The sequence below is a fragment of the Papaver somniferum genome, chromosome 1 (genome assembly GCF_003573695.1).
Source record: "Papaver somniferum cultivar HN1 chromosome 1, ASM357369v1, whole genome shotgun sequence".
In the NCBI taxonomy this organism is placed as follows: domain Eukaryota; kingdom Viridiplantae; phylum Streptophyta; class Magnoliopsida; order Ranunculales; family Papaveraceae; genus Papaver; species Papaver somniferum.
This window is the reverse complement of record NC_039358.1, coordinates 76,917,849-77,062,027: the sequence shown is the minus strand read 5'-3', so window position 1 is coordinate 77,062,027 and position 144,179 is coordinate 76,917,849. Positions and strand designations below refer to the sequence as shown.

Sequence of the window (144,179 nt, the reverse complement as noted above, 5' to 3'; positions counted from 1 at the left end):
CCTGAAATCATATATGGATCGTGTGTTGCTTGATAGTGTTTGGGGCATATTTGGCAGTTGTGTAGAAGCTTGGTTGTTGTTGTTTCCGAGATGGAGAAGAATTGAGCTCGAGTTGATGGCTGGTAGTGATTGAGACGCATAAATGGAGTTCAGGGGTTTGTTTGCTACACTTGGTGGCTGGAAATTCTATCGAGATGACAACAAGAAGAAGAGTTACTGTCGTGGTTTGTGGGGATGCATTAGATGGACTGTAAGCTCGTGTAGATGGTCATGGCTGTAACGATGGGTTTATGGATGGATTTCGTCAGTAGTGGGGGCTGGTATGAATTATGAGCTCTTGGTTCCGTGCAAGCCAGTGAGTTGTTGTGTTCAAGTTCAGGCAGTCGAATGGCAACAACGTCTATGGAGTTCTTCCTTTTGGTGCTGGCAGACGACGGTACTGTAGATGGGTATTCTCCAATGGAGAATGGATGAGTCGAAGTAACTGTTGGAAGTAGAATGGAAGTTGTCGTTGGCCGAGAGTCAGATGGGTTAAGTCGAAATCAGGAAGGAATATAATGGGTGTTTCAGTTTGAGTTTGTATGATGCTTGAATTCTCATTTAGTCCGTTGCTCACGTTAGAATGGATTATGTTCGATGGTTGTTAAATTGGATGCAAGTGGTTACTGGTGGTAATCTGTGTTAGAACATTGCTCGGTCGAACTCGCATGCGTTGCTATCTCAAGCATGTTTGTCAATGTTAGTGATCAAAACTATAAGTCTTGATTTCTAGTCTACCATAGCTAAGTCTCGGACTAGGATAGAAAGTGTGGTTGAGCTCAAGAACTCCATGGCAATCATCACACAAGACGAAGGACTACTCAAGGAACTGGTGGATCTTCATCGACTAAAAGGTATGTGAAGACTTGAACTTATCTATCACTCAAAAGTCTATCTACTCTATCTCTTATTTTGAGACAAAAGTCGTTTTGCTATATAGAGTTTGATTATACACATTTGCTATTTCGAGCCGAGTTTATCTCGCCTATCTATTTATCGAAATATATGTTGGTAAGCTTTCGCTTTGGCCAAGTTCATCTTTACCTAGTGACGAAAGTCATGTTATGTTTCAATCACTTTGAAAATTGCTTTGACGAAAAATGGTTTGTGAATAACAACTAAATAAAGTCCTCTAAGAATGTTTTAATGATTGAAATGAGAGTTTAGATTATATAACCAATGTTGGATATAAGTATTGTGTGGAAACACATATATGTATAAGTCCTTTTTCCTTGAACTGAAGTTTGCGAACTTTGTTGATCAAGAGAACCGGAACAAGAGCCGTGCACTCAGTCCGCGAATCCGATCCGCGAACTGGCGGAAATTCTCGACCCGAGAAAATCTGCTGGAGTTTGGGAACTCCTTGTGGGAACTTAAGTCCGCGAACTAAGTCTGCGAACTTAGGTTGGTTATATCTAAAGAATATTGTTTGTGAACTTATTTATATTAACTAAGGAATGCTAAGTGTAAACCGTGGCTATAGAGTTCATGAATCGATTCGAGTGAATCAAATAGTTTTTGCTTCGATTGTGTCTTATGTAGTTACATAAGATTTCCTTGCAATTGAACAACTCTCTAACTAGTTCATTTGAGTCATTTGAACTAGTTATGGTGAAGAAGAATATGGTTGATATGAAAGTGCTCATATGGATAACCATTTGGTTAACTATTGTTGAACCAAAAAATGTACATGTTTGGTTACGGTTACACAAACCTAAAATCGTGCATTTCATTTGTGTGTAACAAGCTAAGTTTTCGATCCAACGGTTGAAAGATATTAGCTTGAATCTAATTAGGTTTTCATCTAACGGTGGATATTGAATGCTTTGTTAGCAAGCTAACAATGATTGCAAACCCTGATTTGAAAGACTATATAAGGGAGAACTCTAGCAACTGGGAAACCTAATCCCCACACCTTCAGTGTGATACTAGTTGTATTAGTTAGAGTCGATTCTCCTTTAACCTTAGGTTTCTTCTTGAAAACAAGGTTAACGACTTAAAGACTTTATTGCGATTGTGAAGCCAGACCGATACTACTTTCTCGTAGTTGTGTGATCTGATCTTGCTGATTCTACCGTTTTGAGTACAATCGTAACGATTGGCTTGAGATTTATATCTCCGATAGGCAAGATAGAAAAGTAGTCACAAACATCTTCGTCTCATCGTTTGTGATTCCACAATATCTTCTTTCGCCGCGTCGATTAAGATTATTGTGAGGTGATTGATAATACTAGGCTGTTCTTCGAGAATATAAGTCCGGGTTATCAATTGATTCTTGTTCACCTTGATTTATCAAAAGACGGAACAAAATTTGTAGGTATTTCTGTGGGAGACAAATTTATCTATTCCTGTAGACTTTTCTGTGTGATACAAATTTGTTTATTAAAGTGTTTGACTTTGGGTCGTAGCAACTCTTAGTTGTGGGTGAGATCAGCTAAGGGAATCAAGTGCGTAGTATCCTGCTGGGATCAGAGACGTAAGGATCGCAACTGTACCTTGAATCAGTGTGAGATTGATTGGGGTTCAACTACAGTCCAGACCGAAGTTAGTTTGTAGTAGTATAGTGTCTGTAGCGGCTTAATACAGTGTGGTGTTCAATCTGGACTAGGTCCCGGGGTTTTTCTGCATTTGAAGTTTCCTCGTTAACAAAATTCCGGTGTCTGTGTTATTTCTATTCCGTATTATATTTTGTTATATAATTGAAATATCTCAGGTTGTGCGTTTGAATCAATCTAATGGAAATCCGACCTTTGGTTGTTGATTGAAATTGATTGATCCTTGAAGATTGGTCTTTGGTACCATTCAAGTGATTTCTCTTGTATTCAATTAGACTCGCAGATTTCTATTTACTTGAGAAAGAATTGAATCAAGAAAGAGAGATATAAATATTTGATTTACTTGTTGATACATGAAAAAATACCCCCTTAACGAGTTGGGGGTGCCCTTAAGAATAAAAGTAAGATTGGGTTGCGATATAGGGACTTGGGGACTAAGCCCAAGTCCAAGTAGGAAATACCCATGATGATGGGAGGACAAGGGAGGAATTAATGAAGAAGGGAAAGATCATGTTAAAGAATGGCATTAAGGGTAATTAAGAGGTGTTAGGACATGTGTCATGATGTAGTAGAAAGAGAGGCTTTTAGGAAAGCCTATAAAAGAAAGGACAAGGTACAATGGAAAGGCAACTCTCTCTCTTACCACATTTGGAAGTGTAAGGTCATTTGGTGTAAGCTAGGACGGGTAGGACCAGAATTAAATTTACCCCTCAACATTTGTCGACCACATCCGGAGGCTCGTGCCTAGCCCACCATAAACACCAGGGGACACTAATTCAGGCGCGGGAAGAAACCAAGCGGTTGATCGACCCCTTTACCTGGATGAGGTGACAATAAAAGATGATGATAGCGAGGAAGAAACACCAATTTTAGGCGTTATTAAGCAATTGGCAAGCCACGAACCCCAAAGGAAAGTAGCAACACAGGGAAAGAACAAGCAGGAGGCTCATCTAGCGGGATCCGCGTCATCGACCTTACAAAATATGCAAGAAGAATCGATTGAGCGCTCACGAAGAAGACAAGAGCTTGAAGACTGGATAGCACAGGTGGTAATAGCAGGCCAAAGTACCCCCGAGGAGGCAACACAAGGAGAACATAAAAGTGACAAAACAACAACACAAAAGGAGATCGTCGAATACCTAGAGCAGAACTATTACGTGATAAAACAAGACAACCTTTGCCGCGTACACAACCCATACCCAGCACACATTCGGGAATATGCGTACCCCGAAGACTATGTCTCCCTAAAGTTCAAGGCATACTAGGGTCAAGGAAACGCGCGAGAACATCTCAGCCGATTTCTATCAGCAATGAACGACAGAGCGACAGACGGAAAGCTGTATTTAAAAGAATTTCCTAAATCACTCACCGACACGGCGTTCACTTGGTACGACAACCTGAAAGAAGAAAATGTGGACTCCTGGCAGACCTTGTCCACGCTCTTTATTGGAAAGTTTTACTCAGCCAAAAGGAAGATAACGACAACAGACCTGAGCAGGAGCGGACAACGAACAAGCGAAGAAGTAGGAAAATATATCTTGCTTTTCCGGCACCTAACGCTGGAATGCCATGAAGATATCAATGAAGAAGCGCTTGTCGAAATCTGCGTACGAGGGATGGTTCCAGCCTTCAAGAGGGGTCTAATTAATTTCAGATTCCAGACTTTCGTTGAACTAGAAGAAGCATCTGAGAGGATCGCCGACTGCGTGGAAGAAATACCTACAGATTCTGCTTGCGCACCACGGTAGGCATGGTGTCAGGAATGCCGCGCAACGTGAAGCCCAATACTGACGAGGGGAGGAACCGATCTTACGCCAACGACAGAGATCAAGGGAGGAGCGGAGGACACAGACGTGATTATAAAACGCCACCCCCTCTTCCCTGTGATAGGAAACGAGCGATCAGCTTGCTTAATCATTGGGTCGCTGAGGGAGAAATTCAGCTACCCCCAACCACAGTAGATGTCAACAAAATGGATAAAAACTCATCCAAATACTACTATTACCACCGAAGAATGGGACACCCGACAGAGGAATGTTTTGTCATTCGAAGCATATTCGAGCGCAAGCGAGCAGCAGGAGAACTCGAGACAGCAAAACAAACGATTGAGCATGACCCATTCCCTTGCCACTAACTTGAAAAAGAAAGAGAGGAAGAACGCGGAACATGACTCCGCAAAACTGTAAAACGCTATCCTTTTTGGTAAGAATAGAACTTTCTCATGATCCAACAAACAGATACCTCAAAAGGTTTCAGGGAGGCCAAAGGCGCCTGATTGACTAACAAATTCACAAAAGGTCTCAGGGCAGCCAAAAGGCGCCTGATTGACTGACAAAAGGTCTCAGGACAGCCAAAGGCGCCTGATCGACTGACATTCACAAAAGGTCTCAGGGCAGCCAAGGGCGCTTGATCGACTGACAAATTCACAAAAGGTCTCAAGGAAGCCAAAGGCGCCTGATCGACTGACAAATTCGCCAAAGGCGCCTGATTGACTGACAAATTCACAAAAGGTCTCAGGGCAGCCAAAGGTGCCTGATCGACTGACAAAAGGTCTCAAGACAGCCAAAGGCGCCTCATCGACTGGCAAAAGGTCTCACGGCAGCCAAAGGCGCCTGATTGACAAAAGGTCTCAGGGCAGCAAAAGGCGCCTGATCGACTGACAAATTCACAAAAGGTTTCAGGGCATCCAAAGGCGCCTGATTGACTGACAAATTCACAAAAGGTCTCAGGGCAGCCAAAGGTTCCTGATCGACTGACAAAAGGTCTCAAGACAGCCAAAGGCGCCTCATCGACTGGCAAAAGGTCTCACGGCAGCCAAAGGCGCCTGATTGACTGACAAAAGGTCTCAGGGCAGCCGAAGACGCCTGATCGACTGAAAAATTCATAAAGGTCTCAGAGCAGCCAAAGGCGCCTGATTGACCGTCAAATTTCACAAAGGTCTCAAAGCATCCAAAGGCGCCTGATCAACCGGCAAATTTACAGGTCTCAGGACGGCAAAAAGGAGGGGGTAGTAGGCGCGTTTAACAAACTCCCGCCCCACCCAAAACCCCTCTGAAAGAATAAATAAAAGGGGGAGTAGGCGCGTTTAACAAACGCCCGCCCTACCCAAAACCCCTTTGAAAGAACAAAACGTGTGGGGGGGGGGGGGGGGGGGGGGGAATAGGCGCGTTTAACAAACGCCCCCCACCCTGAGCCCCTCTGAAGGAATAACAACGGCGGGAGTAGGCGCATTTAACAAACGCCCGCCCCTCTGAAGGCGCGTTTTAAAAAAAAATGGCGACCCTTTGCTACCCATCAATCCTTTACTACAAACAAACATAACAAAACCCTCAAACTAAAAAAGGCGATTCTACTTGTTCCCCTACATGCATATTCACGAATATAAAATAGTTAACAGAATACCAACAGCAAGAGAAATTAATATAAACACCAACAGAATATCCCATAATGAAATACCAACAAAAGAAATTAATTCGAACACCAATATCCCACAATAAACATCAAGTCTAACAAAGAACAAGTTCAACAAAGAGAAATAAAAGAATAAGTAACATAAGAGCGCTGCAAGCAAATTAAAGCTTCTCCAACTACCGCCGTTTCTCCTCGAGCTCAAAACAGACTTTCGCTTCGGCGGTCTCGGCTCGCAAAACCGTCGATAAGCGGCAGGTTCAACACCGTCTTCTTTCTAGAAGTCGCCTCAGAGCACCTCTGCAACCTCTCCTCCAACTGAGAAATTTGATTAGTAAGGCGACCGCGAGGATCATTGCAACTCTTCACCTTCACCAACAATTCATTTAACCATGCTATGGGAAACTGAACATTGAGCGCAGATTGCACGGAAGCTTCCCAGCTACGGAGCTTCGCCTCATCGACAGGATCGTCTCCTACGCGCGTAAGATGGTCTGCGATCTCCAGAAGATTCTGAGTCATGTAGCATAGGATAGGGATACCCAATAGACCCACCTTTGCCATATGACCGCCGCCACGCTCGACGATGTCCCTATAATTGGCAGCAAAAACGGTCGGGACCCAAAAGTCATGGACGAGGGTATGGGTAGAAGGATCCACCCCAGCTTCGGCGGCACTCACCACCAAAGGAAAACGAAACTGCGCGTCCTCAGGGTCTCCCGTCACAACGGGGGCGTTCAATGTGTTAGCAACGGGAGCATCAGCTTGTTTCTCTGGGGGAACAGACGAGATGCCGTTGTCCACTTTGCAATGCTTGAAAGATCCGTCGCCACCGGGAACGACGCGCCTAAAACCGTCCATATCGGGCTTTGCAGCCTCTTTCCGCTTCTTACCCATGTCCTAGCGTCGATAACAATACGTCAAAAACATAAACAAAACAACACATAATAATAATGGAAGAGAAGAGAAGGAAAACTTACCTCGGGAATTGACGAGCCTAGCGGAGTATCGGTAACCTTAGGACGAGACGCAGAGGAACTAGAACAGGACTCAGAGTCACTAGTGGAACATGACAAGTGAGAAATAACCACCATCGCGAAAGACCAACTTAGATTTATAAGAAAAAAAATAAGAGAGAGGAATAATAGAAAGAAATACACGTATTAAATAAGAAACTACCTACAGAATCATTGACATCTAACGCCACGTGGGATGAGGACCCACCAAAAACTGACTCGCTAGACCCAGAAGGACTCATTGATTGCAGAACGGAGCCGGGAAACACAGGAAGTTCACCCCTGTCACGAACGGTTTTAGCCATAAGAGGGTGAATCGACGACACATGAAGGCGCGGCGACACCCACCCAGCCCCTGAAGGAAGGTTAACCCCCAAATCTCTCAACTGGTCCACAAATGAAGGAGTTGGACTGCCGCTCGCATTCCTCGGGGGTTGCAACGTGCTCCTACGATGGCTTTGACGAGGCTGAAAAAGCGCAGTATTAGCGGAGGAACAAGGACGAGGAGCAAAAGACTGATTCGCCTCCCGCTTAGCCTTTTTCTTCAAACTGTTCTCCGTCCAATCACACTCAGGCATATTGAAGTATTCCTCAATCACGTAAGAAAGATCATTCCACCCTAGGCGATTGGAAGGAGGGTCTCCCTGGGGAAGTGATTTCCGTCGTCCATCTCAATCAAAATAAAGCGTGGAAACACAATGATGAATGACAGAAAAATTCAAGGCGAAAAAAATAGCGACTACCTGGGGAACTGAGGGACTAGCAGACGTCTTCACATTCAGCCGGGGAGGTTTTCGGTCGGAAAACGTCCCCTTCTTTGGTTTCGCAGGTTCATAACCCTCGGGCGGGGCCCAAGAAGTCACCACAGAATCCAAACGACCGTTGTTAGCGGGAACAAGGCGATGCTCAGCAGCCACAGCATCGTCAAGCTTGATCCTTCCCGGCGCATGGAGTTCCCGAAGATCTTGGGAGGTCAGATCATGAGGGGAGATGATTCGCGCAAAAGAAAGTTTAGAGCTCGACGCTTTAGAAAATTGTGATATTCGTGAGCCCTTTCAGTAACCGCTAGAGGTCGCGCGAAGATGGGCTGCTTGAACAAAAAATTTATCCCTCGATCGGACAAACGAGTCGGTCCTTTGAAGACGTAATGGTTGAAGCTAGCAACAATTTCCTCAGCGTCAGAACTGTCTGGAGGATGGAACCTATGAGGTACCCCTTGATCAAACCCTACTTGCCGAGCTGCGCGATCAGGATTGTACGCCATGGCGATAAACTTACCATCATAGAAACCTGGAAAATAACCGGGTAACACAGCCGTCGCTGAATCAAAATCTGCTCCAGATAGGGGCTTCGAAGAATCCAATTCTGTGTCGAAAGGAGCAATAAAATCGTAATACGCCGGACCTGAACGACCGTCTTGATAGGGGTATGGTTCAAAATCCTTGGCTACATCGAAATGCCTGCCTAAATCGCCCTTCGGTATCTTCCCCTTCAAGTTCCATAAAGCCATCCGTGGATAGCCATAAGCAACAGGGAGCTTCTTAACTGAACCGTCATCTTGTTTAACATCTTTTTCACGATGAATGGCGAGGTCATTCGGCTCTGGTGTGCACGGAGGAACATGTTCCCAGTACCAAGCCTGCAAGAAGGAAGCTGGGATGCAGGTCTCGATTTTATGGGATGAACCTACCGTATGGAGATCTCGACAAAACAGATCAAGATGGCGGTACAAGCCGCCTAAGAACATCGGCGCGAGCGGAAAAGAAAACCACGCGGGACAACAACACTGCCATCAGCACAAGCTCACCTTTGATGGTATCCTGGGGACTGTATTCGAACACATCATGACAAAACCAAAACAAGATGAAAGCGGCTAACTCCGCGCGGGGATTCTTCTCCTTACGTTTACAGGGGAGCACTTTCTTATCAACGATGTGGGGGGCCCAATACTTCAACCAAAGAGAGAGAAGCGCAACGATTAACCTTGATAACCCACTCAGAATCAGTTTCTGGTGGATCGGAAGAGCCATGAGCCGCCTCATACGCGCGAAAAGAGCTGGACAACAATCGATCACCGGATGAGCGTTTAGGAGGCGCCTTCTTCCCTTCTACCCATGCGGCTTTCCCTTTCTTGGCGGACGATGGTGTCTCCTTTTTATGAGCGGCCTCCTCGCCTTTAGCCTGTTCCGGGGGCACTTGGGTCTTCTGAACCAATTCACTACGAGAATCGTCTTTGCATTTCAGCAGATAAGTACACAATATCTTGTCTTCATCATTTAGCGCTCCGAAAACGGCTGCCTCCTCATATGAGTGACTACCAGGAAGAGGCAATCCCGTAAGGGCGACTACGTCCTCCAAAACGATGGTAGATTCTCCCCATGTTGTGAAAAGGGTATGAACAAGAGGGGCCCAACGACAGAAGAGACGCGTTATATCGCGGATGCACCTGTTTACCTCCCGCTTAAGGGACGAGTGAATAGCTTCCTCGATGCCGACCTTCTGAAGTGCAGCGACATGGTCAGGGTTGGAACGCATACGAGCAGCCCAATGTGGCCATACCAGATAGGTCTTAGACTTGGATCGAATATCGATAGGGGTAAGGTTGTAATCGTCGCGATGAATGGCCATCCGCGGAACAGTTTTGCACTTAAAAGTATCCATGCTCTCCGATTCAGGTTGTATGAGCCATCCAGGAGCAGCGGGGAAAGGCAATACTGGAGGATTTAAAAGGCGAGCAGCAAAAATATCTTCCATAGGGAAAATATGCTTACCTCCGCGGAACTCTCTTAAACTCAGCGCGCGCTTTAAAGCAGGACCACTCGTAAACTCGGCGATCGTATATAACCTACCATCCGCTGGGGCGGGAAAGACGTCCTCCTCAGGATGCTCTGCCTCTTCGGAGACTGCGCTACTATGTTGATCGGACTCATTGCTTTCGTCAGACGACGAGCCGCTAGAAGAACTTCTAGACATGGCGCGTGTATGGGTGTGTATAAAAGGAGGGAAGAAAAAATGTATTAAAGGAGAAATAAATTGACCGTTCTATATGTAGGGGGCTTCAAGGTCGAACGTGGCAGTTATGAATGGGAAGCAGTAACCGTCAGAAACTAAAAAAGAAGAGGAGTTTTTCACGATGGGAAGTCGAAACGTCGCCCACGATCATGGATTCAATGAGATAATATCTACTATGAAAACAAGGAGGCGCTCGAAAAAGATTCTTTGACTATTGGATTATCCGATAAATAATCCAATAGTCAGGGGACTAATTTTGATACATGAAAAAATACCCCCTTAACGAGTTGGGGATGCCCCTAAGAATAGAGGTGAGCTTGGGTTGCGATATGGGGACTTGGGGACTAAGCCCAAGTCCAAGTAGGAAATACCCATGAAGATGGGAGGACAAGGGAGGAATTAATGAAGAAGGGAAAGGTCATGTTAAACAATGACATTAAGGGTAATTAAGAGGTGTTAAGACATGTGTCATGATGTAGTAGAAAGATTCTAGAAAAGCCTATAAAAGAAAGGACAAGGTACAATGGAAAGACAACTCTCTCTCTTACCACATTTGGAAGTGTGAGTTCATTTGGTGTAAGCTATGATGGGTAGGACCAGAATTAAATTCACCCCTCAACAATACTTTTTATAGATTGAGTCTTATTTATTCTCTTAAAAGTGTATTGGAGCTTGTCCATACAGATTGTTAAGCAAAATATTGGGTGTGGTTGTTGTACTCCCGTTTTTTCAATTGGTATCAGAGCAGGCAAACACGTTTAAAGACCTTACAAGTATGTGTTTGTGGCAATCTGAGTCTGAGGACAAAATCTCTTCTCTAGCATTTACGCATACCAAGATGTCTCCTAAAGCTTTTAATTATACCAAGTATCTTGGAAACACCTCAAAGGATTACTCCTTAGTTGATTCTTTCGAATCCCGAGGTAGAAAGATTGTTCCATCAGATGTTGACATCTCTCTCTCTCTCTCATGAGGCATGTGACACTTTGGAAAAAGTTGAAATGGATCTCACCAGAATCTCGAAAAATTCCACTGAAGCTATTGATCTTCAGAATCATGCTCAACTTATTAATAAATTTGAAAAGTCTCTTGATCGAGAACGTGAACTCTATAACATCATTGAGTCTTTCTCTAAAAATATTGAAAAACTTCTCCAAGAAACTACTCTACAGCGTGAAAATATTAGTGTTCTTGAGGATATTGTCAAGGAAGACTCAATTAGAGAAAAACGAATGATCAAGACACATTCATCAGATTTAAACATACTTCGTGTCGAAAAAGAGAAACTAGGTGCATCTCTTGTTCTAGCCCATGAACAGTGCAGATCCTTGGAAAATGAAAACTCTGTCTTAAGGAGAAATTTTTCCGTACCAACTAATTCTCATGAATTACTGCACGTGAAGAAATGCTCTCCAGAAGAAGGTTGTGTCAAGAAGGGTTTGCGTGACCTACAATCCTCTCATATGGCTATGAAGTTAAAACAGGTGCCAGTTTTTGTTTCTCCTCCACGAACCTGTACTTTTGTGGGAAAAAGAATCACTATGCTATCCATTGCCTTGCTAGGAGGAAACAAATCTCGAATCTTCATAATTTGCTTCTTTCTACTGTCAATGGAGTAAATAGTCTGTCGACTTCTACAGTGAATCTCGTACTCGTAGAAAACCAGAAACCTTATAAAAATGATTTATATTCTAGAAATCATCACAAGGAACAAGTTCATCTCAATGGTATAAACTCTTGTGCCACTAATGAACACATTCCTTGGGCTTATAAGAATGAGTCTTGTAAATCTAAGTCTAGAAAATTGATCCCCATCTATTCTAATCTTCTTGAACCAATTGCAAGAGGTCCTAGATTTAGTCCTTAGAGAAAGACTTCTGACGGATATGCTAAACACGCCATGTCTTACTCTTCTGGTATGAAAGTCAACCGAAGAAAGGCGAAGAACACAAAGATCAAACTGTCAGATGATATATACAACTCCTTTCTCGATGATCATAGTGGGATTAATTTCCACTCTACTACATGACTCCAGGTATTCTTTTCCTTGTTTCTAACTTGAGAGGTGCAAGGATAATAATTGAGAAATGCTCAAGTATGTTGCATATTATTTTTGTTTGAGTTTTTGTGCTGACGGTCCACGAACGTCCGCGTCTTCCTCTCGTGAGTTCTTAGGGTTTTCATAACAAGAGTTTCCGACTCATGTTTACAACACATATGTACTTGTTCTATATTGTGTTTCTCCTTCCCTAACAAAAAAAAATACATGAAGAACTCTGCAAAATCTCAAGAGTGCATCTTGATATGGAGGAATACAATCAGGGACGTGAATCAATTCAGGAGCTGGTTCTAAAGAAGATGCTTGAAAGAAAGGATCACAACTCCTGGATTGATGATTCTGTCAAGAATTTAACTCGTTTTCAGAACGATTCAAGGGTCGAGTTTGTGAATCTTCAATTGCAAATAAACCAACTCCTAGATGGTCAAGACAGAATCCTTGTTAATCAGAATATTCTGATATGGAACCAAAAGAAGCTCATCACGGACTGCGTCAAAGATAGATAGTTTGCTCGGGTTGTTGATCGCAAATTTAGTGTTCTAATTCACAAACATGGTGTGTCTACGGTCGAGAGAATAAAGGAAATCATTGATACCTTCTTTGATGGATTCATTGAAAGATATGAGGTTCTCAATGAACTCTGATTTTTCCTTTATTTGCCTAGTAAATCTTCTGCTTTCTTGTTTTGTTTAGAAGAATAACTAGAGTTTGGAATAGCCATTATTGTGATTACACATAGCTATGTCCAACGTTTTCATCTTCATGTTTTTAGATTTATTGGTTTAAATTCTAAAATTGTTTGGAAGATGATTTTTGCAGTATTAATCTTTATGGTTTTATATATTGCAATTTGTTATGTGATATGTGTGTTTGCGTCCGTGAACTGTAATTGTCCCATACCTTGTCAAAAGTTAAGTCCTTTATATGTCGATATACATGTGTTGATAAAAGAAGGAATGAACTTTTGACAAATACAAAAGTTAAGCCTATTATGTCAATTATTGATGGAAGATAGGTTAAAATCTTTTGTTTACAAGAATTATGTCTATTGTATGTCATTGTGCAAATGGTGATGGAAAATCGAATAAATCCTTGCTTATTCCACGGTATTAGGTCGACCTCCGATCCACAATTTGTGTATATACTGTGTTGTTCCATAAGGTGTCTTATGTTGAGCTCTATCAACTGAGTTATTGTTTGGCTTAGTTGTTGCTCCGAGCATGTTCAACTAAATTAATCATCTTGTTTGGTTGTTTAGTTGTTGCTTCGTAAGTTCTCTTATGTCGAGCATGACCAATTAAATTGATTACTATTTGTGGTTAATTTGGTTGTGTATTCCGATTAGATTAATTATGGGTTCTCTTGTGATTAATCTAATTGAGTATTTTTGAGTCTCCATAAGTTTACTTATGTTGAGCATTTCCGATTAAATTAATCATGGGTTCTCTTGTGGTTAATTTAATTGAGTATTTTGGATTCAAATTCATACTTGTATGTGATTTGTTGTGTCCAAAGAAATCCTTCTTTTCTTTTGAAATGGCGCCTTTCAAGCGAGCGACGCCTTACAAGAAGGAGAAAGGGGAGTGCAAAGATATTGAAAGCATGAGGCTTTCCACTGATCGAGTCTAACTTTTCCTATCTGATTTACTTTGCCCCAGCATCACTAGGAACTTCACATTTCCCACCAACAGATTCAATATCACCATTAAGGTTGCTCTTGTTGTTCTTTCGGGAATGACATGATATGGGGGAGAGTTCTTAATTGAACTTGTGCTTAATTGCCAAATATTTGTGGGGAGTGCGGCTGTGGAATATTATAGGGTTATCTTGTATCTTTATAAACTCCTTGGTGAATGCATTTAGCTTCGGCTATATGATTGCATCTAAATAAGATGATATGTGCTTTCTTTTGGTCATGAAATGTCTCTTTCGGAAATTTCATTAGGATCCCGTTTTCGTACCTTTGTCAATTTTATTGACAAAAAGGGGGAGAATTAAAATGTAGTTCACATTACAAATACATATGGTTTCGGATCATTATGTAAGGGGGAGTGGTTTCCATGTGAGATGGAGTATTGACTAAGGGGTAGTGATACATATCACCATAGTATTGTTGTCGAAGTTGTGATACAATTGAACTTTGATACCATATAATGATACTATGACATTGTATAAAAATGATTGAGAACTCTTGTTTTCTCGTTGTTATAGCTACGAATTTTCAACAACGATGATGCTGAGCTTACAACCTTTGGGATCATTGGAGTACTTGAAAGTGACGAAGATTTCGAGTAATGTTGAAGATTAGGAATGTAGCATAGGAGCTACAAAATTTAATTCATTTATTTTTGTATTCCATATGTATTGCTAGTTTTGTCACTAAAATTGACAAAGGGGAGATTGTTAGAGCATTGCTCGGTCGAACTCGCATGCTTCTATCTCAAGCATGTTTGTCAATGTTAGTGATAAAAACTATAAGTTTTGATTTCTAGTCTACTGTAGCTAAGTCTCGGACTAGGATAGAAAGTGTAGTTGAGCTCAAGAACTCCATGGCAATCATCATACAAGACGAAGGACTACTCAAGGAACTGGTGGATCTTCATCGACTAAAAGGTATGTAGAGACTTGAACTTATCTATCACTCAAAAGTTTATCTACTCTATCTCCTATTTTGAGACAAAAGTCGTTTTGCTATATAAACTTTGATTATACACATTTGCTATTTGGAGCCGAGTTTATCTCGCCTATCTATTTCTCGAAATATGTGGTGGTAAGCTTTCGTTTTGGCCAAGTTCATCTTTACCTAGTGACGAAAGTCGTGTTATGTTTCAATCACTTTGAAATTTGCTTTGAATAAAAATGGTTTGTGAATAACAACTATATAACGTCCTCTAAGAATGTTTTAATGATTGAAATGAGAGTTTAGATTATATAACCAATGTTGGATATAAGCATTGTGTGGCAACACATATATGTATAAGTCCTTTTTTCTTGAACCGAAGTTTGCGAACTTTGTTGATGAAGAGAACCGGAACAAGAGCCGTGAACTCAGTCCGCGAACTGGCGGAAGTTCTCGACCCGAGAAAATTTGCTGGAGTTTGAGAACTCCTTCCGGGAACTTAAGTCCGCGAACTAAGTCTGCGAACTTAAGTTGTTTATATCTAAAGACGATTGTTTCTGAACTTATTTATATTAACTAAGGAATTCTAAATGCAAACTGTGGCTATAAAGTTCATGAACCGATTCGAGCGAATCAAATCGTTTTTGCTTCGATTGGTGTCTTGTGTAGTTACATAAGATTTCCTTGCAATTGAACAACTCTATAACTAGTTCATTTGAGTCATTTGAACTAGTTATGGTGAAGAAGAATATGGTTGATATGAAAGTGCTCATATGGCTAACCATTTGGTTAACTATTGTTGAACCAACAAATGTACATGTTTGGGTACGGTTACACAAACCTAAAATCATGCATTTAGGTTTATTGTGAGGTGATTCCACAATATCTTCTTTCGCCGCGTCGATTAAGATTATTGTGAGGTGATTGATGATATTAGGTTGTTCTTCAGGAATATAAGTCTGGGTTATCAATTGGTTCCTGTTCACCTTGATTTATCAAAAGACGGAACAAAATTTGTAGGTATTTCTGTGGGAGACAGATATATCTATTCCTGTAGACTTTTCTGTGTGATACAGATTTGTTTATTAAAGTCTTCGACTTTGGGTCATAACAACTCTTAATTGTGGGTGAGATCATCTAAGGGAATCAAGTGCGTAGTATCCTGCTGGGATCAGAGACGTAAGGATCGCAACTGTACCTTGAATCAGTGTGAGATTGATTGGGGTTCAACTACAGTCCAGATCAAAGTTAGTTTGAAGTAGGCTAGTGCCTGTAGCGGCTTAATACAGTGTGGTGTTCAATCTGGACTAGGTCCCGGTTTTTTTTTTGCATTTACGGTTTCCTCGTTAACAAAATTTTGGTGTCTGTGTTATTTTTATTCCGCATTATATTTTGTTATATAATTGAAATATCACAGGTTGTGCGTTTGAATTAATCAATTGTAAATCCGACCTTTGGTTGTTGATTGATCCTTGAACATTGGTCTTTGGTACTGTTAAAGTGATTTCTCTTGTATTCTATTAGACTCGCAGATTTATATTTTCTTGAGAAAGAATTGAATCAAGAAAGAGAGATATAACTCTTTGATATACTTTTTATAGATTGAGTCTTGTTGATTCTCTTAAAAGTATATTGGAGCTTGTCCATACAGATTGCTAAGCGAAATATTGGGTGTGGTTGTTGTACCCTCGCCTTTTCAATCTGTTTTGCAACAAAGGAAGATTTGATTCGTGCTTTAGCTGAATTCGCATGTAGGGTTTTGCTCGAGTGTCTCTGAATCGAGGTAGACGGTCAGATAATGGAGTTTGCATGTTTGATTTAGGAAGGAGTGGCCAAAACTGAGATAGTTCAGCGCAGTCATATTTGGACGGACATAAATTAGAAGTTGTCATAGGTTTCATCTTATGAGGCAGGCAGTGATTGAATGGGCCTTTGGCAGATGACTTTCTCGGTCCTAGTAGGGGGTCTCTTTCGGAGTATATACTTCAAGAGAGAAGAACACAGAGGGGAGGCCGACGGACGGAATAATCACAAGGGTTTTCTCTGTTAGTGACATACAAAGACGAGAAGAAAAAGGATGCGGCCTAGGTGTTTTGGAGCTTAAGAACAAGGGACGACAACGAAGACATTGGTTTGATCGTTCCTCATTTGTTATTGTTTTCAATGGGTTTTGAGAAACCCATAATTATGTGTTGTTAAATTTCTTGTAGCTAGGGTTTATGTTGAAACCACATGGAATTTTAGGCTACTTTGAATTGAATAAAATGGAGCAAAATACTATTATGATTTGATTAGATTAATCCTTGATATTGTTTATTGATTAATTGAAAAAGAGTTATTGCTTCACCGGTTTTGTATACAATAACCTTTGTGCCTAATTGTTAGGTTCATAAATATATTTTTGTCTCATTATTTGATAATTCCATGCTTGGGTTAATATCTTTGATGAGTTATGCTTAAAACAACCATATAATTATTGTGAATCAATATTTTAGATTCGTATAACTTTCTCTCTGATGCAATTTGATGGTGCATGCTTGGATTTATTCTTTTGATGTGCCATGCTTAGGGTATACCCGTGATATTTGCGATTCTAATACCTATAATAGGTGATGTTGATAAAACGAACAATAAATAAATATTCATGAATTATGTTTCATTTCAGTCATTAAATAGAAATTGTGGGGGATACTATAAACCCTGTTTATCAACTCTTTCATTGGATTCATTTTGTTAGTTTAGTTTACTTTTATTATTTCATTTCCTATTCGAAAAAATCCAAAATTATTGTTTCTCGTTAGTTATTAGAGATATTGGTAATTGATATTTCCACCGCTCCCTGTGGGTTCGACCCGTACTTGCCTCTGTCTACTAGTTAGACACCGTGCGATTGCGATTATTATATATAGGCAATCCCGAAAGCCTATCAATTTTTGGCGCCGCTGCCGGGGAGTGGTTGCATAATACTCTCTGATTGATATCTTTTTGTACATAATCTTATTCTCTTTTGGTTTTAGATTTCATTTGGTTCTTTTTACGCATTTTATTTGATTTTTTTAGGTACCTTAGCCTGAAGTGTTGTGGGCGAAAAGAAAGTATGCACTCGCAAGGATTTTACAAGAGCCACTCAGAAGATCCATTAGAGGTTTGCTTAGCCCATTTTGGGTATGATTTTGATGCTGATAGTGTAATCTGTGAGTCAATGCCTTATTAGACTCCACACCATTGCTGGACACTAATAAATGGAAGCCCAAACTAGAACCTCTAGTTCTTACCGAGTCTCGACTAGTTTCATCAGTGGAGAAAGCTCCGACCTTGACCCTTAAGCCATTGTCTGACCTATCAAGTCTTAATTTTTCTCATCTAAATGATATTAATGATGAAACCATTGTAGATGATAGTGGTTCTACGAGTCGTAATATTATTGCTCCATTGAGCCCTTGTTCAGCGAGTGAATTTGAACCAATATCCGCAGAGCAAATTATTTCCTCGAGCTTAGAACCTGATTTAGGGAGTACAACAACTGTTCAATTCTGTAAACAATCTTTAGTAATTATCTGCGAACCTGATTTACTTCACATTACCACATATGGTTGGGCAGGTTCGAATTATGTTTTGAATAATATTTATTCAGTTTTTGCTCTTTGGGTATTAATCATTCTTGCTGCAGGTTCATGTTCTCGACTGGCCGAATTAGTTGGGTTGATCCCCAACTTTTCAGACTATATATATATGATTGACAACTTACTTTGAGGTACTAAACTCACCTCGTTTGAGAACGTGCTACTGGTAAAAAGGGAGACAAATACCTTTTTCTTCATGGGAGTCAACCCATCAGATTTGTTCCCTTCACTTTTTTTATATTTGTTTAGTTCTTTTTTTTCATATTTTATTTTAGAATTTCCCACCTTAATTTCTATGTTGGATGACTCAATTACATTGAGGACAATGTAATGTTTAAGTGTGGGGGAGTGGCACTTTCGTTAGGCTACTTGAAAAAAATCAAAAAAAAAAAAAAAAAAAAAAAAAAAAAAAAATATTGCATATTTTGACCAGCTGTTGAGCGGGTCTTGAAAAAAATTTGCATTTACGACCAGCTGTTGAGCGGGTCTATTCTAGGGCATTTTCTATCACGATATCTCAAAAAACAAAAAAAAAATAAAAAAAAATTATAATGACCAGCTGTGGAGCGGGTCTGTTCTTTTTCTCATCATTTTATGACCAGTTGTGGAGCGGGTCAATTTTTTGTTTTTCTCAAGGACTAGCAAAATACAAGTGTGGGGTGTTGATAAGCGCGTTAGTGCTATATTTTATACCCATATCTATATTAGCTATGACTCAATATTTTGGATAACAACACTGTTTTAGTGCTTTTACAGAAAGTACAAGCAATTCTGATTATCGTGAGCATAAACAACTAATACATTGGCGTTTGCGACAAAAATGACAAAATGTAGCTGGCCTGGTATTTTCTATATATCAGCAGCACATAAGCCAGCTCGTCACGACCCAATTTAATTGGAATAAAGAAATGTGTCTGGTTACCAACTCTTTCATTTGATTCATTTTATTAGTTTAGTTTACTTTTATTATTCCATTTCCTATTCGAAAAAATCCAAAATAATTGTTTCTCGTTAGTTATTAGAGATATTGGTTATTATTTCCACCGCTCCCTATGGGTTCGACCCACACTTGCCTCTGTCTGCTAGTTAGACACCGTGCGATTGCGGTTATTATATATAGGCAATTCCGAAAACATATCAAGTTGACTCAACAATAGTTAACCGAATTTAGCCATATAAACACTTTTGTGTTAACCATGTTCATCTTAACACTTCTATATCAAATGATACTCAAATGAATCTAATTGTGTTACTCATAGAGTTGTTCAATTGTTTATATTCTCATACAAGTATACAAGACAAAATTGAAGCAAAATCGGATTTGATTCACAAGAATCAATTCATGAACATTTAGCCATGGTTTGCAAAGATTGCATTCCTTAATATATATAAATGTATTTGTTCATGAGTATGAAATCATACTTAACCGATTTTAGAACTAAACCACATAAGTTTGCAAATGGGTACGCAAACTTAAGTTCCAGACTTTGGTCATGTACGACAGTTCGCAAACGGGTACACATACTTTCATTCCGGACTGAACTCAGGTGAAACAGTTTGCAAACGGGTATGCAAACTTGGTTCTCGGACTTTAATTAACAGTTAAAACCGTTCGCATACGGGTATGCATACTTGGTTTCCGGACCTGAATCATTCTTACAACAGTTTGCATACTGGTACGCATACTGTGTTATATCCAGACAATGGTTAATTGTTCTAAACTCCCATTTCAACCATTGAAACATCCTTAGAAGACGATAATAGTTGTGTCACACAAAATATTAGCTTATAAGTAATTTTGAAGTGATCGAATGATCAATACGAAACATCCCGCATCTACATCAAATGACTGTCTCACACAGATCATGTAAGATGTTTCAAGACGATTTCCACATGATCATCTTTTGATTTTCGTTAAGAATAATGATGAACGTTGTTAAAGCACAAATCTTTGGAACACATATTTTGAGAAAAATATAAGCGAGTTAAACTCAGCTTGAAATATCAAATGTGTATAATGTAAAGTTTATATAGCTATACGACTTAGTCTCAATAAGAGATAGAATAAAATAAACTTCTGAGTGATAGATGAGTTCAAGTATCCACATACCTTTTGTTGATGAAGTTCTACCAAGTTCCCCTTAGTAGATCTTCGTCTTCAATCGATGAACACCGTGAAGTCTAAAGATCAACTACACATTCTATCATAATTCGAGACATAGCTATAAGTAGACTATAAATCAAGACTTATAGTTTTGACACCTAAAATTGACAACAAGCTTGAGATAGCAACACTTGCGAGTTCGACCGAGCAGTGCTCTGACAACAAGAATTTTAACTCTTGCAAACTTAACCCAATTCCTAGATTCCTTAAGCGTAATCATTATGTGACTTCCTGTAAAGGAGACAAGGCGTTGGATGAACTTCTTATCCAGATAGTTAACTGGTAAACCATGCAGTTGTACCCAAAACTACATACTGTCAAAGAGATATTCATAGGGTGGTTTATTGGGGACGCGTCGTTCTAAATCCAATAGGTTATCTCTGATAACCCATGGAGAGGCTTCCATAAGAAGTTCCGAGTCTGAGTGAGATTCAAATTTAATGAGGAACGTATCAGCAGTAAACTCCGAAACATAAAACTTCTGACTAAAAGATTTCCAATTTTTGTGAAGTAATTCCCTGACAGAGTTAAGCTGAAAAGTTCTAAGGGATACAATCATGAGAACCAGACAATTCTAATAATCTCTTGAAGTATTTTGTAGGGGAGCGTCTATTAAAATCTCCTTTGTGGGTTTTCCTTATTCAGAAGATTTGCAAACTGTTCAAACATATCCGAGTTTTGGTTTGATTGTTGAGTATTGATTTGTGTTGAATGGGACATTATAGTAAAACAGATTAAACTGAAAGTGCCAAAGGCTAGAATATTTGAAGGATCTGAAAATTAACCAAGTAAGGAAATCTTTGTTTGAAACATGTAGAATTCCAACAAAGAATTAATCAACAAAGAATTTAAAATTGATAGAACGAATAAAACTTGTTCTTTGATCAGTATGTACTTCAAATTATCTTGGTATTGAGATCTTGTTTTTTGGTTTGGAAGATGAGTTTCAGAACAAGTTGTACAGAGAAAAGAGAAAGTTTTTTAAAAAAATTTAGCATCCAACACCCTCTTTTTTGTATTTTTGCAGGTTCTTTCCATCTTAATCGCCAGGAGAGATCCCTCGTCAACATCATCAAGATTGTTTGCGGTGAAGATGGTTATAAACCTCGAACAAGGCCGGTCCGGATTTGGGCTTGCACACGTGTCACAAATTTCTGGGCTGGGCTTGGATTCATCTTCAGCCTTTCCAGGCCACACCAAGTTTTGACTAAAACCCTGCCACCACCTAAAACCCTAATTAGAACCGGTTCCACGCCACCGTGTAAAAGCGGTTCGTTAGGGCAGTTCTTAAGAAGAGTCTCGACTTGGGACTATATATAGAAGAGAAGTGCCCAACTAAGCAAGTTTAGGGCGTAACAGAAGAAACGAAGCCGGAGAAGAGGGCAGTTCTACAGGAGGACCTAAAAGGAGTGTAAGTTACAGAAGCCTGTAAATTTACCCTACTTATCCAAAACCCTAACTTCGTTCTTTTTTAATTTCACTTTAATTTTATCTCCAATAATCATCTGTACACTATTGAGGTTAATAATTTGCTGGTATGATTTTTGTGAAAGAAATTGATCTTTTTTGTTTGTGGGTGATAGAGAAATGGATCGGTACCAGAGAGTGGAGAAACCCAGAGCAGATACACCCATAAGTGAGAATGAGATACGGATAACTACTCAAGGGAGAATGCGCAACTATATCACTTACGCCACTGGTTTGCTTCAGGTATATCTATTTTGTTTCTTTTCTGCCCTTAATTTTGTATGTGAGGGTGTAGTTATTTCAGAATCTGTGTATGGAATTTTTAGGTAATGTTGATGACATTCTATTATACCATAACAGCATTCATGGGGTAGTCTTTGAAACACATAAATGATGATTGTATTCAGTTTTAATTTGATCTGTAAAGAGTTGCTCGGTCCATCCAATTACTTATTCTTTCATGCATGGGGGTGGGGGTAAGTACAGAATTTATTTTTTTTGTTTGCTGGATAAGGCTAGAAATGTTTTTGTCAAATGAAAATGCATTGCTATGTTTTCTTTTTTAGCATGACATCTCAACTTTAAAGTGCTCGTACTGTTATTCTCATTAAGGGGTTCGCTAGAACAAATATTTATGTTCTGTCGCTAGAACAAACATTTATGTTCTATATGATTTTGAATACTTGCGGTTATTGATATATTGGTGTCATTGGATATCTTACTGTATATTATTCCTGACTTTGTTTTGAATTTTAATTTCAATAGGAAAAAGGCTCTGATGAGATTGTCTTTAAAGCAATGGGCAGAGCAATCAACAAGACCATAATGATTGTGGAGTTGATCAAGGTAGTGCATCAAGTAAACTGAAGTTTAATGTTCAAATTGATCTTTGTCCTCTAGGCCACCGCTCTCTCTCTCTCTCTCACACACACACACACACACACACACACAGACACACACAAACAGACGCACACATAGAATTTATTTGCATAATATGTGTTTCTTTCTCTCTAGTTATTATGCTACGTGGATTGTTGTTGAATAGTTTATTGTTTTGGGTTTGTTTGTGTCCCTTATAAATAAAGTAATTGTTCAATTTGTAATGCAGAGGAGGATTGCTGGTCTTCACCAGATAACATCAATTGGATCTACTGACATTACTGATACATGGGAGCCCCTAGAGGAAGGCCTTCTTCCGTAAGAGATCTACTTAATATTTTCTATGCGGGTCTTAAAGCATAAAATACTACCGATTTTTCTTTCCCATCGAGTCTTCATATTTTATCTTTTATTTACGTACTCTCTACTATGTTGTCTTACATATACCTTTCGTTAACTTTACAGTCTGGAAACGACAAGGCATGTGTCAATGATTACAATTACTCTGTCAAAGAAGGACCTTGATGCATCCTCGATCGGGTAAGTTATAGCTGATAGTGTTATGCATTTAAGTTGAATATCAGTGCGACTTGAGATGAGATATACTTGCTTAGTCATAAAATATAATGTTTCAGCTGATTACTTGTGGTCAAATTTCATATGATTAAGCTAGTTAGACACTTGGATTGTAGAGTTTTGTAATTAAATTGAACCATCAAAAGCTTTTTCTCATTTGCGGTCGCAATGGACATGCCCTTCTTAAGTAAATGTGTGTATCATGTTCAATATTGCTGATGCCACGCTAAACTAATAAAATGAGGAGGTTAACATTAGTATCCATCTGTATATTTGGTAGCAAATGTGGATACTTCTATGGGGTTCATAATCTCTGGTGGCAAATTAGTTATCACTGCTTGACTCTGAGGTGTACAGTCTACTATGAATTTGATCTTAATAAGTATATACATCTTTTTGCCATATGGTTTCATTCTTCTCTCCATCTGTGTGATAATTAGTCATTGTTGTGGTCCAATTGTCTTATTTTTGCCATTATCTCTGTATGTCCGGGAGCAAGATACTTTTACGTGATTCATAATCTCTAGTCCCGAATTAGTTACTACTGTTTAAATCTGGGTGGTGGTGCAGTCTACTATGAATATGTCTTTTTCGTGATCCTCATTAAAATATGTCTCTGTAATCTTTTTGTCAGATTTTTTCATGTTATAATTCATTGTTGTGGTTCAATTGTCATATTTTGAACTTTAGAGGGATTCCATTCTAAGTAAGATCTTCCGTCTTTAGTTGGTTTGAATGGTGCTAGTATTTTGGTATGTCAGGTTGTTTCCGTTGATACTCATCACCTCATTTTCATACCAAGTGCAGGTACCAGTCTCCATTGCCAGCTGATCAGGTTAAACCTTGGACAGAGTTTGATTATGAAGGAGGTATCTCAGCAGAAATTCTATATCACTTATGTTTTTCTTCTTCTAGTTTAGTTGTCCCACAAATTTCCTAACTCCTTTGTTTTAAAATGCAGACGGGTCACCTCGTGCTTCTGGCAGGGGTCGGGGACCTCGTGGTGGTCGCGGTAGGGGAAGGGGTGGAAGAGGTAAATGTTCACCATCTAATGTGCTGGATTAATACATAATAATTTGTTGTCCCCAGGATTATCTTGTTAACCACTCTTGACTGAAAGTTACACTGTATGGGTGCTATTGTTGAGGTAGTTAAATTGGTTTAAGTATTGCATGCTGTGTATACTAATTGTCACAGGGTTCATCTAAACTCATTGTACTTTTATTTCAGGGAATGGCTTTGTGTCTGGTGATGATTATGGAGAAGGTGGTGGTTGGGACAGGGGTCGCAGCTTCCCCCGGGGTGGTTGGGGTCGTGGGTTCCGTGGCCGTGGAAGGGGTGGGTACAACGGTCCTAGAGAAGAGACCGAGCAAGATGGTGGAGGATATAACAATGAAGCACCTCAAGGCCGAGGTAAATTTGATTTCGGATACTTTTGCTCAACCTCGTTCTAGCTGACGTACATAATAGAAATCTGAAACAAAGTGTTGATGATGATTGACAGGACGTGGTCGTGGGCGAGGAGGCCGGGGAAGGGGTTGTGGCTTTAGATCAAATGGTCTGTCCCATATTGCTGCTGATGCTGCTGTTGAAAGCGCATAATTGGCCCATCCTCTTTAGATTGCAACGCCAATTTGGATGTTAATGAAGTGTTTTGAATGGCTGCTCATCTTTTGCTACATGTTTAGGCTCTTTTTATCTTCCTAGAATATGTATATCGACCCTGAACCATATTGCTGCTGATGCTGCTGTTGAAAGCGCATAATTGGCCCATCCTCTTTAGATTGCAACGCCAATTTGGATGTTAATGAAGTGTTTTGAATGGCTGCTCATCTTTTGCTACATGTTTAGGCTCTTTTTATCTTCCTAGAATATGTATATCGACCCTGAACCAACGATATGTAATGCGGCGGCTGAAAGTTTCTTGCAGTGCCTCCCAAGTTTTTTCCCGAATTTCCCTTGGTAGAATATAGATGAACAGTAGGTGCTACAATTAACTAAATGTAGATTTCCCCCCTAACTCAGGCCTGAGCAGCACATTCTTCAATTTTTGTAATTTTCTCCTAAATCGATGGTTCTCAGTGGTTGATTAATCTTTCTCAAATCTTGTTTGCTTTATTGTATGCTTTCGATGGTTCTCAGTTTTTGCCCCCTGTTTTCAGAAGATTATCCTATTGAAATGCTGCTTTCTCAAGCAACTGTAGAAGATGGAAGGATATTTTTTAAAATGTTTCCTCAATTTTGTGCGACTTTATCTTCCACTAGTCATGTCGAAGACATTGTAAGTATATACCTGGTGCTTGGTGCAGCACTGCTAGTTGCGTCTTCTTAGCTTAGCTCCTTCCCACAACGGAAGACGATCACCGGAGACGGCCTTTACCCCATTAATTTTGTATGGAACCACGGCTAATACGCGGTGCCCAGGTTCTCTAATATAAGCAAAGGCAGCGGTGCCCTTATCCTTGTGGCAATTGTGCACAAGGCAGCACATAGAGTGTTTAAAACCTTTATTCGAGTTTAACTTGCAGAAAACGAAAATTACTATAAAAAAAAGAAGAAAAGAAAAAGGCTCAAAAAGCTCCCAGTAGAAAACCCTAGGTTCTCTAAGCTGTGGATCTCTTCAGATCCCATTCAAGTTTCAATTAAAATCTTCCCCGCTTGACAAATCGAGGTGAATTAACTTGATCTTCACTTTCCAGTTTCATCGTTCCTCTCTGATTTTAATCAAAGCCTCACAATTTTTCGTTGTATTTATCTTTAGTGTTTCTTCAGAATGACTCAAGATGTGGAGATGAAAGAACAACCAGCTCCTTCGAATTCTGTTCCATCTAATGTTCCCTCAACTTTGCATCGTAAGTCTATCTAAACTGTTAAAACCTAGTTTTTGATTTTGCTGGTTCGATTTGTTAATTGGGTTTTAAGGTTAGGGTTTGAATGTGTGAGTTTTTCTTTTTGTATTTAGATTTGAAAGAAATAGCGGCTATAGTTGAGACTGGCGCATATACTAAAGAGGTTCGAAGAATCAATAGAGCTGTTCGACTCACACTCGCATTAAGGAAGAAACTGAAGACTTCAGTTGTCTCTTCGTTTCTCAATTATGCCCTTGCTTCAGGTTCAGAGGCACTCATTCGGTTGCTTTCTTATCTTCCAAAGGTAGTTTACAAAACCCTTTTTTTGCTTTTTATATATTTGTTTGGTTGAAATTGTTGTTCTATTTGTTTCTTAGATGATATTTTTGAGTTTTACAGGGTCTTATTGATTTTGTTTATGAAATATTTCAAATTTTATTCAGTTGATTATCACTTAGCAACCACTAGGTTGCAATTCTGTAGACTGTGGTGTAGAATGGACATAGTATCACTGCTGCTGGAAGTGTTACACTATGATAGTTATGTTAGGTAGTGTTTATTTGTATGATTGAACCGGGATAACACATATCAAACAAAACATGCTGTTCCTTTTAACTAAATTTACAGAACCCTTTCACTTTGTTGCTTGTTTTTAAGTTTTACAGGGTTTTACTGATCTTGTTTAGGAAGCGTTTCAAATTTTGTTCAGTTGATTATCACATAGCTGTGTTTGCTTTGTTTGCAAAACTACCACTAGGTTGTAATTCTGTTGACTGTGGTGTAGAATGGACATAGTATCATTTCTGCGGGAAGTGTTACACTATGATAGTTATGTTAGGTATGATTGAACCAGGATAATACATATCAAACACAAAACATGCTTTTCCATTTAACTAATTGTTTACTGCGGGAAGCTATGATAGTTATGTTAGGTATGATTGAACCAGGATAATACATATCAAACACCAAACATTCTGTTCCATTCAACTAATTGTTTAATATCAAATTACATTTTTGTTGACAGTATGCTAGTTAGGTTTGGCGATTATTAGTTATTGATGAGATACTTATGTTTTTGATGGCTATACTAGAACCATGAATACCTAAGGAATTGATTTTAATCAGTTTAGTTAAATTGGTTCAGAATTGGGGATACAGCAAATATTGGAGTGCTAACATAACTAGGTTAGTGTGTGGGAGGCTTTGAAGGGAAACCTCTCAGTGACGGGCCTTATTGTAGCAGTTTTGAATTCATTTCAGTGAATTAATCAGTATCTGCTTCCGGAATTGTTGCATTAACTATTTAGTGAGTTGAATGTAACACCAAGAGGAAAGTATTAATACATGTTATATGTGTTAGTCTAGTTTAGAAAAGAGGAAAGTATAGAAGTTTCAGATGGACTTCGTCAGGTAGGGGTCTGTACCATGTTCATATTTAAATATGGTGTTAACTGTGTCGTTAGGATAATGGCTCATCTTAATTGACCTTGGAGTTGAGTCCTTGTATCGTACTCAATTCTACACCTTTGGATAGAACCTTCTGATGCTAATATAAGCCGGTGGACTGCAGTTACACTGGCATGATGTGTCACTGCAGTCTCCTCCTTGCCCAGTCTCCAAACTTACGACATTCGGAGTCATTCAGATTTAGAAATGTGTAGCAAATTGGCATGCCCACCTGGCCACTCATGTTTCTTCCTTTCAGCAATTAACTTGTGGGAACCTCTACATACCCTCCTCGAATTAATATGTGAGAGGTATACTCTACACCCAATGTGTGGCTGGTGAATGATGGCTGCTCAGTGTCAACGTTGTCGGTATAGCATTTGCCTCATAGCATCAGCCTGAGTCTGTAACATTAACACTATCAACCTCCCTCACCCCTGAGGTATGCACCCACCTTGATCGTCTATCAAATGCTGGCATGACCATCGCTCCCTTCAGCTTAGGGGGATAATGGCGATAAAGTTGATGATAGTTACTCAAGGTTTAGTAGACTGAGTGGAGACTTTAGTTTATGCTGGAAAATTATGTTTACTTAATGGCTTTGAGGTTTTGAGTTGTGGTTCTAAAGGGTTTCCTATTGTTGTGGGGTGAAGGATATACCCAAGGAGATACATGAGTAGGTCATATTGGAGACTCTTGTTTAATGGTATAAGATATGTATCTTTCTATGCTGCTACCATTGTATCACATCCATGAGGCATATCACATTGATTTTAATTGCTTGCAGGAAGATGACCATGACATGGAAGTTGATACTGCAACATCTGCAACTCACACCCCTGCTAAACACTCTCCAGAACTTGAAATTTACGCATACCTGCTTGTTCTGATATTTCTGATTGATCAAAAGAAGTACCCTGAGGTGAGGCGGACAGACTATAAGTAAATAATTTTCAGTTTTTTTTTCTTCTGTATTTTACTCCAGGCTTAATGTTCTATTGGTTGGTTGCCTTTGGTGTTTACTGTCTTTAGGCTAAAGCTTGTGGGAAAGCAGGTATTGCTCGCTCAAGGAATATGAACAAGAGAACCATTGATGTTCTAGCATCGAGACTTTATCACTTTTACTCTTACTGCTACGAGATGACAGGTGATCTTGTTGAAATCAGAGGGTGAGTCATTATTAGCACAATTGAAGTACATCTGAATTATTTATCTCATTTTTCTTTGGAATTTCAATTTCAATGGTCTTTCTTTACCAGAGACCTCTTGAACTTGCATCGGATTGTCACTTTGCGTCGCGATGAGCTTGGTCAGGTGTGTTTCCAAATAAATTAGACATTCTATGTTATGCTAGGTTCCTTGAGTTTGAGTCTAATTAAGTACATAACATTGAACTGCAGGAAACACTACTCAACTTGCTACTTCGCAATTACCTCCATTACAACTTGTATGATCAGGCAGAGAAGCTGAGGTCAAAGGCTCCCCGTTTTGAAGCTCACTCAAACCAGCAGGCAATTTCTGTTACTTTCCCTTTAGTCACACATTCTTATTTCCTTTGAATATCAGTTGCATTGATTTTCATTAAGCTACATTTTTTTTGGTCTTAGGAGCTTTATAGAGGTTTTACATGTTCTCCAAATGTGTAGTGTGTAAAATAATTGACGTATCTTCCTTCTTTTTTGATCTTACGAGCTTTATAGACGTTTACATGTTCTCCAAATGTGTAAAATAATTGATGCACCTTGTTTATTTGGATAACTTTGATGCACATGCACCCAAGAGGGGAAGTGTCTGTTTCATGGTTTTTGTGTACAAGGTCTTGTAATATAAAACATAAACCGAGTCAGGGAATACATGTACCATTTCTTAGGCAGGTTGTGTGGTTATGGTCTGAGAAAGCTTAGGTAGTCTGCATAGTAAGTTGTTGTATAATAATGATTAGTTAAGTGAGGTACTTGTTGTCAGGTTATTTAACTGTACTTTCTTTATGCAGTTCTGTCGATACCTTTTCTACTTGGGAAAGATTAGGACTATTCAGTTGGAGTACACTGATGCTAAAGATAGCCTCCTGCAAGCTGCTCGTAAAGCTCCTGTTGGAGCCCTTGGCTTCAGAGTTCAATGCAACAAGTGGGCCATCATAGTTCGATTGTTGTTGGGAGAAATACCAGAGAGAACTGTGTTCATGCAGAAAGGCATGAAAACAGTTTTGAGGCCATACTTTGAGCTTACAAATGTGAGTCGGACTCGTCAAACTTGCACTGAATTAGTTATTGCATATTCTGCTGCTCATGTTGGTTACACGCTTGCTTACTTTTTTCATTCTCCTTTTCTCCATTTTATTTTAAATATTGTATATGTGTAATTTATTCGTGACCTGTTATACATTCGAACTTATAAGATGGGTGCTCCTGTAAGAGTTATTCCTGCTAGTGATCCCTTTTACTATTCAAGTAGGAAAACATCGTATTAAATGTTACTGTACAAGGATTTTGACAAAGGATCTTCAAATTTTGGTTTGGTTTTCAGGCTGTTCGTATTGGTGATTTGGAGTTGTTTAGGAATGTGGCGGACAAGTTTGCAAGTACTTTCAGCGCAGACAGGACTCACAATCTGATTGTAAGGTTGAGACATAATGTCATCAGAACAGGGCTTCGCAACATAAGCATCTCTTATTCCCGCATTTCACTTGTTGATGTGGCCCACAAGCTTAGGTTGGACTCACCAAACCCTGTAGCGGATGCTGAGAGCATTGTAGCCAAGGCAATCCGAGATGGTGCCATCGATGCAACTTTGGACCATGCAAATGGGTGGATGGTATCAAAGGAGACGGGGGATGTTTACTCCACAAATGAACCTCAATCTGCTTTCAACTCGAGGATTGCCTTCTGCCTCAACATGCATAATGAGGCTGTGCGTGCTCTGCGATTCCCTCCAAATTCACATAAGAAGGAAAAGGAAAGTGCAGAAAAAAGGAGGGAGAGACAACAACAGGAGCAGGAGCTTGCAAAGCATATTGCCGAGGAAGACGATGACGAGTTCTAAGTTCCACCTGCCAGCTTGTCAAGTTGTTACCGAGACAGTACCATCCCTTGTATTTGTTTTTGTTCAGCTTTTCCTTGAAATATTTCATCCCCAGGAGGGATCCTATATTACTTTCTTAATACTGTTACTCAGGATAGAGTTTCTTTAACTTATATTTGTTCTCCATCTTATTTTTTGTTTTATGATTTCAAGATCTGAATCTAGAATTGTTGTCTATTAAGAGTTTTTCTTTTCTAATTCCGGACTTCCTAAGTTCTCATGTGCTAGATTGGCTTGGTAAGTGGTCTATGGGCCTTTGTTGGTAAGTGGCCTATGGGCTTTTGCTGCTCTCCATGATGCTTTCGGACTAATAGAGTAGTACCCATTTCACTTTTCTCATACATTAAAAAGTTAAAGATGGTTGTTGGTTGTTCTTAGAAGGTGTGAAAGCAATTTGTTTTTGATAAGCTTAGTCTTAAAACTGGAAATTTTAAAGCTTATCCCCTCGGATATAACAATATTCCGGGAAAATGCTATTGAGTTTGAATGTATTCGAGAGAAAACATTTCAGCAGCACAGGGAGTTAGATATTGATTATTGAGCAGAGTTTTTCCTGAGAATCCTGAGGTGCGATGAAGAAACTGTTAGGGCAGTGTAGTGTATTGTTTCAAGAACGCACAAGACCCTAAGCAAGAGCCTCATGCCTTTGATATTTTCCTTTTCTTTTAAGTGAGCTCCGAGAAAAGAAGTTATCAATCAATGTCCAGTGGTATTAGTCCTTTTCTTGGAAAATGTTATACAGCCATACAGAAAAGGTACTTATCAGGAGCCCATATCCTCTCTGTCCTCTTTCTCATTGTCCCTCTGCGGATTGTCAATTTTTTACTTCTTTTCTTTCTTTTGTTTTGTTCTTATAAATGTCTAGTTATTAGTGAGAAAATTCCCTCTGCAGATGGCAATTAAACACCACAAATGCAGCTCACTGAACTGTAAATAGAATTTGGCTTTAGAGAAACATCAAATATCACCACCGACAAATGGTCTGTCTTTTGCATGTGTTTTAAGATCAATGGGACGAGAGATGTGGGTTCCCAATTCGTCTTAAAACATTATTTTGTATGTGGCACAAAGTCCGTACGGCCAATGTATTTACTGATTCAACTTAATCAACAATTCTAAGTATGGCCTGAAGTCTGACTCGATCATCATCATGGATCCATCCATTATGCTCTTATCGATGAGTTGTGAAGTTTAAAAGTAATACGAACCCCTAATGAACTTGTACGTCCAACAGTACATTGATTAATTAATCATGTTGATGCGGTTGGTACCCGATTAATCATTACACAAAAAAGTCCAAGTTTGAGCTTAACCCAAGGAACCCCCCACTCTCTTCATTGTTTATTTAGAAACTATAGATAGATTGCAGGGAGGGATTACAGATCTGATCATCTAAACTTAATTAGTTAGTTAGTTAGTTATATGTTTATCAGGAGGCAAAGCACATGGCTGATGCATGTTGTTTGACTCCAATCTCCCGCCTTAGCAAGTTGCATGTGTTATCCATTAACTGCTCAGAATGATGAGTTACGACAATTGACAAACAAATAGAGCCACTTTGTTTCTTTTTAATTAGTTATAATCCTTTTACTGGTAAAAATGTTACCAAAAGTCAGCATCGGGGGTTAGGGTCACTAAAAATAACTCTCAAATGTTACAGAGGAGTAACTAAACTGATCATCACTCTTGCTGTCTCGGTACGTTGTATGAAAATCTTCATAGACCATCTCTGCATGCGTATTCGTTGGCTTTGTTGGTATCTGACCTTCTTTGATTGTAGAAAGAAACCTAGTGGTCATGATCGGTAGTTGACTTCTCGTTCATAATGTACTTCATAAGCAATTGAATTGTAAATTTTAATCATCAACTTGATGTATTTTAATCCATAATCAAATACCATGTTCATAGAGGTTAAGCCCACCGGACTAACCGCCGGAATTACTCGATAAACGAGGGAGATCAAACCTGAACCCTTTTATTTTATGCTCATTTATGTAAAATAGTCCTTTGGTTCTGCATCTCAACTTCATAGATTTTCCTTAAACAATTTAATTAATTTTCCCGCTCAATTAGTCTGGTATACTACTTAATAAGAGAGGAAGCATGTGGTGGAAGGTGAGTTAGACCCTTATGAATTGGCTACAAATGCTGCGAAAATATAATACAAAGTAATCAATTACTTGTCTTATCATAAAAGTTTAATTATAATCAAGATTTATATGGAGATTCCATTTAGTTAACTTATCTTGATTAATACATAATATAATTAGTTAAGTAACGCAATGAACAGTTCTCCTGTCTCCCTCTCACGTGAAGTCAACTCTTCTTTGACTTTCACTAGCAACTTGATTCTGCAGTAATTTTTTTTTTGTTGGTTTTTCCCGGGAGATATGACCAACTGTGTACTGATTTTTTTTCTTACTTTTAGGTATAGGAACTCAGACACCAGGGTCTCTCAAAGGCATTGCGTCTGTAAATCAACAAGATTGCTTAACGAATCAAGGACAAAAACACTTCCAAAATCGACACAGTATCATAGAATTTGTTTTACTGTGTTTTTTTAGTATTCAATTACGATCTACCAATTTAGATTTTTTTTCTTCCATTTCTCGTGTAGAGCTTTTGAAATATGTCTAGATATGTATAGTTGAATGTGGCAGAGAACAATCAACAACATTCATGTAGACCATATGCACTTTGTAAGTTTAATTATGATAGTATTAATGAAGTCACTCTCTCTCTCATGATGTACGACTCCATCTCTCTCCTCCCCACCTAATTTTTTCCGGTTCTTTCGCCGTTCCCGACCATTTCTAGCCGTTTTTCTGTCCCGTTGCATCACAACGGCTCTTTAACGACTAGTTTTCACCGGATTCTGAGTTCTCCATGCCGGAAACTCACCTCTGCTAATCTTCTATTCATCTTCTCCTCTCTCAGCTTTATTTGTTTCTCATGAATTACCCAAAGTTCTCAAGCGACTCAAGCATTTCAAGAATCACAAACATCACTACTATCACTAGAATCACAGAAATCGCAGGAATTGCAAGAACCTCAAGACTCACAAATACTACTGCTAATACTACTGTATCTACAATCTCTATGGTTACTAGGATCTTCACCATTCACAATACCTTATGGAATATCAAAATATTTCAAAATTCGGATAGACAAATCACCGGTATCATAGTAGAAGGGCCTAACACATTCATCATCAACTTTCTTTGGAAGAATATCATAGCTCCACCACACCAACTCCTACCCAATTTTACTGATGTTGTTTCACCAAACTATTCACTAATCCCATTACCTATTTTTATCATTCAATCTACTCAGTTCTCAAGGTCATGTAATTATGTTTTACATACCAAAGTTCATCAATATTCTCCTCAACAATTTTTATTAAACATCAATCACATTCAACCAGAACAACTCAATTCTAGATTAACCATAGTTGAAAACCAAAAGCATCCTTACAATAGAAAATACCAGAAACAGAAACATATATGTCTAAAACATTACCCAACCATCAATCATAGAAATTCAAACCATAAAAAGTACAACAACCCAAACAAAAACAAACCCACATATGAAATCAAACCCAATATCCAAACTGAACCTCAGATGGTAGACAAAGAAGAAGAAGGATTAAACTAACTCTTACTGAGAAGAACAACGAGTCTTGCTCCGAGTCCCTTGACTAATGCTCCGAGTTCGACTACGAGTCAAATAAACTCTAGGCGCAGCAGACTTCTTCATAGGTTCTGGAGATTGATACTCAGCATTGGAAGCAACATCACCAACAACACCCTCTTATGGAGTACTCATTGGATCATCCATCGAAGCAACAAGTGCAGTAGTAGATGCACTCATCTCAGGTACAAACTCAGAATAAAATGGATCAACAGTTGGATCGGTGGCTGTATTGGCACCTGGAGCTTCAAAACCTGCAAAGATAGTACGACCTATTCTGCCAGTAGCAGGACACAGAGAATCCATAACTGGAAATCGCATGGGCTCATCTTTGTGGAAAGGCTGACCAGCCAATTGACGTACCATATATCTCTCTCTAGCGTCAAGTGTAATGGATCTATACCCAACTCGACTCACCCACGATACCAGAAATCGATCAGCCACAACAACAACACCCTCATGAACTTCAAATGGACCATATCTGGGATGGTAAGCATACAACACCCAATGATCCCTAACACCTATCTGTTGATGTGCAGTCGACTTGGGAATACCAGTAACATAACAGTCTCCAGTATCTTTCTCCTTTTTCGGAGATTCTTGTTCATCACCATCTGGTGCAAGTTGAGTGCTGCTACCGATTCCAAATCCGGATTGTAAATTAGCAAAAGAGTTACTACTATCCTGGTTAATGGGTGCATGCTTTGGCTAATTAAAATGATGGTGAAGACGCTCTACTGGAGAATCCATCAGCAATTCATGCATAATACATGGTGGTACATCTTCTTGCAAACATTCCTCGATTTTCACCTCAACATTGTGCTGCAGATCATTCAGATACCAAGAGAATTTTTCCTCATATCCAGGGGATTCACACCCTTGTGGAAAGGCAATCCCATAAGGCAATCGGGTTACACAATGTTCTCGTGGATACCAGTGAATCCTAGGCTCATCCTCAACTTCGACCAACTTCCGTTTTCCTTTTCGATCAATATTCTTCTCAGCATCAGACATTGCGACTGGATTGGAAGGATGCTCAAAGATTTTGGCAAAGAATTTGGGGGAAGATTAAAGAAGAAACTGAAAATATTCTTATCTTCAACAGAGGCATTTATAAAGCAGATTAGCGATTGGTGTTGGGTTTGCACACCATTAAGTGACGACGGTTTCCAAAGAGAAAACTCTTCCGTATCCAACACTTCTAATCCTAATCACGTCGTTTCAAATTTCCCTCATCAAGGGCAACAGTACCTACAACCTATAAGGTTTAACTGCTCTAACTTAAGGCTAACTAACCCTTTGTTGATAATTTTAACAGATGGAATCTGGAGGGAAGCATACATTACACTTGGCGGTTTGAAGAGTTCGGTGCCAATAACTGCTCTCTCCTCCTCACGTACCGCCCACTCGAGTACGACTCAACCCAATATCCGTCTGACTCGATTAAGCTCCACAGCTGAATGACAACATACTCAGAGGGTCATCCATCACGAGCCAACTTGCAAAGCTATTGGACAATACTCGTATATAATGATTAGTATTACTAACTCCCTAAATAATTACTTAATTGTCCTTAGCTTTGATCTATTTCTATTCTGGCCCTCTCAAGAGAAAACAACTGCACAATATTAAACCTGCTGCATCCTAGACTTAAATTCAATTTGACCTCATATAGGACTTATCTGGCTAATAAAATAGATCACAATTGCATAAATAGATGGCATGGACCAACTTCGCCTGTGTTTTACCGTATTATCTTAGAACATATTACCTTAAATACTTTACATTGGCCAGCTAATCCCCATCATCATTATATCTTGTACTATGCTGGTATCTGTTTTCTTGACAGGTCGGCCTCTCAAGGTGCACCAGTAGTCAAAAGCTTCAACTTGGTCAGCAAAGCTCAACAACACGGGTTCTGGGAACGTATAGCTAGCACATGGCACTTGTACTTCCCCTCAGTTTAACCTTGGACTATTAAGCTACATCAACATCACCTGCAACTAAACAACAAAATGAACCTCATCTACACAGCTTACCTACACATCCAAATTCAAATTAAAGTTACTAGACTCAGTACTAAACACAACATCATTCCCTACATCATCATCATCACCATTACAAGTTCTAAAACTTCTTTCAGGGCCTCTTCATCAGGAACCAAACCCACATACCAAGTTAAAAATCTGGTTGAACAAATGAATTCATCTCTGAACATTCCTGAAAATTTATTTCCAAAAGTGTTTATTAATGCTGAAAATACTTTACCCAAAAGAAAGAAGATTGGAAATAGGTCTTTATTGGCAGATATTGCAGCAAAGTTTCACATGAAACCAGAACTATCTCAAGGTTCATTAATTCTAACTGGGAACTCAGACGAAATGCTGAAGTCAATCTCTGGAAGAATAGAAGAAACTACTACTCTATCAGACTAGGCATCATAGAAGATTACAAGGTGTTTAAAAAAGGGGGTACTAGAGGCATTTTTGACAAACTTATAGTCTTAACTGAAGTTCCACCTGCTGGTCCAGATTTTATTGATGAAGCAAACTTCTATAGAGTCAAGATTTGGGCTCTAGTTAAAAGAGTTCCAAGGCACATCATTCCTGATATGAGTAACATCATAAATCCAGCAGGAATCTTTCAAGAAGCCAAGAAAGCTTATGGGAGAGATGAAGATGAAAAGAATCTGGAAGTTTTCTTAACCATTGATGTTACTAGAGCTCTTAAATATGGCATTGATTCTTATGAAAGCCCAAAAATTTCTCACTGACTTGAAATGGCTTATGCCTTGCATGGTATTGCTTTCTGCAAGGTTTGTAGAATCATAGATCATCCTAGCCCACTATGTGAAGATAAGGAAGAACATAATCAAAATGCTACCCAAAAATCTCATCCATCTAATCTCAATAACTCTTACCCCTCAACTTCCAACACCCCAACAAATTCCAACACCAGTAGCCCTCAAAACAATATCAAAATAAGACATTACACTGACAGAGATGCTGCTGAGGAATTTGCTATCAAAATGAAGCTAGCACAAAGACAGATCATGCTAAAAAATAGCTCTGAAGAGATGGATGGTCCCGAGGACTACATCATATTCAAAGCTGGTTTGCATCAACCCATCAATGGAGAAATACCAACTCTGAGGTCATAGCTTGTCAAAAGAAACACAAAAAACTCATTGATAGTAACATAAATAAGGACAAACTGCTGAAAAAGAAGAGTTTCAACATCAAAGCTGCTGCTAGGAAACATCATTCTACTCTTGAGAATGGTGCGGAAAATAATATCAACCCTGAAAATATTTTCCCAAAAATCCAGACTACAATCACCAATAATTTAACACCAAATATCTTTGCAACAACACCTTCTCTAGCCGATATTCAAAAACAAATCAATGAAGACTTTAACAACCAGAAGAAGATGCTCTAGGAAAGAAGAAAGAAGAAGTTTAAACTCAAAGTTATAGACACTGAACTTCATCCTCAGTAATTGATCCAAAAAGAAAACTCTTTATCTCCTCTGCTGCTACTGACCACCTCTCCCAGTTCTGGGATCAAAATCAACCTTCCAAGAAGAGAAATAACCATATGATGCAAATGGAGGAATATCATCTGACTGATTTGACTACTGGTAGCCTTGAGGGAGCAAATCCTTTCCTAAGTCATCAGGTAATTTGTTCTATTCTCTTTTATATATCCCAAAGATCTTTATTTAGTAATAGCAGCAATAGCCTAGTTATAAGGATAGTTCTCAAAATTAGTTTAAGTACTTATCACAACACTATTATTCTTCAAAATGCTATCTTTATATGTTACTTCATCATCATTTTCAATTATCCTAATGTATCTTACTTCTGGCAATTTTATTCTGTAATGTCTTGGAACTTCCAAGGACTAGGACAACCAAATACTAGTAGACATCTTAATAACATGCTAAATAAACATAATCCTGATATCTTCTTTTTATCTGAAACCAAACAACAAACTAAGAACCTAAAAGCTATACTTAGTAATAAAGGAGTCACTAAATTTTGGTTTGTGGAACCTAGAGGTAAATCCAATACTGCTGGTGGTCTTGTTTTAGCTTGGAAAACTAATTTAAAGGTCACTATATAAGATTTCTCCAATCACCATATTAGTTCCACAATCTATCTTAGTACGGGAGAACCTTGGTTATTCACAGGCTACTATGGAAGTCCTTGCACTACTCTTGATAAAGTGCATTCATGAAAAATGATAGAAAACACTGATAAAACTAACATCCTACCATGGTTGATAGTGGGTGATCTAAATTTTGTATTGCATGATCATGAAAAATTCAGTCAGCATTCTATTGACTCTTATGAAGCTAACATCTTTTTGGAGAAATTGGAGGCAGCTAATCTCACTGATTTGGGTTATACTGAATGTCCATTCACTTGGACCAACAAAAGAAGCACTCATCTTACAGAACAAAGACTTAATAGAGGTCTGGATATGAAAGTTGGCTTGAAATACACCCTAACTCCACCATCTCCAACCTTCCAGCCATTGGGTCTGACCATAACCCCATCCTCCTCAATACCAACCCAAACTGGAAGCAAGGCCATATCCCATTCAAATTCTTTGGTCATTGGCTTGATCACAAAGACTATAAAGAGATCATAGTTGAATGTTGGAAGACTCAAAACAAAGGCTCTCTTGTTATTAAAATTGCTAGAAAGCTAAGGGATATTAAAGTCAAGTTAAATAAATGGAACAAAGAAGTTTATGGCAATATCAAGTCCAATCTAGAAGACAACATACAACAATTAGAATGGATTGCCAAAAATCAATTCAACATGAATAGAGGCAAGGAAATAAGAGAGGCTAATAAGAAAATTAAACATTGGCAAAACATACAAGAATACTTCTGGAAGACCAAAAGCAGAGACCAACTCATCAAATTGGGAGACAAAAATACCAGTTTCTTCCACCTATCTGCCAAGAAAAGATACAGAAGAAATTAAATTGATTCAATCAAGCAAGAAGATGGCTCTTGGCTTCACAACAGTGATGAGGTTGCTCTCTGCTTCACCAATCACTTTGCTAATATGGCTACTGCTGAACCTATAACCATCAACCAATCCCTCATCAACCTCATACCCACCACCATTACCAACACTGATAACAATAACCTTTTAAGAGTCCCTGATGCTGTAGAAATAAAAAATATCCTTTTCAGTATGGCAGGTGACAAGGCTCCAGGCCCTAATGGCTTCCCACCAATTTTTTTCCAAGTCAACTGGGAAGTGGTCGGTGAATACATCATCACAATGGTGAAAAATTTCTTTACTTCTGGCTATCTCCTTAAAGATATGAACTCCACTTTCATTTCCCTCATACCCAAAACTGAGAATTCCACCACCCCATCCCACTTCAGACATATATCCTTATGCAACACTACCTATAAAATCATGTCTAAACTCCTTGCTCAAAGACTTAAACCTCTTTTACCCGACCTTATATCCCCTTTCCAGTCAGCCTTTATTCATGACAGACAAATTTCTGATAACATTGCTATAGATCATGAACTTATACACCACATGAATACCAGAAAAGGGAAAAAAGGAGCTAATGATACTATGGGCATTAAGATTGATATGGCCAAAGCCTTTGACAGGGTTAACTGGGAATTTGTTCTTCAAGTTATGAGCAAAATGGGATTCAGCTCTCAATGGTGCAATCTAATCCACCAATGCATCTCCACCACCAATCTTGTTGTTTTGGTAAATGGATCTCCTGGAAAATTCTTCAAACCCACTAGAGGACTCAGACAAGGAGACCCCCTCTCACCTTATATGTTCCTTTTCTGCATAGAGGCTCTCTCTAGATATCTCACTTATGCTGAATCCCAGGGTCTCATTCATGGGACAAAAATATGCAGTGAAGCACCTGCAATCAATCACTTACTCTTTGCTGATGACTGCATGATCTTCTGCAAAGCCAACTTGGAAGAATGCAACAACTTAATCAAGATTTTCAAGATTTTGGTCAGTCGTCTGGACAGTTGATAAACTTTACTGAATCAAGGATTTTTTTTAGTAAGAATACTGCACCAGATATTGCAGACATCATAAGCAATGCCATGCATGTCAAGAGGATTAATACTTCTGATAAATATTTGGGTTCTCCTCTCTTCACCAACAGAAGCAAAGTTCAAGCTTTCAAGCCTTGTATTGACAAATTAAAATTCAGGTTAGCTGGCTGGAAAACTAATCCATCTACAACTGGAAAAGTTACTATGATTCAAACTGTCACCTCAACATCCATTACATACCAAATGAATTGCTTTAAGATTCCAAAGGGCATTTGTAAGGAGATAAATGCTATACAAAGAGACTTCTTTTGGAACAAAGAACAAGACAAATCCAAAGGTATATTATACATTGCTTGGGATGCTGTCAACAAACCAAAGGAGTTAGGGGGATTGGGATTAAAAAATATGGAGTACTTCAATCTAGCAATGGTCTCACGAATTTCTTGGAGATTAATAGAAGAACCATACTCCCTATGGACTAGTACCATGAAGGCATCCCATTTCCCAAACCAAGAAGTCATCAGAATGGATATAAAACCAAAGAACACAGATTCTTGGATCTGGAAAGGAATCCTGGAAGGAATAGCTTACATTCAAAAATATTACATCTGGAAGATAGGGGATGGCACAAAGATTTACATATGGGAAGATAGATGGATTGAAAAACTACCTGACATAATTCAAAAACCACCTCAATGCCCTTCAAACCTTAAAACAGTCAATCAACTTTTTAATACCCAAGGAGACTGGGATACTGATATTCTAGCTCTCTGGTTTCCCCAAGATATTCAAAATCTCATCCTTCAAACAAACCATTTTCCAAATACTGAAGACACCATCAAGGGGAGCTTAACCAAAACAGGAAAATTTACTGTCAAATCTCTTTATGACAGGAAAATTAATGATAAATAGGCTAATGACACTGATATATCTCCATGGAAGGAAATATGGAAATTGGACTCTACTACAGCTATTCAGCTTTTCATATGGAAATGTGCTCATGGTATTCTCCCAACCAATGCCAAGTCAGCCATCATTCTAAACTACATTGATCCCATTTGCACCTTCTGCAAGAATGCTCCTGAAGACATTACACATGTTCTCCTGACCTGCCCAGCTGCCTCTGATGTCTGGACTAATCTCTTTGGGAAAACCCATCAACTCTTTACTGCTTACAGATCCTTCCATGATTGGTTCAACAGTTGGTTTCTACCTGACAATCCCACTGCCAGATGGAATGCTACTTTTGCAGCTATTTGCTGGTTCATCTGGAAAGCTAGATGTGATTTGGTCTTCAGAAATATAGACCATAATGCTGCTGCCACTGCTTTAAAAATCACTCAACATCTCTGCACTTTCAGTAGAGTGGTCCACAACCCAGGGCACATTTTAAACAACCTTTATTATCAGGAAGATACCAATGATCAGACACTCAGACTCAGCAGTCTGAACAGAAACATTAAAGAGAAACTTGGCATCACTATTAACATACATATTATGGAAGTTAACTATAACTTGGCTAATAGTGATTTACCACATTATACTAACTTTGCTTTTGTGGCTCTGTCTTTCACAAGGCAGTGTGTGGGAGCAAGGAATGTTAAAGACCCAACAATTGATCTCAGCAGAGCAAGTAGAGGAGCTCAACTAGCACTGGCTTGGGAAAAGGAAATGAGAAGGACCAACATTGACTTTGCTGCAAGGGAAGAAGAAATACTACAAGCCATACAAAAAAGCTACCGACTAGAAGTACATAAAAGATTTCAGGAAGATTCTACACAAAGTGCAAATAGGAAGTTTGAAGCAATAAGTTTTGTCTTGGGAAGAATAATTAAACTAGCTCCACAACAACCCAACAATGCTGCTAAATTAGCTAGGATATCCAGTTCCTCTAGGGCTGCACAACGGGTAGGGTGGGTAGGATATGGGCCATTTCGCCACCCTATCCGCTAACTGACGGGTAAGAAATTTTTTACCCGCCACCCTACCGGCCACTAAACGGGTAAGATCCTACCCGACCCATTATTTGGCGGGTCGGGTAGGATAGGGTGGCGGGTATAACCGTTTTTTTTTTCTTTTTTTTTTTCTATCTGGTTAACAACTACTACTCACTCTGTATACATAATAATATAATATGCTTTCCAATAAAACAGAAAAAAAATCTTGCAACAACAATATGTGCCAATCTAACTAGGAAAAAATAAACAAACAAAAGCATCCTGCTAGGCCATTTGTAGTCTCAAGAAACAAAGAGAATCAAATAAGAGTACCCTTGAAAAGGTGGACATCCTTTTTCTTCAAATAAGAGTATCACCACCAAAAGCTCTTCATATGACCTTCTTCAATCATCATCTACGATGATGGAATACGCACTAAGATCACCAAATAAAGCTGCATAACAACAGTTGAAGCCAATCAACATAAAAACAGAGGAGAGTTCAACATAAAAATGCCCAAGATATTCAATGCAGTTTCCAAATGCAGAGTACAACAAAAGATAGAACATAACATGTTGATTTCACTTTTGGTGCATGTTGTTGAAAGCAAACAATGGAGGGGGAAGTGAAAAACAAAGTATAGGTGTAATCCATTAGCTCATCACAAATATGAGAGAAGAAAGTGGGAATACCCTAATTTCAGGATTAGATAAATTTGGGAAGGACCTGTCCATATATACATACAACAGGTAGTAAATTAACAGCAGCAAAGAGAAGAAGGAACCACTATTAAGAAAACCAAAAGAATGACGTAGCAGCAGAATTACAGAACTGGGATGATCTCCACGAGATAACAAATCTAGAATAGGCAAAACGAGATAATATGCAACGTAAAGCAACAAGAAGAAAGACGCAATTCACCAGCAAGAGGTCAAGACATATGATGTTTAAAGCACCGCTAAGCCACTAAAACTTCTGCTTTCTTGTGAATTACATATTACTGGAGTTCATTCTTTAACAATTCTATTATCATACATACCATTCCCACATCTCTGTTTAACAACAGGTAGTAAATAAAACCCCCCATAGCACGATACTGAATTTCGAATACCAACAGGACTATATCAAAACTAGCCAACATTATCTAAAATTACAAAAGAAAGTACAATACAACCCCCCAAAGCTCGATATGCAACTTCAAGTACCAACATGACTATATATCACAACTAGCCAACTGAAATGTTCAAATACCAACAGGACCATATATCCCCTGCAGAATTATAACAAGTACCAACAAGACTATATATCCCCTGCAGAATTATAACAAGTTATCATGTGTTGCATTAGGAGGATTGACAACAGAATGACTTTCATTCGAAACATTATTCAAATCTTTGGGTTTCACATGGGATGAAACAGATCTTCAAATTAAATGGTCTGTACTGAATACTCTTTCAATGTTAAGTCGGCATTAAAATACAATACTAAAACTAGCATCTACTATGTCTTATGGAAATGATATTTACCTCAGCAGTCAACTTTTATTCCATTCTCTTTTCACTTTGTTCTTCCAGATAAGTTTTTTTTGCTGCTGCTGCAACCAACAATTGAATGAAAAAAATTCTTAGTTCTTTCTAGAAACCACTAAAAATTGCAAGCCAACTCTTAATTAGTTTTATCTGAAACGAAACAGAATTCAATCTAGTCTTTCAAATCCTAAACAAAGAACTAGCTGATAATTGAAACAAACCTTAAAAGAGGGTGTATGAACAAAGAGTAAAATCATGAGAATGAGTTAATGATTCAGAATAGTCCGTTTTCCCTTTCGAAAATCAAACATGCAGATTATGAAATTAGTAGATAAATCAATCAAAATTCTCACAAGTTCACAACAAAATCAAACCTCAATTTACTCGTTAGGTGGAGATGGAGCTGAGTTTTAAGACGAGTTTAGATGAAGATGGTATTGATAGAAGAAAGGGTTTCGTTGAAAATTTCAATTGAGTGATTCTCCTGCTAGATTTGGAGCAGAGTTTGATTTGAGAACAGGGAGAAAGGGTTTCGACTTTTCTTCGATTTGTGATTTGGAAAAGAAAAGAGATATGGAAGCGAAAAAACCACACTTTTTACCCCTGATATGTTTCAAAATTACGAAAAAAAATAGGCAGGAGATGAAAACAATGCGAGGGTTACTCAGTCATTTGAGTATATTAGCGGGTAGGCGGGTAGGGTAGGATAATTTCGGGTTTCACCCGTCACCCTACCCATTTAATAGTGGGTAAGAAAATCTCTAACCGTCACCCTACCCGTTCAATGGCGGGTAGGGTAGGATACAATTAAATCATTGGCGGGTAGGGTAGAAATAACGGATATGAGTAGGGTATGTGCACCCCTAAGTTCCTCTACCTTACTCCAAAACCTAAACTGGAAAGGCCCTAATCTTCATTTACTTTTGACAGCTTTACAGTCCATTCCAAACTTTGATACTCAGAATAACTGTAATAACTGTGATCTTTTGTTAAGAGGTCAACCTGGAGCTAGTCTTACCCCAGTTGCCGTCAATGCTGTTGTTACTGTGGAGTAAGTTGCTCTTTTGAGCATCTTTTCTCTTTTCTTATAAAAAAAAAATGTAGACCATATGCGTCAGCAATGGATACGCAAGTAAATTTGTTTTTACTCATTTCTATACACTGTATATATCAATCAAAGTACATAGTACGGTTCAACAACACTTGTACCTTCTAAATGTTGTACTAAAACCAACCACAATCTAAGGGGCCACACGCTAACTTCGACAGATCGATAAATTCCTCCAAAAACCTAATATAATACTAGTAGTAGTATGCATCCACAAATCTAAATTTTGGCTGTCTCATTATTGGAATTTGATTCGGATGCACAGTTCGTTCGTCGAATCCGCACCTTCATACTGCAAAAACATCAAAATCTAACTAAAAATTTGGTGCACCTCAGCATCTCTCCATGGCTCCATCCATGATCCATCGACCAAAAAAAGTAAACCGGCATATACTTCCACGAAATATATATTGGAAGAGAGGTACATGGCACCTTTGGCAGGATCTCTATCCCAAAGTCTTGTGAGGTCAGGTGTCCCCGCGATCATCCCAGTCCCTGAATCAGACATAATATACTAGTATATATACATAGTACTAGACGGTGGTTAGCAAGAAATGACAAATGTGCATATGTTTAGTGATATGCTAGATTATCAAACAAGTAAGTTCCTGTTAGACGAGTTAGATTCAGACAAAGTCATGACTAAAAAACAAGCTGAGCGAGCTAAAAGTCACTCAGACACCGTCAACATTCTACTGCTGTATATAAAAAAATATTATATTCATGGACATGTGCAGGTAGGTAGATGCATAAATTATGGTTTTGTTTGCTCATAATAGTAGGAGAGATCATTAATGTCCCCAAAAAAAAAGACCATGTGAGATGTACCATTTCCCCTCTCTTTCTTCAATCAAGGCAAAAAAATTATTCTGATCTGATGGATGTATATGCATCATGCACATCTAACCAAGCCAGAATGCAATTAATTCCCTTTTGCAGATCGGATAGCAACAAAAGCACACAGGCACACACATCACCCCCCCAAATGGTGTCCTATAGTTATTTGATTCATCCACGACTCTTAGAGTCTAGAGAGAGTGATAGAGGAGGGGTCTGAGCATGTGGGCATGTTGTTAAGAGAACGTGAGAATAATTGAATGTGACCTCAGAGATGATAATTAATAGAAATAGTTGCAGTTGTAGTAATATCAAGGGAATTGATTGGCAAAAGAATAAAAAAATTTCTTCTACTTGCAGTTTCTCACATGTACTTGTTTTTCATTTCATAGTTGATTTTCCTTCACCTATTTAAAGACCTACAAAGTCGTTTCTCATAGTGTAAGTAAGCCATACTCTTCTTCTTCACCATCTTCCTCTTCTTCTCCTCTTCCTTCTGTCCTAAATCTTAAGTACTTTTTGAGTCTGAAAATGAATCTCATGATTCTTTCACTGGTAATTGTGTTTGGGTTGAGTTACGGGTCTTTCCATGTCGATGGATATGCAATTGGTCCATGGAAAAATGCACATGCTACATTTTATGGCGGCAGCGATGCCTCGGGAACAATGGGTATATACATTCTTCTAATGCTTTCATTTTCTTTTCGTTTCTCTTGTTTTCTTTTCCTGGTTAGGTTTATATGAAATGGGACTGAATCTTTGGATGTTGATATACAGGGGGAGCTTGTGGGTATGGAAATTTATACAGAACTGGTTATGGAACAAGAACGGCAGCTTTAAGTACTGCTTTGTTTAACGATGGGGCTTCATGTGGAAATTGCTATCAGATGACTTGTGATTATCCAAAAGACCCTGAGTGGTGTTTAAAAGGAAAGTATATTACCATTACTGCAACTAACTTTTGTCCTCCCAATTTCGCTCAAGCAAGTGACAATGGTGGATGGTGCAACCCACCACGCGAACATTTTGATATGGCTCAACCTGCATGGGAGAAATTTGCAATTTACAGAGGAGGGATTGTTCCAATCAAGTACCGCAGGTTTGTTACTTTGTTCTCTCATCTTTTCCAACCATCCTTGTTTCTTACTAGTGTATCCGCCTTCAATCTCACTAATGTGGGATCATCTATTTGAACAATCTTAACATTTTCTGGGTTTGTGCTGCAGGGTTCCATGTAGGAAGAAGGGAGGGGTTCGGTTCACAATCAATGGAAGAGACTACTTTGAACTTGTTTTGATCACTAATGTCGGAGGGGCTGGATCAATTGCGTCAGTGCAAATTAGGGGTTCAAAGAATGGTCAATGGATGCCAATGTCCAGGAATTGGGGAGCTAATTGGCAATCCAACTCCTACCTCAATGGCCAAACACTGTCCTACAAGGTCACTACTACCGACGGAGTTACCCGTACTTTCAACAATGTCATCCCGTCTTACTGGACATTTGGTCAGACCTACAGTACCTCTGTACAGTTCTAAGCTCCTCAGGGGCTTAGAATTGCAGCTGGGTTTCAAGCTGGCAGAGGCGTGCTTCTTTTTTTACTGAAGCAGCCAGCCATTGTTAATGTGTCACTGGATGAGTTACAGACGGGAACATTTCATACCATCCTTGTGATTATTAAACATGGATTGGGAACTGTCAATCTGGGGTTATTAAGAAACTTGGATCTCAAACAGTAAGACACAAAGCTTTAAACCCAAAAATGATTATTATTATTGTTATGGAAACCTATTTTTCTTTTTTTAAGGATGAAATTGTAGATTACCGCCAATTTTATAGTGCACTGCAGTGTTTTCCCTTTCAATATTTGCCTAATGTAACATGATTTCTCATAATGCTCTGTTTTATCCTAAATGAAAAAGGCTTCTAAGGTACTGTTCTGTTCATGTTAAACAATGTCTGTATCTGAGCTTTCTTACATTCCTAGATTTATCAGTTGCATTCTTCAAGTCACTAACGAAACAAAAAACTAGAATAAAGAGGGGACTAGTTGTCAGATGGTCACAATCATTTACGTTTTCGATTATGTGTCATACATGAATTGTTCATTAAAATCCCGTACAGGGTTTCTGATTGTTGTTGTTAAGGATCAGAAATGCAGACCCAATGAGTTTTTGTCTACCCAGGGCACACACTAATCCATGCATAGGCAGAAGAGTATGCCAACAGTAATTTGTAATGACTAATAAGGAATGCCTGGAAGAGTTTAAACATTCAAGTTGAACAATTTTACAGAATAAAAACATGTCAAATTGAATCATTCCATGTTTCGGAAGAAAAAAGAGTAACATCAGACAAGAACTGGACTGATCCTATAAGAAAAGAAATATTTAGAAGGCATACTTTAAAAAAGGGTAACATCATACAAGAATTGGGCTGATGCAACAGTAAGAAAAGATTCTGTATAAGAAAACAAATACTCACTAAATTGACCTATCAATTGCAGAGGGGTATTATGTATCTTTTTGGATTCGTTCACCTTTCATATGTACCTTCTTTTGATTTTAGGAGGCTCTAGCTAATCCCACATAAGCTTAAGACAATCAACTTTTGCACATTTGATAGCTATACAGCTTCAAACTCACTAAATTGATCCGTACCATCTCGAATCTGCTCATCTTGTCTGAGAAACTACTACTTTGTAAGTTAACCTTCACTGATAAGTTACTGAAACTTGGTGCTTCAAAGGTTCAGGTTTCAGAATAGGAGTCACATGTCACCGAGCAGAGAAACCAGTATTTCTAGTATGGAAAATGTTAGTATAGTTACATGAGTTCTCTTAAGAAACATACATCATCTTTGTATAGGGGCAGCATGACAGTTCACGAATGCTAAAACAGAGAATTAAAACAACGCGGTGACTTCGTTTGTCACCATGTTTAAGTTTTGTAGGCATCACGAGTGTTCAAAAACTACAAACACGAGAAAGTCAAGGACTTGGTTGCTTGAAGTCCTGGAAATATTAATCAACAGTTCATTATGCCAGGTTACCAGCCACATCATGGGTTGACAATGTAGGTTTAGAGAATGCCAGTAGCAAGAACAACGGTGGCTAGAAAATGAAGAGGAGAAATGACGTTGAAGATGCTCATATTAAACTCATAATAAAGAAAGGTGAGGGAATACCTGAGCATTCCTTTACCAGGAATGATAGTCTTGTTTTTATAGATGTTCCCAAGGCTTGGCTCCTGATGCTTGAGCTTTGAAATTTTTTGTATGACCTAGTTTCTCTCTGTAAGAGTTATGCTTTTGGCTTGCAATTCTGTCTAACCAGTAACGCTGAAGAAGAAAATATGGATCGGACTACAAAAGACTTCATAAAGCTCCACATCGGTTTCACTTCAAACTCATCAAACGCTGAGCGAGCTCTTTTTCACCAATTCTACTGAGGAGGACAGCTATATTATCAAGATAAGGAGCTTTCAATTGGATCCTCTTCTCAACATTACACTAACTACATCTGCAGCTTCCACCAGAAAACCTTTTTGAGAAAGCTCAATTAAAAGAATAGAATAAATATCTGAATCAACATATGTTGAGTAAATCTTTCTTTTGCGTCTTACTGTACCAATAACAATTGGCGATTACAACAGGTATGCGAAATATTGCCTTCAGGATACAATGAAAGCCCTGCAACGAAAACTGAATTCAAGGTTTGTACCCCTTGATTCAATCAAGAACACACAAAGAGATTTCTGATTTCTGATGATGCTTTTTTGAAATAGAGAAAACAGATTGATTTTTCTTATATGTTAAACGAAACTGGGAGAAGCTATTTATAAAGGGTTTTGCACCTGTTGGGAATAGGTTTTTTTATTCGCCAACAGGTTTCTATTCACGAAACGTCAGGTTCCTTCATCAACAGACATCAATGGTGTCTTTTGGATTCGAAATTTTCGAACAGGCTTTTATCGGCCAAATAAAACCTTCAGTTCAAAAACCCCCACCAGGGGCGGTCTCCCCTGGACCCCCACGACCTGACCTGTCAGGTCGACCACAGCCTGGGGGGCGATGCCCCCCAGGACCCCCCTTTGGTTAGTGGCGTTGAAAATATTCCAACACTTCAAGTGTAAAGCTTCCATCTGCAACAACTTTGTCAATCAGCTTATAAGCTTCGTCATAAGGCCCTCATTGCATAGACCTTTAATCAAAGTACTAACTGTAATACGATTTGCAGCACAACCTTGGCTACCCATTACTTAGCTCACAAAAACTTTGTACCACAGAGTGTATGTAATGACATCAGGTGCCAAGTCTTTCCATCTCAACTAGCAACTCCAATGCCTTGTCAAAACCTCCAGTACTTGCAAACCCCATCAAGAAATGTAGAATAAGCAACAACATTCGGGCAACAATCCATGAGTTTGCATAACCTTAAGCATTTGACACGCATTCTCTAATTGATCAACATTATAATACCCCTTCATCATCGAAGTATAAGTCATCATATCAGTATAAAGATCAACCAAACACATTTCTTTCATTCATTAATTAGCCAAATCCATTTTCCCTATCTCACTGAAAAGCAAAATAACAGCATTATAAGTAGTTGTATCGGGTCGAAATTTAAATCCCCCCATCTTTTCCAACACCATTAAGGCTTCTTTACATAGATTAAAAATCATCTTAAATGTCTTAACGGAAACCAAACAACCTTCATTTCTATAACTATCATCAATTAAGATTTTTTCGGCATTTGCTCAAACAATTTGCGAGCTTTGCTGCACAACAATGGACTATGTCTATAATCAGAAATGAAAATGGTGATTGAAATTTTGGTCACAGAAACGTACCCATTGCTAGTGGATTGTACTCTGCGTCAACCCATTATGCGTATGTTTGAAGTCTGGTTCCTGGTAGTATCCCATCGGTCAGCAGGGTTTGCAAAATTGCCCGACCGACCTAAAAGCATGACTCATTACCGATAATTTTCTTTAAAAAAGACAATAACGCAAAAATAATAGAAGTTGCTGTAATAGTGGGAGTCACAATGTTGATTCGATCAATGTATAAGCTTAGCAAAAAATAAAATAAAATATAAAAATCAGAAAATTATAAACAGTCATAAAGGAAGTTTGCATATGTGTGCAGTGCAGTGTGCTGTCCTGCAAAGGACAGAGTAAATTCTAATTTACCATTTTGATATATTCTACCAGGATATTAAAACGAAAATTATTAGCGGACACCAAAATTTTGTGCACCCAATGGACCATTGAAGGCAAAATGGTATGCATTTTCGTTGTCTAAATTAATCACAGGTAATACGCGTTGCCGAGGCAGCAAATGAATGAAGCATGCAGACTTAAAGTTATTATGGGTTCATTGATGGTTGAAACTCTAAAGTCGTGCTATATTATGGAAATTTCACAGACATCCCACCACGTTGCCGGGAATATAAAATTTCAACTACTAACATCCTTGCATGACTCGGCCCATTGAGATATGCAATATACGTGACAAAGCACTCGTTAGCAATATAATACTTTCCAATAATGCATGTTATAGTATCTACTATATAAAGGGGTTTGAGATCAGTTCTAAAAATAAGCCAAACATTCTCGTCTATATAAATCTAAACTCTCTTCTTCCTCTTTAAACGGGTTTTCCCATCTCCCACCATGGCACGGCTCTTGCCTTGCCTAGTCTATGCATTGGCTATATGTTTATTGGCCAATGTTGTAATGGCTGAGTATGAGCCATACATTCCAGAAAAAGAAACTCCAAAACCAATTGTGGATGCTACCATTGAAGTAGCTTTACCAAAACCAGATTACAGCTATACTTCCCCACCCCCTCCTAATGAAGAAGTGGCTCCTAAAACTGCTTACTCATCGCCTCCACCCCCAGCTTACAAAGCACCAAAAGAAGTTTACTCATCACCTCCTCCTCCATCTTCCGTAGCTCCAAAAGTCTACCCATCACCACCAGCATACGAAGCTCCAAAAGATGTATACTCATCACCCCCACCTCCGGTTTATGTAGCTCCAAAAGTTTACCCATCACCATCACCACCAGCATACGTAACTCCTAAAGAAGTCTACTCATCACCCCCACCTCCAGCTTATGTAGTTCCAAAAGTTTACCCATCACCACCACCACCAGCATACGTAGCTCCTAAAGAAGTCTACTCATCAACTCCACCTCTAGCTTATGTCGCCCCAAAAGTTTATCCATCACCATCACCTCCTAAATATGTTTACTCATCACCCCCACCTCCAGTTTATGTAGATCCAAAAGTTTACCCATCACCATCACCACCAACATACGTAACTCCTAAATATGTCTACTCATCACCCCCACCTCCAGCTTATGTAGCTCCAAAAGTTTACCCATCACCACCACCACCAGCATACATAGCTCCTAAAGAAGTCTATTCATCACCTCCACCTCCAGCTTACGTAGCTCCAAAATATGTCTACTCATCACCACCACCGCCTGCTTATGTGGCTCCCAAAGTATACCCATCACCATCTCCTCCCAAATATGTTTACTCATCACCACCACCACCCGCTTACGTCGCTCCCAAAGTTTACCCATCACCATCGCCTCCTAAATATGTTTACGCATCACCACCACCACCAGCTTACGTCGCTCCCAAAGTTTACCCATCACCATCGCCTCCTAAATATGTTTACGCATCACCACCACCACCAACTTACATCGCACCCAAAGTCTACCCATCACCATCACCACCTAAATACGTGTACTCATCACCCCCACCACCAGCTTATGTAGCTCCTAAATATACATACTCATCAACACCACCACCAGCTTCTGTCGCCCCAAAAGTTTACCCATCACCATCACCTCCTAAATATGTTTACTCATCACCACCACCACCAGCTTACGTCGCTCCCAAAGTCTACCCATCACCATCACCTCCTAAATATGTTTACTCATCACCCCCACCACCAGCTTACGAAGCTCCTAAATATGTTTATTCATCACCTCCACCACCAACTTACGTTGCTCCAAAGTTATACCCGTCACCATCACCTCCTAAATACGTATACTCATCACCACCACCACCAGCTTACGTCGCTCCAAAGGTATACCCATCACCCTCACCTCCTAAATATGTTTACTCATCACCCCCACCACCAGCTTACGTAGCACCTAAATATGTTTATTCATCACCACCACCACCATCTTACGTCGCTCCCAAGGTATACCCATCACCATCACCTCCTAAATACGTCTACTCATCACCCCCAACACCAGCTTACGTCGCTCCCAAAGTATACCCATCACCATCACCTCCTAAGTATGTTTACTCATCACCCCCACCACCAGCTTACATAGCTCCTAAATATACATATTCATCACCGCCACCACCAGCTTATGTCGCCCAAAAAGTTTACCCATCGCCATCACCGCCTAAATATGTATACTCATCACCACCACCCCCAGCTTACGTCGCACCCAAAGTTTACCCATCACCACTACCTCCTAAATATGTTTACTCATCACCCCCACCACCAGCCTACGTTGCTCCTAAATATGTCTATTTATCTCCACCACCACCAACCTACGTCGCTCCCAAAGTCTACCCATCATCATCCCCTCCTAAATATGTTTACTCATCACCACCACCACCATCTTACGTCGCTTCCAAAGTATACCCATCACCATCACCTCCTAAGTATGTTTACTCATCACCCCCTCCACCAGCTTACGTAGCTCCTAAATATACATACTCATCACCACCTCCACCAGCTTACGTAACTCCTAAATATATATACTCATCACCACCTCCACCATCTTATGTCGCCCCAAAAGTTTACCCATCACCATCACCTCCTAAATATGTTTACTCATCACCACCACCACCAGCTTACATCGCTCCCAAAGTCTACCCATCACCATCACCTCCTAAATATGTCTACTCATCACCTCCACCACCAGCTGACGTAGCTCCTAAATATGTTTATTCATCACCACCACCACCAGCTTACGTTGCTCCAAAGGTATACCGATCACCATCACCTCCTAAATATGTATATTCATCACCACCACCACCAGCTTACGCCGCTCCAATGGTATACCCATCACCTCCTAAATATGTTTACTCATCACCCCCACCACAAGCTTACGTAACACCTAAATATGTATACTCATCACCATCACCACCAGCTTACGTCGCTCCAAAGGTATACCCATCACCTCCTAAATACGTCTACTCATCACCCCCACCACCAGCTTACGTCGCTCCCAAAGTTTACCCATCACCATCACCTCCTAAATATGTTTACTCATCACCCCCACCACCAGCATACGTTGCTCCCAAAGTTTACTCATCACTATCCCCTCCTAAATATGTTTACTCATCACCACCACCACCAGCTTACGTCGCTCCCAAAGTCTATCCATCACCATCTCCTCCTAAATATGTTTACTCATCACCCCCACCACCAGCTTACGTAGCTCCTAAATATGTGTACTCATCACCACCGCCACCAGCTTACGTCGCTCCCAAAGTTTACCCATCACCTCCCAAATATGTCTACTCATCACCACCACCACCAGCTTACGTAGTTCCCAAAGTTTACCCATCACCATCACCTCCTAAATATGTCTACTCATCACCACCACCACCAGCTTACGTCGCTCCCAAAGTTTACCCATCACCTCATAAATATGTTTACTCATCACCACCACAACCAGCTTACGTCGCTCCCAAAGTATACCCATCACCATCATCTCCTAAATATGTGTACTCATCACCTCCACCACCAGCTTACGTAGCTCCTAAATATGTCTACTCATCCCCTCCACTACCAGCATATGTCGCCCCTAAGTATGCCTACTCATCCCCACTACTACCATCATACTATTACCTATCTCCCCCTCCACCTGCACCTAAATATGTATACTCATCCCCACCACCACCGGCATATGTTGCCCCTAAATACACTTACTCATCTCCACCACCATCGGCATATGTTTCCCCTAAATACACTTACTCATCTCCACCACCACCAGCATATGTTGCCCCTAAAAATGTTTACCCATCTCCACCACCACCAACAGAAACACCTGCATACTATTAGAAATTTGTAACTCCCTTATTCATTCCCACCTTTTTCACACTACTAAAAATACAGGACCAATTCGCTGCTCCGGGATTGGTTCTTCCTTAGTTTGTTTATTTTGAAAATCCGTAGCCTCCAAGGTCACTTATTGGTACCTGAATCATAATTTGCGTTCTTTGAGTTTATTCTACATGGAGGGTTGAATTGCAGAGGAGTTCAACGAAATGATCCCTTGCGACCTTCTGGTAACGTACTGTGCAAAACAAACCAACATCTGCATTTGGAGTGTGCTTCCTTATTTGTTTGTTTTTTATTTTACTTTTTTTGGATGACTATTACCGTTCTGTTGGTTATTATTTCATTTAAATATCTTGGAAGTTCCATGTATTTAATTTGCAATAAAGATGTTTAATTATTTACCTGCTTGTTTGAGCAATTTTTTTCTTTTCGCCACACCGTAGCCTGGTGTTTTAACCTAATAACCTCATTAAAAAATAAAACACAATTCTTAAAGCTTAAAATTATAGAGGTTGCAATTACTAATGACAATGATCTACCCTTAAACAAATTCAGCATTCATTATTTCGATAAAGATCCCATAGACTGGTCTAAGTGAATGTAAAGAAGTGATATTTACACTATATGATCCCAAGTGCCATTAGTTTCTGATCCATAGGATTAATGGGGAAGTCTGGATTGGCATGCCTGCAAAAATTGGAGTATGTATTACACTTAAATTTGAGTAGACAACAACATGCAAATTAATAAGCCTTAGTAGAGAAAATAAAAAAGACATTGTTATTCATACCTGCAAAACAATTATCTTAGCTCAAGATACTTCATGACTATCATAACATCTAAACTTGTAGTAGGTAAATGTACGTCTTTTGTAAGTTTTGGACGATAATATCCTAATCAGTATAGGGCAAAAATTCTGCTGTAAGCACCACAACTTCTAATCCTGATCATACTTGAACTTCTACATAAGTTGCTAACAATACTAACTAATTCTTACACTATGATTCCGCGGTTGGTGTAACATAAACTCATTTGTAAACCAACGAAATTTTCTAAAATGCTTATACTTCAATCACGAAATGATAACTACTGTTATAAGATTGTTTAATCAATTAAAATTCAGGTAATTGCATCCAGGAAATGTAAACTCTGTTTCAAGTTCTGCTTTATACGATATGAAAATGGTCAACTACAGATGCAGGAAATGAAGTGCAATGATAGAAAATCTTCACCAGTTTCAAGTAAGGGCCTCCGAGAAGGTCTGCTCTTACTTACACAGCCGCACCCAACCCAAAGGACTTGAGGATGGTACAGACTCTTTCAGCAAAAATCCTCGAGCTCATTTTCTTCCCTGCTTATGTTGCTCAAAAAGTCTACCCATCACCAACCCTTCCTAAATATGCTTACTCATCACCACCACCACCAACGTATGCAAATCCTAAATATGTTTATTTATCACCACCACCAGTCGCTCCCAAAGTTTACCCATCACCATCACCTCCCAAATGTATTTACTCATCACCACTACCACCAGCTTACGTCGCTCACAAAGTTTACTCATCACCATTGTGAGTACCAAAAATCTACTGTGCCATGTGGCATAACATTAAAGGTGGAGCAACTTATTATGTTATAACAACACACACTACATCGCTTTTTAGACTGCTTAGTTATAAAGTTATCTCCATCAACGTGTAGCGCACTATTAAAGGTGGGAGTAGCAAAGTATACTACAACGAATACACCACAACACTACCAAGAGTGCTTAATTGTTAAGCAATAGGCTATAATATAGGCACGTGGGTGTGCCTGTTTGACATAGGCAGCTGAGCAGTCTGTACAACATTTAAAGGGAAGGCGTGGTCTTCAACCACATGGGATCAGAGTACGTGGCATCCTCTGACTGGGGAAGGTATGCGGCCAACGAATGTACAACTTGTACGAAGGATTCACAATTCACGATGGCACATGGAGAAAATTAAGGTGGCATGGTCTGATTGGAGATGATGAACGGCTAACGAAGGTACCGGTTTGATCAGGGACCATCATATCTCGATGGAACTAAAGACAACAAAGATATCCCAGATACAAAGAGATCTATAAATACTCATGATTATCTTCTCTTAGAGGAGGACAATTTGGGTTGGTTAGGAATCAGGGAAAGGCTCTCTCTTTACTCTTTTTATTTTAGGAGCTTCGTACTCTCTTTATTGGAGTTCTTTTACCCGTTTGTACCAAGATCATCAATAAACTTTCCATCTTTACCCGTGGACGTAGGTTAGAATTAACCGAACCACGTAATCTCTCGTGTGGTCTGTTAACTTAGTTGCACTTACATTATCTTCTCACTTAGCTGTTTATTTATTGAGTTATCTCTGTTTTCTGAGTTATCTGTTCATCTGAGATATCTCTTTATTTAACTTATTTGCTTACCGGCTCTGTATTACAGACATAACTTTGTTTTCTTAGCATCTGCTCTTGCGAAGTATCCTTACTTACTTAATATATGATCTTCTGAGCATATCTCATTTCGAACGTATCTTTTATTTACTCAGCAGTATCATTTCAATTGAGGTATCCATACTACTTAGTATTTAATTCTCTGAGCTGTTCATATTACGTAGAGTATAGGAAAAATAGTAGTCACAGTTTGGCGCTAAAAACAGGGACCAAAAAGCTCTCGATTTTTGTTAATTGTGTTTGCTATTTCATCAGCATTTTTCTTTAGATATTCGTTAGAGGATCGGATCTAAGAGTAAAGAGACAGATCCCACTCCCTAGTGAAGATTTATCATTCTTCGATAAATATTCGAGTATTAAACTTCGATAAAATCTTGAAATCTTACGGATCTACAAAAAGTGGTTAAAAAACACCTTCAAAGACAGCTTAAAAAGCTATTATTTTATTCTTATTTTCTTCTCATGAGAAAGCCTTCCCTGGATCTGAATACCTCCGTTTTCGAGGGCATCTCAGTAAAAAGTTTTGGAATAAAATCCCTAAGGTGTTTGGATTCGTTCGCCTTTCATATGTACCTTCTTTTGATTTTATGAGGCTCTAGCCAATCCCACGGAAGCTTAAGACAATCAACTTTTTCACATTTGATAGTTATACAACTTCAAACTCACTAAATTGATCCGTACCATCTCGAATCTGCTTATCTTGTCTGATAAACTACTACTTTGTAAGTTAACATTCACTGATAAGTTACTGAAACTTGGTGCTTCAAAGGTTCAGGTTTCAGAATAGGAGTCACATGTCACCGAGCAGAGAAACCAGTATTTCTAATATGGAAAATGTTAGTATAGTTACATGAGTTCTCTTAAGAAACATACATCATCTTTGTATAGTTGCAGCATGACAGTTCACGAATGCTAAAACAGAGAATTAAAACAACGCGGTGACTTCGTTTGTCACCCAGTTTAAGTTTTGTAGGCATCATGAGGGGTTCAAAAACTACAAACACGAGAAAGTCAAGGACTTGGTTGCTTAAAGTCCTGGAAATATTAATCAACAGTTCATTATGCCAGGATACCAGTCACATCATGGTTGACAATGTAGATTTAGAGAATGCCAGTAGCAAGAACAACGGTGGCAGAAAATGAAGAGGAGAAACGGCGTTGAAGATGCTCATATTAAACTCAAAATAAAGAAAGGTGAAGGAATACCTCAGCATTCCTTTACCAGGAATGATAGTCTTGTTTTTATAGATGTTCCCAAGGCTTGGCTCCTGATGCTTGAGCTCTGCAACTTAATTTTTATCTGTAAGAGTTATGCTTTTGGCTTGCAATTCTGTCTAAACAGTAATGCTAAAGAAGAAAATATGGATCGGACTACAAAAGATTTCATAAAGCTCCACATCGGTTTCACTTCAAACTCATCAACTGCTGATCAAGCTCTTTTTCACCAATTCTACTGAGGAGCACAGCTATATTATCAAGATAAGGAGCTTTCAATTGGATCCTCTTCTCAACCATTACACTAACCACATTTGCAGCTTCCACCAGATGACCTTTTTGAGAAAGCTCAATTAAAAGAGTCGAATAAATATCTGAATCAACATATGTTGAGTAAATCTTTCTTTTGCGTCTTACTGTACCAGTCCAGTGCCTCAAGAACTGTTCCTGTAAACAAAGTTGCTTAATGAAAGAAATGGATGCACCAGGCCTAATTCCACTTGCCAGCATCTGCTGGAAGAGTAACTGTAACACCCTCAAGTGCAACGCTTCCATCTGCAACCACTTTGCCAATCAGCTAATAAGCTTTGTCTATAAGGCCCTCGTTACATAGACCTTCGATCAAAGTACTAACTGTAATATGATTTGCAGGTCAACCTTGGCTACCCATTAGTTCCAAAATTCGAAGAGCCTCACTTGCCCTACTTTGCTCACAAAAACTTTGTATCACAGAAGTGTATGTAATGACATCAGGATTATAAGTAGTTGTATCGGGTCAAAATTTAAATTCCCCATTTTCTCAACACCATTAAGGATTCTCCAGCAAGCTTAGCTTCTTTACATAGATTAAAAATCATCTCAAATGTCTTAACAGAAACCAAACAGACCTCATTTCTATAACTATCTAAAACAACAAGAAGGTATTTTTCGGCTTCTGTTCAAACAATTTACTAGCATTATTCTACAACAATGGACTATGTCTATAATCAGGTTGAAGAGCAGCAATGATCGATCTGAAGAACATTTCCGCATAATTGCTTCAACAATAGAAGAATTCAATTTTACCATAGTTTGAGCTAAGGAATTCCAATCTGAATTACTTCTAGTCAAAAAGCTTCCAGTGTTATTACTGTCAGAACTATTCCCAGTGAGCAAATTACCAGATCTTCCAGATTGTTTGAATAGATATAAAGACATCGAATGGATTGGCATCAGAGCAATTCAATAAAACTAAACTAGGGTTTAAGCAAAAAATAGTGACTGAAATGAAACCCTAATAAGAAATGAAGATGGTGATTGAAATTTTGGTCATAGAAACTTAACCATTGCATTGTCCAGCACTGCCAGTGGATTGTACTGCGCCTCAACCCATTATGCTTATGTTTGAAGTCTGGTAGTGTCCCATCGGTCAGCAGGGTTTGCAAACAAGGCTTGCCAAAGCTCTTGTGTATAGTCCCAGTACTCTTACCAGTCTTACCAGCATGATTATCCAGCTGTTAGTAGCCCATCGACCTAAAACATCACTCATTACCAATAATTTTCTTAAAAAAAAAGACAATAATGCAAAAATAACAGAAGCTGCTGTAAAAGTGGAGTCACAATGTTGAATCGCTTAGAGATAGGAAAAGAAATCGAAAACTATAAACAGCCAGAAAAGAAATTCGTATGTGTGCTGTCCTGAATTCTAATTTACAACTCCTTCGTTCCAAAATAATAAGCTGGTTTCATGTGCAAGAAACACAGGAGTACCATTTTGATATATTCTACGAGTATATTAAAATAAAAATGATTAGCGGGCACCAAAATTTGTGAACCCAATGGACTATTGAAGGAAAAATAATATGCATTTTCTTCGTCTAAATTAATCACAGGTAATACACGTTGCTGAGGCAGCAAATGAATGAAGCATGCAGACTTAAAGTCATGGGTTCATTGATGGTTGAAACTCCAAAGTCGTGCTATATTATTGAAATTTCACAAACATCCCACCACGTTGCTGGGAATATAAAAGCTCAACTACTAACATCCTTGCATGACTCGGCCCGTTGAAATATGCAATATACGTGACAAAGCACTAGTAAACAATATAATACTTTCTAGTAATGCATGTTATAGTTATCTATATAAAGGGGTTTGAGATCAGTTCTCAAAATAAGCCAAACATTCTCGTCTATACATACCTGAATTCTCTCTTCTTCCTCTTTAACGGTTTTCCCCTTCTCTCACCATGGCACGGCTCTTGCCTTGCCTAGTCTATGCATTGGCTATATGCTTATTAGCCAATGTTCTAATGGCCGAGTATGAGCCATACACTCCAGAAAAAGAAACTCCAAAACCAATTGTGGATGCTACCATTGAAGTAGCTTTACCAAAACCAGAATACAACTTTACTTCCCCACCCCCTCCTTATGAAGAAGTGGCTCCTAAAATTGCCTACTCATCGTCTCCACCCCTAGCTTACAAAGCACCTAAGGAAGTATACTCACCACCTCCTCCAGCTTACGTAGTTCCAAAAGTCTACCCATCACCATCAGCGCCGGCATACGAAGCTCCAAAAGATGTATACTCATCACCTCCACCTCCAGCTTATGTAGCTCCAAAATATGTCTACTCATCACCACCACCACCAATTTATGTCGCTCCCAAAGTATATCCATCACCATCTCCTCCCAAATATGTTTACTCATCAACACCACCACCAGCTTACCCTGCTCCCAAAGTTTACCCATCACCGTCGCCTCCTAATTATGTATACTCATCACCTCCACCACCAGCTTACGTCGCACCCAAAGTCTACCCATCACCATCACCTCCTAAATACGTGTACTCATCACCCCCACCACCAGCTTACGTAGCTCCAAAATATGCGTACTCATCACCACCACCACCACCAGCTTATGTTGCCCCAAAATTTTACCTATCACCATCACCTCCCAAATATGTTTACTCATCACCGCCACCACCAGCTTACGTCGCTCCCAAAATATACCCATCACCATCACCTCCTAAATATGATACTCATCACCCCCACCACCAGCTTACGTAGCTCCTAAATATGTTTACTCATCACCACCACCACCAGATTACGTCTCTCCAAAGGTAACCCATCACCATCACCTCCTAAATACGTATATTCATCACCACCACCACCAGCTTACGTTGCTCCAAAGGTATACCCATCACCATCACCTTCTAAATATGTTTACTCATCACCCCCACCACCAGCTTACGTTGCACCTAAATATGTTTACTCATCACCACCACCACCAGCTTACGTCGCTCCAAAGGTATACCCATCACCATCACCTCCTAAATACGTCTACTCATCACCTCCACCACCAACTTACGTCGCTCCAAAAGTATACCCATCACCATCACCTCCTAAGTATGTTTATTCATCACCGCCACCACCAGCTTACGTAGCTCCTAAATATACATACTCATCACCCCCGTCACCATCTTATGTAGCTCCTAAGTATACATACTCATCACCACCACCACCAGCTTATGTTGCCCCAAAAGTTTACCCATTACCATCACCTCCTAAATATGTTTATTCATCACCACTACCCCTAGCTTACGTCGCACCCAAAGTTTACCCATCACCATCACCTCATAAATATGTTTACTCATCACCTCCACCACCATCCTACGTTGCTCCTAAATATGTCTATTCATCATCACCACCACCAGCCTATATTGCTCCCAAAGTCTACCCATCACCATCCCCTCCTAAATAAGTTTACTCATCACCACCACCACCAGCTTACGTCGCTCCCAAAGTCTATCCATCACCGCCACCTCCTAAATATGTTTACTCATCACCCCCATCACCATCTTACGTAGCTCCAAAATATGTCTACTCATCACCACCACCACCATCTTACGTCGCTCCCAAAGTATACCCATCACCATCACCTCCTAAGTATGTTTACTCATCACCTCCACCACCATATTACGTAGCTCCTATGTATACATACTCATCACCACCGCCACCATCTTATGTCGCCCCAAAGGTTTACCCATCTCCATCACCTCCTAAATATGTTTACTCGTCACCACCACCACCATCTTACGTTGCTCCCAAAATCTACCCATCACCATCACCTCCCAAATATGTTTACTCATCACCACCACCAGTTTACGTCGCTCCAAAGGTATACCCATCACCATCACCTCCTAAATATATCTACTCATCACCACCACCACCAGCTTACGTCGCTCCAAAGGTATACCCATCACCATCACCTCTTAAATATGTTTACTCATCTCCCCCACCACCAGCTTATGTAGCTCCTAAATATGTTTACTCATCACCACCACCACCATCTTACGTCGCTCCAAAGGTATACCCATCACCATCACTTCCTAAATACGTATACTCATCTCCTCCACCACCAACTTAAGTCTCTCTCAAAGTTTACCCATCACTATCACCTCCTAAATATGTCTACTCATCACCCCCACCACCAGCATACGTTGCTCCAGAAGTTTACCCATCACCATCCCCTCCTAAAAATGTTTACTCATCACCACCACCACCAGCTTACGTCACTCCCAAATTCTATCCATCACTATCTCCTCCCAAATATGTTTACTCATCACCCCCACCACCAGCTTACGTAGCTCCTAAATATGTGTACTCATCACCACCACCACCATCTTACGTCGCTTCCAAAGTTTACCCATCATCTCCCAAATATGTCTACTCATCCTACCACCACCAGCTTACGTCGCTCCCAAAGTTTACCCATCACCATCACCTCCTAAATATGTCTACTCATCACCCCCACCACCAGCTTACGTCGCTCCTAAAGTTTACCCATCACCTCCTAAATATGTGTACTCATCACCCCCACCGCCAGCTTACGTAGCTCCTAAATATGTCTACTCATCCCCACCACCACCAGCATATGTCGCCCCTAAGTATGCTTACTCATCCCCACTACTACCATCATACTACTACCTATCTCCCCCTCCACCTTCACCTAAGGTTGCACCTAAATATGTTTACTCATCCCCACCACCACCAGCATATGTTGCCCCTAAATACAGTTACTCATCTCCACCACCACCGGCATATGTTGCCCCTAAATACACTTACTCATCTCCACCACCAGCATATGTTTCCTCTAAATATGTTTACCCATCTCCACCACCACCAACAGAAACACCTTCATACTATTAGAAATCTGTAACTCCGCTATTCATTCCCACCATTTTTGCACTCCTAGAAATCCAAGACCAATTCGCTGCACCAGCATTGGTTCTTTATTAATTTGTTTATTTTGAAAATCCATAGCCTCCAAGGTTACTTATTGGTACCTCAATTAGAATTCGTGTTCTTTGAGCTTTATTCTACATGGAGGGTTGAATTGCTAAGGAGTTCAACGAAATGATCCCATGTGACCTTATGGTAACGTACTGTGCAAAACAAACCAACATCTTCCTTTGGAGAGTGCTTCCTTATTTGTTTGTTTTTTATTTTACTTTTTTTTTTATATAACTATTACCTTTCTATTGTGGTGGTTATTATTTCTTTTAAATATGTTGGAAGATCCATGTATTTAATTTGCAATAAAGATGTTTAATTATTATATATATGCTTGTTTGAGCAATTTTGTTTTACTTTTTGACACACCTTAGCCCGGTGTTTTAAAAAAAATAACCTCGTTAAAAATTGAAACACAATTCCTAAAGCTTAAAATGGTAGAAACTGCAATTACTAATGAGAATGATCCACCCTTAAACAAAGTCAGCATGCATTAAAGAACCCATAGACTGGTTTAAGTGAACGTAAAGAAGTAACATTTAAGAACTAAGAAGTTACAAAGCATGGTAATATATTTTTCATTCCAAGTGCCACTAGTTTCTAATCCATAGGCTTAATCGTGTATAACACTGAAATCTGAGTAGACAAAAACGTGCAAATAAGCCTTAGTAGAGAAAATAAAAGAGGCATTGTTATTCATCCATGCAAAACTAGTATCTTGACTCATGATACTTCCTGACTATCATAACATCTAAACTTGTAGTAGGTAAGTGTATGTCATTTGTAAGTTTTGGACGATAATATCCTAATCAGTATATGGCAAATTTTTTGTTGTAAGTGTTAGAGCATTGCTCAGTCGAACTCGCAAGCGTTGCTATATCAAGCTTGTTTGTCAAGTTTAGTTGTTAAAACTATAAGTCTTGATTTCTAGTCTACTTATAGTTATGTCTCGGATTAGGATAGAATGTATAGTTGAGCTTTAGACTTCATGGAGTTCATCGATTGAAGACGAAGATCTACTAAGGGGTGCTTGGAGGAACTTCATCAACAAAAGGTATGTGGAGACTTGAACTCATCTATCACTCAGAAGTATATTCTATTCTATCTCCTATTGAGATTAAGTCGTATAGCTATATAGACTTTTTATTATACACATTTGATATTTCGAGCTGAGTTTAACTCGCTTATATCTTTCTCGAAATATGTGTTGGAAAGATTTTTGCTTTAAATACGTTCATCATTATTCTTGAAGAAAGTCAGAATATGATCATGTGAAAGTCGCCTGGTAACATCTTACATGATTTGTGTGAGACAGTCATTTGATGTAGATTCTGAATGTTTCGTATTGATCATTCTGTTAGAGTACTTCTCGGTCGAACTCGCATGCGTTGCTATCTCAAGCATGTTTGTCAATGTTAGTGATCAAAACTATAAGTCTTGATTTCTAGCCTATTTATAGATGTCTCGGACTAGGACATAGATTGTGTAGTTGAGCTTAGACTTCACGGCGTTCATCATTTGAAGATGAAGAACTACTAAGGGGATCTTGTGGAACTTCATCTACAAAAGGTATGGGAGACTGAAACTCATCTATCACTTGGAAAGTCTATTTCTACTCTATCTCCTATATTGAGGCATAAACCGTATTACGATATAGTTTTCTATATACACATTTGAGATTTCGAGTTGAGTTTATCTCGCTTACATATTTCTCGAAATATGTGTTGGTAAGCTTTCGCTTCGACCAAGTTCATCTTATATCATGAGAAAATTGCCGAGTAACATCTTATATGGTTTGTGTGATACAATCATTTGGTGTAGTCTTGGAATGTTTCGTTATGATTATTTCAATATCTTGAAAATTGCTTTGATGCTAATAGTGTGTGAAAACGGCTATTGTCATCCTCTAAGAAAGTTTCAATGATTGAAATAAAGATCTTAGAATCATGTAGCCATGTTTGGATATAAACATAGTGTGTTATCACATTTGTGTATAAGCCCAAAACCGGGAACCTGAAGTATGCGTACTCGTACGCGTACTGGCGGTTGTTAGATGTCTAGGAAAGTATGGGTACCCGTACGCATACTGGCGGAAGTCTCACGTCCGTGAATTTCTGCTGGAGTTTGGAAGTGTAAATTGGTATGCGCACCCGTACGCGTACTGGCGTAACCAAACTCGGTCCGGCTACTTAAGTATGCATACCCGTTTGCATACTTGAGTTGGTTACTTTCTAAAATCGATTGTGTACATGAACTTAAACATTTATAAAATAAGGAAGGCAATATTTGCAAACGGTGGCTATAATGTTCATGTATTAATTCGAGTGAATCAAATCGATTTTGCTTCAATTGTGTTCTTGTATACTTCTATGAGAATATAGCAATTGAACGGCTCTTTAACTAGTTTCATTTGAGTCATTTGAACTAGTTATGGTTAAGATGAGTAAGGTTGATATGAGAGTAATCATATGGCTAACTTCGGTTAACTATTTGTGAGACAACATGGTGTACACGTTTGGGTACGATTACATAACCCTAAATGAGGGTACATTTCATTTGTGTGTAACAAGCTAAGTTCGATCTAACGGTTGAAAGATATTAGCTTGGTTGAATCAGGTTTTTCATCTAACGGTGAATATTGAATGCTTTGTTACCAAGGTAACTTGGATTGCAAACCCTGATTTGAAAACTATATAAAGGAGAACTCTAGCAACTGGGAAACCTAATCCCCATACCTCCTGTGTGTTACTAGTTGCATAACTAGAGTCAATTCTCCTTTAACCTTAGGTTTCTTCGAGACCCTATAGGTTAACGACTTTAAAGACTTCATTGGAATTGTGAAGCCAGACCCAACTATTTTTTTTGTAGTTGCGTGTTCTGATCTTGCACGATTCTATCGTATCGAGTACAGTTGAAATAATTGAATCGAGATTAATATATCCGATAATCAAGATAAAAGTAATCACAAACATCTTCGTCACATTGTTTGTGATTCCACAATATCTTATTTCGCTAGTCGATTAATATTATTGTGAGGTGATTGATAATACTAGGTTGTTCTTCAGGAATATAAGTCTGGGTTATCAATTGGTTCATGTTCACCTTGATTTATAAAAATACGGAACAAAAACTCTTCGGTATTTCAGTGGGAGACATATTTATTCAATCTATAGACTTTTCTGTGTGAGACAGATTTGTTTATCATGTCTTCGACTTTGGGTCGTAGCAACTCTTGGTTGTGGGTGAGATCAACTAAGGGAATCAAGTGCGTAGTATCCTGCCGGGATCAAAGACGTAAGGAACGCAACTGTACCTTGAATCAATGTGAGATTGATTAGGTTTCAACTATAGTTCAGTCTGAAGTTAATTGGTAGTAGGCTATATTCTGTAGCGGCTTAATACAGTGTGGTGTTCAAACTGGACTAGCTCCCGAGGTTTTTCTGCATTTGCGGTTTTCCTCGTTAACAAAATTCTGGTGTCTGTGTTATTTCTTTTCCGCATTATATTTTGTTATATAATTGAAATACCACAGGTTGTGCGTTAAGATCAATCAATTAGAATATCCAACCTTGGGTTGTTGATTGAAATTAATTGACACTTGAGCATTGGTCTTTGGTACCGTTCAAGTTACTCCTCTTATATTCAATTAGGCTCGCAGATTTCTATTTGTTGATTGCAGATTGAACTAAGAGTTAGAGATATTAAACTCTTTGATATAGTTTACTTTAGATTGAGTCCGACTATCTAGTTGATTCTCTAGAAAGTATATTGGAGTAAATCCTCTCAAATTGCCAAATGGATTGTTGGGTGTAGTTGTTAGACCCCCGCATTTTCAATTAGTATCAGAGCAGGCAAACACATTAAAGACCTCATAAATCTGTGTTTTAGCGATCTGATATGGACATAAGTGCTATCTCTATAAACATACCACCAGTCTTCGATGGCTCAAATTATTTGTGGTGGAAAATTGTTATGCGTGCCTTTCTTCAAGCGCGTGATTTTCAATCATGGGTTTATGTAGTTAATGGCTATGATGCTCCCGTTGTGGCAGTATGAAATGCAACTGTTCCAAAGGATATTGGAGCATATGACGCTGCTGAGATACTTGCTGCAAAGCAAAACTCTGACGGTTTGAATGCCATCATACATGCCATTACCCCATATCTTCAACACCATGTGACTACGTGCACTCGATATAAAGATGCTTGGGATATCACAAAGTGTCTGAGATTGTTAATGCATCCTTTGCATTGGGTAAGACTATTTCTGAAAAGGAAATTGTGATGAAAATTCTCAGATCGCTTCCATCTGGATACGATTCTGAGAAGCATGCCATCATTGAGGGAAATATCCTTGATGCTCTCTCCAGAAATACGTTGGTTGGAAAGCTAAATATCTTTGATCATGAGCATACATCCAAAACCAGAAAGGATGTTTCCTTTAAAGCATAAAAGAACACTAAATTACTTGACAACAGTAAAAGTGTTTGCGTCTCTGAGGATGATCTTTCTGAGACTGATTCATCAGATGAAGATCTTGACAAGTCAGTCTCTTTGATCACAAGACAGTTTAGAGATCTTCTATTGAAGAGAAGTAAACGGTTCTCCAGAGACAAACCCAGATCATCATTTAATCCTCACAATCACATTCCTCCTAAAAACAGGGATGCTGACGAGGCTGGTGACGAGGATATGCCACAGTGCTTTAAGTGTAAAGGTTTTGGTCATTTCGCAAATGAGTGTCCGAACCGTAGAAAATACACTGGGAACAAAGGTCTTGCTGCAACTCTTGATGAAATGTCTGATCACTATGATTCCAATGAAGACGAAAAATCAAGTGTTGCACTTCTTTGTGAAGATATTGATTTTGATAATTGTAGCAATACATACATCAATTTTGATATTCTTTCAGAAGAAGACTCAACCAACCTGGAAGAAAAAACTGACCTTTCTGTTGGAAACTCTTTGTCTGATTTTTCAGGGTCCACTCTGTGTCTAGCAGCTTGCACATCTCGGGCGTCTGAATCATCTTATCCGTTGACATGCTCTTATTGTTCACTCAAAGGTCATGAACTTTCAAAGTGTTTCAAGTACAAACACAAGATGATATATGTCAATAAACTTCAACGAAGAGCAAATCGACTAGCAAATAAGCTCAAACTTGTTCAAAACACCGCTGAGGTATGTAAGATTTATCCTCTTCAAAGAAGTTAGTTTCCAAAGATAAGTCAAGACCACTAGGAAAAAGAGTACGGTCTGAACAATTTGATAGACATGGTTCTATGAATTCCTTTCAAAAAGGTTATGGTGGGCAGATTGTTGTTCACCACAACACAACTTGATTGTGTTGCTTTGGTGCATCTTGTCTCATGTGCCTGATCAAAAGAGACAAGATTGTGCACACCTCAGGCTTTAGGAAAAGAAATGTTTTTTGTTATTTTCTTAGCTCTGCTGTGTTTGGAAATTTGGAATTCTTTCATATCTAATTGATATTGGAAGGGACTTCCCTATTTAATCAATAAAATAGGGTTATTCTCGACAATTCTACTCTCTTTAGGGTGGTAAATTGTGCGTGCGTGAACCTGTGTGGTTAAAGGCTCCGTAACCCTACATTCCTTTTTCCTTCTTTGAAACTCTTTTTATCTTAAGACTGCTTATTGAGATTAAATTGTGATTTCCTCTCACAAACCCATACACGTATGGATACTCCAAGCATCATGTCTTCTGATGGAAAAGATGTTAATATGATTGTTAAGCCATCAATCATGAAGGAAAAAGAGAAATATCCGTTACCTCCAACTTTGAAAAGAAAAAGAAGGAATGTGAGGAAGCCAAGAATTGTTCCTTCAAACTCTCAAAAGTTTTCTGGTGTTCTTGAAGAGTTGAAGGAAACAAGGAAGGAGATCAGAAAATAAAGGCTTTTGTTATGAGAACTCTCGAAATTCAGAAGGCCCTGGTTCGACATCATCATCCAAGAACGTTTGTTGGAATTGACTCCTTTCCTCACGAACCCTATGTACCTATGGCTGTTGACGACAAGGAGTTCGGGGACGATAAAGAATTCTTTAAAGGTCTCATTATCTAGGAAACTTCTTATGAGAATTTATTTCTTGTATTTTTAAAAGGATTGCTAGGGTTTGGAATAGCCATTATTGTGAGTACACATAACTATTTCCAACGTTTTCATCTTCAATGTTTTAGATTTATTTATTTAAATTCTAAGTTATTTGGAAGATGACTTTTGCAATTTTAATCTTTATGATTTTATATATTGTAGATTGTTATGGGATATGTTGTTTACGTTTGTGAACCTGTGACTGTCCCATACTTGTTCAAAAGTTATCTCTATCATGTAGTATGAAAGTATTGATAAAAGATAGAATGAACTTTTGACAAACAAAAGTTAAAGCCTTTTATATCATCCTTTTGATGAAATAAAGGATAAAACTTTTGTTTACAAGGATTAAGTCTATTGTATGTCATTGTGCAAATAGTGATGAAAAATAGAATGAATCCTTGTGTATTCCGCAGTATCGGTCGATCTCCGATCCACATTTTTTGTGCATATACTGTGTTGCTCCACAAGTTCTCTTATGTTGAGCATGACCAATTGAGTTGATCATTCTTTCGTGGTTCATTCAATTGAGATTTTTGGATTCAAATCCATGTTTTTATGTGATTTGGTTATGTCCAAAGAAATCCTTCTTTTCTTGTAAAAGCAAGGTCTCCTTTGTCGTTCTTTCGGGAATGATATTTTATGGGGGAGAGTTCTTTTTGAACTTGTGCTTTATTGCCAAATCTTTATGGGGAGTGCGGCTATGGAATATTATAGGGGTTATCTTGTATCTTTTATAAACTCCTTGATGAATGCATTTAGCTTCGGCTTTATGATTGCATCTAAATAAGTTTGTATGTTATTCTCTTTTGGTCATGAAGTATCTCTATGAAAATTTCATGAGGATCCCACTAGTTTTCGTACCTTTGCCAATTTATATTGACAAAAAGGGGGAGAATTAATGTGTAGTTTCATACTACAAATACATATGGTTTACAGATCATTACGCAAGGGGGAATGGTTTTCATGTCGATATGAAGTATTGACTAAGAGGAAGTGATACATATCACCATAGTATTGTTTTCAAAGTTGTGATACAATTGAACTTTGATGCTGTGTAATAATACTATGACACTGTATAACGATGATCGAGAGCATTTGTTTTCTCATTGTTATCGCTACAGATCTTCAACAACTATGATGCCGAATTGAACACGTTTAGAATCATGGAGTACTTGTGTTAGAGCATAGCTCGGTTGAATCCACCAAGCGTTGGTATGTCGAGTTTGGTTGTCATATTTTAGTGAATCAAAACTCATTTAAAGAGTCACTTGATTATATACTAGAGTCAACTTCGTGTAGGTTAGCTTGAAAGTATTAGGATATGAGACATTACAAGTATTACGTGAAGACTTGAATAATGTGAAGAAGTACGGAGCTACAACGACAACATCATCATTCCACTTGAGGTTGGTAATATTTGGCTTGAACTGTTTCATTCCCTGACGTATCTTTCCAGTCGTGCATATTGAAAACAAAACTGCGAAGCATGATTGTTTATACTCTATCTAGACGTAGTATTAAGGAATACGATACGAAGTATAACGCTTATCTTTTGAACTTCGTATATAAGACATTGACATAATCGTTTGAATGCTATTATGATTATGTATGGGTATGAGCTAAAGATTTCATCCTAAGAAAAAATGTTTTACATTCGTTTAAAGGAAGTAAATTCATGAACTTGTTTTGTGAATCGAAAGGGAAATCGCTGGCTTATTGGTATTTTTATTCATTGCAAATCTATTGAATTACCAATATGTGTGATTAGTATAACCGCTCATGACTTGTTTATGTTCTTGGTAAAACTATTCACAAGGCCTGACTTTTGTATTGGTATGACTTTTATTTTTGAAACCGATCTTAAGTAATCACCTGAGATGGTATGATCGATTTATTGTTATTGGTATGACCAACTCTAGGCAAAGGGGAACCGATACTAGTAAGAGGTGCAATCGATCACAAAGGGGAATCGATCCTTGTATGAGGTGCAACAAGTTTCTATATATTGGGAACCGATCCTATGAACATGTGCAACACGTTTTTAGACATTGGGAACCGATCCTATGGACATGTGCAACAAATACAAGTTAGATACCATATATATGTGGGAACCGATCCTAGTACCTAGTCAACCGAATTTTAGAAAGCTAGTGTGACTAATTCCAGTACCCACATGGAGGTAGAACCGAAACTTGTTTTAGTAGAACCGTGAAACCCATGTTTGGTGATTTGATAGGATAATCAATCACATAGTTCTTGGAAGCCAGATGAACCAATTCTAACCTTGTTTGGAAGTGTGGAAAATCGATTCCAAGAGTGTAAGTATGAAAGAGGACTTACAAAGTAAAGAAGTGCAGTAATGCTAGATGTCTCCTTTATATAGCCTTCAAATCAGGGTTTTTCCTTAGTTACAAAGCAATCCTTATTCACCGTTAGATGAAAACCTGATTTAGATTCAAGCTAATATATCTCAACCGTTAGATCGAAAACTTAGATTCTCACACACACTTGGGTATACGTTTACTGGGTTCGTGAAAACCATTTCCAAACGTGTGCGTGTATGTTGGTTCAACATAGTAACCCAAAAGGTTAACCATATGAGCATTTCATATTAACCTTGTTCTTCTTCACCATAACTAGTTCAATTGACTCAAATGAACTAGTTACAGAGTTTTTCAATTGCTATGAGATCTTATGTAACTACACAAGACACAATTGAAGCAAAGATGATTCGATTCGATTGAATCGGCTAATGAACATTATAGCAACGGTTTTCATAAAGCGTTCCTTAGTAATTTAATGTTTTATGTTCAGAGCGCATCTTTAGATCATAACCTCTTAATTTCACAAACAAGTTCGCGGACTTAAGTTAATCGGTTGAGTTTTCCAAACTCAGCAGAAATTCTCGGAAAGAGAACTTCCGCCAGTTCGCGGACTGGGTTCGCGGACTGAGTTCGTGGACTAAGCACACAAATGAGTATTTGGAAAACCCCAACAGAAATTCTCAGTCGAGAACTTCCGACAGTTCGCGAACTGAGTCTGCAAACTAGGTTCGCGGACTTGGCAAGCCAATTCCACAATCCTCCCGATTTCTCTTGATCAACAAAGTTCGAAAACTTCGGTTCAAGGAATACATGGTTATATAATCTAAACTCTCATTTCAATCATTGAGACATTCTCAGAGGACGCTATATAGCCGTTATTCACAGACCGATTCACGTCAGAGCAATTCTCAAAGTGATTGAAACTTTTCATGACTTTCGTCACTAGGTGAAGATAAACTTGATCAAAGCGAAACGCTTTACCAACACACGATTTCGAGATAAAAGATAAGCAATGAATGCTCATCTCGAAATTTCAAATTTGTATGATCTAGTGTATATAGCATACGACTTTTGTCTCATAAGAAGTAGGAGATAGAAGAGATATACTTTTGAGTGATAGATAAGTTCAAGTCTCCACATAAATTTTTGTTGATGAAGTTCCACGGTTCCTTGTATAGATCTTCGTCGTTGTATGATGAATCCCATGAAGTCCTTGAGCTCAACTACACTTTTCTATCCTAGTCTGAGACTTAGCTATGTAGGATAGAAATCGAGACTTATAGTTTTGATCTCTAACATTGACAAACATGCTTGAGATAGCAACGCATGCGAGGTTGACCGAGCTATGCTCTAACAATCTCCCCCTTTGTCAATTTTAGTGACAAAACTATTAATACATATGGAATACAAAAAAGATAAACTTTAGTGGCTCATATTCCATAGTCTAATCTTCAACTTTCTTTGAAATCTTCGTCCTTCCAAGTACTTCAATGATCTCAAAGGTTGTAAGTTTAACACCATCGTTGTTGAAGATCCGTAGGTATAACAATGAGAGCAATCGAGATTCTCGATCAATATTATATAGTGTCATAGTATTATTATATAACATAAAAGTCCAATTGTATCACGACTTTAACAATAATACTACGGTGATAGGTATCACTCCTCCTTAGTCAAAACTCTATCTTGATCATGGAAGCCACTCCCCCTTACACAATGATCCGAAAACCATATGTATTTGTAGTGTGAACTACAATATTTCTCCCCCTTTTTGTCAATAAAATTGGCAAAGGTACAAGAATGGGATCATAATGAAATTTCCACAAGAGACATTTCATGACCAAAATAAAAATACATACCAACTTAATTTAGATGCAATCTAATAGCCGAAGCTAACAACATTCATCAAGGAGTTTTAAGATACAAGATAACCCCTATAAAATTCCACAGCCGCACTACCCGCAAGATATTACCATTAAACACAAGTTCAAAAGAACTCTCCCTCATTTGATGTCATTCCCGAGAGAACAACAAGAGCGACCTTAATTTCGAAAGAAAAGAAGGATTTTTGAAACACTAAAGAGATACTAAAAAGATAACAATAACAATCCTACAAAAACTGAACTGGAAAGTATCCACTGGGGTTTCAGACTCAATTGCCCAAAAGATAAGGATAAGCATAGGGGCAAGAGTCAATGAAACGTTTTAATGAACCAAAACAACACCAATAAACTGCTGCAAGTATTGAAAGGTTGCAGTGTCTTAGGGTTTGGTGAGAATATCAACCAATTGTTGTTCGGAAGGCACAAATTCCATACTGATGATACCATTTTTACAAAGATCACGAATAAAATGGTACCTTATGTCGATGCGCTTTGTTCTTGAGTGCTCAACATGATTCTCATTAATTCAAATCGCACTGGAGTTATCACAAAAGATTTTCATTATCCCAGTATCAATTCCATAATCAGCAAGCATCTGTTTCATCCATAGGAGTTGAGTACAACATGATCCGACAACAATATATTCTGCTTCACATGTAGACATGGATTGATAATTTTTCTTCTTGCTATGCCATGCTACAAGATTTAGACCTACATAGTAGAAGCCCCCTGATGTACTTTTTCTGTCTTCTACACAACCTTCCCAATCAACATCAGAATAAGCAGAAAGATCAGCATTAGTATCAAAAGTATACGAGAGACCATACCCAGCAGTGTGATTTATATATCGTATGATTCTCTTTGCAACTGCAAGATGAGATTCTTTTGGATCCGCCTGAAAACTGGCACAACAACCAACACTGAAAGCAATATCAGGTCTAGTAGCAGTTAGATACAAAAGGCTACCTATGATGGATCGATATAATTTTTGATCCACTTTTGCTCCTTTCTCATCCCTGTGCAATTTACCAGTAGTAGGCATAGGAGTCAGTTTAGGAGATGACTTATCCAGACCAAATCTTGACACAAGATTATGTGCGTACTTCTCTTGGGATAAGTAAATACCCTCCTTATGTTGTTGAATTTGTAATCCTAAGAAATTTTTTAACTCACCAATATTTCTCATTTCGAATTCTTTAGCAAGGGAGACTTGAAAGTCTTTTGCAAATTTTTCAGAGGTTGATCCATAAATGATATCATCTACATAGATTTGAGCAATGACAACATCTTTCTCACTCCATTTGGTAAACAATGTTTTATCAGCTCCTCCTCTTGGAAATCCTTTTCTAATAAGAGAGGTAGTGAGTTTATAAAACCAGGCTCTTGGTGCTTGTTTCAATCCATATAACGCCTTTTTGAGCTTCATCACATGATCAGGGAAATCAGGGTTTTCGAACCCTTTAGGTTGAGCAACATAGACTTTTTCTTTTAAAATTCTATTCAGGAACGCTAATTTTATGTCCATCTGAAACAACTTAATCTTGAGAAAGCATGCATGGGCCAATAAAATTATAATGGAATCAAGACGTGCCACAGGAGCAAAGGTTTCGTCAAAATAGATTCCTTCAATCTGTGAATATCCTTGAGCGACAAGTCTAGCTTTATTTATGACAATTGTGCCATACTCATCAGACTTGTTCTTGAATATCCATTTGATACCAACAATATTGACATTTGGAGGACAGGGTATACGTTCCCAGACATCTTGTCTTTCAAATTGATTTAACTCTTCATGCATTGCATTCACCCAAAAGGGATCTTTCAGAGCTTCATCAATATTCCTTGGTTCCACCTGCGAAAGATAACAACCAAAATTGCATATATTTTGAAGTTGACCTCTTGTTTTGGCTGTAGAATCCCTTCCCCCAATAATGCTGTTGGGGTGATGATTCCTTTGAACCCAAAGATGTCTTGGAGGAACACGTACTTGTTCATCAGGAATGGCTTGATCAGTGCTCTTCTCCTCGTCACTAGAAATATCAGGATCAGTAACAGTTGGGATATCTTCAACTGATTCTGGAATTTCTTTGACTTTCTCAATTGTCTCTGTTGGAGGAAATTAAACATGAGGATTATCTTGACGAAAGTTACTAATGTCATCGATGATAACATTTGCAAATTCCATCATGACTTGTGTTCTGAGATTAAAAAATCGAAAACCACGACTATCAGAAGCGTAGCCAAGAAAGATTCCTTTGTCACTTTTGGTGTCGAATTTTCCTTTCTGTTCTCGATCTTTCAGAATATAACACTTACTTACAAAAACCCTGAGATAGTGTAGATTGGATTTTCTTCCATACCATAACTCATAAGGAGTTTTAAGGGTTTTAGACCGTAAATACACACGGTTGATCAAGTAGCATGCTGTAAAGACAACTTCTCCCCAAAATCTTAAAGGTAAGTTTTTGTTGTGGAGCATTACCCTGGCCATTTACTGAATGTTCCTATTCTTTCTTTCAGCAACTCCATTAGCTTGAGGAGTAATTGGTGGTGAGTATTGTTGAATGATCCCCAGTTCGGCACAAAATTCGAATACCTTGGTGTCTTTGAATTCAGTGCCACGATCGCTCCTAATTTTCTTTAGTTTGCGACCTTGTTCATTCTGGATCCTTTTAACAATAATCTTGAATTCACTTATAGTTTCATTCTTATTAGATAGGAATGCAACCCAAGTGAATCTGGTGTAATCATCTATCATAACTAAAACATACTTTTTACCGACAACAATGGGTTGTTGAATTGGTCCGAAGAGATCCATATGAATTAAATCAAGTGGAGCTTTAGTGAGAATATGTCGTGATGATTTGTGGTGAACTTTCGTTTGCTTACCATTTTGACAGGCACCACATACACCTTCAATCTTTGCATTGATTTTGGGAATGCCTCTAACAAGTTCTTTGTTAATGATCTTAGTTATAAGGCGATAATTGATATGACCAAAACGCTCATGCCAAAGATGTGTAGATTCCACCTTAGTCAAATTGCAGCGGTTGCTATACTGAGTATCAAGAAGATAAGAGTTGTTTTTACCACGAGTTCCTTGAAAGATTACCTTCCCGGATTTGTCAACAATGTCACATCCATTCGCATTGAAGAAAACTCGATGGCCCTTGTCGCAAATTTGACCAATAAAAAAAAGATTAGCAGTCATACCTTTAGCGTATACCACATCATGGATTTCTGGAACACCAGGTAGCTTGATCGTTCCCTTTTTGCTAATGTAGCAACAACTTCCATCTCCGAACGTTACAGGACCTCCTTCGTAGTCAACCGATGATACAAACCAAGTAGATCTCCTGTCATATGCCGACTACATCCACTATCAAGAAACCATTGAAAAGGAGATGTAGATATTAAAGCAAAGGCACCCATACTACTAGTACTTCTCGATTTAGAGTTTCCTGGTAGAGTTGTATGAACTTTAGAGAGTCATACAGTTGTTTAGCTTTCTTACAAGATTACTTGCAACATTAAGACTCTTTTGAAAGGACATACAAACTTTTTGTATATGATCGGATGGACCACAACATGAGCCTATGCTTTGAAGATTGTCTGACTGGTTCCTTGTCATATCAGTTTTCTCAACATCCTGCCGTTGATTACTATCTGAGTTATGACTTTTCATGAGAAAGGAAAAACTTAGATTTTTCAACCTTTCAAGGGAAGTATTTCCGGATATCAAATCCTTAAGAATCGCAATTTCAGCAACAAGACCATAGTTGATCTGGATTTGTTCATCCAACCCTTTTTGAAGAGATATCAGTTTGTCAGACCTTTTCTTGCAGTTGTTTTTCAAACCTGGTGAAGCGTTAATTGAGACTTTATAATCCATAGAGTCATATCGCTACAAACACAGACTGATGAGGTCTTAAACGTGTTTGCCTGCTCTGATACCAATTGCAAAAGCGGGGGTCTAACAACACCACCCAATATTTCAATTAGCAATCTGTATGGACTAACTCCGAAACACTTTGCTAGAGAATCAATTAGACATTCAGACTCAATCTATATAGAAAGTATCTCAAGGAGTTATTATCTCAATCTCTCGATTTGATCTTTACTCAAGCAAATAGAAATCTGCGAGTCTTTATCAAAGAGAGATAACTTGGACGGTACCAAAGACCAATGTCCAAGGATCAATCAACTACAATTAACAACCAAAGGTTGGATTAGAGAAGTTGATGATCACGAACGCACAACCTGTATTATTTCAATTATATAAAATATAATGCGGAAAAGAAATAACACAGACACCAGAAATTTTGTTAACGAGGAAACCGCAAATGCAGAAAAACCCCGTGACCTAGTCCAGATTGAATACACTGTGTATTAAGCCGCTACAGATACTAGCCTACTGCAAACTAACTTCGGACTGGACTATACTTGAACCCTATCAATCTACCACTGATACAAGGTACAGTTGTACTCCTACGCCTCTGATCCCAGTAGGATACTGCACACTTGATTACCTTAGCTGATCTCACCCACAACCAAGAATTGTTGTAACCCAAAATCACAGACTTGATAATAAACAGATCCGTCTCACACAAAAAAGTCTATAAAAGGATAAATCTGTCTCCCACAGATAAACCCTAGGTTTTGTTCCGTCTTTAGATATAAAATCAAGGTAACATGAACCAATTGATAATCCGGTCTTATATTTCCGAAGAACAACCTAGATTAATCAATCACCTCTCTACAATCCTTCCTGACTACACAAGCGGATTGTCTAGGAATCACAAACAGTGAGACGAAGATGTTTGTGACTTCTTTATCTTGCCTATCGGAGAACTCTCACGATCTCAAGCCAATCAATCGATTGTACTCGTACGATAGAAGATGCAAGATCAGATCGCACAACTACGATAAAGTAGTATCGGTCTGGCTTCACAATCCCAATGAAGTCTTTAAGTCGTTAATCTGATTTTAAAGAAGAAAATCAAAAGTTAATGGAGATCGACTCTAGCGGGCGCACTAGTAGCACACATACGTGTGGGGATTAGTTTTTCACAATGCTAGATGTCTTCTTTATATAGCCTTCAAATCAGGGTTTTGCCTTAGTTACAAAGCAATCCTTACTCACCGTTAGATGAAAACCTGATTTAGATTCAAGCTAATATTTCTCAACCGTTAGATCGAAAACTTAGCTTGTCACACACACTTGGGTAGACGTTTACTGGGTTCGTGAAAACCATGCCCAAACGTGTACGTGTATGTTGGTTCAACATAGTAACCCAAAAGGTTAACCATATGAGCATTTCATATTAACCTTGTTCTTCTTCACCATAACTAGTTCAATTGACTCAAATGAACTAGTTACAGAGTTTTTCAATTGCTATGAGATCTTATGTAACTACACAAGACACAATTGAAGCAAAGATGATTTGATTCTATTGAATCGGCTCATGAACATTATAGCCACGCATAAAGCATTCCTTAGTAATTTAACGTTTCATGTTCGGAGCACATCTTTAGATAATAACCACTTAAGTTCACAAACAAGTTCGCGGACTTAAGTTAATCGGTTGAGTTTTCCAAACTCAACATAAATTCTCGGAAAGAGAATTTCCGCCAGTTCGCGGACTGAGTACACAATCGAGTATTTGGAAAATCCCAACAGAAATTCTCGATCGAGAACTTCCGACAGTTCGCAGACTGAGTCTGAGAACTAGGTTCGAGGACTTGGTAAGCCAATTCCACAATCCTCCCGATTTCTCTTGATCAACAAAGTTAGAAAACTTCGGTTCAAGGAATACATGGTTATGTAAACTAAACTCTCATTTCAATCATTGAGACATTCTCAGAGGACGTTATATAGCCATTATTCACAGACCGATTCACGTCAGAGCAATTCTCAAAGTGATTGAAACTTTTCATGACTTTCGTCACTAGGTGAAGATAAACTTGATCAAAGCGAAACGCTTTACCAACACAAGATTTCGAGATAAAAGATAAGCAATGAATGCTCAGCTCGAAATGTCAAATGTTTATGATCTAGTCTATATAGCATACGACTCTTGTATCATAAGAAGTAGGAGATAGAAGAGATAGACTTTTGAGTGATAGATAAGTTCAAGTCTCCACATACCTTTTTGTTGATGAAGTTCCACGGTTCCTTGTATAGATCTTCGTCGTTGTATGATGAATTTCCATAAAGTCCTTGAGCTCAATTACACTTTTCTATCCTAGTCCGAGACTTAGCTATGTAGGCTAGAAATCAAGACTTATAGTTTTGATCACTAACATTGACAAACATGCTTGAGATAGCAACGCATGCGAGGTTGACCGAGCTATGCTCTAACATTCCTTAATATCTAAAGGAGAATCCCGGATCGAAAAATAAATTGAGAATCTTTTAATTAAGGTTTTTAATTTTATTTTTGGAAAATGAAAATTAGTAATGTGCATTTACTAGTTGGAGATTTTCGGTCAATATTTGGACAAAGCATTTCCAGGAATCATGGAAACCGAATTTGGAATATATTGCATATCTTGAGAATATTTTCGGTTTTGGAAATTCCTTGGTGTCCAAACTTCCTGGGTCTATAAATAACAAAGTTTGCATTTCGAGCAAACTAATCCTTAGAGCCAGCAAAACTACCTAGTTGTGTTGTTACTGGTGTAGCCTCCTATTCGGAGAGGAAAGTAACCTAATTAGGCGAAATCTCTTACGACCGCTAGGTTTAAATACTTCTTTGGGATTGAGAAGCTCTATTAGTACCGTTGGTGGGAAACTATATAATTATGGTTTATTATTAGTTTACGATTGATTTGATTGACTAACGGTTGTTGAACTTTGATTGCATCTAGTTTGTTTATGCTTGAGAATCTTCTCTTTTGATATAAGATTCACTCAAACTAGATCGAAGTTTCGACGGGGATCTTTAGACTGTTTATAGATCTAAAGACGTTTTGTGATGATCCATTGTTAACATACTCCGTTTTATGTGTGATTGATCACAAGAGATTCAAGTTGATTGTGTGCAGGTGCTTATTGAAGATCTAAGAAGATTTGAAGACAAAGAAGACTTTGAAGATTTATGATTTGGGTTCATAATCTTTGGTGTGCACAATACTTGTTTCGGTTAAAGAGGATCCAACTATAATCGGTTTATCCTTGTGGTAGATTGGATTGATTAGTTGAGTAGATCGGCATCAATACAATTCTTTGTGATTCAAAGTATTGATTGCAAAATATTGACAATTAATTTGGTAGTTGTTATTAGATAGATCTAAGGACCTGAAAAATGAGTTTATTGGGATAAACGGAAGAGCCTTTTGTCGAACTCATATCACTTGGTTGAAAAGATTTGTTACCAAACAGAATTGTTGTTCCTTTACTGTTTGAAATACGAACCAAAGGAATTGTTCCAAGTACGTGACTTATTACAAGTTGGAGGCGTGGGAATACAGACGGAACTAGGTGAACTATAGGTTTACTTTCTTGCTCTCAACTATACGAAGTTGGTTTTATTTTTTATAGCGGCTTAATCCTGAGAGTATTCAATTCTGGACAAGGTCCCGGGGTTTTTCTGCATTTGCGGTTTCCTCGTTAACAAAATCTTGTTGTGTCTTTTTCTTTTCTATTTTCGCAATTATAATTGTTTTTTATTATAATTGTTAGAGCATTGCTCGGTCTAATTCGCATGCGTTGCTATCTCAAGCATGTTTGTCAATGTTAGTGATCAAAACTACAAATCTTTGTTTCTAGCCTATTTATAGATGTCTCGGACTAGGACATAGATAGTGTAGTTGAGATTAGATCTCTCGACGTTCATATCTTGAAGACGAAGAACTACTAAGGGGAGCTTGTGGAACTTCTTCGACAAAAGGTATGTGGAGACTTGAACTTATCTATCACTTGGAAAGTCTATTTATACTATCTCCTATATTGAGACATAAGTCGTGTTATGATATAATTTTCTCTATACACATTTGAGATTTCGAGCTGAGTATATCTCGCTTACATATTTCTCGAAATATGTGTTGGTAAGCTTTCGCTTCGACCAAGTTCATCTTATATCATGAGAAAATTTCCGAGTAACATCTTACATGGTTTGTGTGATACAATCATTTGATGTAAGCTTCGAATGTTTCGATAATGATTATTTCAATATCTTGAAAATTGCTTTGATGCTAATAGTGTGTGAAAACGACTATTGTCATTATAGAAGAATGTTTCAATGATTGAAATAAAGATTTGATGATGTAACCATCTTTGGATATAAGCAAATATAGTGTGTTCTCTCATTAGTGTATAAATCCATAAACCGGAAGCCAAGAGTATGGATACGTGTTGTTTGTGGGTAAAAACTGTTTCTGCTGGTTTTGGTCAATTTGGGTGTGTGGATGAGAAACGAGCCTAAACCTTAAACAAATGCACTGCACGGGAGTACTTTAGATTCGAGAGATCAATCTGTACAATCCTGGCCTAAACCAAGAAATAGCCGTTCCAGGCTTGCTTCGGTCACAAAGTGAAGAAGACGGCTTGGTCTTAGGGAGGGAAGTGAAGAAGGTGCTGAGACCAGAATGGTTAATTATGAAGGTGTGGCTATTTTATTACTTGTATCAGAATGTGGAACTGTCTTGTGGAATGAAAGCTATCATTTCTTTGGTGTTTTCTGGATACTGTGTTGTTGTTAAAACTGTTGTTTTTGGTCGAAATAGGTAAAACCTATTTATACAAGTCATATTGAACGTATCCTGATCTCGTAGAAAGTGGGAGTGATTGAGTAAATGGAGAAGTGGGATCATGTGTAAATGCCAGAGACCACGTTCCCATCATGGCGGAAAATGGTTAGTTATACACTAACTACTTCTTACCGCCACTAACTGCCCTGCTTTCTGACACTTTCTTATAACGGGCGTGTTGCACGCCGCACGCTGTTGATAAGCACGCAAGTGCGACACTTTTATACCCGTATTTATATTAGCTAGGTCTCGATATTTATCTAATAATATTGTTTTAAGTCAATTACATGAATTACAATTGAAATCTGTTCACCCGGAGAATAATTGGATAAACAAGGATCCGAATGGCGTTTCCGAAAACAAAGCCCAGGGCTCCAAAAGAGATAAGGCCTATGGTGATCTGCCTTGTATGCCCATGATGCTCATGGCTCGAACCACTTTCTTGGCTGCATCATTTGACTGCCACGGCTGTAGTTCAGTAGAAGGAAGAAATGTCACTATACCAAGCATGTGAGCCGCACGAGTGGGTCTAAGAAGAAAAGAAGGCGTGGCTGCTTATGCACCACATTTTCTTATCATAATCTTCTCGTCTTTGTCAAAAAATGAAACATTCATTTCTCACCCGAGAAGCAAAGCAGCAGCAAGACAGATCTTTGAGGTTCTGAAATGGAAATGGGTTGTTGACCTAATTTTGGTGGAGCTAATCAATTTCAAAGAAGGGGATTTGAGGCAAGAATACGGGAATTGTAGATACAGAAATTTGGGGATTTTCGGAGTACAAAGGCATGAGCGGTGATTCAATTGACTTGACTTAGCGCCTGCAGAATGAGTTTGATTGTGAACTGGTGATGCTCAAAGAATCTCTTCTCAATCAATTTGATGTTGATGTATGGGGTTCTCGATTTGCTAGTGGTCTTGATAGCGAATTAGGTCTGAGTTTTGGGGGTTCGAAGTTAAATGATGATGAGTACTTGTTTAGTGGATCTGTGGTTTAAAGTATTGAAGGGTCCTTACTGTGAATTTTGGTCCGAACAAGAAGAGATTAACAGCAACAACGTTTCAGCAGGCGATGAAGTTGGCTGAATAGGTTTGATGTTAATGGAATGGAAGCTGGGGGTTTCTCGGTGGTTGATTACTTGCAGTTTTGTTTCAATTCGTACAAGGAGGTAAACGTGTAAGCTTCAATCAAAGAATGGAGATGGATTTTGACCTAATTTGGTATTGGCTAATGGTGATTTTTTGGGTATTCTGAAATGTAAATGAAGATGAATTTTCAAGACTAAAATTCACTGCAGAAAGGGGTCAACAACATCAACGAATTTGAGGGTCTGTATGCAGTCTCAAGTTGGAGTTAATCGAAAGTTCTCGGTCTGAATAAATGCAGTGTCAATGGGGTGGTTGCTGAGATGGTGCTACTAATATTTGCACTGGTACAACTATTACAGATGGGGTTCAGTTTGTGTGGTTGGAGTTTGATTAAGAAGGCAAGATTAAGGTGCTGTGTATGGCTGACATTTATGTTGAGATGTGCATTCAGTGGTGGAAGTGATGGGTTAGTACCAGATATAGGCTTGATTGACGGAACTGTTGACATGGGCATGGACTGAGCTGGTTGTTGGTGGTATAGGTCTTGGCGGTGAACAAGAAAGGAAGGTGCTGCTGCCATGGTCATGGATGTGAACAAGGAGGTGCAGACTGTGGCCGGAGTTGGATGCTATTGCCTGACTTTGAAAGGGCCTGAATTAAGAAAGTGGAGGCTGTGATTGGACTGGGCTTTGGTGGTCGCTGTCACTAATACAAGAGAAGAACTAGAGTGCTATTTAAGGAGGAATGAGGAGAAGAAAAGGGACGCCGTTATCAGGGAAGAAACTAGGTTTTGCTATTTTGCTTTCTGCAATTCATATGCTTTACTTGTTATTATCTATATTATTTTTGATGGCTTTTAAGAAAACCATGTCTAGCTAAACTCCTCATTAGGGTGAAAGATGAACTTGTAGGTTGAATTTACTTGTGTTCTCAAACAATGGTTTTAAAAATAAAAGATTAACGTCATGTTTGTGTTTCTCAAGATTGGGTTGTTTTTTTAATGAGTTTTTCATGTTTTATGCCATGTATATTTCATAGTTGGATTCTTGAACAACATCCATATAGAACATTGGTGATAAATGATTTATGATTAGTGCTTAGGATTTCTACCTTCTAGGTTGAGAACAAACGTATCCTCTTGATAATCCTTATCTACTGTTCTTAATTGAAATATCTTCCGTGTTTCGATAGCTAGGTTTGCTATTGTTCATGAGTTAAATGAGACCTTTGTGAGAGACATAAGTGAAATTTTAGCCTACAACGGATTCCATAACCCTAATATTTCTACATCCTTGATTACATATCATTATAAATTTGCTTTATTTTACTTGACATCTTATTTTCTTAATACAACATCTCTGAAATATTGAATTTTGGTTAGTTCGGTCTTGATATTAATTAGTAGTAGTTTTCGCACTCCTTGAGGGAACGAACCGTGCTTGCTATTGTGTGCTGTTTTTGACACCGTGCACTTGCGGTAAAACAAAGTCGGTCTACCGATCCATCAAGTTTTTGGCGCCGCTGCCGGGGAGTGGTTGCATAATACTCTCTAATTGATTCTTTTTGTATATTGCTTATTTTTATATTATTTTGTACATAGTTTGTTTTTATTTTTCATTTTTTTTTTACGTAGCTTGTTTGATTATCTTTAGGTACTTTAGCTTGAAGAGCGCAACTGGAATCTCTCGAAAATAGGCAGAAAAGTAAGTATTTCGCTGAGCTTTTGCAAGGTGAGTTTGAACTGAATTCTGCATTTTGTTAGATTTCACAAGATCTACCTAGTGGTTGGGTAGAGAATTGTTTAAATCGTCTTGTTAGAGTTAACTCTTTATACATGACGGGAACGAATGGTGAGGGTACGAACCCTCCGATTAAAAATTTGAGAGACTATATGTATCCAACTAGAGTCTCTCAACTTTCTTGTATTGTTTTGCTTACCACCACAACAACCTATGAGATTAGAGCAAGAACCATTCAAGCACTTCCTAAATTTTATGGCGAGGAGAATGAAAATCCTTACTACCACATTAGATATTTGAAGAATTCTGTGGAACAATATAATTCAAGGACTTAGCTGATGAGTATCTTAAGCTTAGGTTGTTCCATTTTTCGTTAAAGGATAAGGCTAAATCTTGGCTAAATGCGTTAGCTCCTTCATCAATTAGTACCTGGAATGACATGACTAATATATTCTTGTATAAATTCTTTCCTAGGCATAAAACTACTGCCATTCGTCAAAAACTGTATAGTTTTTCGCAACAAGAAGGAGAATCTCTTTATGATTATTTAGAGAGGTTCCATGATCTCTTGTTACAATGTCCACACCATGGGTTTGACACTCCTAGGCTCACGTTGATCCTTTATGAGGGATTAGATTACAAAACATTGACTATGGTAGAATCACTTTGTGGTGGTAATTTTTCCGATAAAAGTGCTGAAGAAGGTTATAAATTTTTGCATGAAGTAGCTGAAAAAGCCCAAGAGTGGGAGGCTACAGAAACCATAAGATCAGTAACTAGTAGCAATGGGGTTCACAGAGTTGACAATGACTTCGAGGCCAAGTTCGCTGGTTTGACACGAAGACTTGAGTCGTTAGAAAGAAAGGCTAAAATTAAGCCTGTTGATTTTATTACACATCCATCTTCTATTTCTAGCGTTTTTCTAACCAAAGTATTCCTAGTTTGGAAGAAAGCATGAGCTTGTTTGTGCAGAATACTCAAAGATCTATGGCGAACTTAGAGCATCAACTAGACCAGCTTGCTAGCCAACTGAATGAGCGGGAGAAGGATCAGATTTCGCGTCAAATCCAGCCCAACTCCAAGGGTCCTTTGAGGTAAGCACATCTGGTGCTAAGCCGACTCATCATGTCCAGGACTACTCTACTCTAAGAAGTGGACGGATCGTTGATAACCATGTTAGTGATCCTGAGGAGAACGAGTAAGTTAGGAACCCGCCTGCCATTAAACAGGTAACTCCTTCAACACCAAAGGAAACGAATGAAACCGAGAAAGGTAAATCTGAAATTTCATTGATCCATCTAGTAGTTCTCAGAATGCTTGTATGAGGATTGAGTATATGGATACTGGTCAGGTAATTCACAATGACAAAATGGAACAGAAGTTTGTTTGTCTAGATCTTGATGCCAACTCCGATTATCTCATGCTTGCTGAAAATTTTAGTACATTGCCGCTACTGATCTCTAGTGAAAGTAATGTGTCCAGTGGAGTTATTTCAACATGCTTAGGGGCAAATTTAGGGTATAAGACAAGTGTTGACATGTCTAAACATCATTTGCATGTTATGCTTATATCTGAGTTGTTTCACATGACCAGATGGGCAGGTTGGAATTATAGTCCTTTTAATTGCAGGGTTGATATCAATTTGTTTATTACTGTGGGATTTAATCCTTATTGTTGTATGATCCTCTTTTTAGTGGACTTCGTGTGTTGGGTTGATCCCCAACTTTTCAGGCTTTACATATATGCTGGCAGGTTGCTGTTATGCATCAATCTTCACTTTGTTTGAGACTACGTTGGATGACTCAATTACATTGAGGACAATGTAAAGTTCAAGTATGGGGGAGTGCTTAAGTATATATAGATTTTTGGTAGGAATTTAATTTCGTTATGAATTTTCTTCAAAAAAAAAGTATATTTATAAAGAAAAAAGGGATCAGTTTTGTGAAGACAAGACCAGCTGTTGAGCGGGTCTTAAAAATTCACTTTTTGCGCAACATGACCAGCTGTTGAGCGGGTCTTAAAAAATTTTCTTTTGTACAACATGACCAGCTGTTGAGCTGGTCATTCTGATTATCAGTCTCGCTGTTTAGCAGACTTCTTTAAGCCACTGTTTAGTGGTTTCGTCTTGCTGTTTAGCAGACACTTCTCAACCACTGTTTAGTGGTTTGTCTTGCTGTTTAGCAGACATCTCCCCATCTCCTATTTTATCCAGCTGTTGAGCAGATACCCCTATCTCCTATATTATCCAGCTGTAGAGCGGATTTTTGTTTTGTTTTGCTCTGGACTAGCAAAATATAAGTGTGGGGGAATCTGATAAGCACGCAAGTGCGACACTTTTATACCCGCATTTATACTAGCTAGGTCTCGATATTTATCTAATAATATTGTTTTAAGTCAATTACAGGAATTACAATTGAAATCTGTTCACCCGGAGAATAATTGGATAAACAAGGATCTGAATGGCGTTTCCGAAAACAAAGCCCAGGGCTCCAAAAGAGATAAGGCCTATGGTGATCTGCCTTGTATGCCCATGCTGCTCATGGCTCGAACCACTTGCTTAGCTGCATCATTTGACTGCCACGGCTGTAGTTCAGTAGAAGGAAGAAATGTCACTATACCAAGCATGTGAGCCGCACGAGTGGGTCTAAGAAGAACAGAAGGCGTGGCTGCTTATGCACCACATTTTCTTATCATCATCTTCTCGTCTTTGTCAAAAAATGAAACATTCATTTCTCACCCGAGAAGCAAAGCAGCAGCAAGACAGATCTGTGAGGTTCTGAAATGGAAATGGGTTGTTGACCTAATTTTGGTGGAGCTAATCAATTTCAAAGAAGGGGATTTGAGGAAAAAATACATGAACTGTAGCTAAAGACATTTGGGGATTTTCGGAGTGCAAAGGCATGAGCGGTGATTCAATTGACTTGACTTAGCGCCTGCAGAATGAGTTCGATTGTGAACTGGTGATGCTCAAGGCATCTCTTCTCAATCAATTTGATGTTGATGTATGGGGTTCTCGATTTGCTAGTGGTCTTGATAGCGAATTAGGTATGAGTTTTGGGGGTTCGAAGTTAAATGATGATGAGTACTTGTTTACATATTATTATAAATTTGCTTTATTTTACTTGACATCTTATTTTCTTAATACAACATCTCTGACATATTGAATTTTGGTTAGTTCGGTCTTGATATTAATTAGTAGTAGTTTTCCCACTCCTTGAGGGAACGAACCTTGCTTGCTATTCTGTGCTATTTTTGACACCGTGCACTTGCAGTAAAACAAAGTCGGTCTACCGATCCATCAGCTGTAAACCGCCAGATCAATACCCTGATAAGCATCCCCCAGTTCGTGACATGTTTGATGTCTCGAGTGTTTTCGTGGAAAACGTGTAGCAGTTTGCTACGTGTGGCAAGTCAAAGTCAAGAGACTTACCGCAAGAAAATAACATGTGATGCTATTTAGCCTTGTCTTGGCTGGTCGCCTGATACTTGCCATAGGCCTGTCAATTTTGTAGCAAATTCGGACGGCTGAGATTGTGGCTTATGAGAAAGGGTAACCGTTGATTATGGCCACTTCCATTGGCATAGCAAAGCGACGCTATTTGGCATGGTATGATTGCGTATTTAAGGTATGCCAGTGGCATAGTGGCGCCTGGCATAGCGGCATGCCAGTGGTATAATGACGCCTGGTGTAGCCGCGACATAGTGGCATGCCAGTGGTATAGCCGTGTCAACTATTTTAGCATATTGGTGTTAGACCCAAATATGGCTCCGACAACATTGGCCCTGTTTCTATATTAAACTTAAGGCCTTAGGAGAATCACTTGACTTTGGTTGGTGTAGCAACTTTGCCTAAATTAGGGTTTGGCATGCCGAAACCCTAATTAGTGCATGCGACATGTGGCATGTGACTGTGGCACAACGATGTTTTGTGCAAACGGTGCCAGAGTTACGCCACAGAAACCATAGCCAGGCCATCATGTGGAAACGACCACAAGACCAAGGATTTCCACGAGTGGCTATGATATGGCGCCTTTTCTAGGGATTCTTGGGCCCCGCATGGCTCGTAGCACGTTGTGGGCCCGAAGTGGCATATTTTGTGCCACGACTGGAAATTAGGGTTTTGGTTAACGTAGCCTAAAGAAAAGTCGCGCTTCTGACTAGAAAACCCTAATTTAAGTATGTGGCGTTGGCCACTAACAGAAGGTGGGTTAGCACGTAGGCGCGCTATTTATGGCATGTTGGCACGTTTGTCATGCTGCTGCGGCAAAGTGGCACCTTTAGCATGTTCGGCATGCTGCTGCGGCAAAGTGGCACCTTGGCGTGCACGTTTAGTGCTTCGGCTTGGCATGGAATGTTTGGCATTCCATTGGCATGTTGGAAAAACATGGCACGTTTGGCATGTTGGTGCGGTTTTTGGAGAGCCAATTGGCGTTATGACCATCTGGCGCAATTTGCCCTTTTTTAATACTGTGGCAAGTTTGGAGCAACCTGATTGGTCAATTAAAAGGGGGCCGACCAAACGTGGGCGTGGCCACACTTCTGGTGTGCGTGTGGCAAGTTTAAAGCGACCTGATTGGTCGATGGGAAATATGACATGCAGGGCGCTCCTTCCTTTGTTGCCGCTCCTTTTCCGCAGCTCCTTATTTTCTGATTTTGGGTAGGACTTTGCACCTACTAATCCATGGCAGATTAGTTACCTAGCTCGCCTAGGTTTAATTTTTGCACCTACTAATCCATGGCAGATTAGTTACCTAGCTCTCCTAGGTTTAATTTTGACAGGCAAGGTCTAATATACTGCGCAAGGCGCAAAACCCTAATTTTTGCAAATTAGTCAGGGTAATATATGAATCTTGTGAATCATGCCAAAATTGATTGAATTCTATGTGTTGACACAGAGTTCTTTAAGTTCATTGCCAGAAAGAGATATGCTTTCCGATTGAATACTTTATGTAAGGACCTTATCCTTGATACTTGGAAATTCGTGCTACTCTGCTGCGAGTGAACACAAATTGTCATGCCATATCAACATTAAGGGTTCAACCGGGGAACATAGCACAGAAAGTATCCAAAGAAACTTATATTAATTGAATAATACTGGCATGGCGCTGAAATTTACAGAATATCTGGGATTGTTGCTACATGCACCATTCTGGATAAATTTCATATATATAGTGAGTTGCTCAATGAATGTGCCAGTGAAGAGGTTGAACCACTCATCACTTTTATATGGCTCTGTTTCTTTGCAGAGTGACGACACATTAAATGCAAGGTTTACAATTTTAACCCTGAACTAAAAACCACCATCAACATGTGTGTATACAAAATTGGTGAAGGAGACAGGTTAAGTATGCGTACCCGTATGCATACTGGCGGAAGTTCTTGAACCGAGAATTTCTGCCGAGTTTGGTTTTTGACAAACTCTTAACTAGTCACCTTAAGTATGCATACCCACACGCATACTGGCGGAAGTTTTCGAACCGAAAAATTCTGCTGAGTTTGGAAACTTTACAAACTCAAAACTGGTTGCTTAAGTTAAGCTGGTTACTTTGTCAAATCGGTTAGTTCATGGACTTAAACATTTAAATGATAAGGAATGCAATCTTTCAAACCGTGTCTATAATGTCCATGGTTGATTCAAGTTGAATCAAACCGATTTGGTTTCAATTGTGTTTTCTAAACAATTAAACAATTCTTTAACTAGTTTCATTTGAGTCATTTGAACTAGTTATGTTTAAGATGAATAAGGTTGATATGAGAGTAATCATATGGCTAACCTCGGTTAACTATTTATGAACCAACCTGGTGTACACGTTTGGGTACGGTTACATAAACCTAAATGAGGGTACATTTCATTTGTGTGTAACAAGCTAAGTTCGATCCAACGGTTGAAAGATATTAGCTTGGTTGAATCAGGTATTTCATCTAACAGTGAATATTGAATGCTTTGTTGCCAAGGTAACTTGGATTGCAAACCCTGATTTGAAAACTATATAAAGGAGAACTCTAGCAACTGGGAACCCTAATCCCCGCACCTCCTGTGTGTTACTAGTTGCATAACTAGAGTCGATTCTCCTTTGACCTTAGGTTTCTTCTCGAGACCCTGTAGGTTAACGACTTGAATACTTCATTGGGATTGTGAAGCCAGACCCAACTATTATCTTTGTATTTGAGTGATCTGATCTTGTTGGTTCTATCGTATTGAGTGCAATTGATATAATTGGCTCGTGATTTTATATATCGATAGGCAAGATAGAAAGTAATCACAAACAAACTTCGTCTCATCGTTTGTGATTCCACAATAACTTGTTTCCCTAGTCGATTAAGTTTATTGTGAGGTGATTGATAATACTAGGTTGTTCTTCGGGAATATAAGTCCGGTTTATCAATTGGTTCCTGTTCACCTTGATTTATCAGAAGACGGAACAAAAACTCTTGGGTATTTCTGTGGGAGACAGACTTATTCAATCCTATAGACTTTTTTGTGTGAGATATATTTGTCTATCAAGTCTTCGACTTTGGGTCATATAAACTATTAATTGTGGGTGAGATTATCTAAGGTAATCAAGTGCGTAGTATCATGTTGGGATCAAAGACGTAAGGAGCGTAACTGTACCTTGAATAAGTGTGAGATTGATTAGGGTTCAACTATAGTCCAGTCCGAAGTTAATTGGTAGTAGGCTAGTGTTTGTAGCGGCTTAATACAGTGTGGTGTTCAATCTGGACTAGGTCCTGGGGTTTTTCTGCATTTGCAGTTTCCTCGTTAACAAAATTCTGGTGTTTGTGTTATTTCTTTTCCGCATTATATTTTGTTATATAATTGAAATATCATAGGTTGTGCGTTAAGATCAATCAATTAGATATCCAACCTTGGGTTGTTGATTGACATTTATTGACACTTGAACATTGGTCTTTGGTACCGTTCATGTTACTCCTCTTATTCAATCAGAGTCGCAGATTTCTATTTGCTGATTGCGGATTGAATCAAGAGTTAGAGATATTAAACTCTTTGATATACTTTGTTCTAGATTGAGTATGATTGTCTAGTTGATTCGCTAGAAAGTGTATTGGAGTAAGTCCTCTCAGATTGCCAAACGAATTGTTCGGTGTGGTAGTTAGACCCCCGCATTTTCAATAATTAGAAGTAAAATACACAAACGTTAATTCCTATTTACTTGATAATAATCCTATTGTGTTTGGTTAAGTCCGAACCATTTATCAAGTAAACATACTTCGTTGTTGTATTGTCTTGATCTTGTATCCATAGTCAATTACACAACTGTTTATGGGTAAAAACTGTTTCTGCTGGTTTTGGTAAATTTGGGTGTGTGGATGAGAAACGAGCCTAAACCTTAAAAAAATGCACTTCACGGGAGTACTTTAGATTCAAGAGATCAATCTGTACAATCCTGGCCTAAATCAAGAAATGGTCGTTCCAGTCTTGCTTCGGTCACAAAGTGAAGGAGAAGGGTTGGTCTTAGGGAGGGAAGCGAAGAAGGTGTTGAGAACATAATGGTTAATTCTGAAGGTGTAGCTATTTTATGACTTGTATCAGAATTTAGAACTGGCTTGCGGAATGTAAGCTATCAGTTCTTTGGTGTTTTCTGGATACTGTGTTGTTGTTAACCAAAAATCTGTTGTTTGGTTGAAATAGGTATGAAAAAGCGGGGGTCTAACAACACCACCCAATATTTCGCTTAGCAATATGTATGGACAAACTCGAATATACTTTTAAGAGAATCAACAAGACTCAATCAATTAAAAGTATATCAACGAGTTTGTATCTCTCTCTTGATTTGATTTCCTCAAACAGAAACTGCGAGTACTAATCAAATACAAGGAATAACTTGGATGGTACCAAAGACCAATATCCAAGTATCAATCAATATCAATCAACAACTGTTAGGTGAGAATTCCAATTGATTGATCTAACGCACAACCTGTATTATTTCAATTATAAAGATAAAACAATATAAAGCGGAAATTGAAATAACACAGACACCAGAAATTTTGTTAACGAGGAAACCGCAAATGCAGAAAAACCCCGGGACCTAGTCCAGATTGAACACACACTGCATTAAACCGCTACAGACACTAGCCTATTCCAAGCTAACTTCGGACTGGACTGTAGTTGAACCCCAATCAGTCTCCCACTGATCCAAGCACAGTTGTACTCCCTACGCCTCTGATCCCAGCAGGATATTGCGCACTTGATTCCCTTAGATGATCTCACCCACAACTAAGATATGCTAAGACCCAAAATCGCAGGCTTTGACAATAAACAAATTTGTCTCACACAGACAAGTCTATCAAAGGATCAATCTGTCTCCCACAAAAAAACCCTAAAGTTTTTGTTCCGTCTTTTGATAATAATCAAGGTGAATAGGAACCAATTGATAATCCGGTCTTATATTTCCGAAGAACAACCTAGATTAATCAATCACCTCACAACAATCTTAATCGTATGGTAACGAAACAAGATGTGATGGAATCAAAAACAATGAGACGAAGATGTTTTTGATTACTTTTTATATCTTGCCTAACGGAGATATCAAATCTCAAGCCAATCAATCTGATTGTACTCGTACGATAGAAGATGCAAGATCAGATAACACAACTACGATAAAAGTAGCATCAGTTTGGCCTCACAATCCCAATGAAGTCTTTAAGTAGTTAAACTGGTTTTAAAAGAAGAAAACCAAAGGTTAAAGGAGAACCGACTCTAGTACGCAAACTAGTATCACACGTAAGGTGTGGGGATTAGTTTTGCACAATACTAGATGTCTCATTTACATAGTCTTTCAAATCAGGGTTTTGCATTGGTAACAAAGCAATCAATAGTCACCGTTAGATGAAAACCTGATTTAGATTCAAGCTAATATTTCTCAACCGTTAGATCGAAAACTTAGCTTGTTATACACAAATGAACTGCACGCTTCTAGGTTTGTTAACCGTACCCAAACGTGTACATTGTTGGTTCAACAATAGTTAACCAAAAGGTTAGCCACATGAGCATTCCATATCAACCATGTTCTTCTTCACCATAACTAGTTCAAATGACTCAAATGAACTAGTTAGAGAGTTGTTCAATTGCAAGGAAATATTATGTAACTACACAAGACACAATTGAAGCAAAGATGATTTGATTCACTTGAATCGGTTCATGAACTTTTATAGACATAGTTTGCAAACTGCATTCCTTAAAGTTTAAGTTCAGAAATCATCTTCAGATATGTAACCTTCTTAAGTTCGCACACTAGGTTCGCGGACTTAAGCAACCGGCAGAGTTTACAAACTACAGCAGAAAATCTCGGCAAGAGACCTTCCGCCGGTTCGCGGACTGGTACTCACGCAACTAGTTTGTCAACTCTAGCAGAATTTCTCGGAATGAGAAGTTCGGCAGTTCGCGGACTTGGAAACAAGCCATTCTTCCGGTTTCTCTTGATCAACAAAGTTCGCAAACTTTGGTTCAAGGAATAAGACTTATACATAAATGTGTTTCCACAACAATGTTTATGTCCATCATTGGTTATGTAATCTAAACTCTCATTTCAATCATTGAAACATTCTTAGAGGACGTTATATAGTTGTTACACCATTTCTCGTCAAAGTAATTTTCAAGATGATTGAAACATATCATGACTTTCGTCACTAGGTAAAGATAAACTTGGTTGAAGCGAAAAGGTTACCAACACATATTTCGATATATAGATAGGCGAGGTATACTCGGCTCGAAATACCAAATGTGTATAATCTAAGTCTATATATATAACATACGACTTTTTGTCTCAAGAAGTAGGAGATAGAGTAGATAGACTTTTGAGTGACAGATAAGTTCAAGTCTTCACATACCTTTTTGTCGAGAAGTTCCACCGGTTCCTTGAGTAGTTCTTCTACTTGTATGATGAATCACCATGAAGCCCTTGAGCTCAACTACACTTTCTATCCTAGTCCGAGACTTATCTATAATAGACTAGAAATCAAGACTTATAGTTTTGATCACTAACATTGACAAACATGCTTGAGATAGCAACACATGCGAGTTCGACCGAGCAATGCTCTAACAATCTCCCCCTTTGTCAATTTTAGTGACAAACTATCAATACATATGGAATACAAAAAAGATAAAGAAACTTAAGTAGGTCTTATTCCACATGTCTAATCTTCAACATTCCTCGAAATCTTCGTCATTTCCAAGTACTCCAATGATCCCAAAGGTTGTAAGTTTAGAATCACCATTGTTGAAGATCCGTAGTTATAACAATGAGAAAGCATCGGTCTCGATTATTGTTATACAGTGTCATAGCATTATTACACAGCGTCAAAGTTCAATTGTATCACAACTTCAACAATAATACTATGGTGATATGTATCACTCCCCCTTAGTCAATACTGCATCTCACAAAGAAACCACTCCCCCTTACATAATGACTCGAAGACCATATGTCTTTGTAGTGTGAACTACATATTAATTCTCCCCCTTTTTATCAATAAAATTGGCAAAGGTACAAGAACGTGATCATAATGAAATTTATGTAAGAGACATTTCATGAGTAAAAAGAAAGAACACACATAATCTTATTTAGATGCAATCATATAGCCGAAGATAATAACATTCATCAAGGAGTTCAAAGATACAAGATAACCCCTCAAAAATTCCACAGTCGCACACCCCTCAAGATATGACCATTAAGAACAAGTTCAAAAGAACTCCCCCCCATTTGATGTCATTCCCGAAAGAACAACAAGAGCGACCTTAATTTCAAAAGAAAAGAAGGATTTTATTGGACACCAAAAACCATAAGAATGATTTTTTATATCCAAAAACTCAATCAAATTAATCACAAGTAAAACCCGTGACTAATTTAATCGGTATACGCAATCAAATCAAACACAAAAAGTGATCAATTCAATTGTTTGTGCTCAACATAAGAAAACTCCTGGAGACACAAAAATACTCAACTAGATTAATTACAAGAGAACCCATAATTAATCTAATTGGAATACACAACCAAACTAATTACGAAAGTAATCAATTTAATTGTCAATTGTTTTGCTCGACATAAGAAAATTTACGGAGCAATAACTAAATAACCAAACAAGATGATTAATTTAGTTCAAAATGCTCAACATAAAGTACCTTACGGAACAACCAACAAAGTCAATCAAAAATAATCAACTTGGTTGTATCGTGCTCAACATAAGACACATTACGGAGCCTCACAGTAATACATACGAATATGGATCATGGATGATCAATACTGCGGAATACACAAAGATTCATTCTATCTTCAATCATTATTTGCATAAAAAAAATAATAGACATAATCCTTGAAAATAAAAGATTTTAACCTATCTTCCATCAACATAATTGACAATATAGGCTTAAATTTTGTATTTTTCAAAAGCCCATTCATCCTTTTACCAGTACGTGAATACCGAACACGCACGACTTTACTTTTGACAAAGTATGGGACCTTCAAGTCCACGGACGCAAACATACATATCCCATAACAAGTTGCGATATCACAAATCATAAAGATTAATACTGCAAAAACATCATCCTCCAAATATTTTTAGAATTTATAACCAATAAACCTAAAAAATAATACAAGAAGATGAAAAATAATAGCTATGTGTAGTCACAATCATTGTTATTCAAGCACTAGTTATTCTTCCAACTAAGCCAAAAAGAAGACATACTATGCAACAAAAACACACGTTACTCTTCTTCTTCCTCATCGGAGATACTTCAAGATGCTTTAATTGTGTTCAATTCTTCCTCGATCTCGGGAAACTTCGTTGCAACCAAAGACAATTGTTCTTGAACACACTTCACACTTGAATCAACCTTACACACACCTTTATGAATTTTTTTGAAGAAGGCTCATGGTAGTAGGGTCACTAAAATCAAGAGAAGCGATTCTTTGTCGCTTGCAAGCATTTTCCCTTATGCACCTAAAGGTACATGGACGAACCGGTTTGGGGACCCCAAGAGAGTTGCCAATTGAATCACACCCACGATCACGACAAATTTGATTAATCAAGCAAGGGTAACCCAACATCTTGACGGGTGAAGTCATCGAAATCATTTGAGAGATAATGAAACCACGAATATCGAGACTTGAAATACCTGAATCAAGGAAATAGACCAATTCCGCAAACTCGTGACTCCACCAAGAATTTTCAATTGTGGAGGGACAAAGATTGGGTATACCAAGTTTTCCAAAAGCCATCAAAGCAATACTAATATCATTAGTAGGGAACTTTCTTTGACTCCAAACAACCTTCTTTCCACAAATCCCAACCGAGATATCATCACAAGATGGACGTTCATCACTTGGTCTAGGAAGTCGTACGTTCCCCAACGAGATTTTGGTAATCCTTAAAATTAATTCTCTATCAACAATAAACCTTTCTCTACTAATCATGGATTTTAATTCCATCTTGTTGTAATCAACATCATGAATATTGGCATAGAAAATCCTTGTAAGAGAATCAAATCCTTGACCAAGACCATCAAAGATATTTCCAAGATTGAATTTTTTAAAGCATACCAAATCCTCTTCATGCCCACTAGAAAAATCCAATTTCTTTTCTAGGATGAAACCTTTTGAAGCAATCTTATCAAACACTCTAACACAAGAATCATCCACAAACCTAATTATAAGAGAGTTTTGGTCACAAGAAGAATTCAAGCTAGAAGTTTTTGGGTTTTTAGAGCTCCTTTTATTGCTTCTAGAATTTCATCATGGGACTATAAAAATGAAAGTATCAAGAGAAAAATACTTACTTGGATTGAATATTGAACACCCTTTCTTTCAATTTTTCCAATGAAGCTTCAATGGAGGAAACACACAAAACCATAGAGGTTCACGTACACGGACGGGTGATGAAGAAGACTAGGGTGCGCGAACTTCTTCTTTATAAGGACACAAATGGGCTTGGACCCATTCATGAACCGAGACCCATATAAGAAATATGGGATTTCCTTAGCCATTTGCACATTAAAGGTTATGCATTCCGTGACAACACACAAGTAAACGACAACGGATGCAATAGAAAGCTAAAATTGATGTTTAAACACAATAACAAAACTGTACACAACTCAAACCATTTTCTTTTCCTATTCTAAGATATGTACAAATGGGGAATTGCTATCATTGTTACCAAGAGGCATAATGCGCAGAGGGATTCTCATGCGACATTTCTGGTTGATATGTGTGAACAGTCCCTGTAGTATAATCAAAGTAATTATGATAGTCAGGGCAGTTAGAGCTTTATGTCCTTCGTTTGTTCTGGCTAGAAGGAGGATACCTCCGATTTCTGGGTTGCATAGTATTAATAGATTCAACACATACAGAACCCTTTTCAGAACGATTCTTAGACTTAACAGATTTAAGTTTTTCTAAGAATTTGAAAACGTCTTCGAAAGCTTTGAATAGATCTTTATCAATTGATCCACCACGATAGTATTCCTCAAAGAGATCAAGAGTTAATCTAGTGAAGTTCCATATCCTTGAGCATTTCGGGCGTTTTCTCAATCTTTCTTTCTTTTTATTTTTTCCTTCTGATTGATTCTTAACATCTAAATCTTCCCTTTTAGATGAAGTACGATTATCATGAAATACCTCGAGGTTTTAGCCATACTAATCTTTGAACAATCTTTAAGGAAATCTGGCGTGCGCTACAGATGCCAAGAACAAGTTTTCCAAAGAAATTTCCCATGGGACAATTTTTAAGGAACGAACAAACACAAACTTATTAGGTTTAAGGTGTTTGGCGGCTCTGATACCAATTGAAAAAGCGGGGGTCTAACAACACCACCCAATATTTCGCTTAGCAATCTGTATAAACAAACTCGAATATACTTTTAAGAGAATCAACAAGACTCAATCAATTAAAAGTATATCAACGAGTTTGTATCTCTCTCTTGATTTGATTTCCTCAAACAGAAACTACGAGTACTAATCAAATACAAGGAATAACTTGGATGGTACCAAAGATCAATATCCAAGTGTCATCAATATCAATCAACAACCGTTAGGTCGGATTCTCCAATTGATTGATCTAACACACAACCTGTATTATTTCAATTATAAAGATAAAACAATATAATGCAGAAATTAAAATAACAAAGACACCAGAAATTTTGTTAACGAGGAAACCGCAAATGCAGAAAAACCCCGGGACTTAGTCCAGATTGAACACACAATGTATTAAGCCGCTACAGACACTAGCCTACTCCAAGCTAACTTCGGACTGGACTGTAATTGAACCTCAATCAGTCTCCCACTGATCCAAGATACAGTTGTACTCCCTACGCCTCTGATCTCATCAGGATACTGCGCACTTGATTCCCTTAGATGATCTCACCCACAACTAAGAGTTGTTACGACCCAAAATCGCAGGCTTTGACAATAAACAAATTTGTCTCACACAGAAAAGTCTATCAAAGGATCAATCTGTCTCCCACAGAAAAAACCTAAGGTTTTTGTTCCGTCTTTTGATAATAATCAAGGTGAACATGAACCAATTGATAATCCGGTCTTATATTCCCGAAGAACAACCTAGGTTAATCAATCACCTCACAACAATCTTAATCATATGGTAGAGAAACAAGATGTTGTGGAATCACAAATAATGAGACAAAGATGTTTGTGATTATTTTTTATATCTTTCCTATCGGAGATATCAAATCTCAAGCCATTCAATCTGATTGTACTCGTACGATAGAAGATGCAAGATCAGATCACACAACTACGATAAAAGTAGTATCGGTCTGGCTTCACAATCCCAATGAAGTATTTAAGTCGTTAACCTGGTTTTAGAAGAAGAAAACCAAAGGTTAAAGGAGAACCGAATCTAGTACGCAAACTAGTATCACACGTAAGGTGTGGGGATTAGTTTTGCACAATACTAGATGTCTCCTTTATATAGTCTTTCAAATCAGGGTTTTGCCTTGGTAACAAAGCAATAATATTCACCGTTAGATGAAAACCTTATTTAGATTCAAGCTAATATTTCTCAACCGTTAGATCGAAAACTTAGCTTGTTATACACAAATGAACTGCACGCTTCTAGGTTTGTTAACCGTACCCAAACGTGTACATTGTTGGTTCAACAATAGTTAACCAAAAGGTTAGCCATATGAGCATTCCATATCAACCATGTTCTTCTTCACCATAACTAGTTCAAATAACTCAAATGAACTAGTTAGAGAGTTGTTCAATTGCAAGGAAATCTTATGTAACTACAGAAGACACAATTGATGCAAAGATGATTTTGATTCACTTGAATCGGTTCATGAACTTTTATATCCACGGTTTTCAAACTGCATTCCTTGGTCTTTTTAAAGTTTAAGTTCAGAAATCATCTTCAGATATATAACCTTCTTAAGTTCGCACACTAGGTTCGCGGACTTAAGCAACCGGCAGAGTTTACAAACTCCAGCAGAAAATCTCGGCAAGAGACCTTCCGCCGATTCGCGGACTGGGTTCGCGGACTGGTTTGTCAACTCCAGCAGAATTTCTCGGAATGAGAAGTTCGGCAGTTCGCGGACTTGGCAACAAGCCATTCTTCCGGTTTCTCTTGCTCAACAAAGTTCGCAAACTTTGGTTCAAGGAATAGGACTTATACATAAATGTGTTTCTCAAAAAGAGGGGGTCTAACTTGGACGGTACATAAGACCAATATCCAAGGATCAATCAATATCAATCAACAACCAAAGGTTGGATTTCCAATTGATGATCTTGACGCACAACCTGTATTATTTTAATTATATAAAATATAATGCGAAAAAAATAACACAGACACAAGAAGTTTTGTTAACGAGGAAACTGAAAATGCAGGAAAAACCCCGGGACCTAGTCCAGATTGAATAGACACTGTATTAAGCCGCTAAAGACACTAGCCTACTACAAGCTAACTTCGGACTGGACTATAATTGAACCCCAATCAGTCTCCCACCGATTCAAGGTACAGTTGTACTCCTACGCCTCTGATTCCATCAGGATACTGCGCACTTGATTCCCTTAGATGATCTCACCCACAACTAAGAGTTGTTGCAACCCAAAATCGCAGACTTGATAATAAACAAATCTGTCTCACACAGAAAAGTCTATCAAAGGATAAATCTGTCTCTCACAAAAAAACCCTAGGTTTTGTTCCGTCTTAAGATATAAAATCAAGGTGAACAGGAACCAATTGTTAATCCGGTCTTATATTCCCGAAGAACAACCTAGAATAATCAATCACCTCTCAACAATCCTTCTTGACTACACAAGCGGTTTGTCGAGGAATCACAAACAGTGAGACGAAGATGTTTGTGACTTCTTTATCTTGCGTATCGGAGAACTCACACGATCTCAAGCTAATCAATAGATTGTACTCGTACGATAGAAGATGCAAGATCAGATCACACAACTAAGATAAAAGTAATATCGGTCTGGCTTCATAATCCCAATGAAGTCTTTTAGTCGTTAACCTGGTTTTAGAGAAGAAAACCAAAGGTTAAAGGAGAATCGACTCTATCGAGCGCACTAGTATCACACAGACGTGTGGGGATTAATTTTGCACAATGCTAGATGTCTCCTTTATATAGCCTTCAAATCAGGGTTTTTCCTTAGTTACAAAGCAATCCATATTCACCGTTAGATGAAAACCTTATTTAGATTCAAGCTAATATTTCTCAACCGTTAGATCGAAAACTTAGCTTGTCACACACACTTGGGTAGACGCTTACTGGGTTTGTGAAAACCATGCCCAAACGTGTACGTGTATGTTGGTTCAACATAGTAACCCAAAAGGTTAACCATATGAGCAATTCATAACCTAGTTCTTCTTTACCATAACTAGTTCAATTGACTTAAATAAACTAGTTAGAGAGTTGTTCAATTGCTATGAGATCTTATCTAAATACACAAGACACAATTGAAAGAAAGATGATTCGATTCGATGAATCGGCTTATGAACTTTATAGCGGTTTTCATAAAGCATTCCTTAGTAATTTGACCTTCATGTTCAGAGCACATCTTTAGATCATAACCACTTAAGCTTACAAACAAGTTCACGGACTTAAGGCAACCGACAGAGTTTTCCAAACTCATTTTCTCGGCAAAGAGACTTCCGCCCAGTTCACGGACTAGGTTCGCGGACTGAGTTCGCGGACTAAACACGTAAACGAGTTTTTGGAAAATCCCAGCAGAAATTCTCGGCAACAGAACTTCCGTCAGTTCGCGGACTGAGTTTGCAAACTGAGTTCGCGGACTTGGCAAAGCCAATTCCTCCCGTTTCTCTCAATCAACAAAGTTCTAAAACTTCGGATTAAGGAATACATGGTTATGTAATATAAACTCTCATAAAAATCATTTAGACATTCTCAGAGGACGTTATATAGCCGTTATTCACAGACCGTTTCACGTCAGAGCAATTCTTACAGTAATTGAAACTTTTCATGACTTTCGTCACTAGGTGAAGATAAACTTGATCAAAGCGAAACGCTTTACCAACACACGATTTTGAGAGAAAGATAAGTAGTGAATACTCAGCTCGAAATGTCAAATGTGTATGATCCAGTCTATATAGCATACGATTTTTTGTCTCATAAGAAGTAGGAAATAGAATAGATAGACTTTTGAGTGATAGATAAGTTCAAGTCTCCACATACCTTTTTGTTGATGAAGTTCCACGGTTCCTTGAGTAGATCTTCGTCGTTGTATGATGAATCGCCATGAAATCCTTGAGCTCAACTACAGTTTTCTATCCTAGTCCGATACTTAGATATAATAGACTAGAAATCAAGACTCATAGTTTTGATCACTAACATTGATAAACATGCTTGATATAGCAACGCATGCGAGGTCGACCGATCTATGCACTAACAATCTCCCCCTTTGTTAATTTTAGTGACAAAACTATTAATACATATGGAATACAAAAGGGATAAACTTTAGTGGCTCCTATTCCATAGTCTAATATTCAACGTTCCTTGAAATCTTCGTCCTTCCAAGTACTCCAATGATCCCAAAGGTTGTAAGTTTAGCACCACCGTTGTTGAAGATCCGTAGCTATAACAATGAGAGAAATCGATATTCTCGATCATTATTATATAGTGTCATAGTATCATTATGTAACATCAAAGTCCAATTGCATCACGACTTTAACAACAATACTATGGTGATATGTATCACTCTCCCTTAGTCAATACTCCATCTCGATCATGGAAACCACTCCCCCTTACACAATGATCCGAAAACCATATGTATTTGTAGTGTGAACTACATTATTTCTCCCCCTTTTTGTCAATAAAATTGGCAAAGGTAAAAGAGCTGGATCATAATAAAATTTCCACAAGTGACATTTCATAGACTAAAAGAAAAAATACATACCAACTTAATTTAGATGCAATTATAAAGCCGAAGCTAAATGCATTCACCAAGGAGTTTTAAGATACAAAATAATCCCTATAAAATTCCACAGCCGCACACCCCGCGAGATATTACCATTAAGCACAAGTTCAAAAGAACTCTCCCCCATTTGATGTCATTCCCGAAAGAACAACAAGAGTGACCTTAATTTCGTATGAAAAGAAGGATTTTTTAATTGGACACCAAAAACCATGAAAATTATTTTCTATATCCAAAACTCAACCAAATTAATCACAAGTAAACCCATGATTAATTTAATTGGAATATGCAACTAAATCAAACCACAAAAGTGATCAATTTAATTGATTGTGCTCAACATAAGAAAACTCACGGATCTACAACTAAGGTAATCATACGGAGATGACTAACTTAATCGTTCATATACTCAACATAAGGAAAACCTTACGGAATATACGACTACATCAACCAATAGAACATAGTTAGTATAGACGTTCATATACTCAACACAAGAACTTGTGGAATATACGAAAAACTCAACTAGATTAATTACAAGAGAACCTATAATTAATCTAATTGGAATACACAACCAAACTAATCACCGAAGCAATCAATTTAATTGTCAAATGATTTTGCTCGACAAAATAAGACTTTCAAAGCAAATAACTAAATAACCAATCAAGATGATTAATTTAGTTCAAGAATGCTCAACATATAGCATCTCATGGAACAACCAACAAGGCCAATTTTAATCGACATAGTTGTAAGGTGCTCAACATAAGATGCACAATGGAGCCTTCACGGTAAAACATAACAAAATGGATCAATGAAGATCAATATCGTGGATAACATACAAGGATCTATTCTATTTTCCGTCATTATTTGCATAACGACATAATAGACTTTATCCTTGTCAAATAAAAGATTCCATCCAATTTTCCATCAAATAAATGACTGCATAGGCATAACTTTTGTAATTGTCAAAAGTCCATTCGTCCTTTCATCAATACGAATATCAATTTATGAACGACTTTACTTTTGACACAATATGGGACCTTCAAGTTTACGACGCAAAAAATACATATCCCATAAAAATATTGCAATACTTCAAAACAGATTAATACTGCAATAACAATATTTTTCCCTTAGAAGGTAGAATCAATCTTTTTCGCACGGATTTATACCAAGAGTGGTTACCAAAAGCGTATAAAAATATTTCCTTAACAAAGAAGAACATACAAAGTCATTGACGACTATGCACCATAGTTCACATGAGATGATTGTGAACACTCAAGAATATATAGCAATGTGAACTACTACCCATTCTCGAACTTCCTTCTTTGTGATTCACCAACATCACTCTTGTAACAGCCACAAAATATCTTAGAATAGGATTTCTCCAAGAATCTCAGTGCCCAAGTCCAAGAGAATAGAACAAGTGCAACGAAACGGACCAAACACTAAAAAACAAGAGACAGGACAAATACCAATATTAACTCATCCAAATTCAACAATTCTCATCTCCATTTTGAAGGGAATTCAATAAGGAAGAGAATGCAAAAAGAATGAGGTAAATCCGAGTTCGGACGAAGAAGTTACGACCAAAACAAGTTTACTGAATATCGACGTCAAGTATGCATACGGGTTTGCGAACTTAAACCCCTGAATTTTGATTTTAAATGTTGTTATGCATACTTGGTATGTGTACCATGTAGTCCAAACATCCCGAACTATTATTTTCAAACCTAAAAATTTAAGAACCTTAAATACAGATTAAGTTAGGTAGAAATGAACGATAAGCAAGATTATTATAAGTATGCTAAGCAAATAAAAGTACAAATCTTGCTCAAGTTTATAGACATACCTTTTTAGATGAATCTAATCGAATTCTACTGCCTTACCGAACATAATCTGTGTGCCCCAATTCTTGTGCTTCCCTCACCGTATACAAAGCATGGCATTCCTTGGTGAGGATGCACTTCCAACACAATCAAGTTGCGTTGGGGTGAACAAAGTCTTGCTCACCACAAGTGACCTTTGGATTATCATGAAAGAGATCACTTTTAGAACCTTTCACATCCAATTCCATTTTTCCAAAAAACTTGTTAAGTTCCAACATCATGGATACTGCCTTTTTGATAGTCATGGAGTTTTCTGGAAGATCATTCCTTTTCACACTCAAAACATCATTGTCTTTCTTCGGTATCCACTTCTGAGTGCGTTTAGGAATAGTCAGAACCTTCTTCCCATCACTCTCTTCTAGAATTCTTGGAAGAGAATTGGATTGAATATTCTTTTGCAAGTTAGTCTTTCTCCAATTGGGAGCATCAGATCTTATCTTCGTCTTTACGAAGTTATCCTTTTGATAACCATTACGATTATGAAAAGGATTTGTACGACGTTTATAGGAAAATCTAGGTCTATCATAGCACTGATTCCTTTGCCTAAAGGTTGGACAATTACAACCTGCAACGTTAAGGGGATCAGTCTTAACGTATGATTTTGGTTTCAAAACTTCTTGTGATACCCAAACAAGAGCATCATGAAGTTTCTCATTCCTTATACGGAAACGACATCTCTTTCCAGGTGACCTTTATTTCCACAATAGTGGCAAACATAAGGAATGTTCTTACCTCGATCTGTGTGTGCTAACTTTGGAGGTTGATAAACTTTGCTCTTTTGAACCTTAACTGCCGAAGAAGGTATTTCACTTTTGCCATCAGTGGAAACCTTTTGTTGAGAAGAATCACTAGCCTTGACAAATTTTACCTCTTTGCTAGTACTTAGAGCATTTATTCCCTTACAACCCAATCCTCGTGTATCACGATGATTTTTGCTTGCTCCTAGCATAGTGGTTAATTTGCTTGAACTAGTATTGAACTTTTTCAAGTCATCTTCCAACATCTTGATTTTATCAAGAGTAGAAGCTAAATCAGCCTCAAGGCGTTTTTCTCGAGTGAGATAAGCGCTTTCTCTGTCGTCAAAACTTGTTTGCTGGGAGTTAAACCTTGCTTCAGATTATGAAAGTTTCTCTTCCAACAAAAAGTACATTTGATAAAGATTATCACATTCAAGTGACTTCATACGTAGGTTTTCCTCAGAATCCTTGAGGATCGATTCGGTAGAACGATTCGAAAAATAAACACCTGCGTAACATCTTCTCAATTTCTTGTTTTCTCGACAGAGAGGAGTCAAAGGAGGTGTGACATGAGAAGTTGTAATCTTCTTCATATTCCACGAATCCAAAAACTTAACATACTCCGAGACTTCCTCATCAACATCTCTATCAATATCTGAATCACCTTCATCAGAAAGTTCATCCAACTGTTCTTCTAGGAGAGTTTCCCAATCAACAGTTTTTACATCAAGAGAATGTTTGGATATTGACTTAGATGTGACAGTTCTCTCAGGTGAATCCAAGCTTTTAGAATCATCTGGTAATTTCTGAACTGGTACGTTATTAGATATAGACTCTTCCATAATCAGATCGCTACAAACACAGACTTATAAGGTTTTTAACGTGTTTGGATGCTCTGATACCAATTGAAAAAGCGGGGGTCTAACAACACCTCCCAATATTTCGCTTAGCAATCTGTATGGAAAAACTCCAAAGTACTTTTTTATGAGAATCAACTAGACAGTTAGACTCAATCAATAAAAAGATATATCAAAGAGTTTGTATCTCAATCTCTCGATTTGATCTTTACTCAAGCAAATGGAAATCTGCGAGTCTTTATCAAGGAGAGATAACTTGGACGGTACCAAAGACCAATATCCAAGGATCAATCAATATCAATCAACAACCAAAGGTTGGATTTCCAATTGATGATCTTAATGCACAACCTGTATTATTTCAATTATATAAAATATAATGCGGAAAAGAAATAACACAAACACCAGAAGTTTTGTTAACGAGGAAACCGCAAATGCAGAAAAACCCCGAGACCTAGTCCAGATTGAATACACACTGTATTAAGCCGCTACAGACACTAGCCTACTACAAGCTAACTTCGGACTGGACTATAGTTGAACCCCAATCAGTCTCCCATCGATTCAAGGTACAATTGTACTCTTACGCCTCTGATCCCAGCAGGATACTGCGCACTTGATTCCCTTAGATGATCTCACCCACAACTAAGAGTTGTTGCAACCAAAAATCGCAGACTTGATAATAAACAAATCTGTCTCACACAGAAAAGTCTATCAAAGGATAAATCTGTCTCCCAAAAAAAAAACCTAGGTTTTGTTTCGTCTTAAGATATAAAATCAAGGTGAACAGGAACCAATTGATAATCCGGTCTTATATTCCCGAAGAACAACCTAGATTAATCAATCACCTCTCAACAATCCTTCTTGACTACACAAGCGGTTTGTCGAGGAATCACAAACAGTGAGACGAACATGTTTGTGACTTCTTTATCTTGCCTATCGGAGAACTCTCACGATCTCAAGCCAATCAATAGATTGTACTCGTACGATAGAAGATGCAAGATCAGATCACACAACTACGATAAAAGTAGTAATGGTCTGGCTTCACAATCCCAATGAAGTCTTTTAGTCGTTAACCTGGTTTTAGAGAGGAAACCAAAGGTTAAAGGAGAATCGACTCTAGCGAGCACACTAGTATCACACAGATGTGTGGGTATTAGTTTTTCACAATGCTAGATGTCTCCTTTATATAGCCTTCAAATCAGGGTTTTTCCTTAATTACAAAGCAATCCGTATTCACCGTTAGATGAAAACCTGATTTAGATTCAAGCTAATATTTCTCAACTGTTAGATCGAAAACTTAGCTTGTCACACACACTTGGGTAGACGTTTACTGGGTTTGTGAAAACCATGCCCAAACGTGTACGTGTATGTTGGTTCAACATAGTAACCCGAAATGTTAACCATATGAGCAATTCATATTAACCTAGTTCTTCTTTACCATAAATAGTTCAATTGACTCAAATGAACTAGTTAGAGAGTTGTTCAATTGATATGAGATCTTATGTAACTACACAAGACACAATTGAAACAAAGATGATTCGATTCGATGAATCGGCTCATGAACTTTATAGCCACGGTTTGCATAAAGCATTCCTTAGTAATTTAAGTTTCATGTTCAGAGCACATATTTAGATCATAACCACTTAATATCACAAACAAGTTCACGGACTTAAGGCAACCGACAGAGTTTTCCAAACTCAACAGAAAATCTCGGCAAAGAGACTTCCGCCCAGTTCGCGAACTAGGTTCGCGGACTGAGTTCGCGGACTAAACACGCAAACGAGTTTTTGGAAAATCCCAGTAGAAATTCTCGGCAAGAGAACTTCCGTCAGTTCGCGGACTTGGCAAAGCCAATTCCTCCGGTTTCTCTCAATCAACAAAGTTCGAAAACTTTGGATTAAGGAATACATGGTTACGTAATCTAAACTCTCACAACAATCATTTAGACATTCTTAGAGGACGTTATATAGACGTTATTCACAGATCGTTTCACGTCAGAGCAATTCTCAAAGTAATTGAAACTTTTCATGACTTTAGTCACTCGGTGAAGATAAACTTGATCAAAGCGAAACGCTTTACCAACACACGTTTTCGATAAAAAAATAAGTAGTGAATACTCAACTCGAAATGTAAAATGTGTATGATCCAGTCTATATAACATACGAATTTTTGTCTCGTAATAAGTAGGAGATATAATAGCTAGATTTTTGAGTGATAGATAAGTTCAAGTCTTCACATACCTTTTTGTTGATGAAGTTCCACCGTTCCTTGAGTAGATCTTCATCGTTGTATGATGAATCGCCATGAAGTCCTTGAGCTCAACTACACTTTTTTATCGTAGTCCGAGACTTAGCTATAATAGACTAGAAATCAAGACTCATAGTTATGATAACTAACATTGACAAACATGCTTGATATAGCAACGCATGCGAGGTCGACCGAGCTATGATCTAACAGTTTCCACAACAATGCTTATGTCCATCATTGGTTATGTAATCTAAACTCTCATTTCAATAATTGAAACATTCTTAGTGGACGTTAAATAGTTGTTACACCATTTCTCGTCAAAGCAATTTTCAAGATGATTGAAACATATCATGACTTTCGCCACTAGGTAAAGATAAACTTGGTTGAAGTGAAAAGCTTACCAACACATATTTCGAGATATAGATAGGCGAGGTATACTCGGCTCGAAATACCAAATGTGTATAATCTAAGTCTGTATATATAGCATACGACTTTTTGTCTCAAGAAGTAGGAGATAAAGTAGATAGACTTTTGAGTGACAGATAAGTTCAAGTCTTCACATACCTTTTTGTCGAGAAGTTCCACCGGTTCCTTGAGTAGTTCTTCTACATGTATGATGAATCACCATGAAGTCCTTGAGCTCAACTACAATTTCTATCCTAGTCCGAGACTTAGATATAATATACTAGAAATCAAGACTTATAGTTTTTATCACTAACATTGACAAACATGCTTGAGATAGCAACGCATGCGAGTTCGACCGAGAAATGCTCTAACAAGGTAAAACCTATTTATACAAGTCATATTGAACGCACCGTGATCTCGTAAAAAGTGGGAATGATGGAGTGATGGAGAAGTGGGTTCATGTGTAAATGCCAGAAACCATGTTCCCACTAGGAAGGAAATGAGTTAGTTTACACTCATTACTTCTTGCCTCCATTAACTGCATGCTTTCTGACACTTTCTTATAATGGGCGTGTTGCACACGCACACTGTAAACCGCCAGACCAATACCCTGATGAGCATCCCCCAGCTTGTGACATGTTTGATGTCTCGAGTGTTTTCGTGGAAAACGTGTAGCAGATTTCTATGTGTGGCAAGTCAAAGTCGGGAGACTTTCCACAGGAGAATAGCATGTGATGCTATTAGGCTTGTCTTGGCTGGTCGCCTAAGACTTTCCACAGGCCTGTCAATTCTGTGACGAATTTGGATGGCTGAGATTGTAACTCATGAGAAAGGGTGATCATTGATTATGGTATGGCCACACCCTGTTGGCGCCAGTAGTGGTGCAGTGGTGCCTGCTTAAATTAGGGTTTGGCATGCCGCAACCCTAATTAGTGTGTGTGGCATGTGGTCGCGGCACGATGACGTTTTTTATGGAAACGACGCCATGGAAACGCCAGAGGAATTATGGTGAAGTCAAAACATGGGATGGTCACAAGAGAAAGGGTGGCTATGAGTGGCCATAGCATGGCGCCATTTTTAGGGTTTCCCGGTCCCACATGGCTCGTGGCATGTGGATCCCAAAGTGGCGTAATTTGGGCCAAGACCAAAGTTAGGGTTTCAACTAATGCCACTAAAGGAAATCGTGTTCTAGTTGGGAAACCTTGAACAATCTCTGTTATGGCGTTGGCCACGAACAGAAAGTTGGTTAGCACGTAGGCGCGCTATTTATGGCTCGTTGGCACGTTCGGCATGCTGTTGTGGCAAAGTGGCACGTTTGGCATGTTTGGCATGCACGTTTAGTGCATTGACGCGGCATGGCATGTTTGGCATTTTGCCACAAAGTGGCACGTTTGGCGCGACGGAGTGGCATGTCGGCATGTCGTTCATCTCATTGGCGCAATATGGCACGTTTTGAATGTTGGCGCGGTTTTTGGAAAGCCAGTGGCTTTGTGACCGTTTGGCGCAGTTTGCCTCTTTTAACACTGTGGCAAGTTTGATCAACCTAATTGGTCGATAGAAAGACGGTCGTCAAGCATTATGGACGCGGCCTCATTCCAAATACGTGTGGCGCATTTAGAGCGACTTTATTGGTCGATGGAAAGAGGGCCGGAAAGCACTATAGGCGCGGCCTCATCCCAAATGCGTGTGGCGCATTTAGAGCGACCTGATTGGTCGATGGAAAGAGGACCGACAAGCACTATGGGCGCGGCCTCATTTCAAATGCATGTGGCGCATTTAGAGCGACCTGATTGGTCGATGGAAAGAGGGCCGACAAGCACTATGGGCGCGGCCTCATCCAAAATACGTGTGGTGCATTTAGAGCGACCTGATTGGTCGACGGGAAATAGGGTCGGTCAGGAAACATGGGGTGTGTCCACTTGCAAGTGGCGTCGACTGGCCTAGGTTTTATCCATGGCGGATTAATTGCCTAGGTCGCCTAGGTTTAATCTCGACTGGTAAGGTCTATTATACTGCGCAGGGCGCAAAACCCTAGTTTTTGCAAATTAGTCAGGATAATATCTGAATCTTGTGGATTATCATAAAATTTATTGAATTCTATGTGTTGACACAGAGTTCTTTAAGTTTATTTCCAGAGAGAAGTATGCTTTCCGATTGAGTACTTTTATGCAAGGACCTTAACCTTGATACTTGGAAATTCGTGCTACTCTGCTGCGAGTGAACATAAATTGTCATGCCATATCAATATTAAGGGTTCAGCCGGGGAACATAGCATAGGAAAAATACTCGGCATGCTCCGGCATTAGTGAGTAACGCAGCTAGGAGCTTATACATTCATTAGGCTCTATACTAGTGAACAATTCATCTAGGAGCTTGAGTTTCAATATAATATGAAGAGAGACATATGCACTCATTAGATTTTGATATATTCTCCAAATTCCCTGCAGAATATAGACATATCAATGTCTACTACATCTGATGTTGGGTCAGGTAGATAGACTTTTACAGTTTTCGCCCTTTACTAAAAACCACCATCAATATTAAGTCCCCCTGCTTAGCACGTAACAGTGGAATTGTTGCGGGGTAAGCATGAGATGGTGACAGTCAAGGATAACAAATCGAAAGGGAAGGACATGAAGAGGTTACCAGGAAAAATCTGACTGACCTTTGGCAAGAAGCATGAACAGTCCGTGATCTTTGTGTCAACGCGCCTCTGGCTTGGCCACGAAGTACTGGTGTTATAGAGTGTTGGCACTTGGCGTACCTCTGGATTTGCTACGACACTGGCGCTTGGAATACTTCTGACTTGGCCACAGGGTGTTGATGCTATGGAGCGTTGGCGTACTTTTAGTTTGGCCACATGATGCTGGTGTTGTGGCGCGTTAGAAGTCTAAATGGCTGGTGATCTTGGCACGCTGCTAGTTAGGTCATGGAGCGGCGATCTTCGTGCGATGCTTGTCCGGCTATGAAGTGGTGATCTTGGCGTGCTGCTTTTTCGGCTATGGAGCATGAGTGTGGTGCGCCCAGTCATCTATTCCCGTTCATGGAGCAAGAAGGAATCCTTCTTCTGTTCAAACTCTAGAAACTCCGTTCGTATGAAAAGGGGTATAGACCCTCTTCTGTTTTTGTTGCTCGTCCGGCTCCGTGCTTTCGTCTGCAGCGTCTGGCTCCTCTTCATCATTTGTTACCGGCCGTAGAGCGATCATTGACGGCAACAAAGCAATTTCCAATAGTTATAATCAGAAGCAAGGCGAGCCAGGATAACTCAAGGTAAGTGCTCTCTCCTATTTTGCGCATGTAGCCACCCAACAGTACCATCGATCTTCTCCAGAATGTGTAATAAGGTTCTGACTCCAGAAGAATGAGTATCTAACCTCTCCAGTGGATTTCAAAATTTACCGAACTCCATTTCACTCTTGGGATGGATGAATGAAATATATGCTCGACAATGATCATGTAAGGGCTAATCTTAGAGATTGTGGTTGTGTTGTTGGTCCATCCTTGACTTTAGGTTATTTGGTGCCTGGAATTTCTGATTGCGATGATGATCTGTTGTGGATGCTTGTATGGTCGAAATATTCCGGATCCATTGGGTGAAATAGATGAGTTGAGAGGTGTTCCGTTGTCGATGTGTTGTTATCAAGTCTTCAAGGACTTCGTTCCAAGCGACATCCTTTGAACCATCTTCTAAATCTTGGACTATTGTATGGAATGGGATGCGATGAGTAGTCCCCAGTTATACTTCTGTTAGATCCGATGGCGTGGTTGGATATGTGAATGTATCTCTGTGGCGTGTTTTTGGAGTCTTTGATGCACGTGTACGGCTTCATGTTGAGAAATTCCTGCGGCTCGTAAAGATTCGACAGTGATGATGTTGAAATCAGAAATAATCTGGCTAAGGGAAGTGAAGGCATCCCATGCTGGTAGTCCCCATGTGTAATTATCCTGAGACTATTTCCTCGCGGAAGATGTGCTTCTACTGCATTCACTGGTAAGGTGGTGACTGCGTTTAAACTTCTAAACCTGAAGGAGGCTTCAGTCCCCAAGTGTAGCCTACTTTAATTGCATCGCCTTGAATCCACGCCTATGGGATTTGATACAAGCTTATTGTACTCTCCTGGATGTGATGCTGGGATGCTTGGAACATCACAGGGACGAAACATTCTGGATAACGAAAAGGTAGAAGTGAGAGAGTTATATCGTTAATCATGGCTCCCTATGTCTTTTCAAGAAAAATGTTTCAGCCGTGTCTCTGGAGTTATCTCATGAATGCTTGATTGTTATCGGGGATGGACTGCGATGAGCAGTCCCCAGTCGCACCTCTCTTCGGTCACTGAAGTTGTTTTATCTGAGTAGGCTTGTGATCCGTCGTGGTCCTCGTAAAGTGTTGCAGGCGCCTTCTAGACGGAGAGGTGATTATATCCTTACGTTACACCTTTGAAGAGTAGATGACCTTGTCGTGGCTATGACTTTTGGGCTGACCTTGTCTCCTGAGCTTTGACAGTGAAGGGATTCTGTGTAGAGCCTCAGTCCCCAAGTTTGGTTTACATGTTTCTATCTTGTATGGTCGGTGAGTTGATCATGATAAAGATATCATCTTGCATCTGTACTGGTGACTCCATTACTTCTTCCATATGAAACTAAAATATGGAGAAGTATGGATTACCTTTGTAGTGGTTGTTACTATGGTAAATCTCTGGATGGTATCAACAAACGAACATCAACAGTTCTTGGCAGTAGAAGAGACTACATTGTCGTGGGAACCAAAATAGGTTGGCTGGAATTGCATGGGCGTCCATGGATGCAAAGGGATTGGCTGGATGCGTAGGCGAATAAACTATCCACGACCACGAGCTTTAGCGAGATGGATCAAAAAGTGGCCACAACTACGAACCTTAGCTGGTTGTGATCACGATCCCTGACAGGGAGGAGTGTGGCGGATACGGCACGATCCTTGGTGAGGAGGAGTGTGGCGGCTACGGCACGATCCTTGGCATGGAGGAGTGACGACTTCTGGAGAGAACGTTGAAGCGGCTAAAGCGAAACGTTGAAGCGTAGCGGCTTCTAGTGCGAAACGTTGAAGAGGATCCTTCTGAGTTGTGGCATTTTAGGATTTCCCGGTCCCACATGGCTCGTGGCATGTTGTGGGGCCCAAAGTGGCGTAATTTGGGCCACGACCAAAGTTTGGGTTTCAACTAATGCCACTAAAGGAAATCGTGTTCTAGTTGGGAAACCTTGACCAAACTCTGTTATAGCGTTGGCCACGAACAAAAAGTGGGTTAGCACGTAGGCGCGCTATTTATGGCTCGTTGGAACATTCAGCATGCTGTTGTGGCAAAGTGGCACGTTTGGCATGTTTGGCATGCACGTTTAGTGCATTGACGCGGCATGGCATGTTTGGCATGCTGCCACAAAGTGGCACGTTTGGCGCGACGGAGTGGCATGTCGGCATGTCGTTCAGCTCATTGGCGCAACATGGTACGTTTGGCATGTTGGCGCGGTTTTTGGAAAGCCAGTGGCTTTGTGACCGTTTGGCGCAGTTTGCCTCTTTTAACACTGTGGCAAGTTTGGAGCAACCTGATTGGTCGATAGAAAGGGGGCCGACAAGCATTATGGACGTGGCCTCATTCCAAATGCGTGTGGCGCATTTAGAGCGACCTGATTTGTCGATGGAAAGAGGGCCGACAAGCACTATGGGCGCGGCCTTATCCAAATATGTGTGGCGCATTTAGAGCTACCTGATTGGTCGATGGAAAGAGGTTCGGAAAGCACTATGGGGGCGACCTCATTCCAAATGCGTGTGGCGCATTTAGAGCGACCTGACTGGTCGACGGAAAGAGGGCCGGAAAGCACTATGGGAGCGGACTCATTCCAAATGCGTGTGGCGCATTTAGAGCGACCTGATTGGTCGATGGGAAATAGGGGTCGGTCAAGCAACATGGGTGTGGCCACTTGCAAGTGGCCCGGCCGGCCTATGGCATGACCACACCTCCCTTTGTTGCTGCTCCTATCCCGCGGCCCCTTTTATTCCTTGTTTTCTGATTGTGGGTATGATTTTGCACCTACTAATCCATGGAGGATTAATTTCCTAGTTTGCCTAGGATTAATTTCGACATACAAGTTCTATTATATTGTGCAGGCGCAAAACCCTAATTTTTGCAAATTAGTCAGGGTAATATCTGAACCTTGTGGATTATCATAAAATTGATTGAATTCTATGTGTTGACACAGAGTTCTTTAAGTTTATTGCTAGAGAGTAGTATGCTTTCCGATTGATTACTTTTATGCAAGGACCTTAACCTTGATACTTGGAAATTCGTGCTACTCTGCTGCGAGTGAACACAAATTGTCATGCCATATCAATGTTAAGGGTTCATCCGGGGAACATAACATAGGAAAAATACTCGGCAGGCTCCGACATTAGTGAGTAATGCAGCTAGGAGGTTATACACTCATTAGGCTCTATACCAGTGAACAGTTCATCTAGGAGCTTGAGTTTCAATATAATATGAAGAGAGACATAGGCACTCGTCAGATTTTGATATATTCTCCAAATTCCCTGCGGAATATAGATATATCAATGTCCACTACATCTGATGTCGGGTCAGGTAGATAGACTTTTACAGTTTTCGACCTATACTAAAAACCACCATCAACAACAAGTTATCTTGTTGTCATATTGTCTTGATCTCGTATCCATAGACGATCATACAAAGTGTGAACCGATTTGTTGTATTGCCTCGAATCAGTCCATAGACAATCACTTTCGGAGAAAGGACTTATAGGTGGAAAAGTTTTAGATTGAGGTATATTTGGGTACCCTCGTCTTTTCAACTTGGAAGTGACGAAAATTTCGAGTCGTGTTGAAGATGCCAAATTGATCAAGCATTTGGATGAGAAGCTACAAATTTTTATTTATTTTGTAATCCATATGTATTGATAGCTTTGTCACTAAAATTGACAAAGGGGGAGATTGTTAGAGCACTGCTCGGTCGAACTCGCATGCGTTGCTATCTCAAGCATGTTTGTCAATGTTAGTGATCAAAACTATAAGTCTTGATTTCTAGCCTATTTATAGATGTCTCGGACTAGGACATAGATTGTGTAGTTGAGCTTAGACTTCACGATGTTCATCATTTGAAGACGAAGAACTACTAAGGGGAGCTTGTGGAACTTCATCGACAAAAGGTATGTGGAGACTGAAACTCATCTATCACTTGGAAAGTTTATTTCTACTCTAACTCCTATATTGAGATATAAGTCGTATTACGATATAGTTTTCCATATACACATTTGAGACTTTGAGTTGAGTTTATCTCGCTTACATATTTCTCGAAATATGTGTTGGCAAGATTTCGCTTCGACCAAGTTCGTCTTATATCATGTGAAAATTTTCGAGTAACATCTTATATGGTTTGTGTGACACAATCATTTGGTATAGTTTTGGAATGTTTTGTTATGATTATTTCAATATCTTGAAAATTGCTTTGATGCTAATAGTGTGTGAAAACAGATATTGTCATCCTCTAAGAAAGTTTTAATGATTGAAATAAAGAGCTTAGAATCATGTAACCATGTTTGGATATAAACATAGTGTGTTGTCACATTTGTGTATAAGTCCAAAACTGGGAACCTGAAGTATGCATACCCGTACGCGTACTGGCGGTTGTTGGATGTCTAGGAAATTATGCGTACTCGTACACATACTGGCGGAAATCTCACGTCCTTGAATTTCTGCTGGAGTTTGGAAGTGTGAATTGGTATGCGCACCCGTACGCGTACTGGCGTAACCAAACTCGGTCCGGCTACTTAAATATGCGTACCCGTTTGCATACTTGAGTTGGTTACTTTCTAAATGATTGTGTAAATGAACTTAAACATTTATAAAATAAGGAATGCAATCTTTGCAAACCGTCGCTATAATGTTCATGTATTGATTCGAGTGAATCAAATCGATTTTGCTTCAATTGTGTTCTTGTATACTTCTATGAGAATATAACAATGGAACGGATCTTTAACTAGTTTCATTTGAGTCATTTGAACTAGTTATGGTTAAGATGAGTAAGGTTGATATGAGAGTAATCATATGGCTAACTTCGGTTAACTATTTGTGAGCCAACATGGTGTACACATTTGGGTACGGTTACATAAACCTAAATGAGGGTACATTTCATTTGTGTGTAACAAGCTAAGTTCGATCTAACGGTTGAAAGATATTAGCTTGGTTGAATTAGGTTTTTCCTCTAACGATGAATATTGAATGCTTTGTTACCAAGGTAACTTGGATTGCAAACCTGATTTGAAAACTATATAAAGGAGAACTCTAGAAACTGGGAAACCTAATCCCCACACCTCCTGTGTGTTACTAGTTGCATAAATAGAGTCGATTCTCTTTTAACCTTAGGTTTCTTCGAGACCCTGAAGGTTAACGACTTCAAAGACTTCATTGGGATTATGAAGCCAAACCCAACTATTTTCTTTGTAGCTGCATGTTATGATCTTGCCCGATTCTAACGTATTGAGTACAATTGAAATAATTGACTCGGGATTAATATCTCTGATAGGAAAGATAAAAGTAATCACAAACATCTTCATCTCATCGTTTGTGATTCCACAATATCTTGTTTCGCTAGTCGATTAAGATTATTGTGAGGTGATTGATAATACTAGGTTGTTCTTCGGGAATATAAGTCCGGGTTATCAATTGGTTCCTCTTCACCTTGATTTATCAAAAGACTGAACAAAACTCTTGGGTATTTCTGTGGGAGACAGATTTATCTATTCCTATATACTTTTCTGTGTGAGACAAATTTGTTTATCAAGTATTCGACTTTGGATCGTAGAACCTCTTGGTTGTGGGTGAGATCAACTAAGGGAATCAAGTGCGTAGTATCCGGTTGGGATCAAAGACGTAAGGAACACAACTGTATCTTGAATCAGTGTGAGATTTATTAGGGTTCAACTACAGTCCAGTCCGAAGTTAATTGGTAGTAGGCTAGAGTCTGTAGCGGCTTAATACAGTGTGGTGTTCAAACTGGACTAGGTCCCAGGGTTTTTCTGTATTTGCGGTTTTTCTCGTTTAACAAAATTCTGGTATCTGTGTTATTTCTTTTCCGCATTATATTTTGTTATATAATTGAAATATTACAGGTTGTGCCTTAAGATCAATTAATTAGAATATCCAACTTTTGGTGGTTGATTTAAATTGATTGACACTTGAATATTGGTCTTTGGTACCTTTCAAGTTACTCCTCTTATATTCAATCAGGCTCGCAGATTTCTATTTGCTGATTGCAGATTGAATTAAGAGTTAGAGATATTAAACTCTTTGATATACTTTACTCTCGATTAAGTCTGACTGTCTAGTTGATTCTCTAGAAAGTATATTGGAGTAAGTCCTCTCATTGCCAAACGAATTGTTGGGTGTGGTTGTTAGACCCCGGCATTTTCACATTCGATCACTTGAAAATTGTTTATAAGCTAATAGTTTATGTGAGACAGCTATTGTCGTCTTCTAGGAATGTTTCAATGATTGAAATGGGAGTTTAGAACAATTAACCATTGTCTGGATATAGCACAGTATGCATACCAGTATGCAAACTGTTGTAAGAATGATTCAGATCCAGGAACCAAGTATGCATACACGTGCGCGAACGGTTTTAACTGTAAAAGTTCGGGAACTAAATTTGTGTACCCGTTTGAAAACTGTTTCACCTGAATTCGGTCCGGAACGACAGTATGCGTACCCATTTGCAAACTATCTAAAAGGATCAAGTCCGGAACTTAAGTTTGCGTACCCGTTTGCAAACTTATGTGGTTAAGTTCTAAAATCGGTTAAGTATGATTTCATACTCATGAACAAACACATTTATAAATTAAGGAATGCAATCTTTGCAAACCGTGTCTAAATTGTTCATGAACTGATTCTTTTGAATCAATCTGATTTTGCTTCAATTGTGTCTTGTATACTTCTATGAGAATATAAACAATTGAACAACTCTATGAGTAACACAATTAGATTCATTTGATCTAGAAGTGTTAAGATGAACATGGTTAATACAAAAGTGTTCATATGGCTAACTTCGGTTAACTATTATTGAGCCAACTCAATATACACGTTTAGGTATGGTTACCCATATCTAAATGAAGGTATATTTCATTTGTGTGTAACAAGATAAGACCATCTTACGGTGCAAACTTTGTTTGAATCTTAAATCAGGTTTTCATCTAACAGTTAATATTGATTGCTTTGTTTCAAAGTTATCAAACCCTGATTTGAAGACTATATAAGGGAGAACTCTAGCAACTGGGAAACCTAATCCCCACACCTCATGCGTGATACTAGTTGCGACTAGAGTCGGTTCTCCTTTAACCTACGTTATTCCTAAAACCATTATAGTTTAACGACTTAAAGACTTCATTCGGATTCTGAAGCCAGACCCAACTATTTTCTTTGTGGTTGCATGTTCTGATCTTACTTGTTCTATCGTATTGAGTACTATCTTCTCTAAGATTTGCTCGAGATTTATCTCCGATAGGTAAGATATAAAAAGTAATCACAAATCTCTTCGTCTCATTCTTTGTGATTTCACAATAACTTGTTCTACTACCATATAGTTAAGTTATTGTGAGGTGATTAATATTTCTAGGCTATTCTTCGGGAATATAAGACCGGATTATCAATTGGTTCCTGTTCACCTTGAATTATCAAAAGACAGAACAAAAACTTCGTGGGTATTTCTATGGGAGACAAATTTATCTATCAGAATAGACTTTTCTGTGGGAGACAGATTTTTTTATCAAGTCCTCGACTTTGGGTCGTAGCAACTCTTAATTGTGGGTAAGATCAGCTAAAAGAATCAAGCGCGTAGAGTTCTGCTGGGATTCAGAGGCGTAAGGAACACGACTGTACCTTAATCAGTGTGAGATTGGTTAGGGCTCAACTACATTCCAGTCTGAAGTTAACTTGTAATAGGCTAGAGTCTGTAGCGGCTTAATACAATATGGTGTTCAAATCTGGACTAGGTCCCGGGGTTTTTCTGAATTTTCGGTTTCCTCGTTAACAAAACTTCCGGTGTCTGTGTTATTTCATTTCCGCATTATATTTGTTTATATGATTGAAATATCATAGGTTGTGCGTAGTTCAATCAATTGGTAAATCCAACCTTTGGTTGTTGATTGAAGTTGATTGACACTTGAACATTGGTCCTTGGTACCGTTCAAGTTGTTTCTCATAATAATCAGGCTCACGGATTCTATTTGTTTGATTTGCTGATTACATTGAGAAACAGAGATATAACTCTTGGATATATTTCCTTGATTGAGTCTGACTGTCTAGTTGATTCTCTCGGAATTATATTGGAGTTAGTCCATATAGATTTCCTAACGAAATATTGGGTGTGGTTGTTAGATCCCCGCTTTTTCAAATGGTATCAGAGCAGGCAAACACGTTTAAGACCTCATAAGTCTGCGTTTGTAGTAATCCGACTTTATGGACAGAAGCACTATCTCTATAAACGTATCGCCAGTCTTCGATGGCTCGAAGTACTTATGGTGGAAAATTGCTATGCGTTTCTTTCTCCAAGCACGTGATTTTCAATCATGGGTTTATGTTTTTAATGGCTACAATCCTCCATTGGTTACAGTAGACGGTGTAACTATTGCAAAGGATATTGGTAGGTATGAGCCTGACGAGATTCTTGCTGCAAAGCAAAATTCTGACGGCTTGAATGCTATCATACATGCCATTACCCTAGATATTCAGCACCATGTGACTACGTGCATGTAAGGACCCTCAAGCTCGTCAACGCTATTAGACCGGTCAAGTGACGAATTAGCCGATAATAACTCGATTAGTTTAACATGAATGTTAATTAATAGAAATTAATATAACAACGATCTAGATACAAAACTAATACGATTGAATAGATATCGGAAAATTATGCAGAATGGACTACTCGAACGTTTCATTCAGATATCGGACGAAGAAGATATCATCAGATTTGTTAAAAAGGGAAAAACAGACAAACCAACTTGGCTGCCCTTATCCAAGTTTTGGGTGCCTCCGTATGTTCTGGTCGGCCTTATCCCAATCGACCGAGAGGATAAACTTTCATTTCTATTTTTCTTCTTCTTCACTCTTATTTCTTCTTCTCGTTTCTTTCTTCTTCTTTCTCTCCTGTTCTTCTTCTTCTTCTGCGAGTGTTTGAGAGATCAAAAGAATATTTGTGATTGGTAAGAGGTGGGGAAGTTCATAGAGTAGTTGATAGTGATGGTGGTGTTGTTTGTTGTTGATTCAGAATCGAAGGAGGAAGTAAATCAGTGAGTTAGGGTTTCTGTTGTTTGGTTTAAGCTTGATTTGAGATGTCAATTGAAGATGGGTTTCGTAGTTCGAGATCTTGAATAGAAGAAGAAGATAGTTATGTCAATTTTGAAGATTAGGTTCAGAGAAGAAGAGTAATTTGATAATTAGGGTTTCTGCTGATAGAAGTAAGAAATCGATTTACTGATAATTAAGAAGAATTTGAAGGATGGGTTTTGAAGGTTATGAGGTGAATAAGAAATTAATGATGTTAATTTGAAGATTCAGTTACTGAGAAGGTAATTAGGGTTTGTAAAGCAAAGTCAGGGAAGATGATATTGAAGGTTTAGAAGATCGATTGGAGGTGGGTTTAACTTGAATTAAGAGTGAAAGTGGAAGTATAACTTGAAACTAGTAGTTAGAGTTTGATTCTGTTTTAATGGAGGTCTGAGAATTGAATTAGAATTTGATGAGAACTGTTACTGATGATGGGAGTGTTTCGGTGTTGGATGAACTGAGCTGGTGGTTTGTTGATGTGCAAGATGATTATTGAATCAAGATAAACCAAGAAGAAGAGACAATTGGTTAAGAGAAGCTGTTTAGAGGTAATTATTCTTCTTAGTTAACTTAGTATTGTTTATGTACTTTCATTACTGAGTTATGAGTTTGTTAAATTGATCCAAGTTATGAGATAGATGTATGTGTATGGAACTGAAGGAGGAATTATTACACTGAACTGGTGATTGAGACAATGAAGAGATGGAGAAGGTGGATATGAAATTGAGCTACAGTTGTAGAGTGTTGAACTGGCGGTGCATAAATGGCTAAGATGAACATAGTGATGTTGATGTGAGAATTCATAAAATTACGGTTTGAATATTTGGTTGTGGCGTGTTGGTGTGAAGTGGTGACCTTGAAAAACAGTAAATGGTGATGATACAATCTGGTGGAGGGAAAGATGAGACCTAGAATGATGTGATGATTGTGTTAGTTCTAATATGTGGATTGCAGGTGGTTGCAGCTGATGATGGGCATTGGCTGTGAGTATGTATGTCAATGGAGGAGGATATAGGTGGTATGAGTTGATCTGAGTTAATGTTGTTGTGGCAGAGGAAGAATATGAATGAAATGTTGATGTTCGATGTAAATAGGTAGAACTGGAATGGTATGACAGTGCAGGAAAATGTGTTGATACTGTGAGAGTTGATATGGGTTTGGTTACAGAGGTTTGTATTAGATTGTAGTGAAACTGAATGAAGAGAAGTTAAAGTGTTGATTGTGTTGAATGAGAGTTAGATGAATGTGGTGAAGTTGAGCTAGTAGTTTGATAGAAAGAGTGAAAGCTTGGAACTGCAATTGCAGGTAATTTGTAGTTGTAACTTGTATTTGTAATTGATTTTGAAGTTCATTTAGAAAGAATGAATAGTTTGTTATTGAAATGAAATCTGTAATAGAAGTTTAGTTTAGGATTGTGGCCTGTTAGTCATCCCAGTCAGTGTCTGACTTAGCTGACTCAGTTTCTGACTGAGTTGTACCGGTGTTGATTCACCGAGTTTATCTTTCTTGACCGAGTTGACTCAGTTGACCGATCTAGACCTTAGAATTTGACTATTTGACCCTAAACATTGACCTGACCTTTGGCGTTGACTGTCAATTGACCTTTGACCGTTAGTTCGACCGTCAGTGACTGTTAGTTGACTTTGTTGGACTTGGGCTTAGGGAAGTTTTCTTAATTTGATGTTTTAGACCTCTTGTGGTCCTTATTAGACTTTGGTTTCTTCTACAAAGTTGTAGATATTCATAAGACCTAGTTAAGGGACTATAGAACCAACCTAATTGAAATAGTAAACCTTAGATAGGTTAAAAATAGATAATAAAATGGTGTAGAAGAATAAATGGGCTTAGAATCATCAGATAGACTTGTATGATTCTTGTGTGAGCCATTTTGGCTAGATTCTTAGAGTTCTTGTGTGATTAACAGTTAATATGTATTAACAACGATCGATTCAAAGGATGAACCGGTGGATCGTGGATCTCGAGGTAGGTGTGGCTTGTCATCAAAAGAGGTGGGAATTATATTCAACTTTTATGTGATTATTGTTGTTTTCTTTTACCAAAGTTTATGTTTAACAAATTCATGCATTGTCTAGTTGTGCTTTCCATGCATTATTTAATTTTGAATTACGAAAATTCTGTTATTTCTTTTAATCTTTCATTTGCTTGGAAAGGAATCGTAATGCTTTGTTTGTCTCTATGAATTGTTTGGGAAATAAGAATTTCCATTTGATTGTTTGAAAATAAGAATTTCCATCTGTGGGATATAGGATACGACTCCTGTTAGAGCATAGCTCGGTCGACCTCGCACGCGTTGCTATCTCAAGCATGTTTGTCAATGTTAGTGATCAAAACTATGAGTCTTGATTTCTAGCCTATATAGCTAAGTCTCGGACTAGGATAGAAAAGTGTAGTTGAGCTCAAGGACTTCATGGAGATTCATCATACAACGACGAAGATCTACTCAAGGAACCATGGAACTTCATCAACAAAAAGGTATGTGGAGACTTGAACTTATCTATCACTCAAAAGTCTATTTCTTCTATCTCCTACTTCTTATGAGACAATAGTCGTATGCTATATAGACTGGATCATACACATTTGATATTTCGAACCGAGTATATCTCGCCTATCTATATCTCGAAATAATGTGTTGGTAAAGCATTTCTCTTTGATCAAGTTTATCTTCACCCAGTGACGAAAGTCATGAAAAGTTTCAATTACTTTGAGAATTTCTCTGACGCGAAACGGTCTGTGAATAACGACTATATAACATCCTATGAGAATGTCTCAATGATTGGAATGAGAGTTTAGATTACATAACCATGTATTCCTTAATCTGAAGTTTTCGAACTTTGTTGATTGAGAGAAACCGGAGGAATTGGCTTTGCCAAGTCCGCGAACCCAGTCCGCGAACTCAGTCTGCGAACTGACGGAAGTTCTTATACCGAGAATTTCGGCTGGGATTTTCCAAAAACTCGTTTGCGTGTAAGTCCACGAACTCAGTCCGCAAACCTAGTCTTCAAGCGAAAGTCTCTTTGCCGAGATTTTCTGCTGAGTTTGGAAAAATCCACCGGTTGTCTTAAGTCCGCGAACTTGTTTGTGAGCTTAAGAGGTTATGATCTAAAGATGTGCTTTAAACATGAAACTTAAATTACTAAGGAATGCTTTATGCAAACCGTGGCTATAAAGTTCATGATCCGATTCAATCGAATCGAATCATCTTTGTTTCAATTGTGTCTTGTGTAGTTACATAAGATCTCATAGCAATTGAACAACTATTTAACTAGTTCATTTGAGTCCATTGAACTAGTTATGGTGAAGAAGAACAAGGTTAATATGTAAGGCTCATATGGTTAACCTTTTGGGTTACTATGTTGAACCAACATACACGTACACATTTGGGCATGGTTTTCACAAACCCAGTAAACGTCTACCCAAGTGTGTGTGACAAGCTAAGTTTTCGATCTAACGGTTGAGAAATATTAGCTTGAATCTGAATAAGGTTTTCATCTAACAGTGAATATTGATTGCTTTGTAACTAAGGCAAAACCCTGATTTGAAGACTATATAAAGGATACATCTAGCATTGTGCAAAACCAATCCCCACACGTCTGTGTGATACTAGTGCGCTCTCTAGAGTCGATTTTCCTTTAACCTTTGGTTTTCTTCTCTAAAACCAGGTTAACGACTTAAAGACTTCATTGGGATTGTGAAGCCAGACTGATACTAGTTTTATCGTAGTTGTGTGATCTGATCTTTCATCTTCTATCGTAAGAGTACAATATTTAATTGGCTTGAGATCGTGAGAGTTCTCCGATAGGCAAGATAAAGAAGCCACAAACATCTTCGTCTCATTGTTTGTGATTCCTCGACAAACCGCCTGTGTAGTCAGGAAGGATTGTAAAGAGGTGATTGATTAATCTAGGTTTTTCTTCGGGAAATTAAGAGAGGATTATCAATTGGTTCTTGTTCACCTTGATTTCATATCTTAATACAGAACAAAACCTAGGGTTTATCTGTGGGAGACAGATTTATCCTTTGATAGGCTTTTCTGCGTGAGACAGATTTGTTTATTATCAAGTCTGCGATTTTGGGTTGCAGCAACTCTTGGTTGTGGGTGAGATCAACTAAGGGAATCAAGTGTGCAGTATCCTGCTGGGATCAAAGGCGTAGGAGTACAACTGTACCTTGAATCGGTGGGAGACTGATTGGGGTTCAACTATAGTCCAGTCCGAAGTTAGCTTGTAGTAGACTAGTGTCTGTAGCGGCTTAATACAGTGTGTATTCAATCTGGACTAGGTCCCGGGGTTTTTTCTGCATTTGCGGTTTCCTCGTTAACAAAACTTCTGGTGTCTGTGTTATTTCTTTTCCGCATTATATTTTATATAATTGAAATAATACAGGTTGTGCGTTAATATCATCAATTGGAAATCCAACCTTTGGTTGTTGATTGATATTGATTGATCCTTGGATATTGGTCTTTGGTACCGTCCAAGTTATCTCTCCTTGATAAAGACTCGCAGATTTCCATTTGCTTGAGTAAAGATCAAATCGAGAGATTGAGATATAAACTCTTTGATATATCTTTTTATTGATTGAGTCTAACTGTCTAGTTGATTCTCATAAAAAGCATATTGGAGTTTGTCCATACAGATTGCTAAGCGAAATATTGGGTGGTGTTGTTAGACCCCCTCTTTTTCAAAGCACGTATTTGTTCCAAGAAAAGATTTATAGTTAATGAGAGCTTTTCAAAATGAGAGACAACAGGATTTACATCGGACGAAGAATCACGTTTGTCTTGACACATCTCATTATCGGAGGAACCAAAACGAACTTTCTTAGAGGGAAAGAGAACAGTCCAGACACCATATGCTTTACTGGAAAGACTTGATGAAGACATGATAGAATATTGTAAATGAAATGCTTGCTTACAGGAATGAAATCTTCCAACTGAAAAGGAAGAAGATATGGGATAAATTCCTAAAAGGACCTTTGACCAAAACCCTAACATAATTTTGGATATCCAAAAAAAAAAAAAACATTATTAGGAAAACCGTTTAAGCACAGAGACGGTTCTTGGCTCAGAAATTAGAGTTCCAGAAAGAGATACAGAGACAAGTCATCAGAAAGATAACAGAAATCTTTTCACATCCCTCTTGAAGATTATGGTCCTTGTCCAAGGGAAAACAAGAACAATCTCAGAACCTATTACAGATTGTAATTTCTCCCATCAAGTAAAGGATCGGGTGGATTCTCATGAGAAGAGAAAGATTTTGTTATTCCTTATTTCTGATTTCTTTTTATATAGAGACGATCAACGGTAGACGTCTTTCTTTCTTGCAGTGTTCTGAAAGCCCTGTTTATTGATTTTCGTAAACTATGAATGGTTTTGACTATCTCTTTCGTAAACTATGATTTACTAGACCACTTTCGAAAGAGATAGTCAAAACCATTCATAGTTTACGAAAATCAATAAACAGGGCTTTCAGAACACTGCAACAAACGAAGACGTCTACCCTTGATCGTCTCTCTATAAAAAGAAATCAGAAATAAGGAATAACAAAATCTTCCTCTTTTCATGAGAATCCACCCAATTCTTTACTAGATGGGAGAAATTACAATCTGTAATAGGTTCTGAGATTGTTCTTGTTTTCCCTTGGACAAGGACCATAATCTTCAAGAGGACTGTGAAAAGATTTCTGTTATCTTTCTGATGACTTGTCTCTGTATCTCTTTATGGAACTCTAATTTCTGAGCCAAGAACCGTCTTTGTGCTTAAACGGTTTTCCTAATAAAGTTTTTTTTTTATGGATATCCAAAATTCTGTTAGGGTTTTGGTCAAAGGTCCTTTTAGGAATTTATCCCATATCTTCTTCCTTCTAAGTTGGAAGATTTCATTCCTGTAAGCAAGCATTTAATTTACAGTATTCTATCATGTCTTCATAAAGTCTTTCCAGTAAAGAAGATGATGTCTGGACTGTTCTCTTTCCCTCTACGAAAGTTCGTTTTGGTTCCTCCGATAATGAGATGTGTCAAGACAAATGTGATTCTTCGTCCGATGTGAATCCAGTTGTCTCTCATTTTGAAAAGCTCTCATTAACTATGAATCTTATCTTGGAACAAGTACGTGCTTTGAAAAAGCGGAGGTCTAACAAAACCACCCAATATTTCGCTTAGCAATCTGTATGGACAAACTCCAATATACTTTTTATGAGAATCAACTAGACAGTTAGACTCAATCAATAAAAATATATATCAAAGAGTTTATATCTCAATCTCTCGATTTGATCTTCACTCAAGCAAATGGAAATCTGCGAGTCTTTATCAAAGAGAGATAACTTGGACGGTACCAAAGACCCATGTCCAAGGATCAATCAATATCAATCAACAACCAAAGGTTGTATTTCCAATTGATGATCTTTGTCGCACAACCTGTATTATTTCAATTATATAAAAAATATAATGCGGAAAAGAAATAACACAGACACCAGAAGTTTTGTTAGCGAGGAAACCGCAAATGCAGAAAAACCCCGGGACCTAGTCCAGATTGAATACACACTGTATTAAGCCGCTAAAGACACTAGCCTACTACAAGCTAACTTCGGACTGGACTATAGTTGAACCCCAATCAGTCTCCCACTAATTCAAGGTACAATTGTACTCCTACGCCTCTGATCCCAGCAGGACACTGCGCACTATATTCCCTTAGCTGATCTCACCCACAACTAAGAGTTGTTGCAACCCAAAATCGCAGACTTGATAATAAACAAATCTGTCTCACACAGAAAAGTCTATCAAAGGATAAATCTGTCTCCCACAGAAAAACCCTAGATTTTTGTTCCGTCTTAAGATATGAAATCAAGGTGAACAGGAACCAATTGATAATCCAGTCTTATATTCCCGAAGAACAACCTAGATTAATCAATCACCTCTCTACAATCCTTCTTGACTACACAGGCGGTTTGTCGAGGAATCACAAACAGTGAGACGAAGATGTTTGTGACTTCTTATCTTGCCTATCAGAGAACTCTCAGAATCTTAAGCCAATTAAAGATTGTACTCTTACGATAGAAGATGAAAGATCAGATCACACAACTACGATAAAACTAGTATCTGTCTGGCTTCACAATCCCAATGAAGTCTTTAAGTCGTTAACCTGGTTTTAGAGAAAAAAACCAAAGGTTAAAGGAAAATCGACTCTAGCGAGCGCACTAGTATCACACAGACGTGTGGAGATTGGTTTTGCACAATGCTAGATGTCTCCTTTATATAGTCTTCAAATCAGGGTTTTGCCTTAGTTACAAAGCAATCAATATTCACTGTTAGATGAAAACCTTATTCAGATTCAAGCTAATATTTCTCAACCGTTAGAACGAAAACTTAGCTTGTCACACACACTTGGGTAGACGTTTACTGGGTTTGTAAAAACCATGCCCAATCGTGTACGTGTATGTTGGTTCAACATAGTAACCCAAAAGGTTAACCATATGAGCAATTCATATTAACCTAGTTCTTCTTCACCATAACTAGTTCAATTGACTCAAATGAACTAGTTAGAGAGTTGTTCAATTTCTATGAGATCTTATGTAACTACAAAAGACATAATTGAAACAAAGATGATTCGATTCGATGAATCGGCTCATGAACTTTATAGCGACGGTTTGCATAAAACATTCCTTGATAATTTAAGTTTCATGTTCAGAGCACATCTTTAGATCATAACCACCTAAGATCACAAACAAGTTCACGGACATAAGGCTAACGGCACAGTTTTCCAAACTCAGCAGAAAATCTCGGCAAAGAGACTTCCGCCAGTTCGCGAACTAAACACGCAAACGAGTTTTTGGAAAATCCCAGCAGAAATTCTCGGTAAAAGAACTTTCATCTGTTCGCGGACTGGGTTCGCGGACTTGGCAAAGCCAATTCCTACGGTTTCCTTCAAACAACAAAGTTCGAAAACTTCGAATTAAGGAATACATGGTTATGTAATCTAAACTCTCATTCCAATCATTGAGACATTCTCAGAGGACGTTATATAGCAGTTATTCACAGACCGTTTCATGTCAGAGCAATTCTCAGAGTAATTGAAACTTTTAATGACTTTTGTCACTAGGTTAAGATAAACTTGATCAAAGTGAAACGCTTTACCAACACACGATTTCGAGAAAAAGATAAGTAGTGAATACTCAGCTCGAAATATCAAATGTGTATGATCAAGTCTATATAACATACGACTTTTTGTCTCATAAGAAGTAGGAGATAGAATAGATAGACTTTTGAGTGATAGATAAGTTCAAGTCTCCACATACCTTTTTGTTGATGAAGTTCCACGGTTCCTTGAGTAGATCTTCGTCGTTGTATGTTGAATCTCCATGAAGTCCTTGAACTCAACTACACTTTTCTATCCTAGTCCGAGACTTAGCTATAATAGACTAGAAATCAAGACTCATAGTTTTGATCACTAAGATTGACAAACATGCTTGATATAGCAACGCATGCGAGGTCGAACGAGCTATGCTCTAACACTTCTAATTATAATAAATCAATTATAATAGCGGAAATAGAAAAGTAAAAGACACAACAAGATTTTGTTAACGAGGAAACTGGAAATGCAGAAAACCCCGGGACCTTGTCCAGAATTGAATACTCTCAGAATTAAGCCGCTATACAAAATCTAAACCAACTTCGTATAGTTAAGACCAAGCAACTAAACCTATAGTTCACCTAGTTCCCTCAGTATCCTTGCGCCTCCAACTTGCAATAAGTCACACTCTTGGAACAATTCCTTTGGTTCGTATTCCAAACAGTAAAGGACCAACATATTTGTTCGGTAACAACTCTTTTCAAACAACGTGATATGAGTTTAACAAAAGGATATTCCGTTTAACCAATGAACTCCTTTGTCGGGTTCTAGATCAATCTATTTAACAACTACCAAAGTAATTGTTTAGACCATGCAATCAATACTATGAATTACAAAGAAATGTATTGATGCCGATCTACGCAACTAATCAATCCAATCTATCAAAAGATAAACCGATTATAGTTGGATACCCAACCGATCAAGTTTTGTGCACACCAAAGATTATGAACTCAAATAAGAAATATTTTTGTCTTAAAATCTTCTTAGATCTGCAATAAACACCTGCACACAAAAAAACTTGAATCTTTTGTGATGAATCACACACAGAACGGGTCTGTTAACGATGGATTATCACAAGACGTCTTTAGATCTACAAACAGTCTAGATATCCCCGTCGATACTTCAATCTAGTTTGAGTGAATCTTATATCAGAAGACAAGATTCTCAAGCATAAACAAATTAGGTGCAACCAAAGTTCAACAACTGTTAGTCAATCAAATCAATCGAAAACTAATAATAAACTGCAATTATCTAGTTTCCCACCAACGATACTCGTAGAGATTCTCAATCCCAAAGAAGTCTTTAAAACGAGCGGTCGTAAGAGATTTCGCCTAATTAGGGTACTTTCCTCTCCGAATAGACGGCTCCACCACTAACAACACAACTAGGTAGTTTTGCTGGCTCTAAGGATTAGTTTGCTCGAAATGCAAACTTCAATATTTATAGACCAAGGAAGTTTGGACACCAAGGAATTTCTAAAACCGAATATTCTCAAAGATATGCAATAAAGCCAAAATCGGTTTTCATAATTCCTGGAAATGCTCTGTCCAAATATTGGCCGAAATGTAAGTAGAAAATCTCCAATTAGTAAATGCACATTACCAAATTTTATTTTCTAAAGATATGCATTTAATTGCTGGAAATTAAAAGCATATAAAATTAAAAACCTTAATTAAAACATTATCAATTATTTCGATCCGGGATTCTCCTTTAGTTATTAAGGAATATTTTTGAACAATAATAGATAAGAATTACTGCACATGTTCAAAGTATGTCGACATCTTTACTTTGTAAATCCTTTTTCATATTTACAATCTTGTAACCGATTTGCCACACTTCCAAACGAGTTTAGAATTGGTTCATCTGATTTCCAAGAACTATGTGATTGATCAAAAATATTCAATCACCATTCATGGGTTTAACGGTTCTGCCCAACACAAAGTTTGGTTCTACCTCCAAGTGGCTACTAGGATCGGTTACATTAGTTTCCATAAAATGGCTAACTAAGTACCGGGATCGGTTACCAATATTTAAGATACTTACTTGTGATCGGTTGCACAAGTTATAGGATCGGTTACACCAATTACTAAAACTTGTTAACCTACTATGAGGATCGACTAAACATCTTGTGATTAGTCCCACCAAGTTCTAGGATCGATTACACAATGCCTAGGAATGATCACACCAATTACAAATATCGGTCATACCATCTCAGGTGCTTACTTAAGATTGGTTTCACTAATAAAAGTCATAACGATACATAAGTCAGGCATTGTGAATAGTTTTACCAAGATATATAAACAAGTTATGAGCAGTTATACTAAACACACATATTGATAATCCAAATATTTGCAATGAATAACAATACCAATAAGCCTAGCGATTTCCCTTTCGATTCACAAAATAAGTTTATGAATTGTACTTCCTTTAAACGAATGTAAAACATTGTTTCCTAGGATGAAATCTTCACCCATACCCATACATAATCACAATAGCATTCATATGATTATGTCGATGTCTTATATACGAAGTTCAAAAGATAGGCGTTATACTTCGTATTATAATCCCTTAATACTATGTCTAACTAGAGTATAATCATTCACATCATCGCAGTTATGTTTTCAATATAGCACGACTTGAAAGATATGTTAGGAATGAAACATTTCAAGTCAAAATATTATTAACCTTAAGAGGAAGGATGATGTAGTCGATGTAGCTCTTTACTTCTTCACATTCTTCAAGTCTTCGAGTAATACTTGTAAGTCTCATATCCTAATAATTTTCTAACTAACCTATACGAAGTTGACTCTAGTAAATAATCAAGCGACTCTTTAAATGATTTTTGGTTTACTAAAATATGACAACCAAACTTGACATACCAACGCTTGGTGGGTTCAACCGATCAATGCTCTAACAAAGCGAAAGCTTATTAACACATATTCCAAAAAATATGTAAGCGAGTTTGTTTATGGGTGAAAACTATTCCTGCCGAATTTGGTAATTTGGGGTGTGTGGATGAGGAATGAATCTAAACCCTAAACAAATGCACTGCACGGGAGTGCTTTGTGATTCGAGAAATCAATCTGTACAACTCTGGCCTAAACCAAGAAATGGCCGTTCCAGACTTGCTTCGGTCACAAAGTGAAGGAGATGGGGTTGATCTTAGGGAGGGAAGCGAAGAAGGTGTTGAGATTGTGAAGGTGTTGTCTATGTATGACTTGTATCAGAAAGCTGAACTAGCTTGCAGAATGTAAGCTATCAGTTCCGGTGTTTGAATACGGTTGTATCAACACTTGCTTCTGTTGTCTTATCTTGTTTGAAAATAGGGAGGAGAACCTATTTATACAAGTCATTAAGCCTAACCCACGTCTCTCATGGGAAGTGGAGAAAGTGGAGTGATGGAGTAGTGGAGTTGCGTGTGTTAGTGTTACACAATCAGTCTTGCCCACTTCTCCCATCATCACTATCCATCCATGACTTCCTGACACGTTCTTGTGATGGCGCGTTGTGCGCTGCACGCTGTAAACCGCCATACCAATACCCCAGTATGTATCCCCCAGTTTGTGACATGATTGATGTCTCGAGTGTGTGGATCGTGGGACCCACAGAAAGCAGCATGTGATGCTAGATTAAATAACTAAGTTATTTAGGAAGTCGATACTTGTGAAGTATCGTGTGTATTCTATGCAACTAGCGCATCAAATATACTCAGCATGTATGAAGCATCGTTGTTTGAGCGTCTTAAAATAGCTTCATGTCCAGCCTACTTCATGTGATGGTTTGGAGGCTGCGCAAGCAAGTCCTGACTTGGCCGACCACATGGTGTGGTATAGTGGCGGATGATAATCACCACGACACCTCATTGACCAGTTAACTCCTGACCAGGATTGTATAACGAAGCAGGTGAAGTTGAATGGACGAGATGATCTTTGAGACACTCATCTGTGACCGTTAGTGGAATTATGGTTTGTGAAGAGGTGTGCAAGCATCACTCTTCAGCTTGGTCGAAACCAAGCTCGGGACGCAATTTTGGCCAGGACGATTGTGCATGTGTGTAAACGGCATGCCGGTATAAGCGCCTATACCTTGCTGCCCCATTAATGCGTGATCTGGACCGCTCAACCTGTCCGGTAAAGAGGAGCATCTAGGATCGATTTGTGACAGAAATTTTGTGCCGCAAAGGCCGCGCGACAAGCCTACTTCGGGCGAGCGTTTCGAGACGACCAAGATTGGTCGGTCTTGGCCGATCAGTCCGGTGTGCAGATGGCGGGCTGGTGTACACGCCTATACTTTACTATCCCATACAAACGTGATCTAAGCCACTCAATTTGTCCGGTAAAGTTGAGTGGTCGAGATTAGTTTGTAATTGGGAGGTGTGACCACGCCTAGTTTGGGAGTACGAATCGAGGCAACCAGGCATGATAAGCTTTGGCCGATCAGGTGTGGAGATAGATGGGTACACATTGATCATGTCAATGCTCACCGGACCTGCTTAGTCTAATCCTAAACCCTTCATCCGAGCAGGAGAAGATGGACGCTCGTGATCGCAACACAAGCCCTAATTAGGGTTTTTCCGGCCGTGCGTCATGTTTTGTTTGGGCGCACGAATTGGGACGACCAACCATAGATTTGTCCTGACCGATTGGTTATGTATATAGGAGGGCCCACGGTGTTTTTGTTGACATGCTCTGGGCCTTTTGAATCTATATCTACACCCTCCATCTATGCCTGCGAAGATGGATGGTTGAGACCGATTTGCGACACATGTAATGTGCCGCAAGCCCTAATTTAAGGTTTCACGTCCGCGCTGCTTTGACTGGACGTATTATCAAGCTATGCTACCCTTTTGTGGAGGCCGACCATGCGGGGCCCGCATTGGGTCGGTGGTGAGTACTCCAACCCCTGCCTGGGGTTATGGATCCGATCTAAGCCATCCAATCATGCTGGTGAAGTTGGATGGTCGTGATCGTTTCTGAGACTGATACGGACAGTCCAGATGCTCGATCGGGCTAGTATAACACTCTGAGAGTTATAGCTTGTACGGGTATTTCGTACATGCCTCCTTATTTAATGCTTGGAGATTCGTGTTGCTCTGCTGAGAGTAACACTCAGTCGTCATGTCGCACCAATAATGATAAGAGTGAAGCAGTACAGGAAATACAAGGCTGGTCATGCATTAATAATGTTATAAATTCACAAGGTATATGGGATTGTTGCTACATGCTCCATTTTAGGTGAATTAGTAAAGTGGAGAAGTATTCATCACTTATCAGTGGATTTATCCTTTGCAGGATGTCAGCGCATAAATTTGTTTTTACAATTTTAACTAAAATCCACCATCAACAGAGTTAAACTCGGCTAGAAATCTCAAATGTGTATAATCGACAACTATATAGTAATACGACTTTTGTCTCAATATAGAAGATAAAGTAGAAATAGACTTTCCAAGTGATAGATGAGTTTTAGTCTCCACATACCTTTTGTTGATGAAGTTCCACAAGCTCTCCTTAGTAGTTATTCGTCTTCAATTGATGAACGTCGTGAAGTCTAATGCTCAACTACACAATCTATCCTAGTCCGAGACATCACTATAAGTAGACTAGAAATCAAGACTTATAGTTTTGTTCACTAACATTGACAAACACGCTTGAGATAGCAACGCTTGAGAGTTCGACAAAGCAATGCTCTAACAATCTCCCCCTTTGTCAATTTCAGTGACAAAACTATCAATACATATGGATTACAAAATAAATAATCTTTGTAGCTTCTCATCCAAATGCTTGATCTCCTTGGTTCTTCAACATTACTCGAAATCTTCGTCACCTTCAAGTACTCCAATGATTGATGAAGTTCCAAATGTGTTCAACTCAACCTCATAATTGTTGAAGATCCGTAGCTATAACAATGAGAAAACAGTTGTTCTCCATCATTGTTATACAGTGTCATAGTATCATTACACAACATCAAAGTCCAATTGTATCACAACTTTGACAACAATACTATGGTGATATGTATTACTTCCCCTTAGTCAATACTTCATCTCACAATGAAAACCACTCCCCCTACATAATGATCTGTAATCCATATGTATTTGTAGTGTGAACTACACATTAATTCTCCCCCTTTTTGTCGATATAAATTGGAAAAGGTACGAAAACTAGTGGGATCCTCATGAAATTTTCATAGAGATACTTCATGACCAAAAGAGAACAACATACCAACTCGTTTCGATGATTTCACATAGTCGAAACTTAGTGTATTCATCAAGAAGTTTATAAAGATACAAGATAACTCCTACAATATTCCACAGCCGCACTCCTCACAAAGATTTGGGATCTAAGTACAAGTTCAATTAAGATCTCTCCCCCATAAAATGTCATTCCCGAAAGAACAACAAAAGCGACCTTACTTTTACAAGAAAAGAAGGATTTCTTTGGACATGAACAAATCACATGACATGAATTTGTATCCAAAAATCTCAATTGAATTAACCACAAGGAAAATGATCAATTCAATTGGTCATGCTCAACATAAGAGAACTTACGGAGCAACATAGTACATACACAAAGATGTGGATCAGGGAAAGACCAATATTGCGGAATAATCAAAGATTCATTCTATTTTTCATCACTATTTGCACAATGACATATGATAGACTTAATCTTTGTAAACAAAAGTTCATCCTTTCTTCCATCAATATTTGCATACTGACATAAAAGGCTTAACTTTTGTAGTCAAAAGTTCATTCTATCTTTTATCAATACTTTCATACCGACATATAATAGAGCTAACTTTTGAACAAGTATGGGACAGTCAAGGTTTACGGACGTAAACAACATATCCCGTAACACTTTGCAATATATAAATCCATAAAGATTAATACTGCAAAAATCATCTACTTTAGAATTTAAACAAATAAATTTAAAACATTGCAAGATGAAAATGGTGGCAATAGCTATGTGTACTCACAATAATGTCTATTCCAAACCCTAGTTATCCTTCTTAAAAACACAAGAATAAATTCTCATAAGAAGTTTCCTAGACAATATTACTGCTCTTTGATAACTTCATACCTTTCAATGAATCCATCATAGAGGGTGTCGCTGATTTCCTTGATTTTCTTGACCATGGAAACCCCATGATCATGAGTTAGAACACTAACTTTACGATCAACAACACGAGCAAATTGTCTAGCTTTAACGCAGTCCACGATGAGTTTCTTCTGATTCCTTATCAAGATCTGTTGATTAGCAAGGATTCTGTCCTGACCATCCAAGAGATGATTTATTTGCAGTTGAAGATTTGCAAACTCGACCTTTGAATCACCCTGAAAACGAGTTAAATCCTTGACAGATTCATCAATCCAGGAGTTGTGCACTTTCCTTGCAAGCATCTTCTTCAGAACAAGTTCTTCAATCGAATCACGTCCTTGAGTGTCCTCCTCCATGTCAAGACTCACAATCTCTTGAGATTTTGAGGAGTTCTCCATATATTTTTCGTTAGGGATGGAATAACACAATATAAAATATATATATATATATATATATATATATATATATATATATATATATATATATATATATATATATATATTTGTAAACAGGAGAATGAATCTCTTGTTATGGAAACCCTATGAAATCATATGAAGGGGACACAAGCGTTCGTGGACCGGTCACAGAAGAGGAGAGGATAAAAAAAAATTCAACTAGAGAAAATACTATACTTGTTAATCATGGCTCAAAAATTTAGAAAACTTGTTTTCAAATTAGATCCCAAGATACGATCAGCAGGATCGAATAAAATTAACATAAAGACGCATAAAAACATACAACTATTCTTGAGACTCCCACATCATCATCCTTACAACTTTCAAAATAGATACAAGGACGAAATTACCTGGAATCAGGTAATGAATTGAGAAGTATTATCACTGTGAATTATGGGAGATGACTTGTACAAATCTTTTGTGTGTTTGTATCGAGTATTCCCCTTTTTCCCTTGATTATAACTTATCCTAGAGGAATTAGTGATAAACCCTTTTAAAAGTCCATCGGAGGGATTTTTCTGAGGACTAAGTCTAGGACCTCTAGAGATCGGTTCCAGAGGAGAAGAGTTGAAGGATTTCCATCTTATGATCCCATTCTTGTACCTTTGCCAATTTTATTGACAAAAAGGGGGAGAAATATTGTAGTTCACACTACAAATACATATGGTTTTCGGATCATTGTGTAAGGGGGAGTGGTTTCCATGATCGAGATGGAGTATTAACTAAGGGGGAGTGATACATATCACCGTAGTATTATTGTTAAAGTCGTGATACAATTGGACATTGATGTTATATGATAATACTATGACACTGTATAATAATGATCGAGAATCTCGATTTCTCTCATTGTTATAGCTATGGATCTTCAACAACGATGGTGCTAAACTTACAACCTTTGGGATCATTGGAGTACTTGGAAGGACGAAGATTTCAAGGAACGTTGAAGATTAGACTATGGAATAGGAGCCACTAAAGTTTGTCTTTTTTTGTATTCCATATGTATTAATAGTTTTGTCACTAAAATTGACAAAGGGGGAGATTGTTAGAGCATAGCTCGGTCAACCTCGCATGCGTTGCTATCTCAAGCATGTTTGTCAACGTTAGTGATCAAAACTATAAGTCTACTAAGTCTCGGACTAGGATAGAAAAGTGTAGTTGAGCTCAAGGACTTCATGGCGATTCATCATACAACGACGAAGATCTATACAAGGAACCGTGGAACTTCATCAACAAAAAGGTATGTGGAGACTTGAACTTATCTATCACTCAAAAGTCTATCTCTTCTATCTCCTACTTCTTATGAGACAAAAGTCGTATGCTATATAGACTAGATCATACACATTTGACATTTCGAGCTGAACATTCATTACTTATCTTTTATCTCGAAATCGTGTGTTGGTAAAGCGTTTCGCTTTGATCAAGTTTATCTTTACCTAGTGACGAAAGTCATGAAAAGTTTCAATCACTTTGAGAATTGCTCTGACGTGAATCGGTCTGTGAATAACGACTATATAGCGTCCTCTGAGAATGTCTCAATGATTGAAATGAGAGTTTAGATTACATAACCATGTATTCCTTGAACCGAAGTTTTCGAACTTTGTTGATCAAGAGAAATCAGGAGGATTGTGGAATTGGCTTGCCAAGTCCGCGAACTGTCGGAAGTTCTCGACCGAGAATTTCTGCTGGCATTTTCCAAATACTCGTTTGTGTGCTTAGTCCTCGAACTCAGTCCATGAACCCAGTCCGCGAACTGGCGGAAGTTCTCTTTCCGATAATTTCTGCTGAGTTTGGAAAACTCAACAGATTAACTTAAGTCCGCGAACTTGTTAGTGAACTTAAGAGGTTATGATCTAAAGATGTGCTCTGAACATGAAACATTAAATTACTAAGGAATGTCTTATGCAAACCGTGGATATAATGTTCATGATCCGATTCAATCGAATCGAATCATCTTTGCTTCAATTGTGTCTTCTGTAGTTACATAAGATGCCATAGAAATTGAACAACTCTGTAACTAGTTCATTTGAGTCAATTGAACTAGTTATGGTGAAGAAGAACAAGGTTAATATGAAATGCTCATATGGTTAACCTTTTGGTTTACTATGTTGAACCAACATACACGTACACGTTTGGGCATGGTTTTCACAAACCCAGTAAACGTCTACCCAAGTGTGTGTGACAAGCTAAGTTTTCGATCTAACGGTTGAGAAATATTAGCTTGAATCTAAATCAGGTTTTCATCTAACGGTGAATATGGATTTCTTTGTAACTAAGGCAAAACCTTGATTTGAAGGCTATATAAAGGAGACATCTAGCATTGTGAAAAACTAATCCCCACACGTATGTGTGCTACTAGTGCGCCCGCTAGAGTCGATCTCCATTAACCTTTTATTTTCTTCTCTAAAATCAGGTTAACGACTTAAAGACTTCATTGGGATTGTGAAGCCAGACCGATACTACTTTATTGTAGTTGTGTGATCTGATCTTGCATATTCTATTGTACGAGTACAATCGATTGATTGGCTTGAGATCGTGAGATTTCTCCGATAGGAAAGATAAAGAAGTCACAAACATCTTCGTATCACTGTTTTTGATTCCTCGACAATCCGCTTGTGTAGTCAGAAAGGATTGTAGAGAGGTGATTAATTAATCTAGACTGTTCTTCGGGAATATAAGACCGGATTATCAATTGGTTCCTATTACCTTGATTTTATATCTACAGACGGAACAAAACCTAGGGTTTATCTGTAGGATACAGATTTATCCTTTTATAGGCTTTTCTGTGTGAGATAGATTTGTTTATTATCAAGTCTGTGATTTTGGGTTACATCAACTCTTGGTTATGGGTGAGATCAGCTAAGGGAATCAAGTGCGCAGTATCCTGTTGGGATCAGAGGCGTAGGAATACAATTGTGCCTTGTATTAGTGGGAGATTGATAGGGGTTCAATTATAGTCCAGTCCGAAGTTAGTTTGCAGTAGGCTAGTGTCTGTAGCGGCTTAATACATTGTGTATTCAATCTGGACTAGGTCCCGGGGTTTTTCTGCATTTGCGGTTTCCTCGTTAACAGAACTTCTGGTGTCTGTGTTATTTCTTTTCCGCATTATATTTTATATAATTGAAATAATACAGGTTGTGCGTTCGTGATCATCAATATATCTAATCCAACCTTTGGTTGTTGATTGTAGTTGATTGATCCTTGGACATTGGTCTTTGGTACCGTCCAAGTTATCTCTCTTTGATAAAGACTCGCAGATTTCTATTTGCTTGAGTAAAGATCAAATCGAGAGATTGAGATAATAACTCCTTGAGATACTTTCTATCTAGATTGAGTCTGACTGTCTAGTTAATTCTCTAGCAAAGTGTTTCAGAGTTAGTCTATGCAGATTGCTAATCGAAATATTGGGTGGTGTTGTTAGACCCCCGCTTTTTCAAATTGAGTTCTCTCTAACAGTATCTTCAAGCATACTAATCTTTTCACGCTGTAGAGTAGTTTCTTGAACCAATTTTTCGATATTGTTAGAGAGACATTCAATAAAGAAATAGAGTTCACGTTCTCTTTCAAGTGATTTCTTGAATTCATCAATGGTCTGATCATTATTTTCTTCAAGAGTCTTGATTTTAGAATCTTGAAAGTCAATTATATCAACAGATTTTTTTAACGATCTGGTGAGTTCCGTTTCTGATTCTGACACGATGTCAAATTTCTTGTCTTTCCCCCGGGATTCGGAAGAATCTGCTAAGGAGTCATCCTTTGAGGAAAAACCAAGATTTTTGTCATGATCAGAAACTTTGGAGGACATCTCTGTGTACGTAATTTGTGAGATACTTCGTAAGTCCACAGAAATCAGATTGCTACAACCACAGACTTATGAGGTCTTAAATGTGTTTGCCTGCTCTGATACCAATTGAAAAAGCGGGGGTCTAACAACCACACCCAATATTTTGTTTGGAAAACTGGATAGACAAACTCCAATATACTTTCAAGAGAATCAACTAGACAGTCAGGCTCAATCTAGAGAAAAGTAAATCCAAGAGTTTTAATATCTCTATCTCTTAATTCAATCCGCAATCAACAAATAGAAATTTGCGAGCCCGATTGAATATAAGATAAATAACTTGAACAGTACCAAAGACCAATGTTCAAGGATCATTCGATTTCAATCAACAACCAAAGGTTGGATTTCCCAATTGATCGATTCAACGCACAACCTGTGATATTTCAATTATATAACAAAATATAATGCGGAAAAGAAATAATACAGACACCAGAATTTTGTTAACGAGAAAACCGCAAATGCAGAAAAACCCTGGGTCGTAGTCCATATTTGAACACCACACTGTATTAAGCCTCTACAGACGCTATCCTACTACCAATGAACTTCAGACTGGACTGTAGTTGAACCTTAATCAATCTCACACTGATTCAAGGTACTATTGCGCTCCTTACGTCTATGATCTCAGCATGATACTACGCACTTGATTCCCTTAGTTGATCTCATCCACAACCAAGAGTTTCTACGACCCAAAGTCGATGACTTAAACAAATCTGCCTCACACAGAAAAGTCTATAGGAATAGATAAATCTGTCTCCCGCAAAAATACCTACGAGTTTTGTTCCGTGTTTTGATAAATCAAGGTGAACAGGAACCAATTGATATACTGGACTTATATTCCCGTAGAACAGCCTAGAAATATCAATCACCTCACAATAATCTTAATCGTATGGTAGCGAAACAAGATATTGTGGAATCACAAACGATGAGACGAAGATGTTTGTGACTACTTTTTATCTTGCCTATCAGAGATTAAATCTCGAGCCAATATTAAAGAAGATGGTACTCAAACACGATAGAAACAGCAAGATCATATCACGCAACTACAGATAAAATAGTTGGGTTTGGCTTCACAATCCCAATGAATTCTTTAAGTCGTTAACCTACAGGGTTTCGTGAAAAACCTAAGGTTAAAGGATAATCGACTCTAGCTTATACAACTAGTATCACACAGGAGGTGCAGGGATTAGGTTTTGCTCTTGCTAGAGTTCTCCTTTATATATTTTCAAATCAGGGTTTGCAATCTAAGTTACCATGGTAGCAAAGCATTCAATATTCACCGTAAGATGAAAACCTGATTCGATTCAAGCTAATATCTTTCAACCGTTAGATCGAACTTAGCTTGTTATACACAAATGAAATGTACCCTCATTTAGGTTTAGTAACCGTACCTAAACGTGTACACCATGTTGGCTCAACCGTAGTTAACCAAGGTTAGCTATATGAACACTCTCATATCAACCTTATTCATCTTAACCATAACTAGTTCAAATGACTCAAATGAAACTAGTTAAAGAGTTGTTCAATTGCTATATTCTCATAGAAGTATACAAGAACACAAGAACACAATTGATCGTCTCTCTATAAAAAGAAATCAGAAACAAGGAATAACAAAATCTTCCTCTTCTCAAGAGAATCCACCCGATCCTTTACTGGATGGGAGAAATTACAATCTGTAATAGGTTCTGAGATTATTCTTGTTTTCCCTTGGACAAGGACCATAATCTTCAAGAGGGTTGTGAAAATATTTCTGTTATGTTTCTGATGACTTGTCTCTGTATCTCTTTATGGAATTCTAATTTCTGAGCCAAGAACCGTCTCTGTGCTTAAACGGTTTTCCTAATAAAGTTTTTT

At 38.5% G+C, this 144,179-nt stretch overlaps 5 protein-coding genes, 1 long non-coding RNA gene and 2 pseudogenes across 8 annotated transcripts; 6 read left to right on the top strand and 2 right to left on the bottom strand.

Moving 5' to 3' along the window:
* The first annotated feature begins 21,769 nt into the window (after positions 1-21,769).
* LOC113291282 (ribonuclease P protein subunit p25-like) lies at positions 21,770-25,522 on the top strand. 2 transcript variants are annotated; one of them, XM_026540842.1, is made up of 10 exons: positions 21,770-21,907; positions 22,080-22,206; positions 22,729-22,809; positions 23,072-23,160; positions 23,308-23,382; positions 24,226-24,287; positions 24,380-24,451; positions 24,649-24,831; positions 24,923-25,038; positions 25,202-25,522. In XM_026540842.1, the coding sequence occupies exons 2-9, from the start codon at positions 22,084-22,086 to the stop codon at positions 25,018-25,020; spliced, it is 783 nt and encodes a 260-aa protein (XP_026396627.1). In that variant the 5' UTR covers positions 21,770-21,907; positions 22,080-22,083; the 3' UTR covers positions 25,021-25,038; positions 25,202-25,522. The 2 variants fall into 2 exon arrangements, with proteins under 2 accessions (XP_026396627.1, XP_026396622.1); XM_026540837.1 differs by having other exon boundaries at positions 24,923-25,517.
* A 407-nt stretch (positions 25,523-25,929) lies between these two features.
* On the top strand, positions 25,930-30,992 carry LOC113291270 (probable 26S proteasome non-ATPase regulatory subunit 3). Of its 2 annotated transcripts, none has more exons than XM_026540823.1 (9): positions 25,930-26,089; positions 26,180-26,270; positions 26,381-26,571; positions 28,501-28,635; positions 28,746-28,882; positions 28,973-29,027; positions 29,114-29,224; positions 29,707-29,946; positions 30,240-30,992. In XM_026540823.1, exons 2-9 carry the CDS (start codon positions 26,192-26,194, stop codon positions 30,753-30,755), a joined length of 1,464 nt encoding a protein of 487 aa, XP_026396608.1. In that variant the 5' UTR covers positions 25,930-26,089; positions 26,180-26,191; the 3' UTR covers positions 30,756-30,992. The 2 variants fall into 2 exon arrangements, with proteins under 2 accessions (XP_026396608.1, XP_026396614.1); XM_026540829.1 differs by having other exon boundaries at positions 25,941-26,089; positions 26,191-26,270; positions 30,240-30,755.
* A 15,330-nt stretch (positions 30,993-46,322) lies between these two features.
* LOC113291265 (expansin-A11-like) lies at positions 46,323-47,905 on the top strand. The gene is made up of 3 exons (XM_026540817.1): positions 46,323-46,631; positions 46,739-47,060; positions 47,188-47,905. Exons 1-3 carry the CDS (start codon positions 46,493-46,495, stop codon positions 47,495-47,497), a joined length of 771 nt encoding a protein of 256 aa, XP_026396602.1. The 5' UTR covers positions 46,323-46,492; the 3' UTR covers positions 47,498-47,905.
* Positions 47,906-49,150: 1,245 nt separating this feature from the next.
* LOC113338046 lies at positions 49,151-50,599 on the bottom strand (annotated as a pseudogene).
* Positions 50,600-51,590: 991 nt separating this feature from the next.
* LOC113330522 (extensin-2-like) lies at positions 51,591-55,463 on the top strand. The gene has a single exon (XM_026577324.1). The coding sequence runs from the start codon at positions 51,638-51,640 to the stop codon at positions 55,067-55,069; it is 3,432 nt and encodes a 1,143-aa protein (XP_026433109.1). The 5' UTR covers positions 51,591-51,637; the 3' UTR covers positions 55,070-55,463.
* Positions 55,464-58,933: 3,470 nt separating this feature from the next.
* Positions 58,934-59,941, bottom strand: LOC113337966. The gene is made up of 2 exons (XM_026583521.1): positions 59,810-59,941; positions 58,934-59,299 (listed from the first exon to the last, which is right to left on the bottom strand). Exons 1-2 carry the CDS (start codon positions 59,939-59,941, stop codon positions 58,934-58,936), a joined length of 498 nt encoding a protein of 165 aa, XP_026439306.1.
* Positions 59,942-60,917: 976 nt separating this feature from the next.
* Positions 60,918-64,202, top strand: LOC113330516 (annotated as a pseudogene).
* A 19,480-nt stretch (positions 64,203-83,682) lies between these two features.
* Positions 83,683-89,090, top strand: LOC113291258. Its single transcript, XR_003331622.1, has 2 exons — positions 83,683-84,257; positions 84,780-89,090. It is a non-coding gene; the product is annotated as an uncharacterized LOC113291258 (long non-coding RNA).
* The last annotated feature ends 55,089 nt before the right edge of the window (positions 89,091-144,179 follow it).

Coding starts and splice junctions, on each gene's coding strand:
- LOC113291282 (XM_026540842.1), top strand. CDS start 22,084: ATGGATCGGTACCAGAGAGTGGAGAAACCCAGAGCAGATACACCCATA. Junction 23,161..23,307: donor CTAGAGGAAGGCCTTCTTCC/GTAAGAGATCTA, acceptor TTAACTTTACAG/TCTGGAAACGACAAGGCATG. Junction 24,452..24,648: donor TAGGGGAAGGGGTGGAAGAG/GTAAATGTTCAC, acceptor CTTTTATTTCAG/GGAATGGCTTTGTGTCTGGT.
- LOC113291270 (XM_026540823.1), top strand. CDS start 26,192: ATGACTCAAGATGTGGAGATGAAAGAACAACCAGCTCCTTCGAATTCT. Junction 26,572..28,500: donor TGCTTTCTTATCTTCCAAAG/GTAGTTTACAAA, acceptor AATTGCTTGCAG/GAAGATGACCATGACATGGA. Junction 29,028..29,113: donor GTCGCGATGAGCTTGGTCAG/GTGTGTTTCCAA, acceptor ATTGAACTGCAG/GAAACACTACTCAACTTGCT.
- LOC113291265 (XM_026540817.1), top strand. CDS start 46,493: ATGAATCTCATGATTCTTTCACTGGTAATTGTGTTTGGGTTGAGTTAC. Junction 46,632..46,738: donor CGATGCCTCGGGAACAATGG/GTATATACATTC, acceptor GTTGATATACAG/GGGGAGCTTGTGGGTATGGA. Junction 47,061..47,187: donor GTTCCAATCAAGTACCGCAG/GTTTGTTACTTT, acceptor TTTGTGCTGCAG/GGTTCCATGTAGGAAGAAGG.
- LOC113330522 (XM_026577324.1), top strand. CDS start 51,638: ATGGCACGGCTCTTGCCTTGCCTAGTCTATGCATTGGCTATATGTTTA.
- LOC113337966 (XM_026583521.1), bottom strand. CDS start 59,941: ATGTCTTTATATCTATTCAAACAATCTGGAAGATCTGGTAATTTGCTC. Junction 59,300..59,809: donor ATTCCTTAGCTCAAACTATG/GTAAAATTGAAT, acceptor AAGTGGTTGCAG/ATGGAAGCGTTGCACTTGAG.